Raw genomic sequence first — 144179 nt, forward strand, 5'->3', positions numbered from 1 at the left:
TCTGTACAAAAAGAAGCAAATGGTGGTATGAATAAATGATTTGGAATTAGGAATTCCTAGGCTTGAATCTTGCCTCTGACATTTCTCATTGATGTGATGATGAGATCACAACTTCTATGAGTCAAAAATTTCTCATCTGTGAAAATGGCGTAATTATGTATATTGTGAGGATCAGATGAGACTATACATGTAAAGTGGCTTACTTCCAATTCCTAGGTAAATGTTGGCTATAATTATTTGACATAGGTTTTAATACTTAGTACAAATGATAAAAAGTAATTAACCACTGTCATTTTGCATAATAAAACATTTTTTACTATATTCTGGCTAAAATGTTTTCTGAATGAATAAGAGAGAGAGAGAGAGAGAGAGAGAGAGAAAGACAGAGAGAGAGAGAGGTGTAATGCCTAGAGAGCTGACCTTGGGATCATGGATTAATGTCCCACCAGGGACATAAATTTGATGTGTGATACTGGGTGTGGTATTTAACCTTTCTGTGCTCATATTAACTCTCAAACAATATTAGGAATGATATGCATCAGTAGAGGATGTTACTCATCAGGAACTTTTGCTTATTTCCTACCCTTCTTCTACTCCATCCCAGGTTGGAACCATAATAAATTCTTCTTAAAGCCAGGCATGAGCCATGAAAAATTCCTCTTAAAGGGAGGGGTGGTAGTGTACACCTATAAGAAGCCTTCCCTAATCTCCTTAATGGTAGTGTCTTTCCTCTGTTAATCATCTCCAAGTTATCCTGTATATGTCTTGTGTGTACATAATTTTTGCATGTTGCCTTCCCACATTAGATTGTCAGTTCCTTAATAGCAGAGATTATCTTTTACCTTTCTTTGTATCCCCTGCTCTTAGCACAAAGCCTGGAATATAGTAGCTTTTTAATAAATATTTATTGACTATACTCTGCTGCCTATGATCCCAAATACCTGAAGCTGTCATATCTAGGCTCTGGAATTCTAAGGTAGGGTAGTCCAAACTGATTGTCTGCACTGTTTAGCATTAATAATATTAGTCCTTGGAGGAGGGGAAGATTAGGTTACATAAGGAAATGTGAATGAGTGCAGATCAGAAATAGAGCTAGCCAAAGCTTCCATGTCAGTAACTTCTGCATTTCCTGCCTGGGCTGCATGGAGACACTAAGAAAAAAAATGACAACAAAACTCCTCTTATAATGCCAATATTTCAGAACCTGTTGCACACACAGTTACTAATTTCCTGATTAAAATATTTCCCAAAAATGATTTAATTGATTTTATTGATCCTGACTTAAAAAAAAAAAAACATTTCTGATACCCTGGAAACTCTAATCTGTTAAGGTGAAACACAATTGGAGAGGATAATTTCTCCAAGCTGAGAAAAAAGTAGATATTAAGGAGAAAATCTGACCTTGTAACATCAAATAAGGGAAATTTGAATATTTAGTTGGTTTCACAGCAAAAAAAATGGTCCCCTTGTATGTTATGGCCAATAAGAATTCAATTTGGAGGCATGTAGTCTTTGGTAGTATATAAAATTATATAATGTTAACTCCAAAATGAATCAAATTAGGTGATTATTTCAAAATTATGCAATTTCAAAAATAACAAATTATATTCTACAATCAAGTTATTTTACTAAAAAAATCTATAAAACTGTGGAATTATGACAAGTAATACTAGAAGAATATGAAAATGAGGGTGAATTAGTGTTATAAAACTTGTAATTGGATTTTCCATTGAAATTGTAATAATGCTTCCCATTTACCACTTGGTCATCAAAATTTCAATACCATGATTGGAAAAATATTTAGTACTAGCCATACTTAGAATTCTTATTGTATCATACTTCATTTAATACAACATTTCAGAGTTTTCATAGAACTTTCCCTGTATTTGAGGAAACTTGTGTCTGGAGTTTTTCTAAAACTTATCCTTTAAAATGAGAGAATTTCTTATTCAAATTTAACATAAATAGTTTTCAATGCGAGGAATGAGATATTTAAATCACTTGAAGTATTTTCTAATTTAGCAATAGGAAATGATATTCTCTCTGTGTAACAAATTTACTTAAAATCATAAAATGTTCTTTGATTTGTGATTAAACATGAAATGTAGAAGCTAAATTAGATTTCATATCAATAAATTACATTTTTAATAACATTTTGAATGTAAGAACTAAATTTTGAATGTTGATGTGCCCCATTTTGTGCATGTAAAAAACAAAAAAAAACCCAATTTGTGAATTTTCAATCACATCTTTGAACTAAAATATATTAAATAATATTTTTAAATGGAAAAAAAATCAAAATTTCAAGTGTTGATTCTTAGTTGGAACACAGAAATAGTAAATCAGTTTTAGTCACAAAGAGGTAGAATGAGAATCCTGGTTTGAACATATTGAGTTTCAGATACAAGGAATTTGGTTAGAAAAGTATAATGGACAGTTTGTGTGGAATGACTAGATCTCTGGAGAGAGACAAGGGCTTGATATAGAGAACTGGGAGTCATTTGATGAGAGTTGAACTAATGAAATCACTGGGAAAAATGTTGCAAGAGAAGATGGCACAGAATTAGGGGTTCTTCCCAGAATTAGGAGGCAAGACATTGCTAATGATCTAGCAAAGAATACATTAAAAGAAGAGATGGACAGACAGGAGGAGAGTCAAGAGAGAGAAATATTAGAAAAGCATAAAGAAGAGAGGATACATAAGAGGAACATATGTTTAACAGTGTGAAATGTGTACAGAGTTCAAGAATGATGAAAAGTGAGATGAATCTGAGCCAAAATTATGGAGAAATGGGTACATTTCAGCAAAATTCTCCTATTATTCCCTTCTAAAAAACTTTAAAATAATAGATCAATTTGAATTTTAGGGAGGCATAACTAAGAAAAGGTAGAGTGAGACATTTGTACAGCCTAGTATAAATTTGGCTGTCAGAAGGTCTTTGGTCCTGGACTGGGGGCTGAACTGGAGCATAGTTAAGCAAAACTATATGTAGGCCTTGTGGTGGCAATTGCAGCAGTAGTACTTGTGAGGAGGTGCTTGTGTTTGGACCCTAAATTCTAACGGCCTCTGCTTGGGTGCCTGTGCCAGAATTGCAATTCCAAAACACATACAGTTCTCAAAACATATTTTCTCCCAGGCTGTCTCTTTCTAGCTAAAGTGCAGCCTGCCCCAACTTATCTCTGCTTCTTCCTTCGTAAGCGGCTATGCGCAACTGTAGATTGATTTCTAGATGCTAATAACTGACTGTACACTGAGTCATAACCATATTTACTATTCACTGACCTTTCTAACATGTATCTTAGAGATAGTATTTTGTCTAACAAGACATTAGATGAGAAATTGTTCTCTTTAGCCCTGACCGACAATGAACTTAGTGATGTTTCACAGTAAAGACCACACTCCTAGTAACCCCACTGTGGGCTATTTCCTAGAGAACTCTGGGTAATAAACCTGCACAGTAGATACTAATTGTGCATGTTCCTTTAAGAACTAACCACTCCTTGAACACACCTGAATCACTCCCTAATCCCACCCCCAAACACCTAACTGACATGCCTGCCCCCGGCCACCCCCTCCCACCACAACTCTTGCCCACTGAAAAAGCATAATAAATCTTTGCCTCCTTGACTTAAAGAATGCTTGTGTCTGTGAATTCATTCCAAGTGGCCTTGCCCTGGGAACTTTGGTTTGGGATTCCTACATCTCTGGGTTTCTTCTTCCCCTCTACACTTGGAGATCTCACTGCACAGATATAGCAAGGGGAATTGACACCTGGTCAGAAAGAAGTTATAAGGGAACTGTGTCTGGTCACTAGGGTCAGGGTTGGGTGCTGTTTAAAACTTCACTTCTCATTACCCAGGTGCAAGTCATAGTTCCAGGGTGGAGAAGGAACAGGAGGCATACTTTCTGGTTGCAATCAAACAGAGGCCCTTCTTGGGTAAAGACCTTGAAGAAAAGTGACCACACCTCTCCCCAGATAAAACTACCTTGGAAATATCTAAAAATTACAGACCCCTAGAATTAGCTTGGAAAAAACAGCTGAGTGAAAAAGTCTGTAGCTTGGGATGCTGACTCCACTCTGATATAGGCTGACAAATGGGTAAACAACAGCAACAAAGGACTTGACCATAGAAAGCTACTATAGAGACGGGGAAGTTCAAAATGCAAACTCAGAAGAAAGTGATAACATGGAAACACCTATAAAGAAAGCCTCAAAGAAAAAAATGCAGATTGGGCAAAAACCTACTGAGAATTCCCAGAAGAGCTAGAGAATGATATTTTAAAAAAAAACAACAAAAAAATTTTAAATATCAAAAAAGTGCAGCAGAGGAAAATTGGCAAAAAAAAAAAAGATGAGAGAAATGCAAGAAAATTTGGAAGAGAATTGATAGGTAGGTAAAAGGTGCACAAAATTCAGAAGAAAGTAAACTCCTTAAAAAGCACAAATGGCCAAATGGAAAAAAGAGGTTAAAACAACCTCACTGAATAAAATGATTCCTTAAAAATTAGAATTGGCAAGTGCAATGAGATATCAAACAACAATAACACAAAATCAAAAGAATGAAACACAAGATCACAAAAGATTTAGCAACTAGAATATTAAACTAACAGAGGGCTTGAGATATGATATTCTAGAGGGCAAAGTTCCTAGGATTATAACCAAAAATAACATATTCATTAAAACTAAATATACTCTTTCAGGAAAAGATGTAGATTTTTGAAATAGAGGGTTTTCAAATGTTCCTGATGATAAGACCAGATATGAATAGAAATTTTGATTTTCAAACATGAGACTCAAGAGGAGCATAAAAGGTAAATATGAAAGAGAAATCATTAAAAAACCCTCAATAACATGAAACTGTTTACATTTTGATATGTAAAAATGATACATGTAACTCCTAAGAATTTTGTCATTATTAGGGCAGTTAGACTCTACATACACAGAGGGCACAGGAGTGAGTCAATTATATCAGGGATGATTTTAAAAAATGGGTATATGAAAAAGAGGGATGAACTTGGAGAAGGGGGAGGTAGAAGAATAAATTATTTTATGTAAAAAAGACCTTCAAGGGGGAGCTTTTTGTATTGGAGGGAAAATAGGAAGGGACATAGACTATACTTGAAGCTCAGTCTCATATCAATTGGTTCAAGGAGGGAAGAATATATGTATACACAAATATGTCTGTGTTTATATATGTGTGTACTAAATTAGGTAGAGAAATCTATCTTAACCAAAAGGAAGGTAAGAGGGGAAGGGGAAAAGAGGAAAGGGGCAGTGATATAAGGGAGGTCAAATCAAAGTAGGTGGTGATCAGAAGAAAAACAGACTTTAAATGAGGGATGAGATAAAAAGAGAAAGGGTTTAAATAGAAGAAAATAGGATGGAGGGAAATGTGCATTTGGTAACTAAAACTGTGAATGTAAATGGATGAATTCACCCATGCAACAGAAGCAGATAGGATGGGTTAGAAGCCAGAATTTAAAAATACATTGTTTACATGAAACACACTTGAATTAGACATACTCAGAATTAAAATAAGGGGTAATAGCAGAATCTATTATGCTTCAGCTGAAGTAAAAAGGCAGGGGTAGCAATCTTGATCTCAGACAAAGCAAACGCAAAAATAGAGCTATTTAAATGAGATAAGGATGGAAATTACTGCTTGCTATAAGCACAAAAGACAGTGAAGTAATATCAGTACTACAAATATATGCACCAAAAAGCATAGCATCTGGATTATTTCCTCCTACACTTTAAGAACCCTTCTGTACATGGCTCCTTTATGTGAGATAATTTTCCCTATTCTTCTCCCTCCCCCATTTTCCTAGTATATCCCTATTTCTCATACTCCCTTTTCCCTTTTGAGATGATCACAACAAAGTAGACACACTCATGCCTTATTAATTAGGTTCTTTCTAACTGACTTAATAATGATACAGTTCTTGGGAATTACATGTATGATCATCCTTTTTGGGAATAAAAAATTGTTTAAGTTTGTTTAATACCGTTTGATTTCTTTTTCATGTTTTTCTATCATTCTCTCTGGAATCTTGTATTTCAAAGTCAAATTTCTGTGCAACTCTAGTATTTTCATCTGGAATGCTTGGAAGTCTTCTATTTCATTAAATTTCCATTTCCTGCCTGAAGGATTATATTTAGTTGGTTGGGTAGATTATTCTTCATTCTAATCCTAACTCCTTTGCCTTTGAGAATTTAATATTCCAAGCCCTCCTCTCTTTTAAGTTGGTAGCTGCTAAATTTTGTGTGATTCTGACTGTGGCTCAACAATATTTGAATAGTTTCCTTCTGGCTGCTTACAATTATTTCTCCTTGACCTAGGAACTCTGGAATTTGGCTATAATATTTCTGGGAATGTACATTTTTGAATCTCTTTCAGGAAGTGATTAGATGTTTCTTTCAATTTCTATTTTACCTTCTGGTTCTAGGATATTAATTTTCTTTGACAATTTCCTGAAATATGATGTCTCTGGTATTTTTTATCATTCCTTTCAGTTAGTCAAATAATTCTTAAATTACCTGTCTACAATCTATTTCAGTCATGTTTGATGAGATACGTAACGTTTTCTTCTTTTTTCTTATTTTGATTTTGCTTTATTTTTAATATGTAATGGAATCATTAATTTCCACTTTTCCAGTTCTGTTTTTTAAGGAATTATTTTCTTCAGTGATCTTTAGTACTTCTTTTTTCACTTTTCCAATTCTGTTTTTAAGGTGTTATTTTCTTCAATATAGTTTTGTGCCTCTTTTATGATGCTGTTCATTGTCTTTTCATAATTGTCTTGAATTACTCTAATTTCTTTTCCCAATTTTCCTCTATCATTCTTATTTGATTTTGGATATCATTTTTAGCTCTTCCAGGAATTCTTGTTGGGCTTTTGTACAATTCACATTGTTTTTCCTTTGAGGCTTTGCTTGTAACTGTTTTGATATTGTTTTCTTCTTCTGAATTTCTGTGTTGAGTTTCTCTTTCACAATAGATTTAAATGATCAATTTCTTTTCTGTTCTTTGCTGTAAGCTGTTTGCTGTAAGATGTTTCCAGCTTATTTCTTGACTTTGATTTTATGTTAGTGTGTATCCCCAGGGAGCAGAGAATGCTGTCCTAAGTGTCAGACTTTTTTGCATCACTGTTTTCAGAGCTAGTTCTTGGGGTTTGGGAATACTCAGTGCTTCCATAGTAGTGCCATCCAGAGAGAGGTGTGATCCTTGATCCCCTAGTCTCTCTTCTAGTTCTTAGCCATGAAGGACTCCTGATCCCTTGCAGCTACTAGAGATAATTCTCCTCAGGGTTCCTTCTCTCTTGTGACAGTAATCGCTCCTTTCCACCTTCAACTGTGTCCCAGAAATGCATCCTGTCCTGCTCCTCGTGGTAGCACAGAAGTTACCTGTAATCTCTTTCTGAGCAGTTGTCAGCTCTCTAGCATGAGAGCTCCTGAAGTTTCTACTGATGTTACAATCTCTAAGGCCCATAGTTAGTGTTGCCTCCATGTGGTCTCCTGTCTAGATCCTATCCCGGTGATACACTTCTTTCTTTCCTATCTCCTAAGTGGTCTTAGAAAGCAAAATGTCTCATTCTGGCTTTTTATTGGCTCTGCTGCTCTAGAATTTGTTTTGAGGTGTTATTTCAAAGTTGTTTGGAAGGTAATATTGGGATGGCTCTGCTGCTTGTTCTATTCAACCACCTTGAATCCTTCCTCAGAGTCAAAGTTCTTTCTGATATGTTCTCCTATCTGTGTTTTTCTAGGCTAATGCCATACATCGGTGGTGGTAAGCCTGTCAACTATTCTCTCAGGTAACTAAAATACTGGTCATGTATCTATAACTGAAGTCTGGAACTCCGACATTCTAAAGTATAAATTAATGGACAGGTGAGAATTTTACCCCCCAAATCAATATACAGCATAAAATATTTTGGTATAGTTCCTAATGTCCTTGGTAACTCACATTAATTTAAAAGACCACATGCTTACCTTTGAGTCTTTTACTTTGGAAATAGCATTTTTTATGAATTAGAAGTTTCTATCTATCAATCTACCAAAACATTTAAAAAAATAAATACCTATTATGTGCCGGATAAAGTACTCAGCAGTTGGGAAACACATTTAAAGTTGAGAAAGTTTCTGTCATCAAGGAGTTTACATTACACTGCTTAAAAGAAGTATTCTGATTCGGTATCCCTCTGGTCCCACAGCAAGGCATAGTTCTAGATTTCTGAATTCTATTAGCATATCACAGAATTGATTTACACTCTGAAACCTGATCTTTCTTGGAAAGAATTCTGCCATGGAAGTCATATACTAAGAAGAACTTCTCTCATGCCTCAAGGAATTTATAACTGGCCTATTGTGTAATCTGAACTCATTGCTGCCCAGGGAAGCTCATCATCTTCGCCCAGTGGTATCATATTTATGAAGTAAAATCCAGCCTCAGACACTAAATAGCTGTGTGACTGTGGGCAAGTCAATTAACTCTGTTTTCCTCAAGTCTTCATCTATAAAGTGAGCTAGAGAAGGAAATGGCAAACCATTCCAGTATCTTGGCAAAGAAAACTCCAAATGGGGTCCTCAGTCTCTTAGTTTATACTATTTGACCATCCAAATTGTCATCAGTATATAAGGCACTAGGAAAGTATATGTCATTGGTACCCTTTATATTAGGATACTTTGAGACTACTTCTCATTTACCCTACCCTCAGTCTCTGTTCTGATCAAATTGATCAGCTCGGTGTTGCATAGAGCCTATTGCTCCTGCTGCTGAAACTAATATTTTCACAGCTAACAGATCATTGTTTAAAATTAACCTAAGCACTTAGTCCTGCCTGGTGTGGTCCAAATTTCTATTATCAGTTTTCTTTTATCTCCATTCTCTACAGTACTGTCTTCATCCTTCATATATTTCAAGGTTGAAATTTTCTCATAACTTTTGAAGAACTTCAGATGAAGATTGTCTGTACTCTACCTAACTATGAAACTGCTCTCCAGGGTGGTTAGGTAATCAAGTATGATTATTTGTACTTTGTCATTCCATCTTTAAGGTCTACAGAATGTCAGCTTCAAGTCCTAGGGCTATCTAATAAACTCTCCCCCTGCTTCTGCTCCTTTGATAGATATGTGACACTGTTGTAACATTTCCATGGTGTGGTCTAGACAGGGTTCAAAGGTTTAATCCCCAAGTGGATGGATTATGCCTCCTGAAAAGAATTGTGGTGGTTCATGATTTGTCACCTCAGGCTGTATTGCTTGCCACAAATTAATTTTGTAGGTTTCTGGTGATGCTGCTGTCCCTGGCCTCATTATTATTTACTGATGCTGGACTTGTGGACTACAACTTTAAGAGCCTCAGGGATTGGGTTTCCCATACTAACTACATATCTATCTTTCTAGAAAATTTCTTAACCTCACTAGCTCTATTTCCTTATCCATAAAATGGAGATAATTACTGTATTGCTTATCTCAAAGGCTGGATATGAGGCTCACGCAAAATAATGTATAAAAAGTGTTCTACAAAGCTTAAATCTCTATATAATGCTACATTGTATTACTTTAACCTTTATCAGATGAAAAGATTATCTCAGGTCCATTCCACCTCTAAGATTCTATGAAACTCTGTATTTGACACAAGAAAATTATATGTGTATATATATATTTTTTTCCCTGTTATGTCCTAACAACATGAGGCACATTTATCTATATTTTACTATATCTTCATTCAGTTTAAATGTACCTAGAAGACACAAAAAAGGCATGCATGATAAATTCTAGTCTGACATCTGCACAGCAATTTGAAGTGCATTACCTGTGGTGATAATTGTAAATGTGGGATTCTGACATTCCTACATTGGTTTTATTTGTAACATTATCATAAACAGTCTGTTGGGTCTATTATCTGGTTGGGAGCATTCTTGAGTTATTTTGAAATGTGGATTTATAGTGCTTGTCTTTATTTATTTGATGTGCATTGAAAGAAATATATTTTCTCTTTTATACCAACAATTTAAATTTATAATATGTTTCTGGGAAAAAAATCAGCTGGGTGATCAATTGAAGAATGTGTTTTCCTGACCTCTATTGAACCTCTTGTCAGAGAACAATGGAAGGCTGTAGTACAATGCCATTTGATTTTCTATAAATTTTGATCGTATATTGTGTTGCTTACTGTTTGGAGACATATAAGTCTGTGTGGGGAAAATAGCCTTAGTTTGTGGGAGATGGACCTGTCTTTCTAGAAGCAAAAGTAAGCTCATAGACAAGCTAAACATTCTATGTGCTGCAAACTTGAGACTCAAATTTTCTCCTTCAAATGTAAGATTTTTCAAAAAGCATAGGACTTATTCTCAGCCTTAAGAAAGAAAAGCCTTTGCTCGAAACCTGGATTTATATGCTCTGATAATCATGTTGGCAGCAGTCAGAGTTAATGAATGAGAAACTGTAGAAAGAAAAGAAGGAGAAAATGAATCCAGTGGCTTTTGACTGAAATAACACTACAGGGGGAAACTGTTGTAGTAGAGTCAGACTAAGTTTCAGATTATTAGTAAAAGATCACGTACAGTGCTGGAAATAATGGTAATCAGGCATTCCTTAGCTATCTTTGTATTCAGAGAGTGGCACTTGCACAACAACATGCTTCTTGCAGCTGCTGCGGAGGTGTAAGGCCAATAACCAGCACACAGCAGGTCTCCTAGCACAGTTTCTTTGATCTGCCTTGCTAAGGAAAACAAATTTAAGGGGTTTACAATCTCATTTAATTAAACATACATATAGCATTCACTTAGTTCAGAGGAAAAAGTCAACACCCTGAACTTCAGAGAAAAAACAAACAGAAATTACAAACAGAAATTATATAAATGGAACAAATACCGCAGATCAGCAGACAGGACTTCTAACTGTCTGTTCATAGCAATACATACATAGTTACAGAGAAAGAAGCACCAACATCTGGGTTTTGAAAGCCAGGGGGCTCTTTAATTGCTAGCCAGAGTCTTGTCTGGCCAAATCACATGAACACTCTTCCCAAGAGTTTACCCCCAAGCAAAATGATAACCTCAGAGTATATATACACTTCTTCAGGGTGAGAGGGTATCACAACCATGTGACTCAAACTCATGTGACTTAGGATTTCTTATGACTTAAGCAGGTCATCAAAGACTCTTGATTGAAACAAAGGCAAGGCTCATTCAGAGGCATTTGATTGCTTTAGTGCTGAGAAGCATTCCAAAAGAAAAAAAACAGCAAAAAGTCCCACTTTACTTGCCATTACAGCTTGTTATGAATATTTGCCAGAAATTCTCATTTTTCTTTTCAATTCACTATATTCCCAATGCATATGCTTAGGTAATAGATGACAAAGTAAACATCTTTGGGTTTTACTAAGGACCACTCTTGCCAGCTCTTCTTTGGAATTAATGCACAAAATATTTGTCTCATTATTGTAATTCTCTTTTATGAAATTATTGATTGTTTCTATTATTTGTACTTTATTCATTCTTTAGGATTATATTATTTAGTTTCCAATCTACTTTCAACATATACTTGCTTGGCCCTTTATTAAATGTTATTTTTATTGCATTATGATCTAAAAATGACACATTTAATATTTCTACTTTTCTGCATTTCCTTGTGAGATTTATGCCTTAATACATGGTTAATTTTTTAGAAGGTTCCATGTGCAGCTCTGGGAAAGGTAGATCCTTTCCATCCTCTTTCAATTTTCTCCAAAACTCTAGTATATCCAATTTTTCTAAGATTCTATTAATCTCCATAATTTTCTTTCTTATTTATTTGTGATTAGATTTATCCAATTTTGGTTGTGGAAGATTAAACCCCCAACCATTATAGTTTCACTATTTCCACGTGTAATTCAGTTAACTTTTCCTTTAAGAATCTGGATGCTATGCCAAGTATTGCATATTTAATATTGGGATTACTTCAAAGTCTGTGGTTCCTTTTAGCAAGATATAGTTTCTCTCCTTATTTCTTTTAATTGGGTATATTTTTGCTTTTGTTTTACCTGAGATCATTATTGCTACCCTGGTTATTTTTTTTTTTACTTCAACTGGAACATAATAGAATCTGCTCCATTCCCTTATTTTAACTCTTTCCATGTCTATGTTTCAGGTGTATTTCTTGAAAAAATACATTGTTGAATTCTGGTTTCTAATACATTCTGCCATCTACTTCCCTTTTATGAATGAGTTCATCCCATTCACATATACAGTTATGATAATTAACTGCATTCTTTTTCATTCTATGTTTTTGGTTTAATGTTCTTTCTGTATTTTGATCCTCTCCTTCCTCTAAAGTATGTTTTGCTTTTGACCACTTCTTTATTTTATCTGCCTTCTCTTTTCTCATTCTTCCTTTCTCTTCTCCCCTTTGACTGCTACTTCCCTCTTGGACAAGATAGATTTCTATTACTAATTGAATAAAGAGATAGATAGATTGATAATAGTAAGACCTACTTCTTAGGGTTGTTGTGAAGATCAAATGAGATATTTGTAAAGTTCTTAGCATAGTGCCTGGCATATGGTAGTATTTTTTAAAATAAAACCCTTGCTACTATCATTATCATCACCAACATCATCATCTTCATCCTCTTGATGATTACATGAATACCTAAAGAGTATTTAAAAATTGTTTTGAAGTGATGATTTTTTTAAATTAAATGTGTAAAAAAAAAAGAAATGGGGATGATGCAGACTTCATAACAACCTGGAAAAACCTACACGACATAATGCTGAGTGAGCGGAGCAGAGCCAGGAGAATGTTGTGCACAGCCACAGATATGTGGATTCCGTGAGGACCAACCCTGACATACTGCGCTTCTCTCAGCAACCTAAAGGGGCAAGGACAACTCCAGGGGACTCACGATGGAGAATGCTATCTTCATTCAGAGAAAGAACTGCGAAGTTTGAATACAGACTGAGGCACACTACATGCTCGCCTTTTCTGCTTCTCTTTTGTTTTTGTTTTTGGGTTTTTTTTTTGTTTTTTTTTTTGTTTGTTTGTTTTTTTTTGGTTCTGTTTCTTCTTTCTCATGATTCATTCCATTGGTCAAAATTCTTCTCCACGACTTGACTAGAGCATAAATTTAAAGTTATACATGACAGTTATATGAAACTTCATGCCGTCTTGGGGAGGGAGGGGAGAAAAACTGGAACTCAAAACTATGTAGAACCGTGTGTGGTAAACTAAAAATAAATAAAGAAAAAGAAAAAAAAATAAAATAAAAAATTTAAAAAAAATGTGAAGTAGAGCTGTCATATCCGTTAGTAGCCTAGGAGATTTTGAATTAGAAGACCCAATTTTGACTTTTGGATATGGGTTCTTATTTAGCACACACAAACAATACCTACACATACATATATGCATCTAATATGTTGAACACATTAACCCATTACAAAACAGTTTTCACAGAAATGAAAGCAAATCTAAATACTTGGAGTAATATTAATTGCTCTTGGGTTGCCCGAGCTAATATAATATAAATGACAAGTCTACCTAAGTTAATTTACTTATTCAGTGCATTAATATTCAAACTGTCAAAGAATTATTTTATAGAACTAGAAAAATGATAACAAAATTCATTTGGAAGAAAAAAAATAAAGAATATTAAGGGAATCAATGAAAAGAATGTAAAAGAAATCAGCCCAGTGTTTCCAGATTTCAAATTGTATTACAAAATGGTAAATATTGAAACAATATGCTACAGGGTAAGCAAAAAGAGTGGTGTGTTGTTGGAATAGATTAGTTATACAATACACAGTGGTAAATTACCAAAGTAATCTACTTTTTGATAAACCCCAAAATGCAGAGTTTTGGGGTAAGAACTCACAATTTGACAAAAATTGCAGAAATAAATTAGAAAGCAGTTTAATAGAAACAAGGAATAGATGAATATCTCATACCATATACCAAGATAAAGTCAAAATGGAAAATTGATGTAGACATAAAGGGTGATATCATAAGTAAATTAGGGGGGGGATGGAAAAAGTACTTGTCAGATATATTGATAAGGGAAGAATTTATACCAAATAAGATATTGAGAGCATCATAGGATGTAAAATAAATAATTTTAGTTACATGAAATTAAATAGCTTTTCTGCTGTTAAAGGAAGAACCCATGTGGAAAAAGGGAACCCAAATGAAACATAGTCCTATCAGAGTATACAAAAGCATTTATGAGAAAAACTTGTGGGGGTGAGGAGAGAGAGAGAGAGAGAGAGAGAGAGAGAGAGAGAGAGAGAGTGTTCTCAAAGGAGGTATGGAAAAGGGTGAGATGTTAATAGTTTCTAGAGGTTTTCAGGTGGGGATTGAGGGTTAAAGAAAACATCTGTAGATACAATAAGCCAAGAGACAGGATGTTTAGAAAGTTCTGAACATGGTCTCTAGTCTTCATTGCTTCTCAAGGTTGCCCTTGAGCTGGAAAAGGACAGTTCTATGCTTTCTGGCAGCTATAGACTTCTCCAAATTCATCTAGAGTTCACTTGCAAAGGAACACTGCTATATCAAGCAGCTCTGAGCCTCAAAAATCTTTCTGTTTGGCTCGTTATTTTGTAACTGCATTGTTTTGCTCCTTTGTGAAGAAGCGGAGTTCTAAAATGTAGTGTGGTCATTGCAGAGCCCATGTGCACAGCGAAAATAAAACTAATCAAGTCAAAATTAGAAGGAAAACAGGAAACTGGGGAAAATTTTACAAGAAAATATCTCTGATAAAGGCCAAATTCATAAAAATAAAAACCATTCTCTAGTTGATAAGTGATCAAAGAATATGAACAGTTAGTTTTCAGAAGAAATTAAAACTAGCGATATAAGTCAAATAAAAAATGCTCTAAATCACTAATGATTAGAGAAATGCACATTAAAACAACTCTGATATACCACCTCAAACCTTTTATATTGGCTAGCATGACAGAAAAGGAAAATGACAAGTGCTAAAGGAGATATGGAAAAATTGAGATACTAATGCATTATTGGTGGAGTTGTAAACTAGTCAAACCATTCTGGAGAAAAATTTGGAACTATGCCCAAAGGGCTATAAAACTCTGCATACCCTTTGACAAGGTGGTAGCACTACTAGTTCTGTATACCTAGATCAAAGAAAAGGAAAAAGGATCTATTTGTAAAAAAGAAAAGCATGTGTGTGTGTGTGTGTGTGTGTGTGTGTGTGTGTTTGTGTGTGCATATTCTCTCTGTAGTGTCAAAGGATTGAAAATTAAAGGGATACAAATGAATTATGAGATGACTGAACAACTTGTGGTGTGCTATTGTGACAGAACACTATTATGCTATAAGAAATGGTGAGCAAGATGGTTTCGGAAAAAAAAAAAAAAAACTTGGGAAGACTTATATGAACCCATGCAAAGTGAAGTGAGCAGAACCAGGAGGATATTGTACATGGCAAGACCAATATTATTAGGACAATTAATTGTAAAAGACTTAGCTACTCTGAGAAAGACAATAACCCAAGAAAATTCTAAAAGATCCATTATGAAAAATGCTAGAGAAGAATTATGAGTGGAGTTTGAAGCATGGTGTTTTTACTCTCTTTCTATTATTTTATTTCATTTGTGCTTTCTTTTACAACATGTTTAATATGGAAATATGTTTTGCATCATTTCACATGTAACCTCTGGGAGCCAAGGAGTATAGGGTATGTTCAGGGAGGATTGGCACCTGTGGTGTGATGACTGCCCTTTTTAGGGCTGCTTTTCACATTTGGTGTCCACCTGTTCCACCCAATTCTCACCTGTGGTTCCAAAAAGCTGTAGCATGCACAGTAGCCACACCATGGTAAACTGTTTTGGCAGATGGGCTAACCCAGGTTGAGGGTAACGAAGGGGTGTTAAACTCACTGGTGAGTTAGGGGGGTGTCTATCCTAAGCATGTGAAGATTTCCCGTGGTGGAACAGGAGGATGAGACCGATTTGTTCCAACAGCCATGAAGTCAGTTGAAGCAGGCACTGTGGAGTGAGTAGAGCTTGGTTAGACATCAAGGATGCCAAGATTATCCACTGCATCTTGGGCCATCACCACTTGTCTTGATTCTGTCCTGCCACTGGACTGTGATGACTCTGGAGGAGAGAGTGAGGCCGACAACTTCATACAACTCTGCCTCACTTAAATCCAATTTACACATGAATCAAAAGACACCACTTATATTATTTTATTTTTATACCCATCTCAAAGTCCTGTGTCAATAGGCAAGTGACTAAGCAGCAGGTGTGGATCCATTAGGAGCTGTAGTCACAGTCCTGCATACAGGTGGCAAAGGCCATTGGATCCTTTCTCGGTGGAAGCAATAGTGGGATTCGGCAAACCCTTGTGTATCTGAGCAGCATTTTAAGGATCTCAGTGCTCACTTTCTGGTGTGAGGAAGGAGCTAGAAAAGGTGCCCTAAAAATTGTCTACTTACCAAACCCTGGCCTGATTACTGCGGCAGGCAGGGAATCCCACTCTGTGGTTGAAACACACAAAATATGTACAAAAATGTCTGCAAAGAAGATTCCACTTACCATGGGCACATGGGATATGTGCACACTTATAGACAACACAAAGTCCATTCGACCTAAATGATGAACAACTCTTGGTGTAAGAGAATTAAGCAGATATTGCATCTGAATAGCAGCCCTCAGTGAAACAAGGCTGGCAAATGAAGGCCAGCTTACTGAAGTTGGAGCTGGATACATGTTTTTCTGGAGTGGCCACAGTGCAGGAGAGCACCATGAAGCTGGTGTAGATTTTACAATCAAAACTAATCTAGTTAATAAGGTTGTATGCCTGCCAAAAGGAGTGAACAACAGGTTCATGACAATATGACTACTACTTGCAGGAAAATGTCGTGCCACCATCATCAGTGCCCGTGTTCCCACCATGATGAACACTGATGAGGTCAAAGAAAAATTTTATTAAGACCTGGAGACCCTTATCATCAATGTGCCAAATGAGGAAAAGCTTATAACTCTGTTTGATTTTAATGCTCAGACAACCAAACTTGGCAGGAAATCCTAGGGAGGAATGGAATTGGAAACAGCCACAGCAATGGTCAGTTACTACTGAAGACTTGTGCAGCTCCTGACATCATCACCAACACTGTCTTCCATTTGCCTAAATGCAAAAAAACTTCATGGATGCACCCTTGCAGCAAATATTGACATTTAATAGACTATGTGATTGTAAGGAAAGGAGACAGACAGGATGTGAGAGTGACGAAGGCAATGTCTGACGCAGAGTGCTGGACTGATCATAGACTAACCTTCCAAGATAAATATTCATATTCAACAAAAGTGGCACCTCTGAGGCAAAACGACTACTGGAGAAGACACATAGTTGGCAACAGTGGAGGAGAAAAGTAATGGGGGCTTTCAGAGATTTGTATATAGTATGGCATTTGCTCATGTGGGTCAGAACACCTACAAACACCAAGACTGGTTTGGTGAAAATGATGGGGAAATTCAGAAGCTGATATATGAAAAATGGGAACTCCACAGGGTTAACCAGCAGGATAGCTCATCCATCTCTAAGAAGGCAGCATTTAAGTTCATCAAAAGTAAAGTACAAGCAAAGCTTATAAAGTTGCAGGATTCCTGGCTCAGTAAGAAAGCAGATGATAGTAATAATCAAATGGTAATAATCCAAAGTGCTTTTATGATGCCCTGAAGGCTATTTAAGGGCCAAAGACCTATGGTGCATCTCAACTGCTGAATGCTGATGGAGCCACATTAATTAGTGATAAATTCATAATCCTAAAAAGAAAGGCTGAACACTTCCATAGGGTTCTCAACAGACTATCACCAATCAATGCTGAGGGCACTGACTGTTTACCTCAGGTTGAAGTCAGTCCCTCCCTAGCTGAAGCTCCACCTGAAGAAGAGGTTTTATTTTAAATGTATTTTTTTTAATTTTTAGTTTATAACATTTAATTCCACAGGTTTTGCGGTTCCAAATTTTCCCTCCCTCCCTCTCCTTCCCTCTCTCCCCCAGACCACATGTAATCTAATACAGGTTCTACATTTACCTTCACATTGAATTTATTTAGATAACAGTCCAGTATTAAAGAAGACTTATAACCAATGGAATGAATCATGAGAGAGGAGAAACAAAACCAAAAAGAAGGGAAAAAAGAGCAAATCATTTGCCTCAATGTGCATTCAGACTCTATAATTCTTTTGCTGGATATGCATAACTTTTTACATCATGAGTGTTTTGGAGCTGTCTTTGAACCTTGTATTGATGAGTGGAGTTAAGTATATTAAAATTAGCCCTTACAAAGACTGTGTAAGTCTCTGTATAATGATCTCCTGGTTCTGCTCTGCTCACTCAGCATTTTTTCTTCTATTTTTTTCATTCTTTAGATTTTGTTTGACTGATTCATGATGCATCATAGTCATTAGCTTCTCCTTGCCCCATTCTAATTTTTAACAAATGTTTTTCTTCATTTAGCTTCTGTTTCTCCTTCTCATTTGGTTAATTTTACTTTTCAGGGCTTTGCTCTCTCCAATTAGACTATGAACCTCCTTAACGATTTTGTTAATTTTTCTTTTTAAACATTTTATCTCGTCAGTGATTTTTTTCCATTTTTTTTCTTTTACCTCTCTAATTTAGTTTTTAAAATCTTCCTTCAGCTCTTTGAGGAATGCTTTTTGGGCTTGAGACCAGTTCATATTCCCTTTTGAGGTTTCGGATTTGGATACAGTGTCAATGCTGTCCGCTTCTGAATTGGTATTTTGATCTTCCCTTTCTCCACAAAAAGAATCAATACTCCTCAGTTTTCTTTATTGCTTCTTCATGTTGGTTACTTTTTTCCTGGCTTCTAATGTATATCTCTGCTTCTGGGGCTTAGGGAGCTCTTTCTCAAGCTTCTTTTGGTGGGAACTCGGGGCTTGGTTACTGACTTTCTGTGCTATGGCTTCTGGATTTGTCAGGTAGAGGCTGCTCACCTGGTGCTGAGTTGGAGGTGGCTGGTGTGTGCTAAGAATCAAGGCCCAGTGAGGTCTTTCTGAGTTTCCCAGGGGGATCACTATGTGAGGTGTGGGGGAGTGGTGGTCTGGTTGCTGGAAGTCTCCTCTTCCTGTAGGGCTGTGCTACAGCATGAGTGGTCTCAGCAGTTGTTTGAGCTGCTGTCTGCCACTCCCCCTGGCTGTGTGAAGGCACCTCTGGGTCCTGGTGTTGACCCTTTCTGGCTCCAACCCTCTGAGGCTTATGAACTCCTATTATTTGGCTACTGAAGCCGCACTTCTGGCTCTTCTATTTCAGGCTTTCTCCCAAGGGAGTATTATCTGGGTGAGGAAGGGATAGATGAGAGCCATGTTATCTGGTCATCATGTCTCCCAGGAGTTCAACAAGTTGAATGTCATTCCTTTAGACTGTGGGCTGCAATCCTCAGGAACAGTTGCTCACATGGCTGCAGGCACTGTGCTGCTACCTCTCATATCTCTGACAGTCTCCGGCCCTGGGCTGAGAGGCCTGAAGATTGCCACCACTTTTTGGCACCAAGGGTTCTCCTGGCCAGGTTTGCCGGCTGGGTTCTGTAGGTGCTCCTGCTTTTGTGTGGTCTGGTGCATTTCCGTGTGCTGGTTGCTCTCCCAGACTACAGATGTGTGCTGTGACCCTGCAGACTCTCATGGCTTGGAAATTTGCCTTACTCAGTCTGCTTATGCCTTCTAACTTTCTCAAATCTGCTCAGATTCACTTTTTAGAGGTATCTGACAGAATTCATGAGAGAGATCCAGTAAGATCCACTGTTTTTACCCCACTATCTTGGCTCTTCCTGAAAAAGAGGTTTTGAATACCATTAGGCTCCTTTCCTGTGGCCAAGCATCTGGTGCTGATTCTATTCCAGCTGAGATTTACAAGATAGGGGGTCCATTGCTCATACAAAAGCTGAAATTTTCAAGGTTATATGGCAAGAGGAGGTTATCCCTCAGGAGTTCAAAGATGCCTCTATTTTCCATCTCTATAAAGGTAAATTACATAGATAGGGGAGTCTCTCTGTTAGTCATTGCTGGCAAGATTCTTTCCAGGGTACTCCCTAAAAGGCTGATCCTTCACCTGGAAGACAGTCATCTACCTGAGAGCCAGAGTGGCTTCAAAAAGGGCTGAGGAACAGTTGATATGGTGTTTGCTGCCCGACAACTCCAGGAGAAGTGCCAGGAGAATAACAGAGGTCTGTACACAATGTTTCTAGATCTCACCAAGGCCTTTGATAGTTGTTAGTTGTTAGTTGTGAGGGCTTATGGAAAACAGTGTCTAATTTGTTTGCCCAGAGAAGTTCATCCGCATTGTATGTCAATTTATGATGGCATGCTTGCCTGGGTATAATGCAAAATGCTCTTGTGCCTTCCCAGTCACCAATGGAGTGAGACAAGGATTTGTGCTTGCTCCCATGCTTTTTAACATGATGTTTTCAGCCATATTGTCAAATGCTTTCAATGAGGATGAACATGGCATCAAGGTCATCTACTGCACTGATGGTAAATTATTTAATTTGAAAAGGCTAAAAGCCAAGATCAAAGTGGAGGGAGTGTTGGTGCATAATTTTCTCTTTGTAGATGATTATGCACTCAGTACAGCCTCTGAGGCTGAGATACAACAAAGTATGGGTCAATCAATTCTCCTTTGCTTATGCTAATTTTGGCCTAACAATTAACACCAAGAAAACACAGGTGCTCCATCAACCACCACCACACCATCCATATGTGGAACCATCAGTTACTGCAAGTGGAGAAGTTTTGAATGCTGTGGATAAGTTCACTTACCTTGGTAATATACTTTCCAGGGATGAACACATTGATAATGAGGTTGATGCACGCATTGCCAGAGCTAGCTCAGTGTCAGGGAGGCTCTGAATGAAAGCATGGGAGAGAAGAGCAATTAGACTGATTACTAAACTGAAGGACTACAGAGCCATTGTGCTGACCTAATTGTTGTATGCCCGTGAAACCTGGACAGTCTACCAGCACCATGCCAGGAAACTGAATTGCTTCCATTTGAATTGTCTTAGGAAGATTCTGAAGATCACCTGCCAGGAAATGCAGGATGCACAGATTTAGAATATCCACCCCAATATTCGCATGGACTATTTGATCAGCCACAGTCAGATATATTGAAATGTGACTCTAGCATAGTGATGTCATTTTGTTCCTCTTTGAGAATGAAGGACAACAACCAACCAATATGGAAATATGTTTTCCATACTTTCACAGGTAACTTCGGGGAGCCTAGATGGCAGAAGAAGCAGAAAATTACTTTTATTCTCCAATATTCACAGCCAAACAACCATAAAATTTGAGTGGCTACACAAAACAAATCCTGGAACCAGAGAATTAGCAAAAAAGAAGGGATAAAACAATTTTTTAGCTCAAGAAACTTGGAAGGTTGTCAGGAAACGTCTGTCTCACTCAGGTAAAATTGGAGAGTAGACCAGGACAGGAAGTGATCCAGTTAGCCAGGAGGAAACCCCACCTCAGCAAAGAAACAGGAGATCCTGAGCCACAGTGGTAGAGCAGTCAAACATCAACACTAAGACCATCATGAGTCTCAGCATAGTCAGGGGAACTGGCAAACTCTAGCTCTGAGAATCACCAAGTGCTTCAACATAGCCCTATGAAAACAGATAGCCACCATCTCCCAGACCTTCCCATGAAGCAGTATAGTTCCAGGAAAAAAACAGATGCATCCCACCAGCAGCAGCACATGCCAATCACATACATTAGGACTCCTGGTTAGCAACAGGAGAGCTGCCAGACCCCTATGGCTGACAGTAGCACCAGCCACAGCCCTTCCCAATCCCTCAGTGCAGCACCAGGCATGAAGACCCCCCATGGACCTCAAGGCAACATCAGTGTCGCACCTTGTAAACAGCCAGGACCTGCAGGCCTTAGCACATGAAGCTGGAGACAGGCATTCTTCCACTCAGGGAGCAGAGCTCAAATTTAAAAGAAAGGAAAAATTCCCTCCCCTCAAAAAATTGTGCAAAAAGCAACAAAAAGAATCTGATCATGGAAAGTTAATATGGTGATAGGGAAGACCAAGACAGATACTCAGAGGAGGACAGCAATGTCAAAATATCTATTGACAAAGCCCCAAAGAAAAATAGGAAGTGATTTCAAGCTCAGAAACAACTCAAGGAAGTGCTCAAAAAGAGCTTCAAATCATATAGGGAAGTAGAAGAAAATTGGGAAAAGAAATGAGAGTGCAGCAAGAGAATTATGAAAAAAGAGCCAACAGCTGGGAAAAGGAAAACAATTCCTTAAAAAGAAGAATTAGGCAAATGGGAAAAAGTGGGAAAGCTAACATAGGAAACCAACTCCTTAAAAGTTGTAATTAGACAAATGGAAGCTAATGACTCTATGAGAAATTAAGAATCAATAGAACAAATTCAATAGAAGGAAAAAAAGAAGAAAATATATAATGCCCCATTGGAAAAACAACAGACCTGGGAAATAGGTTGAGGAGAGACAATGTCATAATCATTGGACCAACTGAAAGCCATAATCAAAAGGAGGAACTGGAAAGTATCTTTCAAGAAATTATCAAGGAAAACTGTCTTGATGTTCTGGCAGCAGAGGGCAAAATAGGCATTGAAAGAACCCACCAATCATCTCAGGAAAGAGATCCCAAAATAAAAACACCCATAGCAAAATTATGGAACTATCAGGTCAAAGAAAAAAAATAGTGCAAGTGGCCAGGAAGAAACAATTCAAATTTTGGATGGCCACAATCAGAATTACACAGGAATTAACAGCTGCAACATCAAAGGATCAAAGGTCATGGAATAGGATATTTTAGAAGTCAAAGGAGCTAAGACAATGAAGAATCACTTGCCCAGTGAAACTAAGTATAATACTTTAATGGAAAAATGGCTATTTAATGAAATAGAATGATTTCAAACTTTCATGTGGAGAAGACCAGAATTGAACAAAAATTTGATCTCTGATATCAAAGCCTGAGAAGCCTAAAGAAAGAAAAAAAAAAGGAAACGAATACATTAGGGATTCAATGAAGCTGAATGGTTTACATCCCTAAATGGGAAAATGATTCTTGTAATTCTCAAAAAATGTACCACTAATAGTACAACTAAAAGGAATATACATAGACAGAAGGTGTAGGTATGAGGTGTATATGAGGGAATGGCATAAAACATAAAGGATGAGAAAGCAGAGTACAATGGGTGAAGAAGGAAGGGAGACGTAGAATGGGATAAATTATTTCATAGGAAGAGGTGTAAAAAACCATTTACATTGGAGGGAAACATTAGAGGGTGGGTGATGGGCATCAATTCAACCTTACTCTCATGAGAACTGGCTCATTCAACACAAGTTGAATATAGAAATCTGTCTGGTCTGACAGCAAAGTAGGAGGGGAGGAGATTACATAAAGGGGGTTGAGACTGACAGAAGAGAACACACTGTGGTAGGTGGTAGACAGAAGCAAAACGCTGTTGAGGGGAGAGAGAGAAGATGAACAGGAGGAAAAACAAGACAGAGGGAAACACACACTTAGTAATCATAACTGTGAATGTGAATGGGATGAACTCTCCCATACAATGGAAGTAGATAGCAGAGTTGATCAAAAACTAGAATCCTACAATATGTTGTTTACAAGAAACACCTGAAGCAGAGAGACACACATAGGGTAAGATAAGTGTCTGGAGAAGAATCTATTATGTTTCAGCTGAAGTTAAAATAAATATCAGGGGTAGTAATCCTGATCTCAGAGAAAACAAAAACAAAAATGGACCTAATTAAAAGACATAAGGAAGGAAACTACATCTTGCTAAAATGTAACATATATAATACATATACAATACAAATATAACAATACTAAATGTATACACATCAAGTAGTATAGCATTAAAATTCTTAAAGGAGATGTTAAGTGAGTTAGAGGAAGAAATTGACAGCAAAACTATATTAGTGGGGAACCTCAACTGTTACCTCCCAGAAACTGATAAATCCAACCAAAAACAAACAAGAAACTAAGGAGGTGAATAGACTATTAGAAAAGTTAGATATGACAGACCTTTGGAAAAAAAACTGAATGGTAACAGTAAGGAATATACTTTTACTTCAGCATCACACCTCACTGACACAAAGACTCACCACATGTTAGGCCATAAAAACCTCAAAATTAAATGTAGAAAGGCAGAAACATTAAATGTATTTTTTAAAGTTCATAATACATTTAAAATTACATTCAATAAAGGGCAGTGAAAAGATAGATTGAAATCAATTGGAAACTAAATAACCTAATCCTAAAGAATAAGGGGGTCAAAGAACAAATGATAGAAAGAATAATTAATTTCATTAAAAAGAATGACAATAATGAGACAACACACAAAAATTTATTGAATACAGCCAAAGCAGAACTTAAGGAAATTTTATTGCTTTAGATTCTTACATCAACAAAATAGAGAAAGAACAGATCAATGAATTGGACGTGTAACTAAAAAAAAAGACCTAGAAAATGAACAAATTAAAAATTTCCAATTGAGCACCAATATGAAAATCCTGAAAACCAAAGGGGGAAATAATAAAATTGAGTGAGAGAAAACTATTGAGCTAATAAATACAACTAGGACATGCTTTTATTAAAAAAACACCAATAAAGAGGGAACCCAATAGTTAATTTGATTTAAAAAAAAAGAGAAAATGAAATATCCAGTATCATTAATTAAAGGAGTAAAAATCACCAAGAATGAAGAAAAAATTAAAGCAATCATTAGGATATTCTTTCCCCAACTATATGTAAATAATTCTGATAATCTGAGAAAAATCAATGAATATTTATAAAAATATAAATTACCTGGATTAGCAGATCAGGAAATAGAATGCCTAAATAACCTCTTTATAGAAAAAGAAATTGAATAAGCCATTAATGAAATCCCTAAAAAAAAATCCTTAGGGCCAGATGAGTTCACAAGTGAATTCTAATGAGCAATTAAAGAACAATTAATTTCAATATTATATAAACCACTTGAACAAAAGTAAGTGAAAAAGAGTCCAACAAAAATCCTCTTATGATACCAATATGGTGCTGATACCTATACCAGAAAGAGCTAAAATGGAGAAAGAAATGTATAGATCAACTGCTCTATTGAATATCGATATATTTACTCTCAGGGAGAGTGAAACTCGGGAATGGGAGCAGGCCCTGGGCAGAAGCGATTGAGGGCCAGGCCTCTCAGCCCAGGACAGGAGTCTGTTGGAGCTATGGGACAAACCAGCACAGAGTCTGTGGCCACAGGAGCATCTAGATGCATTCCCAATAAGACTAAAGGTGGAAGAAGGATGTCCATTATCACCCCTATTATTCAATGTGGTACTTGAAGTGTTAGCTGTAGCAATAAGAGATGCACAAAAAATTGAAGGAATTAGGATAGGCAAAGAAGAAACTAAGTTATCACTCTTTGCAGATGATATGATGATTTACTTAGAAATTCCTAGAGAATAAAGGAAAAAAAATTATTTGAAATAATAAATGACTTTAGCAAAGTTGCAAGATATAAAATAAACCCACATAAATCCTCAGCATATTACTAACAAAGCCCAATAGCAAGAGAAAGAAATAGAAATTCCATTTAAAGTTACCGTAGACACTATAAAACATTTGAGAGTCGACCTGCCAAGACAAACCCAGGGCCTGTATGAACACAATTATGAAACACTTTTCATACAAATAAAGTCATATATATATATATATATATATATATATATATATATATATGGAAAAAACCATAGTTCTCATGGTTAGGCTGAGCTAATATAGGTACCATACCAATCAAACTACCAAAAAATTGATTTACAGAGCTGGATAAAATAATAACAAAATTCATCTGGAAGAATAAGAGGTCCAGAATATCTAGGGAATTAATGAAAAGAAATGCTAGGGAAGGTGGCCTAGCCACACCAGATATTAAACTGTACTATAAAGCAGCAGTCATCAAAACTACGTGGTACTGGCTAAGAAATAGAATGATGGATCAGTGAAATAGCTCAGGTACACAAGATGCAGTAGTCAGCAATTATTACAATGTATTCTTTGATAAACCCAAAGAATCCAGCTTCTTGGCTAAGAATTCACTATTTCATAAAAACTGCTGGGAAAATTGTCAAATGCTAGGGCATAAACTGGGCATAGACCAATATCTTACACCATATGCCAAAATAAAGTCAAAATGAGTTCATGATTTAGGAATAAAGGCTGATACTAAGCAATTTGGGAGAGCAAGGAATAGTTTACCTATCAGATTTATGGGAAGGGGAAGAACTCATGACACAAGAGATAGAGAGCATTGCAAAATGCAAAATGGAAAATTTTGATTTTGTTAAATTGAAAAGTTTTGTATAAAAAAAAGCCAATGCAACAAAGATTAGGAGGGAAACAGAAAATTGGGAGAAAATCTTTACAACCAGTGTCTCTGATAAAGGACTCCTCTCTAAAATATAGAGAGAACTGAGCCAAAGTTATAGGAATACAGGTCATTCCCCAATTGAGAAATGGTCAAAGGTTTTGAACAGGCAGTTTTCAGAGGAAGAAATTAAAGGTATCTATAGGCATATGAAAAAATGCTCAAAATCACTACTGATTAGAGAAAAGCAAATCAAAACAACTCTTAGGTACCACATCTCTCCTGTCAGATTGGCTAACATGACAAACAGGAAAGTTATAAATGCTGGAGAGGATGTGGGAAAATTGGAACACTGTTACATTGCTGGTGGAGTTGTGAACTGATCCATCCATTCTGGAGAGCAATTTGGAACTATGTGTAAAGGGCTATAAAAATGTGCATACCATTCAACCCAGTAATATCATTTCTGGGGATGTATCCCGAGGAGATCACACAAGTGGGAAATGGACCCATATGTACAAAAATATTTATAGCAGCTCTTTTTGTGGTGGCAAAGAATTGGAAATCAAGGGGATTCCCATTAATTCGGGAATGACTAAACAAGTTGTGGTATATGAATATAATGGAATACTACTGTCCTCTAAGAAATGGTGAAGATACGGACTTCATAATAACCTGCAAAGACCAAAATGATATGTTGCTGAGTGAGGGGAGCAGAACCAGGAGAACATTGTACACAACCACAGATATATTGATTCTGTGATGAAAAACTTTGATAGACTTGGCTCTTCTCAGCAATACAAGGTTCAAAGACAGCTCCAAAGGACTCATGCTGGAAAGAGCTTTCAACATCCAGAGAAAGAACTATGGAGTTTGAATGCACATTGAGGCAAACTATTTGCTGTCTCTCTCTCTCTTTTGGTTTTTTTCCTTCTTTCTCATGATTCATTCCATTGGTCATAATTCTTCTTTACAACTTTACTATTGTGTAACTAAGTTTAATATGAAGGTATATGTTGAAGATATATAGGATTCCACGCCGTCTTGGGAGGGGGAGGGGAGAGGGGAGAGGGGAGGGAAGGGAAGAAAATTTCTAACTCAAAAGCATCTGGAACTGAGTGTTGTAAACTAAAAATGAAAAAAAAAAATCTTAATATGAAAAAAAGCCAAAGGAAATCATACGAGTATCTCAATAGATGCTGCAGCTTGGGGAGAGAGAAAGAAGGCAGAGAGAGCACGAGCTAGTGTGGGTGAGAGGGGAGCATTTTGCATAAGGGAGCTTGGTTTGTGGGAAGCACCTACAGAGGGAAGGCTAATGTGTATAAATTTCTTTGTTGCCATGATGGATTTGGCTTTCTGGCATTTGAATAAATGTTTTGGTTCTGACTTCAATGAACAGAATATGTTATTTTTTGTATTTCAGCACTATGTCAGCATATTCATAGCTGGGTAGGCCCTGTGAGTATAGGATTCACACTACAAAGGCCCAAATGACTTTATGACCTAAATAACAAAAGATCTTTTAGGGGTCAAAAACCAGCTGAATGGGCCTTTGGAGATTTCCACTTAAGGAAACAATTCTTTTTTTTTTTTCCCCAAACATTGACGGACTTTATAAAAAAGTGCATAGAAAACAAGGGATTTAGAAACCTTTGTACAAAATATCTACATCCTGGACCCTGCAGGCAGGTGGTAACTGGAAGAGGGCAGGCAGGGCTCCCTGGGGACGCGTGCGGAGGTTGGGGAGGGGGGAGATAAGACGGTAAGGTACGTGGATGGGGTCCCCTCAGGGCCAGGTCAGGGGCCCACAGCTTGGGGGTCAGTTGAGGAAGGGGCGGCAGCACTTGGCCCCACAGTTTCAGGGCAGCTTGTTGCTGGCATCCTCGATGGGGAGCTTGTAGTCATAGGTGAGTACCTCCCCCCGAGGATGCGGCGGAGAGGGAAGATCACGATGTGCTTCTGGCCCTCCACGTGGATCACCCTAGAGAAGCAGTTGGGCTCACAAGAGTGGTTGATGAAACGCGCCGCATTGCCATGCATGGTGGCATCCACCACGTCAAAGTCATCCATTCGGAACATGTACCACCCGATGCCCTTCCCATCGTAGTACTTTTCTTGCTTGTCTGTGAGCATTGAGAGGATGACTATGCTGGAGTACTCGATGACCATCTCCCCTGTGTCGATGTTGCGTTTACAAAACAAGCCTTGGCCATGGATGGCTGATCTGTAGACCCCCACAGCCTCTTTGGATGTCTTCTTATGGTGACGGAAGTGCATGACCATGGGCAGTTCCAAACTGGTGGTGCGCCTGGTGGACCCGAGCTTCCCCTCATCCTCCTCCTCGTCACAGGCAGCCACCTGAGGCAGCACTAGATGCTGGGATGCCAGGAAGTTGAACAGGTCGAAGGTGCATTTCCGGAGGTAGACTTCTGCCTGGGCGGCACCGTGAGGGTTCAGGGGAGGCTCTTCTTGCCCCTCCCCCTGCTGGTGGTATTGGAACTTGTCGTGGTGGCAGCGCTGGGTCCCTGGCAGCTGCTCGGCCAGGAAGATCACAGCATCATGGTGGATCCCCAAGAGCCGTGCACCACTCATCCCACTGAAGGAGAGGTGCCTGAGCCGGGCATGACCCCGGGCCTCCTGGACCTTCTCAGTCAAGGTCCGCCATACCCCCTCCAGGCTCTCAGCTTCCACACTGAAGCCATCTTCACTGCTGATCTCAAAGCGCAGGTGGGGCCCTGCCCGCCTGGGACCCTGGTTCTCCTTGTCTTCAGGGGATGGCAGATCATCCTCTGAATTGGATGCCTCACCTGAGTATTGGTGCCACTGGGGCTCAAACAGCAGGTCTGGGTGGCCATCAGAGACCTTGGGGAAGCCACAGTCCGGCAGCGGTAGCAATGGGGCCCCATCAGGAAGGGTCGTGGGACTTTCTCCCCCACGAGGTTCTCCAGGAGCATCCAGGTCAAGGACTCCCCCCCCCCCCACAGTGGGTGTTTTCATCCCTACTCTGCTCAATCCACTGCCCAAGGTCCCCACTGATTGGGGGTACTCTGGGGGGACTCCCCCTCCCCATCCAGCGGGGGGCCTTGCTTTGGCGGGGGTGCTGAGAGGCTGCCGCCAGCAAAGGTCGACACCCTCTTGACTCAAATGGCTGGACGCCTGTGTTGGCAACCAAAAATGGGCTCCTTAGCACTTAGTCAACAAGTGGCCTTGACTAGTTTGGCTTTTTCCCCTGAACTGAATACTGTTTGTATGTTGGACTGGAGTAAGCTTGTCGGCCCCTTCACCTTGCTTCCCTTGCTTAAGCTGATGGAAAGAACCTGTGCTTTCCTGGTCAACCCCTTCACCTTGCTTAAGCTGATCGAAAGAACCTGTGCTTTCCTGGTCAACCCCTTCACCTTGCTTAAGCTGATCGAAAGAACCTGTGCTTTCCCGGTCAACTCCTTCACCTTGCTTAAGCAGATTGAAAGAACCTGTGCTTTCCCGGGCGTACCTTACACCCCCCAGAAGCTGGATGGTTAAAAACAGCTTCCGTTGGAGCCAGAGGCTGCTACAACCACAGTCACAGCCACAGCCACAGCCACAGCCACAGCCACAGCCACAGCTGAAGCAGGAGCTGCCAGTGGCAGAGCTGACCTACGGGAGGAAGCTGAACAAGGACTTCAGGCCAGTGGGTAATCTTTTTTACCATAGAGGGGGAAGCATGATTTTGCTTTACGCAATCATGCTTCTCTGTAGCCTCCTGGTTACTCTTTCAAGGCGTACTTATTGGGCCTGGAAGCTTTTGATCAATATATCAAAATGGGGTTGCTGGTTCATGGGTTGGTTACTGTGGAGCCTAAATATATGTTTTGATTCTTCTGCCTTCTACTTTGAGAGTTCCTTATATCCGGCGGTTCCAAACCTTTCAGACATGTATATGATCCTCTTTAAGATTATAAACTCTGCCCTCCTAATACAGCGCCCCATTGCTCAGCACCAGGGTCAGAGATGGGGGAGGTGGAGGTGGGGGGCGCACCACCCCCACCACAGGCAGCACACTCAACAAGGGCCCAGGTGTGAGACCCCAGGCTGGGGTGGCAGTAGGAGGGGTTGGTGGAGGCCGTTTTGGCAGAGGTGGGGCTGGTTCACTCTCCCCTGCCATTTTCACTAACACCTGCCCCAGTTTGTTAACAAGAACGATCTTGGAGGCAGCAGTTTTGGGGGGTTCGGGGGCAGGACTGAGGCTTAGCACACCAACTCCAGAAGCCCCAGGAAGCCAGGCAAATGTCTGGGGGGCATCAGTTGGGGTGGGGAGTGGGGCTGGGGGGGCCTGGCTGCCATTAGCCAGTGAAGGGGGTGGTAGAGGGTGGTCTTCACCAGGGCCAGCCCCACCCTCACCAGCTCCACCTAGGTTCTTGAGTACAAACTCCACAATTTCCGAAGGAAGGTCTTCAGGGGGCCTTGCCCCATCCCCTCCTCCCCCCCACCCCCTACCCCACCCACCCCTGGCCATGAAGGGGGGGCTTCCTGGCCCCAGGGCTGCTGGACGGCCTCAGCTTCACTGTCCGTGCCATCATCCACTCCATCCAGCTGTTCAATTCTGGGGGTTCCAGGTATGGGACCAGGTGGCAGGACAGGCCTAGGCACCACAGTTGGGGGGAAGTGAATGTAGTGGGCAGCAGGGCCAGCCTCCTTCTCTGAACTATCCCCAGGACCCCCCTGGCTACTTCCCCCAGCCCCCTCGGCCACAATCTCCTCCTCCTGGAAGGTTTCAGATCCAAGCAGGCTAGCCACAAAGTCCAAGTCGGCCGTGCTCAGCCCTGGCACCACCTCCATGTCCTCAAAGTCAGGGCACAAGTCCTCAGGAGGAGGGGGTGGGGAGGAGGCTGGACCAGGGGGAGCCAGCTCCCCTGAGGTAGGCATGAGGGCCTCGAAGGCTGAGGTAGGAGGGGGCACCCTGAGCTGAGGAGTGGGCCTGGAGGGTGGAGAGGCCCATTGGGGTGGCAGCCGGGAAGCCAGGGGGCTGGGACGGCGGGAACGTCTTGGGGGAGCTGGGAAGTCAGGATCACCAACTGTTGGGATGTGGTGAGACAGAGATGATGGACTTCCAGGGGAGGGGAGTGGCCAGCAGGAGACACCTCCCAGGGGCCTTCGGGAAGGTGAGTAGTTGGGCACTTTGATTCTAGCCCCTGAGACAGATCGGGGAACCGGGGAAGGGGTGATGCTCTGCTCTGGAGGCGGGGGTAAAGGGCCTGTGTTTTGGGCAGGGGAGTAGCGCTCAGGACCCAGGGAAACTGTGTCAGGCCCTGGTTGGGGGGACTCGGCTCCAAGCAGCTCCGGAGTAGGGACGGGGCTATGCACAATGGTCCTGTTTTCCTCTGCTGCCCCAATGTGGTCAGGTTTCTCCCGAGAGCCCCGGGGTCGATACTCCAGGATCCGGCACCGATACCAGCAGCGCCGACGGGCATCCACTGTGCTCCAGTACAGACGTGAGCACTGGTAGCCAATGGGAAAGAGCCTTCCCTCGCAGTCAGACAGGTCAGACAGCGTCCCCAAGGAATCGATTCGGATAGAGCCAATGAGCACATTGATGGCATCTGGCTCTAATCCTGTCAAAAACTTCTGCTTGAAACTGATGCCCTCAAAATAAATATAGACCCGGCGGAGAACATCAAAGCCGTCAGGAGTCCCGATCTCCTAGCCATCCAGGAGGTCCTTGTGTTTTTGGCAAAATACCTTCTTGTCATCCTGGAAGATACAGCAGCTGGTGCGGGCACACATGAAGTGGAAGTTGCTAAGGCAAGAGGACAAGCAGCAGCCCACAGTGGCCCCAGGCTTCAGGCAGAGTTCACACCTCATCTGCCGGCCTCGGGCCACAGCTGCATGAACGTTCTTGAGGGAGCCGTCGTTCTCCTCAAACACTTCTGCTGACCAGATGGCACAATTTAACGTGTGTCCACTCATTCTGTCCAATGTATAAGAGCCTTCCAGCCTCCTTGGAGTCAGCATCTCCATACTTGAGGCAGAGGGCACACTGTCGAGGGTCCTTTAGATGGGAATCCAAAGCTAGCTCCTTTGCCTCGGTGGCTGGAGTGGTGCTTCCACCAGGGGGCTGGCCAGATACTGGGGTCTCAGACTCTTGTTGTCTCCACTGGGCATAGATATGATCCGCAGATGGAGGCAGAACTGCATTGGGCAGGACTCCATTGGGCAGCCGGGTACTCCGTCTACAATACATGGGATCGTGGGCATCAAACCAACTGAAGGCAGACTCTAGTAGCTTCAGTAAGAGCCCCTTGGCTTGCCCAACAGCCCGGTGCTCAGGAGCCTCCCCTTCCACCATGTGCCTCATCAGGATACCGACCACATCCTCCATGAAGCTGTGCACAGAACTGTGGTGTCCATCTTCAAAGAGCTGGCTTAGAGCTCGGAGGTCACAGGGTCCTCGGTGCAACTGCTCCCCATCCTGTACACACTGGGTGCATTGTAGCAGAGGTCCAGTCACCTTGGCACTCAGTAACCCTTGCAGTACCTGGTGCAGTCCCCTCCCCGGAGAGCGCTATCCAGGGCTTCTCTTCACTGAGGAGGGGCTGTCCCAGCACATGGCCCACACGTATACAGCACCGAGTCTGGCAGGCCAGACAAAATCTCGTAGCCCTCATCTGAGAGGCCCTCGCACTTGGCATGCACCCAATGGTCACACTGTGCACACTGCATCATCTTGCTTTCATAGTAGTTATCCTCATAGCAGCATGTACAAATTGGGCAAAAGTTTCCTTTCTCATAGAGCTGGGTACAGCCAGGGCAAAGACTACAATCTCCCGACCACTCGCTGTCCCAGTTCTTCCCTGGAGCTGCTCCGCAGCTTAATTCTTAAGTAAAATATAGTACTATAGAAAGAAAAGCTCAAAGTTCTCCCTTGCCTTCTCCCAGTCAAAAACCCTTTTCCCTCTTATCTGTGTTCCCCTCTGGGTTTGATTCTCTTGGCTTCTGGCCAGTGCAACCATTTTCAGCCTCATCTCTAGAATTTATCACAACCACCTGACGTCCTCAAACACTCAGCCTGGGTCTGGATGAGACTCTCAACCTTCTGTGTCCTGTCCTGCCCTAGGCTGAGGGCTCTTGGTCAGCCTGGAGATGCTCCTCAACTATTTACCATTTGAATAAATATGGGCAGGAATAGGAAATTGAAGGCTGTGAGGCTTGAGGGAGTGAATTTAAACTCTAGTAAAGAATTTCTCCAGGAGACAAATGAATTCATTGAACAATTTGACTATCATTAACTTTGGGTCTGAGGATACCAAGTGTCAACCATTAATGAGTTCATTCTAAGAAAGACAAACAAAATTAGGTTGCAAAAAAAATTGAAGTTAGGGTGGGGGAATGATTAGCCTATATATATATATATATATATATATATATATATATATATATATATATATATATATATATATATATATATATATATATATATATATATATATATATGTATATATATATAAACATGTATATGTATATATATGTGTATATATAAACGTGTATATGTATATATATGTGTATATATAAACGTGTATATGTATGTATATGTGTATATATAAACGTGTATATGTATGTATATGTGTATATATAAACGTGTATATGTATATATGTGTATATATGTATATACATATATATAATTATATATATAATAGAATGACTGAAACAAGTTATACACGTAGAGTAAAAAAATATAAACATAGGACTATGCAGGCAAAAATGAATGCTAAAAATTGTCTTGACATCTAATTGGAAAAAATAAAATATCATTAAAAATAACTTAGCCTGTATAATTAATATCAATTTCTATTTTGCCTTTTCAAGGAGGGGGCATGGAGTAGTGTAGGGTAGAAATTGGAACTCAAAACTAAAAATAAAAGATTCTTAACATTTTTGCATGTCATTTGGAAATATGTAATGAAATAAATACAATATTTTTTTTAGAATTCCAGTTAGGTCCTATTATTACTCCCTGGTTATTTTTTGGATCAAACTTTACAATAGATTTTCCAAATTTTCTCTTCTTATACAAGCCTATGGTACTATCACTTACCTCTCTTTGAGAAACCAAGGCCAATCACATGGATTCTTTATTCTCACTTTCTCATTTCAATTCTTGACATTATTTCCAACAATTATGTACCTTTTTCTAATCGCTTCTCTTCTCACCAAGGCTAACCAATCTATCTATCCATCTATCTGTCTGTCTGTCTATCTATCTATCCATCCTGGGCCATCTCCATTCATCCTGATGAATATCTGGTCACTGGATCCAGATGGCTCTGGAGGAGAAAGTGAGGCTGGTGACCTTGCACAGCCTTCCCTCACTCAAATCAAAGTCAACTGCAAATCATGTCATCATTTCCCTGATGTCATTGTCTTCTTTGAAAATGATGGACAAACACAACCTATTTATCTATCCATATAGCTATCTATCTAATTTTCTATCTACTCTATTTCCTCCCCAGTGAATTGCTCCCACTATCATTTCCCCTCTCTCTGTTTTCCATTTTTGGTAATTATTGTCTCTTTCTTATTATTTCTGAATAAACCCCTGAATTTCTCATCCTTAATAAAATCCTTCCTACCAGTTGTAATATTATGATCCTCCCCTTTTTCTCAGTTGAACTCTGAAAGAGCTGTTTTCTCTATGACCCTGTTCTCTCGTTCTTAAATGAACCTGCTATATCTGGCTTTCAACCATTCAACTGACATCTCCCTCTCCAAAGTTGACAATGATTTCATAATTTTTACTGTTTTATCTTGGCTTAACAGTTTTGATATCTTTTAAGCAATAAATTAGTAACTATTTAGTTTTTAGATTATAGATATATGTTGACTGTATATCGACTTTATATTCGCAAGCATATGTTGTTATTATTTATTTAGAAGGAAAATTCTCATTGTAATTATCATAAATTGATAATAGTTCTATGCATATCTGTTTTTAGCATCAGTTGACTAAAGTAAAAATATTTTTGTATGTGCTTTGTATATACCTCTATGGGCATATATTTTCTATCTTGCTAGAATATAAAATTCTTCAGGAAAGGGACTGTTTCACATGTCTCTTCACATCTAATGCTCAACAATATGTATGTGGATTGATTGATTTTTTTATTATCTAGCTACTTCCCAATCTCTTTCTCTCTCTCTCTCTCTCTCTCCCTCTCTCTCCCTCTCTCTTCCTCTCCCTCCCTCTCCTTCTCTTTCTCCTTTGCTCCCTTCCTCTCCATGTGTCTCAATTTTAATGAAGGTTATCCAGTGGACCATGCTTAGAATTACCCTTCCTAGTTCCCACTGAGGTTGTGCTCTGATTCAGCACTTGACTGATTGTGGATGACCTTACCATGTTTGTGACTTAGGATTGAAGGACATGAGTGCTTGGAAATGCAAACAATCACCTCACTGGCTTCTATACTTAATGATCAGATGTCTTTGGGGGCCTTCAACTAAAGAAGAGAAATCTTCTGATTAGTGATCTTGCTTTAACTCTCCATTTGGCAAGAAGGATTTTCTGTCACTAAAGTTCTCATGAAAAGGTGGCTCAGGAGTGTTCTTTCCATCTACCTTACCCCTTACTTAGGGGCTACCCTCCAGTCTTGCATGGACTCAACTAGGTAAGCTTTCACCTGTGTCACTAGCTTGGCTTCCTTTTCTGCTTTGCATATTTCCTTTCCTGAGTAGAAGACAAAACTTTGTTTTAGAAATGGGCGGGTGAAGGCTAGGAGACTACTTCTGAGTTTGGGAGGACCAAAGGTTCTGGGATTTGAGTGGACTTGACTCATATAAAGGGAACCTCTTATATTAGAGGTGCAGTTGTACTGGAGCTAATTCCAATTTACTGGGGAGATCTAATTGTCAAATGTCGAGTGTAAGAATTTACCCATTGTATATCAGCAAATACTACAAATCAGGGCTTGATTTATTTTGTTGGTTTTACGGATGCAGCATAAATTAGAAGCATATTGTGGCCTCACTTTTTATTCCAGAGAGCCAGTTGTTATGCATTTACTAGCATATCCTTAATTGGAGGAGAAAGCCACTGAAAAAGACATAGATTGTCAGAGATCATGCAGAACCATGTTGAACTGTAGGGTCTTTAAGGCAATGAATGCTATTTTAAGTTGTTGAGGCTTTTGGGTTCTCTTGTTTCATTTTGTACCTAAGTCCAAAGGAAATAAATGCCTGTCCATACCTGAAACATATTATATATTGAGTACCATTTTACTCGCTACTTTGCAAAGACATAGTAATGGTCAGATGCAATGAACGGAATGTTCTCTAGCCCCTAAAAATAAAGTGGTCCCATTATGTTTTGGATTTGATTACTGTTGACATCCATTTTAGTCCTGAAATCCTATCACTGTGAGTACATAAAGCGATAACTCTTTTTAGGTAACGTAGCCATGAGATGAATGAAGACTTTTTATATTTTTAATGTTTAATTTATTTATTTTCAGTTTTCAACATTCATTTCCATAGGCTTTAAACTTTATCCCCCCTCCCTCTCCCTTCCTTCCCCAAGATGGCATGCAATCCCATATGTTCTCTACACATACATTCCTATTAGACACATTTGCGCATTATTCATGTTTCATAGAAGAATTATAATGAATGGGATAAACCATGAGAAACAAAACAAAACAAGACAAAAGAGAAAAGAGTCTGCTTCACTCTGTATTCTGACTCCATAGTTCTTTCTCTGGATGTGGATGACATTTTCCATTATGAATCCTTTGGAGAAGTTTTAGGTCCTTGAATTGCTGAGAAGGGCTAAGTCTATCAAAATCAATCCTCACACAGTTTGTTTGTTACTGTGTACAATGTTCTGGTTCTGCTCATTTCACTCAACATCAGTTCACATAAGTCTTTCCTGGTTTTTCTGGTCTGCCTGTTCATCATTTTTTATTGAACAATAGTATTCCATTACATTGATATACAACTTGTTCAGTCATTCCCCAATTGATGGGCATCCCCTCAATTTCTAGTTCTTAGCCACCACAAAAAGAGGTACTATAAAAATTTTTGTACATGTGGGACCATTTCCAGTTTTATGATCTCTTTGAGATACAAGCCTAGAAGTGCTATTGCTGGGTCAAGGGGTATGCAAATTTTTATAGCCCTTCGGGCATAGTTCCAAATTGCTCTCCAGAATGGTTGGATCAGCTCATAGCTCCACCAGCAATGAATCAGTGTTCCAACTTTCCCATATCTTCTCCAGCATTTAGCACTCTCCTATTTTGTCATGTTAGCCAAACTGGTAAGTCTAATGTGGCACCTCAGAGTTGTTTTTTTTTGCATCTCCCTGATCTCTAGTGTTTTAGAGCATTTTTTTCACATGACTATAGACAGTTTTAATTTTTTCCTCTAAAAACTGCCTGTCCATATCCTTTGACCATTTATCAATTGGGGAATGACTTGCATTCTTGTAAATTTGACAAAGTTCTCTATATATTTTAGAAATGATACCTTTATCAGAGATAGTAGACATAAAATTTCTTTCCTAGTTTTCTGCTTTCCTCTTAATCTTGGTTTCATTGGCCTTGTTTGTGCAAAACTTTTCAATTTAATGCAATCAAAATTATCTACTTTGCATTTCATAATATTTTCTATCTCTTGTTTGGTCATAAATTCCTCCATTCCCCATAAATCTGACAGATAAACTATTTCTTGCTCCCTTAATTTGTTTATAACATCATCCTTTATACATAGATTATGTACTCATTTGGACTTTTTTCTGGTATATGGTGTCAGACGTTGGTCTATGCCCAATTTCTGCCATACTGTTTTCCAGTATTCTCAGCAGTTTTTGTCAAACAGTGAGTTCTTATCCCAGAAGCTAGGGTCCTTGGGTTTGTCAAACAGTAGGTTGCTATAATCATTGACTACTGTGTCTTGTGTACCTAACCTATTCCACTGATCTACCTCTCTATTTCTTATCTAGTACCAAATGGTTTTTACAATAGCTGCTTTATAACACAATTTAAGTTCTGGTATGGCTAGACCACCTTCCCTAGCATTTCTTTTCACTAATTTCCTTGATATTTTGGAACTTTTGTTCTTCCAGATGAATTTTTATATTATTTTTTCTAGTTCTATAAAATAGCTAGTTTGATTGGTATTGCACTGAATAAGTAAATTAATTTAGGTAGCATTGTCATTTTTGTTATATTAGCTCAGCCTATCCATGAGTAACCGATGTTTTTTCCAGTTATTTAGATCTGACTTTATTTGTTTGAAAAGTATTTTGTAATTGTGCTCATATAGTCCCTGGGTTTGTTTTGGCAGGTAGACTCTCAAATATTTTATAATGTCTACAGTAACTCTAAGTGGAATTTCTTTCTCCTTCTCTTGCTGTTGGACTTTGTTAGTGATATATAGGAAGGCAGATGATTTATCTGGGTTTATTTTTTTTATCCTGCAACTTTGTTAAAGATGTTAATTATTTCAAGTAGTTTTTAATGAGAAACTTTTTAAAAAACCTTGGCTATGATATGAAGTTTAATTCTGGTAGATTGAGGAAATGAATAAACTAACAAAAATAAATCCAACCATAAAAAAGTATCAGGGTGACAGAAAAGTTCAAGACACAAACTTAGAATAAGAGAATGACTCCAAATAATACATGCAAAGCTTCAAGTTAAAACACAATTTGGGCAGAAATTCAACTAGACTTCTTGGAAGAGATGAAATAAAGATTAAAGGAGTTGATTGTAAAAAATAAATTAAGCCAGAATATCAGAGTACAAAATAATGGATAAAAATGAGAACTATTGAAGAAATAATTAGAAATGGAATTAAGAGATTGGCACAAGAGGTACAAAACATACCTAAACCCCAAAGTTCCTGAAAACCAAATAGAGCAAAAGAGAAGCCAATGACTCCAACTCAGTTCAATAAACATTTATTGAGTGTTTAGTATGTGTCAAGCACTGTGCATATTTTAGGGATAAAAAGTGCCCCCCTCAAAGAGCTTATAAATTAAGCTATATGCAAGCAAATATATGCAAAGCATGATATATGTAGGAAAATTAGGAAATATTGGTAAGAGGAAAATCACTGGAATCAAGAAGGTTTAGGGAAAGCTTCCTATAGAAGGTAGGATTTCAGTAGGAAGGCAGAGAAGTCAGCAGTCACAACAAAGGAAATAGTGCATTCCAGGCATAGAGGACAACCAGAGAAAATGTCCAGAGCCAAGAGATGGAATGTCTTGTATGTTGAAGAGCTCAGAGGTCAGTGTCACTGGATCAAAGAGTACATTTTGGGGAATAAAATGTAAGAAGACTAGAAATGTAGGAGGGGGCTAGATTATGAAGGGCTTTGAGTGCGAAACAGAGCATTTTGTGTTCATTCTTAGAAGCGATAGGCAACCACCAGAATTTATTGAGTAGAGCAGGTGACATGATCAGACCTGCATTTAAGAAAAATCACTTTAGTTATTCTGAGTGAAGAATTGACTGGAGTGGGGAGAGATGTGAATTAGGCAGACTCACCAGGAAGCTATTGCAATAATCCAGTTGTGAGGTGATGAGGGACTGCATTAGAGTGATGGCAGTGTCAGAGCAGAGGATGTTGCAAGGTGAAATAGACAGACCTTGGTGACACCTTGAATATGGGGGGTGAGAGATGGTGAGGAATTCAGGATGACTCCTAGCTCATGAGTCTGATGGACTGGGACGATGATGTTGCCTTCTGCTGTAAGAGTGGAGGTAGAAAGTGGAGAGAATATATGCAGACTAATAATAAGTTCTGTTTTGGACATATTAAGCATAATATGTCTTCTGAACCTCCAGTTTTAAATGTCTAAAAGGCAGTTGGAGATGTGAAATTAGAGGTGAGGAGAGAGATTGGAGCAGAAAAGTTAGAGTTGTAAATCAACAGCATAAAGATGATTATTTAATCCATGGGAGCTGATGAGATCACCAATGAAACAGTACAGAAGAAAAAGAGAAGAGGAACTAGGATAAAACTTTGAGGGACACCTGTGGTTAGTGGTCATGATCTGGAGGAGGATCTTGCAAAGGAAATAGAGGGGCAGTCAGATAAGTAGAAGGAAAACCAGGAGAAAGTAGAATCCTAAAACCCTAGAGAGAAGATAGTATCAAAGTAGAGAACTGGTCAACAGTGTCAAGGGCTGCAAAAAGGTCAGGGAGAACAAGGACTGGGAAAAATCCATTAGATTTGGCAATTAGGAGATCATTATCAAATTTGGAGAGAGCAGGTAGAAGATAATAGAAATAGTAAAATTAAGTAAGAAACCTGAAAAATGTAAAAGAAAATGAATGTTATCTCCTAGCAAAAACAACTGTCCTCAAATACAGATCAAGGAGAAAAAAATAAGAATAATTGGACTATCTAAAACCATAACCAAATAAATAGCCTAGACATAATATTTCAAGAACTCTTAGAAGAAAATCTCCACATGGAAACAGAAAAAACATCCATTCATCACATACTGAAAAAAGCCCAATGAAAACTGCTGGGAATATCATAGGTAAAATCCAAGCATTTCAGGTCAAAGGAAAAATGCTTCAAGCAACCAGAAAGAAAGAATTCAACTACCAAGGAGCCATTAAGGGTCACACAAAATTTAGCAGTCTGCACTTGAAGGGGCAGAGAACTTAGAATATGGTATTCCAGAATTAACAGATATATAGACTTACAAGTAAGAATAACTTACTGAGGAAAACTGAGTACCAATCATACAGGGTGGTGTGGGCAATGGACTTTTAATGAAATTGAAGACCTCTGAGATCTGCTTATGAAAAGACTAGAAATCTGTAGAAAACTTGAAGTTGTAACACATGATTAATGAGAAACTTTGAAGATAAACCTGTACTAAAGATCATAAGAGAATGAACAAAGATAAATTGTTTACATCCTAAAATGGGGAGATAATGCATATGTCTCCTCTGAGCCCCATGATAATGAAAACTCATAGAGAGAGTCTAATTAAAGCTTGGTAGTGCGTGTCTTATATTTTGATGATGTTATGAGAAGAGTGGAAAGAGAGGGAAGATGATACTAGGTGAAGTGAAAGAAAGGTTAGGGAAATTTTATGACCTAATATGCAAAGAACGTAAAGTAAGGAATGGCTGGGACTTGAACCTTATTGCGTATAGATCAGTCAAAAGGAGGGAGAATGCACACACACACAGACACACACACACACTCACACATGCACATACATATGTATGACTCAGTATAGGAATACATTTAACTCAGCTGAGAAATAGGAGAAAAAGAGGATAGGAGGGAGGGAGTATTACTGAGAGGGTAGTTTAAGAGAGGGATTTGTCCTAAGCAAAACAAACTTTAACTAAGGATGTACGAAAATATTTAAAACTCTCTTTGACATGGCAAAGAATTTACAGGAGTGCCTATAGTTTGGGGAATGGATGGAAATGTTTATAAATGTGATGAAATATTATTGTGCTGTAAAAGTAAAGGAGATTTTCTCAGAGAAACCTGGAGCAACTTGTATGAAGTGATCCAGAGTGAAGTGAATAAAACCAGAGAACAATTTATACAATGAAGTAATTATGGCAAAATTATCAAGTACAATTACAGAAAACTAATGATGAAACATGATATCTACCTCCATATCCAGAGAGATCAGTGACTTATAGTACAGAATGAGACATGCTTTTCTTTTGTCCAGTGATAGGTGTAGGAAAGAAATAAACTGATTTTAATCGAAAAAAAATGAAAAATGAAGCAAATTTGCATAGAACAGTGATATTACAATGAATTATAAAAACATTTTAAATGTCATATTATTTAATGTATCTAACATGCCTGGTCCACCTAATATTAATTGTTTTTGAAGAGCATAGCACTTAAGAAATAATATACAAGAAAAAATGTTCATTACATTCTGTATTTTCTTTCAACATATGAGCCAATTTTTGTTTGTCACCATTGTGTTGTGGACATTTTTCCTGGAAATGTTCTTAAGGGAATTTAATAGTGTCCTCCATATGCTTTCAAGTACTTTGGAAATACTATAAAAGCAATGAGAAATATTGATTATTAAAAATTTGTGAGTACATCTTTCTTCTTTTTCCTTTGAAGGGGTTTTAGTGATAAATATCATCTTTCTTTTGCTAGTATTTTTCTTTAGAACCTTATAGAAATTTTCTGCTCACTGATGACTTTTCAAAGAAGTAAAAATGCTATAAAATGGAACTAAAGGCATTTTGTTCCCTCTAAGTTCTTTCATCTTCCCATTTTGACCATTTCATGCCATGCCTCATGAATAACTGCAAATATTCCTTTAAAAAAGTGTTGTACTCTTTGCTGTGTTACTTGGAATCAATACAGTAGGGGTAGGGGAACAAGTCACCACTATGTTCTAAGCAAATAAAAAATGTAACTTTTAGGGTCTCTGTAGACCAGTCGTTAAATATTAGCATTATATGCCAGGATTCCCTGTGTACATGAAAATCAGGGTTTGTGGAAATGATATTTTGCTATAAGAAGGTCACTGCTGTCTGATCATTTAAATTCTATGTCTCAACTGAGAAAAATCACTTCACAACTGAGAAACACAATTGTAAAGAATATTGGGGACATATTGAGCAAATGAATCACATTGTATTATTCTTTGAATAAATATTAGTGAGCTCACTGCATAGTGAACCTATCATGGCTAGCCAGCAAAAATAAGTGGCATTTATATAGTGTTTAAAGGCTTATAAAGCATTTTACAAAAAATTGTTTCACTTCAGCCTTTTCTCTCCACATTCAATTGTTCAGCATTTTCATGCTGCCTACTTTCTAACCAAGGTCTCAGAGAAACACAGCAGCATACGTGTATTCCCCATGCAGTGCTCCAGAATCCCAAACTAAACTTGGCCTTTAGATCCTTCAACAAATTCTCTATTTACTTGGAATTTACTCTGTAAAGGAATGTACTTGACACTGCAAAATATAAAAATGCAAAAAAAATGCATCCCTACTTTTAGGGAATTTTAGGCAAAATAAACCCATACAAAATTATTTGAGAAAAAATACGGAATTGTATATTATTCACATTAGCACAGCCATTAGCAAAATCTAGCTTGCTGATTACTGATGCCTTCTACCTGTTCAGGTAACCATGAAAATCTTGGATTCTCTGGGCACATTGCCCTGGGCAGATCTCATCCTCAGTGTTCTTTTTTAAAATCAATTTAATTGGTATCTCGTATTTTGACATAATGTATTTTTCACCCAGTATCATTCACACTTTTTTTATCTTTTAGAGTTAAGTCATATAACAAAGAATATATTTAAGGAAAAAAAACAAACATGAAGAAGAAAAAAATCAGCAAAATTGATCAATATATCAAAGAAAGTCCAGAAATATATATAGTGTTCCATCTCTCTGGATCTCCCAATTGTGAAAAAGATTTCTTTTTCTTTTGCAGGGGGGAAGGCAGGACAATTGGGGTTAAGTGACTTGCCCAAGGCCACACAGCTAGTAAGTGAATCAAGTGTCTGAGGCCAGATTTGAACTCAGGTCCTCCTGACTTCAGGGCTGGTGCTGTACTCACTGCACCACCTAGCTGCCCCCAAAAGAGAGATTTCTAATCTCATTTTTTATTCATCCTTGATTTTTGTAATTTTACTATATTCTTTTTTAAAATTTTCTACATGGTAGTTCTTTCCTTTTATATTGTTGTAATCTTTTTTTCTTGGTTCTATTTGATTCACCCTGCATTGATTCTTATATATCTTTCTATGCTTGTCTTTATTCATTGAAGACAGCTAGGTGACCCAAAGGAGATACATTTTATAATAAATAATTTTATTTTTTTCCTCAGTTAAATGCAATAAAAAATTTTGACATTTAAAAAAAAAATCTGAGTTTGAAATTCTCTCTCTTCCTCCCAGTGCTCCCCACTCCTTGAGAAGACTCTGATACTTGTGAGGTGTGTCATCCTGAGTAAGTCACTTAACCTGTGCTTTCATCAGTTTCCTTAACTTTAAAATAGGGATAATAAAAGCACCTATTTCAAAAGGTTTTTTGTTTTAAGAGGATTAAATGAGATAATATTTCTAAAATGCTTAGCATAGCACCTGACACACAGGATTTTTATAAATGCTTATTCATTTACCTTCCCCCTTCATTATGACAATTTTTTAGAACACAGTAATTATTTTCTAATACTTTCCATTTTCTTTCCATTACTTTCATGGGACACAAGTTGCTCAGCCATTCATTGAAGAGCATCTCCTACATCTCCCTCTGCAATCCAGTCCAAACCTCTCTTGTTTGTTTCATGTCCATATCTTGTGATCTCTGTTGCAAATACAGTCAATGTTCTATTCCCTTCTTATTGTTACTGTCAATTATCTCACCAGAGCATTGAATAAACAGTGATAAAATACTCTAGCATGTACGCTTCCGTTCCATGCCAAATTTTGTATGTAATTTATTAAACCTTGATCGTCACCTGTATGTGTTTGTTCATAAATGATTCTTTTTTTTTCTCAACCAAGATCACAATGATATCACTTGTTCCCACATCAAGAGCCAAGACTTGCTATTTGGGTGGGCCCTCGACTTTGCAACATTTTGCCTTTGAATCTATTTGTTTTCCTCCTATTTTTCTCTTTTATGTTTTACTGGTATTCGCAGCTTAATAATTTCAACTGATCTCTATTGGCTAGTAAAAAAAGATAGCATAGCATAGATAATTTTAATGTACATGTTCAGTGGAGATAGGTAAGTTAAAAATTCCAGATGTTTCCACAATTATTTTCTCTTCAAGGTAATATTATGACGACAGTGTAATGCATTAACATATTCTATTAATTGGGTTTCCTCATGCAGGCTCTTTGGAAGGGTACTTATGTTTCAAAGTAGTCTAAATAATTGATTGTTTTTCCTGATCTTTCTGTGTTCTGGAGTCTGCTAGAAATTATTTGTTGCCATGCAGTCATTCAAAGAAAATAAAAGATGAAATGAAATGCAAAACAATGAAGTTGGTTTAATGACATTATTATTCATAACCTAAATGTATTCAGCACAGGACTGTGAGGCCCTGTTGTATTGAAAATAGTGACAGTGAGGTACTGACAGCAGAGGAAGAATTTTTATTAGTACCAAAGAATAAGACTGAGTATATTTATACCAGGCTTTTCATTAAGCTCAGCTTTCTTGCATAGTTTGCTAATATTTTTCCAGCATCTTAAAAGAATTGTGATATTGTGTAATCTAAATACACATCCATGGAAGTATTATTGAGGCTATGCAAGCTCTTTCGTCTTTAAAAATCTTTCTTAATGATAAGTACAGCTACCAAGTTCACTTATTTTTCATGTAGAAAAGCTTTCTCTAAATTATATGGTACAGTCCTTGAATTGCCACGACTTGGCATCTTATACCTAGAGAGTTACTATTGCTGTAGGTAGCTGTAAGTAAAGTTTCCTGCTGGGTTGATTGTAAAACTCCTTTTCAGGATTAACAAGATAGCCATGCAGAGTTGACATTTGACATGTAAAATTTGTAAGACAGGCATATATACTCTTCTTGATTAAGCATACTTTTATCATCCTAAATTTATGTTGGTGTCCGGAGTAGAGAAATCACGAGATTTATGTGGCATTTTCCAAAAAAAGTAAATTTATCTGACGTTTTCATCCCCTACTATCTTTTACATCAAACTGTCTTCAAACCTGGAAAGGAAACAATGATCTTTCCTATGTTGGCTTTTTTATTGAATAAGGATTATAAGTAATTTGTCACTTCTCCCTCACATCTCTCACTCAATGGTAAAAATTGGATCATAGGATAATAAATATACCACCAAAAGAGACCTTAGAAGCCATCTCTTCTGACCTTTCCATATTACAGATAACATATTCCATCAAGCCTTTCCTTTAATAATAATAATAAGATTTTATCTGGCAGAGAGGGGGAGTAGAAATAATTTTTCCCAGATTTATATACCACCCGAATGTATCAACAATGTTGCTATCAGCTTCTGTGGAGGTGTAAGGCTAATAACACCAGAAAACAGGAGGGCTGCTAGCACAGGTCTTTGACCCGCTTTTCTTTATTTTTTTAATTTAAATTTATTTATTTCACATATTTAGTTTTCAGCATTGATTTTCACAAGAGTTTGAATTACAAATTTTCTCCTCATTTCTACCCTCCCCCCCACTCCAAGATGGCATATATTCTGGTTGCCCTGTTCCCCAGTCAGCCCTCCCCTCTATCACCCCCCTCCACTCTCATCCCCTTTTCCCTTACTTTCTTGTAGGGCAAGATAAATTTCTACGCCCCAATGCCTGCATATCTTATTTTCTAGTTGCATGCACAAACTTTTTTTTTGTTGTTTTTGAACATCTGTTTTTAAAACTTTGAGTTCCAAATTCTCTCCCCTCTTCCCTTCTCACCCACCCTCCCTAAGAAGTCAAGCAATTCAACATAGGCCACATGTGTATCATTATGTATAACCCTTCCACAATACTCATGTTGTGAAAGACTAACTATATTTTGCTCCTTCCCAACCCATCCCGCTTTATTGAATTTTCTCCCTTGACCCTGTCCTCTTTCCAAAGTGTTTGTTTTTGATTACCTCCACCCCCATCTGCCCTCCCCTCCATCATCCCCCCACTTTTATATTTTTATCTTCCTCCCTCTTCTTTCCTGTGGGGTAAGATACCCAATTGAGTATGTATGGTATTCCCTCCTCGGGCCATATCTGATGAGAGCAAGGTTCACTCATTCCCCCCTCACCTGCCCTCTCCCCTCCTCCCACAGAACTGCTTCCTCTTGCCACCTTTATGTGAGATATTCCACCCCATTCTATCTCTACCTATCTCCCTCTCTCAGTATGTTGCTCTCTCATCCCTTAATTTGATTTTATTTCTTTTAAATATCTTCCCTTCATCTTCAACTCACCCTGTGTCTGCTCTCTCTCTCTTTTATATATACACACACACAGATATATACATACATACACATTCACTTATATATATATACATAAACATATATATATGTATATGTATATGCATATTCCCTTCAGCTACCCTAATACTGAGGTCTCATGAATCATACATGTCATCTTTCCATGTAGGAATGTAAACAAAACAGTTCAACTTTAGTAAGTCCCTTGCAATTTCTGTTTCTTGATTACCTTTGCATGCTTCTCTTGATTCTTGTGTGTGAAAGTCAAATTTTCTATTCAGTTCTGGTCTTTTCACTGAGAAAGCTTGAAAGTCCTCTATTTTATTGAAAATCCTATTTTGCCTTGGAGCATGATACTCAGTTTTGCTGGGTAGGTGATTCTAGGTTTTAATCCTAGCTCCATTGACCTCTGGAATATCGCATTCCAAGCCCTTCGATCTCTTAATGTAGAAGCTGCCAGATCTTGGGTTATTCTGATTGGATTTCCACAATACTCAAATTGTTTCTTTCTGGCTGCTTGCAGTATTTTCTCCTTGATCTGGGAGCTCTGGAATTTGGCAACAATATTCCTAGGGGATTTCTTTTTGGGATCTATTTGAGGAGGTGATCGATGGATTCTTTCAATTTCTATTTTGCCCTGTGGCTCTTGAATATCAGGGAAGTTCTCCTTGATTATTTCTTGAAAGATGATATCTAGGCTCTATTTTTGATCATGGCTTTCAGGTAGTCCAATAATTTTTAAATTATCTCTCCTGGATCTATTTTCCAGATCAGTGGTTTTTCCAATGAGATATTTCACTTTGTCTTCCATTTTTTCATTCCTTTGGTTCTATTTTATAATATCTTGATTTCTCATAAAGTCACTAGCTTCCACTTGCTCCAATCTAATTTTTAAAGTCGTATTTTCTTCAGTGGTCTTTTGGACCTCCTTTTCCATTTGGCTAATTCTGCCTTTCAAGGCATTCTTCTCCTCATTGGCTTTTTGGAGCTCTTTTGCCATTTGAGTTAATCTATTTTTTAAGGTGTTGTTTTCTTCAGTGTATTTTTCAGTATTTTTTTGAGTCTCCTTTAGCAAGTCATTGACTTGTTTTTCATGGTTTTCTCACATCCTTCACATTTCTCTTCCCAATTTTTCCTCTACTTCTCTAACTTGTTTTTCCAAATCCTTTTTGAGCTCTTCCATGGCCTGAGAGCAGTTCATGTTTTTCTTTGAGGCTTTTGTTGTAGGCTCTATGACTTTGCTGTCTTCTTTAGGCTGTATGTTTTGGTCTTCTTTGTCACCAAAGAAAGAATCCAAAGTCTGAGACTGAATCTGGGTGTGTTTTCGCTGCCTGGCCATATTCCCAACCAACTAACGTGACCCTTGAGTTTTTCAGTGGGGTATGACTGGTTGTAGAGTAATGAGTTCTATGTTCCACGTTTGGGGGGGAGGTGCCAGCTCTGTCACAGCAGCACTCCTCCTTCCCCAAGAACCCCCAACCCGGACTGGGCTTAGATCTTCATCAGGTTGTGCACTCCTGCTCTGATCCACCACTTAATTCCTCCCACCAGGTGAGCCTGGGGCCAGAAGTGGCAGCAGCTGTAGCTGCCCCACCTCCGCTGCCCCTGGGGCTGGAAGCCGAACCACGAAATTCTTCCACTCCCGCAGCTTTTCCCACTAACCCTCTCCACAGTCTTTGGTGTTTGTGGGTTGAGAAGTCTGGTAACTGCCGCAGCTCACTGATTCGGGGCTAGGGCATGCTCTGCCCAGTTGCTGGTCTTGTTGGTCCACGCCACTCAGGCTGGGTTCTGCTGCACTCCGTTCCCAGCTCCCAGCTCGTTGTGGGGTAGACCTCACACAGAGACCATCCAGGCTGTCCTGGGCTGGAGCCCTGCTTCCCTCTCCTGTTTTGTGTGTTCTGCAGTTCTAGAATTGGTTCAGAGCCATTTTTATAGGTTTTTGTAGGGACTCAGTACGGAGCTCACACTAGTCCCTGCTTTCCAGCCACCATCTTGGCTCCGCCCCTTCTTACTCTTGACCTGCTTTTCTAAGGAAAGCAACTTTAAGGGGTTTACAATCTCACCTTAATTAAACATACATATATCATTCACTTAGTTCAGGGGAAAAAGTCAGCACCCTGAACTTCAGAGAAAACACAAACAGAAATTACAGGAAGAAATTATATGAACAGAGCAAAACCACAAATCAGTAGACAGTGCTTCTGTCTGTCCAGAGCAATACATATGTAGTTACAAGAGAGAGAGGACCAATATATGGGTTTTCAAAGCCTGGGGGGCTCCTTCATGGCTACCCAGAATATCATCTGATGAAATCACAGGAACACTCTTCCAATGAGTGAGCCCCCAAAGCAAAATGCTAACCTCAGAATATATACACACTTTTTCAGGGTCAGCCCACAAAAGGCATCACAACCATGTGACTCAGACTCTGGTGACTTAGGCTTTCTTGTGACTTAAGCAGGTAATCAGAGACTCTTGATTCAATCAAAGACTCATGATTTGAACAAAGGCAAGGCTCAATCAAAGGCACTTGATTACCTTAGTGCTGGTAAGCACTCCAAAATAAAAAAAAAAACAGTGAAAAATCCCACTTTGCTTGCCATTACACTGAGCTGTAAGAAGATGGGACAGGTGAGGTGTAACCAGGATGTTGATTTTAGTGTATTTTAACAGCATTTACATGATTTCAACAATCAAGCATTAGCACCCAGTTAGCAAGGAAAATGTATTCAAATAAGAAGATACCTTTATAACATCAGCCCAGATATGCTTTTGACCTCCAATCCTGTTCCTTCCCCAGCTGCGGTCTTTTTAACAGCTACATCCAGGAACTCTCTCTCCTTCCTTTCACAGAGAAATATTTCCAGGGTCTCTTCCTTATGAAGCTCTTGTAAAGAGGTTTGAAGTCACTTCCTGAAGTAATTTCCTTGCCCACCACTTCAAATCCATCTGAAGATGTCTTCAAAAGTTGATTTGAGGTTAGAGCACCTTTTATATTGCTTGTGCTAATCATATTTTGTGGTACTTTTCTTTTATAGCAGAATAGATAGTTATAGCTGTGCTCTTCCACCGTGCTTTTAGAGGTAGAATGGCTTCACTGAAACATATTATGAATAAAGCATTTTACAGAATAAATAGCATTATAACATTTTTTCTTGGAAAAGGAAATTGACTGTGTGTGTGACAAATAATTCATAGTTATTCCATGCATTCCAATTGTATTCACATAATTTTAAAAGATAATTGAAAAATGGAAATTCATATTGTACCCAATGCTTAAAAATAGTAAATTTAACAGTCTTCAAAATAGCTATACAGAAAGGTTGAGCAGAGACTATAAAACCACAGCCACCTCCATTCTGTATAGGAGCTAGATGGATTGATTCCTTTGTGAATGGGAGCATAGGTACAATGGAAAGCTGATGAGGTGGCCTCCAAGCAGGGCTTATCCACCAGATGCTGTCTCTATGTGGAAGACTAAGGTCAAGAAGCTTAAATTAGTACACTCTTTAGGGATGGGGTAGCCCTGCCTAATACTTGTTGATAAGGAGTGCAGGAAGAGAGAGTCCAGTTGTGAATTTAGTGTTTATTGGGGAAGGGGCTAGGGTAAACAGATAGATTTAGGCTTTCCCTTAATCCTTCAACATTGGGTCATGCAGGAATATATTCCTACTAAAGAGATCAACTGAGCCTGTGTCTACCCTTGTCATGGAGTGAGTCTTAGAAAAATTTGCTACCCAGGCTACTCTGTGAGGAAACAGAACACTATATTCAATCAGAAATGTGGCAGATAAAGTTTACTTTTGTTTATCATAAATCTCTATATTAATTGCTTTGCTATCTCAAGACTGCTATTGTCTAGATCTATTTGCATAGTAAGCAAATGAATATCTAAATCTAAGTTATTTTCAGATCTTAGAAGACTTATTTTAACTGCATGAGGGAATACAAGGAAAGACAGGGAATTTATTATTGTGAGTCCCTACTGTTTGAACTCAGGTCTATGAACATCTACTAATGGCAATCATGTGTGATAGAAGTATAAACTAAATTAGAGAACTGCAGAATTTTAGGGCTGGGGAAGACTTTTAAGGCTATATAATCCAATGTGCACATTTTTAAAATGATATAACTAAGATCCAGACAAGCAAAATGATTTCAATGTCACTTGCTCATTAAAAAAACAACAACCCCAATTCTCTTGTGTTCTTTCCATGAGAACATCCCTCTAATCAAGGTTAATAACTCATTGGTTTCATTGTAATTAGAGAACCTGTGAGGCCAATCAGTAAGTGAAAAATCTTTCCTGCCCATTCAATAGGCCTCAGGTGGGGCCAACAAAGGGAGACCCGATTAGAGGCAGGCCTTCCCTGTCAACACTCACAAATCCTAATTGTCCACTTGAGGTGGGCTTATCAGTTTTGGAATATAATTACTGCTATATTGAATTGGAATTCATGGCCCTGGGATTGCATTCTCTGGTGTCTAAAGAAATGTGACACTTCCTCTGCCTTCTACCTAGAGAGTTTTGCATACTTTGTGATTCTGAAACATTCATGTATGTTCATGGTTATCCTCGAGGTAACGAATCTTGGCTTACCTATACAGAACTACATTCTAATGGATACATGTTCACATATCAGAGTGCTGATATTCCAGTGATGCATGGTTCTAAGAGGCTAGGGCTTTTTATAATGTATGAGGGCAGAAGACCTTGATGCTTCTTTATGTGGCTCAATAACCTTGTCCTATTCGTGTAAAATATGCTGAATGTATTCAGATTTTTAAGACGTTCAGCAATTTTGATTTGCATACCTAGCAAAATTGAGCTCCCAAGTTTCCTTTTATTCTACATGGAAAGCATAATGTATTTGTTCGCAGACTGCAATTCTGTATAGGGATTTGGGGAACGATGGTAGTAGAGATATATGGATAAAATTAGATGCTTTAGGGAAATGTTACCTTTATTAAAGTACCATTTTTATGGAACTATTCCTACTGAGGTAGAGCTGTGAACAATCAAATAATCCACACTAATGCAGCAGGAGCCAGCTAATCATTTATGTAAGGAGACATATAATGTATTATGTACATAAGAGAATATATTATTTATTACTCTTATTTAGAAGAGGCATCAACAAAAAACCCATCATTTCTTAACCAATATTAACTCATATAAGTCAATCACCACAACAAGGAGACTAAAAGAGCCTAGAAACTGCCTCAGTTAGCAAAACCTTTACTTCCTTGACAAGCAGAGCAAGAGGACAGGTATGCAAAAGAGCAAGTTTATACTATGAACCCAGTTTTAAAATCTTTCCTAGGAGAATAATAAAAGATTTTTGAACAGTATCATTTCAATAAAACAGTGAGAATTAGCAGGACAGTAAGGCTGGCAAAAATTTCCAAGAGAGATCCAATTAAGACTAGATCATACCAAGGGCACTTAAGGATAAAACAGAAATGGGAAGACAAATTAAAAAAGGAAAAACTTATTTTTAAAGTCTATAACACTATTTTCTTCATTAATGAAACTGGGGTTAAGAAATTTGAACTCCAAAGTCATGGTCTTCAATTGTGTGATGAATCAGAAACAATACTGGACAAAATTTGAAAGAGTGGTTGTATCATACAGAATATACACAGAGGAGTTCAAGCTGGAGGTGACAGTTTGTGTGCCTTTGAAGGATTGATTCTCTACAGAGCCCAAAGAGAAGAAGGTCAAAATTTCTTAACACTATTAAAAAAAGTGAACAAGAAAATATTTATTCTTTTGGAACCAAATGTCTACTGTATCATCTCTACAAAATTTTTATGGGAAAAATCTACTTTTGCATTAAGACATAATTGATGAAGACAGGAAAAGGTATAATGCATAAGATAAGAATAAGAGGAGGTTTGGAAAATTATATTCTTCAGCAGCTCATAACTAAATTATTTTGTTCAATTAATCAATTCAGTAAACACTTTTAAATCACCTACTATGTGCCAGGCACTGAGCTTAGCTCTGGTGATTCAAATGAAAAAGGCACACCCTGCCCTCAAGGGGCTTACACTCAGATGGTGAAAAACAACACACAAAAGGAAGCTAAAAACTGGGAGTGAGTTGAAACCAGGCAAAGTTAGGGATGGAAAGCTGAGTTAGTTAATTAAGTAATCAGGTGCCTATAAAGTGTTAATGGGGGTTTGCTGACAGACTAAGTGCTTATCTTGCCAGGAACCGTAATAAGCACTAGAAACACAAGGGGGAAAAATGGAAGAACAGTTTTTATCCTCATGAAGTTTCTATTATATTAGGGGAACTTAATGTACATGTACAAGTAGGTACAAAATAAATATAATTTAATTTGTTTCAGGGGAGGAAGCATTGATAATCAGGAGAATTTTTAAAAAGCCTTGGGAAATAGCACTTTAGAGGAGTCTGGAAGGAAAGTAAGGATTCTAAGAGGCAGAGAGTTAAGGAGGGAACATTTTTATGTCTAGGAGACAGACATGAAGCATGAACACTGGAGATAGCATATTCTCTCTAGGAAGACTAGTTTCACTGACCATCAAATGTGTGAAGAATAAGAATGTGTAAGAACTCTGCGAATATAGACTTGGACCAAATATTTTATAGTTTTAAACACCAGAGAAGTTTATATTTTATGCTAGTCACAATATGGGACCACTAGACTTACTTGAAGAGAGGAGTGACAGAGTAAGATTGGTGCTCTAAAAATATTATTTTGGCAGCTATATAGTTTAGGGATTGAAAGGAATGAAATTTGAGTAAGTGAAACCAATTAGAAAGCCACTTGTCCCAGGCTAGAGGAGATGAAAACTTGAACTAAGATGGTAACCTGCAAGCGAGGTATATGTTAGAGGTGTGGAGGCACAATTGACAAAATCTGGTACAATGGATTATATATGACTTCTTTGCATTATTCTCAAGTCTTCACTTTCCCTTGCCCCACATGTCCAATATGTTCCCAAATCTTGGCTTTTCTACCTCCACAGCACATCTCACATTTGATATCTTTTTACTATTCACATCACTAGAGCCTTTTGCCTCTAACTTCGGTTACTGCAATAGCCTCCTAATCAGTCTCACTACCTGAAGTCTCTCACTCTTCTAATCCACCCTTCATTCTGCTGCCAAAGTAATTTTATTTGAGTGCAGATATCTCTTACTCAGTTGACTTCAGTGGCTGCCTAATATTTACAGGAAAAAAAATATTAACCCCATCCAGATAGCTTTTAAAGCCCTTCAGAACAGGGCCCAAGCTATCTTCCTAGTAACACTGGACATTATCCCCTCTTACCTCTGTGGTCTGGATAATTTGGCCTTCTGTTTGTTTCTTACAGATGATGTTCCATCTGACCTGTCTATTCCTTTCACAATCTGTCTTTGTGTCTGGAATGAGTTACCTCTACACATCTTCCTCACGAAATACCTCTCTTGAAGGCACACCACGGTCAAACATCACCTATAGGAAGATTCATTTTATGATTCCTGTCCCACCCCCTTCCACAAATGTGAGTGCTTCCCAGTGAAGATACCTTATAGTTAACTACTTTCAATTTATATGCATTTATTCTCTTTATATTTATCCTTCATATCCTTATGTATTTTCTTTCCCTTTAGAATGCAAATCCCTTGCAAGTACATATTATTGTATTCTTTGTACTTATAACCCTAGCACTAAACAGAATATTTAGAACCTATATGCATTTGATTAATGATTGTTAATTGATTGATATGTAGGATGAAGGTGAATGAAGAATTGAGAATGATTCTGAGGTATTGAACTGATGGTGAGTGGAAGGATGTTGGTGCCCTTAAGAAGAACAGGGAAGTTCTGAAGAGGGGTACATATGAAAAGATGAATTATATTTTTTGGATAGTTTGATTTTGAAATTCTCATGGGATATGCAACTCAAGATGTCTTATAGGCCGTTGGTGATGCAGAACTGAGCTGGAGTACCAAAAGAAGGACTGGATATATAGATCTGGTAATCACCTGCCTGGAGATGATAATAATCAAATCCATGGAAACTAGTGAGGTCATGAAGATTGAGCATAGAAAGAGAGGAGAAGAGGTCTAGCTCAGAGAAGCAATGAAGTTGGACCTATAGAATAGAGGTCATCAAAATCCATATCATAGACAGTTAATTAATAATTATTTATTAAGTGTCTACTATGTACCAGACACTATGCTAAATGCTGGGGATGGCAAAAGAGACCAAAGATAGTCTCTGATCTCTAATGGGATTTTACATAGGTATAGTAGAAGCATAATGTATGGGGAAAAACTGAATAAGAGGAGGAGAGCAGTTTATTTTACCCTTATGAAATTGTTCAGTAGTTTCAATAACCCCAAATATTGTCAAATAAAACTTTACTGATATCTTTTGTTCTTACATTATCTAATTTCCTTTTGCAAATCTTTCTTGCTCCCCTCGCAGAGAACCATCCCATATAACAAAAAATTTTTTAATAAAAGAAGTAAAGAATCAGTAAAACTATTTTATAAATCATAAATGATCTGAAAATATATCAATGTTCCATACCCACAGCCCTCCTGTCACTGCATAGGAGGTGTTCCCACTTCTATTTGTATATGGGATGGAGTGGAGAGGTCATTAACAAATTTATTCCTTGAGGCCATGCTGGTTATATATAATTTTACAATATTCACTTTTGATGGTTTTATGATTATTGTCTTTTCCACCTATGGTTTTATAGTAATAATTTTCTTTTCTTTACTCCATTCTACAACAGTTTATTAAGACTTTCCTTGATTCACTATATTCATCATATTTGTTATTATGCAGCACAGTAATAATCCATTACATTCATGTGCCACTGTTTATTCAGTCATTCTTCAATCCTTGGGCATCTACTTTGTTTTAAACTGTTATGTTAACACAAAATAGGCTGCTATAATTTTGCTTCTATGAAGCAGCTAGTTGGTTCAGTGAGTGGAGCATCAGATCTGGAGTCAGGAAGACCTCACTTCTCAACCTGCCTCAGATACTTCCTAGCTGTGGTATCCCGGGCAAGTTAAGTTAACTACTGTCTCCCTTAATTTCCACATCAGTAAAAGAGGAGTGATAATATCAGAAATCTTTCATGGTTGTTGTGAAGATAAAATGAGAAAAAATATAAAATATCTCCCAAACCTTAAAGAGCTACAGAAATGCTAGTGATTCTTCTTATCAAGTACTTCCTTGAGGTAAATGCCTACTAGAGGAAGTTCCGGATCAAAGGGTATGGATATTTTAGGTACTTTATTTGCATAATACCAAATCCCTTTCCAAAGTGGTCACACTAATTTAAAGCACCACCCATAATGCAGTGGAGGGCCTATCATCCCACAACTCATCCAACATTGACTCTTCCCGTCTTTTGTCATCATTGTCAATTTGTTGTGTGTGAAGTGAAACCTCAGGTTTGTCCTGATTTTCATTTTTTATGATTTTTTTATTCTATCAAGAGGTGTTCTTTCTAAAAGTGGTAATTAATTTAAGTGGGTAGGACAGTCAGTGGAGCTCCACCTTGAAGTTCCTCTCAGTTTAATATTCTGTGATCTACAGATCTGTTAATATTCAGTGTTCCAAAACCCTTCCACCTCTGACATCCCAAGTCCTCAGGTCCCTTCCAGCTTTAGGACTTTTGATATCTAGAAGCCTTGAATTCAGCCAAAATTTCGGGTAGCTGGCAGCAGCTACTGGAATAGGATGCCCAGAAGAACCACTTACCATGAAACCCTCCCCTCTACACAAGGTACAGAGGACAAGAGAACCTACCCCCAGTTTCTTTTCTTTTTCTTTTATTATTATTTCACATTTTTAGCTTTCAGCATTGATTTCCACAAGATTTTGAATTACAAATTTCCTCCCCATTTCTACCATCCCCCCACTCCAAGATGGCATATATTCTGATTGCCCCCTTCCCCAGTCAACCCTCCCTTCTGTCACCACACTCCCTCCCATCCTCTTTTCCCTTATTTTCTTGTAGGGTAAGATAGATTTCTATGCCCCATTGCTTGTATATCTTATTTTCCTGTTGCATGCAAAACAACTTTTTTTTCTTAGCATCTGCTTTTAAAACTTTGAGTTCCAAAATCTCTCCCCTCCTCCCTCCACCCCACTATCCCTAAGAAGGCAAGCAATTCAACACAGGCCACACATGTATCATTATGCAAAACACTCCCATAAATAGTCATGTTGTGAAAGACTAACTATATTTTGCTCCTTCCTATCCTATCCCCCTTTATTCAGTTTTCTCCTTTGACCCTGTCCCTTTTCAAATGTGTTTGCTTTTGACTACCTCCTCCCCCTATCTGGCCTCCTTTCTGTTGACCCCCTTTTTATCTCCTTCCTCCTTCTTTCTTGTGGGGTAATATATCCAATTGAGTGTGCATGTTATTCCCTCCTCAGGTCAAATCTGATGAGAGCAAGATTCACTCATTCCCCCTCACCTGACCCCTCTTCATTCCTACAGAACTGCTTTTTCTTGCCACTTTTATGCAAGATAATTTACCCCATTCTATCTCTCGTTTTCTCCCTCTCTCAATATATTCCTCTCTCATCCCTTAATTTCATTTTATTTTTTAGATATCATCCCTTCATATTCAACTCACCCTGTGCCCTCTGTCTCTCTGTCTCTCTCCCTCCCCCCCCTTGCTCTGTCTCTCTCTGTCTCTGTCTCTCTATATATGTGTATATGTGTATATATGTATGTATATATATGCATATATATGTATACGTATATATGTATAAATGTGTGTGTGTGTGTGTGTGTGTGTGTGTGTGTGTGTGTGTGTGTGTGTATATATATATATATATATATATTCCCTTCAGCTACCCTAATACTGAAGTCTCATGAATTACACACTTCATACACTTCATCTTTCCATGTAGGAATGTAAACAAAACAGTTGCACTTTAGTAAGTCCCTTATGATTTCTCTTTCCTTTTTCCCTTTTCATTCTTCTCTTGATTCTTGTGTTTGAAAGTCAATTTTTTTATTCAGCTCTGATCTTTTCACTGAGAAAGCTTGAAAGTCCTCTATTTTATTAAAAATCCATATTTTGCCTTGGAGCATGATACTCAGTTTTGCTGCATGAGTGATTCTTGGTTTTAATCCTAGCTCCATTGACCTCCGGAATATCATATTCCAAGCCATTATATCCCTTAATGTAGAGAAGCTGCTAGATCTTTTGTTATCCTGATTACATTTACACAAAACACAAATTGTTTCTTTCTGGCTGCTTGTAGTATTATCTCCTTGATCCGGAAGCTCTGGAATTTGGTGACAATATTCCTGGGAGTTTTCTTTTTGGGATCTTTTTCAGGAGGTGATGAGTGGATTCTTTCAATTTCTATTTTACCCTCTGGCTCTAGAATATCAGGACAGATTTCTTTGATAATTTCTTGAAAGATCATTTCTAGACTCTTCTTTTTGATCCTGGCTTTCAGGTAGTCCAGTAATTTTTAAATTATCCCTCCTGGATCTATTTTCCTCGTCAGTGGTTTTTGCAGTCAGATATTTCAAATTGTCTTCCATTTTTTCATTCCTTTGCCTCTGATTTATAAACTCTTGATTTCTCATAAAGTCACTAGCTTCTACTTACTCCAATATAATTTTTAAAGTAGTATTGTATTCAGTGATCTTTTGGACCTCCTTTTTCATTTGGCTAATTCTTCTCTTCAAGGCATTCTTCTCCTAATTGAATTTTTGGAATACTTTTGCCATTTGAGTTAGTCTCTTTTTTAAGGTATTATTTTTTTCCAGTATTTTTTTGGGTCTCCTTTAGCAAGTCATTGACTTGTTTTTCATGGTTTTATTGCATCACTCTCATTTCTCTTCCCAATTTTTCCTCTACTTCTCTTACTTGCTTTTCCAAATCCTTTTTGAGCTCTTCCATGGCCTGAGACCAATTCATATTTTTCTTGGAGGCTTTTGATATAGGCTTTTTGACTTTATTGACTTCTTCTAGCTGTATGTTTTTGTCTTCTTTGTCACCAAATAAAAAAGATTACAAAATCTGAGTTTAAGTCTGAGTTCATTTTCACTGCCTGTTCATGTTCCCAGCCAACTACTTGAAACTTGAGTTACATCTTGGGGTATGACTGCTTATAGAGTAGAGAGTACTTTGTCCCAAGTTTGAGGGCCTGTGCTGCTATTTTCAGAGCTACTTCTACACAGCGAGTTCTGCCACACCAGTGCTCCTTCTCCCCCAGGAACCTCCAGCCAGAATTGTGGCCCAGTTCCAGGCAGGGCCAAGCAGACTTTGTACTCCCCCTCTAATACACCACTTAATTCCTCCCACCAGGTGGGCCTGGTGCCAGAGGCAACTACAGCTGTAGCTCTGGAAGCAGCCTCAGAGCAGCACCACCTCTGCCACCTCTGGGGTGGTGGCCAAACCCAAACTCCTTTCACTCTGTCCCAGCAGCTTTTCCCAGCTGACCTTCTCTGTTGTCTTTGGTGTCTGTGGTTTGAGAAGTCTGGTAACTGCCACAGCTCACTGATTCAGGGCGCTATGCCTGTTCTGCCTGGCTCCTGGTCTGGTTATTCCTGGCACGGCCCATGCTGGGCTCTGCTCCACTCCGCTTCCAGCTCTGTGCGATAGACCCTTCCCAGCAACCATCCAGGCTGTCCTGGACTGGAACCCTGTTTCCCTTTGCTGTTTAATGGGTTCTGAAGCTCTAGAATTTGTTCAGAGCTGTTTTTATAGGTGTTTGGAGGGACCTGGGGGCTAAGCTTAAGCAAGTCCCTCCTTTCCAGCCTTGGCTCCCCCCTTGTCCTGATTTCCTTTTCTCTTATAATTAGTGATTTTGAGAGTTTTTCATTTGGTTTTTAGTAGTTTTGGCCAGTGTTTGTTCACATACTTTGATCATTATCTATTGGGATATAACATTTGTTCAAATCTTTTCTTACTTTGAAAAATAACATTTTAAAAAATCAATATATTGTTGCTACATGGTTATTCATGATGGGATATCCCTGCCTCTAAAGAATTAAAGTTGTAGGTAACTCAGGATTAGTGAAGAAGCACTTATTGGTATAATTAGCCTATAATCTATTACTAATGAAGAATTGAGCAAGGGAAGGAGCATAAATGAATCTACCAAAGAGATGAATGCCTAGAAAAGGAGGTAGGCTACTTATAGATAGTGTGGAAAAAATACAAAGGCTTTTTTTCTGCTTTGATACCCATGAAAAGTCAAAGGTTCTATAGGAGGGCTCTCATTACATCAGGTAGAATTCTTGTGGTTGATTAAGGTGCATGGACAAGAATCTTAGTGCATAAGAAAGAATACATGCTTTGACTACTCTCTCCCCTCATAGAATAGCATGGAGACTTCCTGAGGGTAGTGATGGTTTAATTTCTATTCATTTGTAGGAGTTAGCTTAGTGTCTGGCACATAATAGGTGCTTATTACTCACTTTTTTAAATTGTAAGCTGAATCATTGAAAGGACAAACTATAATAAAGAGATTGTTGAAGTATGGAAAGCATGAAGTATGGAAATATCATTGTTTTCTAATGAGTTTATAAATCTTGAGGAAACTAGAACTCTATACAGTAAATCTCGTGTGTGTGTGTGTGTGTGTGTGTGTGTGTGTGTGTGTGTGTGTATCTGTTTAAATTTCCTGGGTACTATAAGAAAACTGAAAATTATAATTTCATATAACAATACTAACCATAACAATGTAGCATATTGCAAATGTTGAGAAAAGTGCTCATTGTGTTTTTCTCCATTTCAAGTAACTAACAGGTTTATTCTCTAGAGACTATTATTACAAATTCTTCTTTAACAGAACTTAGAAATTATCTTAAAGCCCCTAAAGGAAAACAGAAACAAGCATTTATAAAGCAAGTATTTTGTTCCAGACACTAGGCCAACCATTTTACAAATAATGTCTCATTTGATCTTCACAACGATCTTTCAAGGTAGGTGCTGTAATTATTCCCATTTTCCAGTAGAGGGGATGGAGAAAAACAGAAGTTAAGTGATACATCCCAGTTCACACCAATAGTAAGTGCCTGAGGCTAGTTTTGAACTCATTTCTTCCTGACTCTAGGCCTATTCACTGTGTCCTCTAGCTACGGCTGTAAAGTTGTTAAGCATGTGTTATTTTTGGATGACCATTGGTTCTATTTCATTCTACAACAGGTTAAGACTTTCCTTGATTCTCTATATTTGTTATACTTGTTATTATGTAGCACAGTAATATCACTATTTCTTAGCACAATTCTCTTCATATAGTAGATACACTACTATGTAGTATGCACCTTAGATATGTGCATATGGTGTGTAATTAGAAAATATGCATATATAGTTAATAGGAATCCATGTCTCTCTTAGAACAGTTTTGGGGAATATTAAGTATACTTAGGATAACAGATTTTAAACTAGGAAAGATCACATAAGTCACCAAGTCTAATGCTTTTAATTTATAGATGAGGGAATTTAGGCCTAGTAAACTTATGTCATGTGACTGAGATTACACAGATAGTCAAGGTCAGGAAAAAGAGTCAAACCTGGCTCCTCTGACTCTCAATATAGTGCTCTTTTCACTGAAAAATATTGCTGTCACAAGGAGACCAATATCAAATTGGTGAAACTTGCTAACAGAGAAAATATAAAAAGAAGTTACATCATGTATTAGGAATTTCTCAGAAAGAATTTAAATTGTGAGTTTCATAGAGTTGCTTGACTATGAATGAGGCAACCTTGGTTCTGGTCTCATCTCTGCAATTACCCATATCTCTTTGACTTTAGTGAGTCACAAGCTCTCTAGGATCCAATTTTACTTTATCTGTAAAGTGAAGAGCCTTGACTAAGAAATCCCTAAAAAGCTTTTCAGTGCCAAAGATCTGTGGTAATCATTAATTTTAGGAAATTAAAATTGTGGGGAAAATGTAAATTGTGATCATGTAAATAAGAACTATTCCCCCGAATATCATCATAATTCTTATTTATGGAAGAAAGCAGATATCTCCTTGCAGTGTGCAGTTGATGGAGAGGCAAAATGATAAAAGTCAAATAAAAGTTAATGCCTAAGGCTTCTGTAATGTTTGTAGTTTGCTTTGATGAAACTGCTGACAAGAGATAATGTAGGCTAAACACAAATTACTTTGGGGACTTCATTTAAAAATAGCAATTTAAGTATAAAAATTGAAATGACATGATCTGCTTCCAACTAACCTGGCAAAACTGGCTTTAATATTTCAACATCAAAACATGCTTGGCTGCTTCCTTGGCATCTTCTGTCTTCTTCATTCTTAGGTAGAATGAATCCCAGCAGAAGGAATTGTCTACATTTGATCTCTGTGATATGCAAAGGCTACAGAGTGGATGTGCAATATTTTTGAAATAGGTAGAATTTGAGGTTTTGTTGGCAGGATGATTATAAGAAATATAACACCTTGCACTTTGGAGAACTCTATGGAGCATTTTGTGGAAGGATTTACTGAAGGAAAATGCATTCTATGCCAGTTCCACATGACTTAGGAAGAGAGGTATATTACTTTTTTCCAGGATGCTTGGTAGCTACCTGCTACACAACCTTTTTGAAGATAAGTAGATTTTCTTTGCAAATGTCAGTATATGGTGTTGGCAATACAGACCTCATCATAGCACAAGCATTAAAATAAAATCTGCAAATATTTATTGTGTAACCTCTCTCTTCAAGATTCCATGCTTAGGGTGAGGGTAGGAGGATACAAAGAAGCACATTTCCTGTCTGCAGTGGGCCTTGTGATCTATTATAAGGGGGAATGATTGATATTTATCATTTTTTATATTTTGCACACTCTCTAGATACCATTTCATTAAGACAATCTCTGAGTACCAGGACATTTTCATCTAGCAGGATAAAATTATACCAATGCAGGTAACTGTAAAACACAGAATTGTGTGATAATTGTATTTAAGAGTTATCAAAGGAAGCATAAGACATGAAAATAATGGTTATTCACATGGGGATTAGGGAAGGCTTCTTGGTATAGTTACATGAAATATCAAATAATACTTGGAAATTTTGGTTTCTATGTGATTTCCTACAAGTGAATATTCCCTCCCCTACAGCTACTCTCAATGATGACTTTTATACTGTGTGATTCTTGTTCATGTTTTCCCATAAATTCACAATGGAGGAATCACTTATTATGTTAGTGGTCTTTAGTGAACTTTTTTCACCATTGAATTGATATCTAGGGAAAACATCAGTTTTTACATTGGTTTTCCATTTCTTTCATTATATGATTGGTCTGCCTTTTCCAGGTCATAGTATATTTATGATATTATCCATAATTTCACTTCCCAGTCATAATTATTCTTTTGTAATGTGTTACAGCCTTTATTTGGTGAGCATATAGCCCTGTTTTATCTTTGACTTAAGGTTAATACTTAATTGTTTATCAAAGTATCCACTATAATGCTTTTGGCACATAATAAATGATTATTGATTGATTGATTAAATATGCCAAAATATTATATAATTTTACCACATAACACCCCCTTGCGACCCTACCTTATCAACCAGACATTCTTAAAGATTGACTTCTATGGAGTGTTGCTACTACTTCAGGATATCCCATGTGTTTGGAGTCCATTTCTAATGGTTATAAGATACTGATGAGGTTTTATTTAGTAGTCAATTAAAAAATAACTCAAGGAAAAACATTTAATAGGATGCCAGAGTAAGAACAGCATTAGCAAAATATCCCCTCACCCCCAAAAATATAAAATACACCACAGTGTCAGTGGGAAGAATTTGTAGAAATTTATGGTACGGTGATAACAAGGCACATATTTGGCCAAGTGATATCATGACTTTGTTATTTCAGGGCCCTGATATCATTTTTTTTGTGGAATCCTTTCTTTGCTTCCTCCCTGGACAGTTTTCCCACAATTGATAGGTGCCCACTTGATTTCTAGTTCCTGGAAAAATCCAAAGAATTACTATATCAACCGATAGCTGTGTGACCATGAGTAAGTTGCTTCACCTCTCAGTCTCAGTCAGCTCTAAGACTCTAAGTTATGGATGAGTTGAAATTTGCACTAATGGAAAGAATTCCAATAGTAATGAAATTGTAAGTATTTGATGCGTTGATATTTTATATGCACTTAGAAAAGAGATGTTATGATTACTTAGAGCTGGCAAAAATTCATCAAGAAGGAGCTGAACCAGGATAACTAATTTCCCCTTTATGACAGAATTACTAGAACAGTAGATTAAGGAATTATCATTTGCCCAGCATATTAGACTTTTGAAATCTCTTGTGAGATTATCATCTAGGTGACAGAGTGTTAGGTTTGTTAAGGTGTTAGGTTTGTATTCTGGCCTCAGACAATTACTAGTTGTGTGGCCCTGAGGAAGTCATTTCACTGCTGTTTACCCCAGTTTCCTAAACTGTAAAATGAGATAATATGAATAAAGCATTTAGGCCAGCCCCTGGAACATTATAGACAATTGATAAATGCTTCTTTTCATCATTCCTTTCTTGTCATAGTCTTGCACCTGTGATAGAAAGACATAGACAATATGACAGAAGAATTAGGAGGATCTTTAAAACCAAAGTACAGTGATATATGCAGTAATGTCAGCCTGGAAGAGGATGTCTAGTAAAGCACCAAAGCCTTCTTTTTTATTACTGCTTTAATTACTTAGATAAAGGTCTAGATATCATGTGTATCAAATTATAGGTGATATGATGTATGAGAGGAATAGCTTCTCTTCTTGATGACAGAATTGTGACCTGAAAAATTCTTGAAAGGTTAGAACATAGGGCTGAATCTAATCAAATAAAATGAAAGGGTCATAGAACCCATACTGATGAAACACAGGTTCTTCAAGGTAACAAAGTAAATCCTAATACAGAGTTTTAGAAAGAATACCAGATTTGGAACCTACAGATTTGCATTTGAATTTGGCTTTATCCAGACTAAGTTTCTTCATCTATAAAGTGAAGATAATGATATTTGTACTCCATACTCAAAATTATTTTAAGGATAGAACCTTAATGCAGAGCCTGCTAAAGTCATTCAGTGTATAGAGCACTAGACCCGGAGTTGGGAGACCTGCATTCCAAACTGGCCATGGAAAGTTAAAACTGGTGTCACCCTGGGCAAATCACTTAACTTCTCTTTACTTTCAGTTTGCTCAAATGTAAAATAGGGATAAAAACATCAACTAGCTTACAGGATTGCTGAGAATCAAATGAGATATTTGTAAAACACTTAAAAATCATCTGGCATATAATAAGTACCATATACATTTTTCTTCCCCTCTCCCCTTCTTGATATATATGAATTTTTTGGTACCAAAATCAGTTGAATAATATATATCTAGTCAAATAACAGTTTGTCATAAAAAGAAATAGAATTTTAGTGGATTGGATGTTCATTATGAGTTAGTAGTGTAAAGAGGTAACCCAAAAGGATGGGATATTATGGTTAACTTTAAGCATTATACTTTTTAAAATAAATTGCCTCTTGGGTTTATATCAGTCATATCATAAACTAGCCCTGTCCCACCACCAATCCCCACTGAAATTTCTTTTCTAACAAGAAACAAACAAACAAAACAAAAGCAACCAACACAACAACCACATCTGGCAGATAGCCATTTCCCCCCCCTTCTCTAATGAAAGGATGAAAGTGTGATTTCCTTGTTCTTTGGAACCAAGATTAGTCATTATAATTAATTGGCTTGACCCTTTTTCACTGTTGTAAGTATGGAAGTTTTTGTGCATATTGTTCTCCTAAGTTTGCTTACTTTTCTCTTTCATTCTCTACGTACAGTCTCTCACTCAATGATCTTTTTAGTTCCCTTGGGTATAATTATCTTGTCTGAACAGAAACCTCTCTCTCTCTCTCTCTCTCTCTCTCTCTCTCTCTCTTTCTCTCTCTTTCTCTCTCTTTCTCTCTCCCCCCCACCACACACACACACACACACCCTCGTCTTTCTCTTAAGCTTGGCACACATGTCCAACTGCCCTTTGGATATTTCGTCATTCAACAGGTATCTGGAACTGAGTTCACTCAAATCTGAACACATATTTTCTCTAAAACCTACCTGTCTCATTAACTTTCTTATCTCTACTGAGGGCATCATCAGCCTACAAGGATCCAGATTCGTAGGCTTGAACCTTATATTCTCACTTATAATTTTATTGGATCCTTACAGCAACCCTATATATTAGGTGTATTACCCCCATATTACAGATGAAGAATCAGACTGATGGAGGTTCAGTGACTTGTCCAGTGACACCCAGTTACTAAGGAAGGATTGTTCTAATTAAGGTTTTCTAGTTTCTAAGTCTCACGCTCTTTTTACTCTTATACTCCAGCTCCAGTTTGTGTTGTCATTCATGCCTAGAATGCACTACCTTCTCATTGCTGCCTGTTAGAATCCTTTGTTTCCTTTACAATTCTGATCAACTAATACCTTATGTATTAAGCAGCTTTTGCATGTCACTCTAAGAGCTACTCGCCTCTCATACACACATATGTACACACAAGTATACATGTATATACATACTTATATACATATATTTATGATTGACATTATTATTATTATATCATTAATGTACTTATGTGTCCTTACTTGTTTCACACATGTACACAGCAGAGGAATAGAAGAAAACTTTTTATGTATTGCCTCCATTCATGTTCCTTGGTCACGTTTCCTTTCTATGTCTCCCTGGGCACACATTATTTTTGTGTTCATATCTAATAGTGGTGTATATATCCTAAATTTTCTTGTCATTTTATTTGTCATGGTATTTTATTAGGTATAACTTGTTTTTCCCAATGTGCCCTCTGTCTTACAAAAGCAAACACATCTTGCCATATTTTTAAGTTATAGATATGGGCAGGTGCTAGACTCATAGGGTGCCTCAAAATTTGGGACTCTCTTCCTTGGCTTAAATATGTAAGTGGGCACACAAATATTATAAAGACACTCTCATGTTTTTTTCTTCTTCTCTCTCCTTTCCTTCTCACTTCCCTGACAATCAAATTGTAGACTGAATATCTTCAGATCTGAATCCATCATCTTCCCCCAAATTTCAGTCTCTAGATTTATCAACACAAATGTTTGAAATAACAATGCTAATGAAGTTAAATTTTAAGGCTTTGAGATGTTCTTGTATTGGTTTCAAGGATTATTATTTTAATTAATATTAACTTTTTACATCAATAGAACAAGAACCCATCATGAGAAAATTGGACTTTTGACCCCAAACTTAACTCTTTCTACTCAAATGACTCTGTGAGCTCAGGGAATTTTTGAACTAAGAGCTTCTGAAATTTTTCCTATATTAGCTTTGTTGCTATTTCAACCTTAAGATCATTTAAATAGTTTGAGTTTGTCTTTTTCATTAAGCAGCCAGTTTTGACAATTGTTATTGTGAAATTTAATGGGCAAACTCTACAAGTAAAAAGTTTTCCCCAATTAGAAATCATCACATGAAAGACAGACAATGTTTCATTAGGGAGATTGGAGAAGGATTTTGTGTTTAGTATTGGAGTAGGGAGCAGATGAATATAGCCTACCAGGAGTGGAGAAAAGATGGAAGAATAAAGGAAGCACTACAGAGTCTCTCAATATTACCCACCAAACAACTTTAAAATAATGCCTCAAAAAAATTCTAGAGTGGCATAGATAATAAAAGATTGGAGTGAAAAATTTTCCTAAGAGGACAACTTGGGAGGTCAGAAAGACAGGCCTTTGACACTGGGGTTAGAAATGACTCAAAGCACATGTGATAGTGAAACCATTTATAGCACTTTTTGTCTGGGACAGTAGCAACTTTGGGAGCACTCAGCCCAGAGACAGAATGGGGATGGGGCATCTTGTCATGAAGAGACTAGAGGGGACTCCTGTGCTAGCACTTTGAGTGTGACAGGGAACTGTTTGGCAACTTCATTGCTCATACCAACTTATAGATTCTAGATCTAGATCTAGATCTAAGCTGCAGAGGAGCACTTTTGATCACAAGGAAAAGGGGAACTTAGGAGCAACAATGTTTATGGTCATAAGGGAGGAGGAGTGCTGAAGGGCAATAGCAATTTTGGCGGCAAAGGATCTAGAGCCCTTCCTGGGTAAGAACCAGAGTACAGACCAGGATAGCAGTGACTATACATTAATCTTGAGATCACATCACCTTGGAAGCATTGAAAAATTCCAAATCCCCAGTACTAATTCTGAAAACAACAGAGTGACAAAACATGAAGCTTGGGACAGTGACTTTCCCCCGACCCCAGGTGAGAGAGGCACAAAGATGTCAAAACAGATACAAAGTCTCAAAAAAATATGAATTGAACAGAAGCCCAGAAATTATTCCAGGAAGAGCTAAAAATATTTTTAAAATAGAATAAGAGCAGAAGAGGAAAACTGGGAAAATTAATGAGAGTGATACAAGAAAATGATGAAAAGACACTTAACAGCTTGGTAAAGAGACACAAAAAATACTTAAGGAAGTAAAACTTTAAAAAGCAGAATTGGCCAAATGGATAAGAAATAAAATTTCACCAAAGAAATAATCCCTTAAAATTAGAATGGGCCACGTAGAAGATAATGATTACGTAAGACATCAAAAAAGTCAAAAGAATGAAAAAAATAACAAAATGTTATATATTTTATTAGAAAAGCAAGTGAACTTGAGAGATAAATTAAAACTTATCACACTACTTGAAAGTCATGATCAAAAAAGAGCTTAGACATCATATTGCAAGAAATTATTAAGGAAAACTGCCCCAGAATCTTGGAAGCAGAAGGAAAAAAAGAAATTGAAAGAATCCCCCAATAAACTCCTGAAAGAGAAACCAAAATGAATACACCCAGGGATATTATAGTGAAATTCCAGAGATCCCATTTGGAAGAGAAAATCATTTTAGTAACTAGAAAAATATCATTCAAATACTAGAGACCATAGTCAAAATCATACAAGATTTAGTAGATACCACATTATAGGAGTGGAGGGCTTGGAATGTGCTATGTCAGAAGACAAAGAAGCTAGGAATAACAAGAATAATCTACCTAACAAAAGTGAGTATAATCCTCCAGGGGAAGAAATTGACATTTAATGAAATATAAAAATTATTCCTGATGAAAAGATCAGAGCTGAATAGTACATTAAAATGCTGAGAACACAATAGAAGTAGAAGAACACTTTCAAACATAAAAAAATGCCTATGCTAACATCACATACACACACACACACACACACACACAGAGGAATCTTAATCTATTTTCAATAAAGGGAATAACTGTTAATGAACTGCTAATGACAAAGGAAGGAGCTTGGGCATCTGGTCCTAGAGGATTTACAGGAGAATTCTATCAAACATTTAAAAAAAATGTTACTGCTCCAGAAATTATTCTCAAAAATTGAGAAAGGAGGCCCTCTACCATACTCCTTTTATGAGTCAAACAATCTGAATGCCTCATAAAAGGAAAGATAAATATAAGAAGGATAAATATTGACCATTATCACTGACAATAGATTTAAAAACAATAATAAAATCCTGTTAAACAGAGAACAACAAATAATTCAATAAATAAGTCATTATGACATAGTTCTAGCTATACCAGGAACATCTAGATGATTTAGCATTAAGAAAAAATATCTAATTAGTCATACTAAATGACAAAATATCCAAAACCACATCATTATTTCAATAGATGTGGAAAATTTTGACAATATGCAACACAATTTTATCTGAAAAAGACCATAAAAAATAAGCTTAGATGGCATTTTTCTATAAAAAGCAAAAATTATATACAATTGGGAAACACTAGAAGTTTTCCAATACATATAGGAGTAAATGAAGGATGCTCATAGATAGAATAATATTAACATCTGATAGCTGGACCATGCCAATATAATAAGAACAGCAATGTTATCAAAATCAATCTAGAATTTTTATGCTATATGGTCAAGTTATCAAGTTGATAATTTTTAGAATGTGATAGAACAATTAAAAATTGTTCAAACATCCATAATACCAATGGAAATAATACGAAAAAGATTGAAAGGAAAATAGGACTTCTGTGCTTCCAACTATATTATAAAATTTATCAAAAACATTTCATATTGATTTAAAAAGAGCAAGGTCGAGGGGGTGGAGCCAAGATGGTGGGCTGGAAAGCAGGGACTTCCATGAGGTCCCCACCACATCCCTCTAAAAACCTATAAAAATGGCTCTGAACAAATCCTAGAACTGCAGAACCCACAAAATAGCAGAGGGAAGCAGGGCTCCAGCCCAAGACATACTGGATGGTCACTGGATGAAGTCTATCCCACATGGAGCTAGGAGCTGAGGGCAGCAGAGGGGAGTAGAGCCCAGCATGGGTGGTGGCAGGACCATCCAGACCAGGAGCCAGGTGGAACAGGCCCTAGTACCCTGAATCAGTGAGCTGTGGCAGTTACCAGACTTCTCAACCCACAAACACCAAAGACAACAGAGAAGGTTAGTGGGAAAAGCTGTGGAGAGTGAAAGGAGTTCGCAGTTCGGCAACCACCCCAGGGGAAGCAGAGGTGGTGCAGCTACAGAACTAAGCTGCAGTTGCTTCCAGCTGCAGGCCCACCAGGTGGGGGGAATTAAGTGGCAGATCAGAGGAGGAGTGCAGAGCCTGCTTAAGATCTGAGTCAAGTCCAGGTTGGTGGTTCTTGGGGAAGGAGGAGTGCTGGTGTGGCAGAGCAGGCTGTATAGAAATAGCTCTGAAAACAACAGCACATCCCCTCAAGCTTGGAACAAAGTACTTTTTACTCTATGAGCAGTCATACCCTGACAAAAAAACTCAAGGGTAAAGTAAGTTGGCAGGGAACATGGCCAGGCAGCGAAGATGAACTCATATTCGGTCTCAGACTTTGGAATCTTTCTTTGCTGGCGAAGAAGACTAAAACATACAGCCAGAAGAAGTTGACAAAGTCAAAGAGCCTACATCAAAAGCCTCCAAGAAAAACAGGAACTGGTCTCAGGCCATGTAAGAGCTTAAAAAGGATTTGGAAAAGCAAGTAAGAGAAGTACAGGAAAAAATGGCAAGAGAGATGAGAATGATGTGAGAAAACCATGAAAAACAAGTCAATGACTTGCTAAAGGAGACCCAAGAAAGTACTGAAAAAATACTGAAGAAAACAACACCTTAAAAAATAGACTAAGTCAAATGGCAAAAGAGCTCCAAAAAGCCAATGAGGAGAAGAATGCCTTGAAAGGCAGAATTAGCCAAATGGAAAAGTAGGTCCAAAAGACCACTGAAGAAAATACTACCTTAAAATTGACATTGGAGCAAGTGGAAGCTAGTGACTTTATGAGAAATCAAGATATTATAAAATAGAACCAAAGAAATGAAAAAGTGGAAGACAATGTGAAATATCTCATTGGAAAAATCACTGACCAGGAAAATAGATCCAGGAGAGAGAATTTTAAAATCATTGGACCAGCTGAGAGCCATGATCAAAAAAAAGAGCCTAGATATCATCTTTCAAGAAATTATCAAGGAGAACTGCCCTGATATTCTAGAGCCAGACAGTAAAATAGAAATTGAAAGAATCCACAAATTGCCTCCTCAAATAGATCCCAAAAAGAAAACTCCTAGGAATATTGTCACCAAATTCCAGAGCTCCCAGATCAAGGAGAAAATACTGCAAAAAGCCAGAAAGAAACAATTTGAGTATAGTAGAAACACAATCAGAATAATACAAGATCTAGCATCTTCTACATTAAGGGATCAAAAGATTTGGAATATGATATTCTGGAGGTCGATGGAGCTAGGATTAAAACCAAGAATCACGTACCCAACAAAACTGAATATCGTGCGCCAAGGCAAAATATGCATTTTCAATAAAATAGAGGACTTTCAAGCTTTCTCAGTGAAAAGACCCATGCTGCATAGAAAATTTGACTTTCAAACACAAGAATGAAAAGAAACATGAAAAGGTAAACAAGAAAAAGAAACCACAAGGGACTTACTAAAGTTGAACTGTTTTGTTTATATTCCTACGTGGAAAGATGATGTGTGTGATTCATGAGACCTCAGTATTAGGGTAGCTGAAGGGAATATGCATATATATGTGTTTATGTATATACATATGTATATGTGTATATATATATATATGTGTGTGTGTGTGTATGTATGTATATATGTGTGTGTATGTATACATATATATGTATGTATGTGTGTGTGTGTGTGTATATATATATATACACACAGAGGGCACAGGATGAGTTGAATATGAAGGGATGATATCTAAAAAAATAAAATCAAATTAAGGGATGAGAGAGGAATATATGGAGAGAGGGAGAAAGGGAGTGAGAGAATGGGGTAAATTATCTTACATAAAAGTTGCAAGAAAAAGCAGTCCTGTAGGAAGGGAAGAGAGGCAGGTGAATGGGAATGAGTGAATCTTGCTCTCATTGGATTTGACCTGAGGAGGGAATACCATACACACTCAATTGGGTATCTTACCCCCCAGGAAAGGAGGGGGAAGAAGATACAAAGGGGGGATAATAGAAGGGAGGGCAGATAGGGGGAGGAGGTAATCAAAAACAAACACTTTTGAAAAAGGACAGGATCAAGGGAGAAAATTCAATAAAGGGGGATAGCTTAGGAAGGAGCAAAATATAGTTAATCTTTCACAACCTGAGTATTGTGAAAGGGTTTTACATAATGATAAGCATGTGGCCTATGTTGAATTGCTTGCCTTCTTAAGGAGGGTGGGTGGGGAAGGAAAAAGGGAGAGAATTTGCAACTCAAAGTTTTAAAAATACATGTTCAAAAACAAAAAAAAATTCATGTAACTAGTAAATAAGATACACAGGCAATGGGGCATAGAAATTTATCTTGCCCTACAAGAAAGGAAGTGAAAAGCAGGTCGGAGGGTACTGGGGTGACAGAAGGCACGGCTGACTGGAATGGGGAAACCAGAACATACACCATCTTGGAGTGGGTGGGAGGGTAGAAATGTGGAGAATATTCATAATTCAAACCCTTGTGAAAATCAATGCTGAAAAATAAATATATGAAATAAATTAAATAAAAAAGAATAAATGTAAAAAAAAGAGTAAGGTAATTGGGTCAAAATAGATTAGAGAGAATTAAATATCAGGGAATTTTGCTACCCAGAGATTGATAAAAAGAAAAAAAATGTTACTTAGGAAAGAATCCTCTATTGCACAATAAAATATTCTGTGAAAATTGGAGAGCAGTTTGACAGAAAAAGTAAGACTTAGTCCAAAATGCTAAAATATATTCCATAAACATTCAAATATAGTATACAAGATTAATTATGAAGATGACAGTATAAAAATTAGACGGCAACTGAATAAATAATATACCTTTCTCTATCAGCTACCAGCATGCAACGTATTTCAAACAAAGAAGTATAAAAATAATAATAAAAGATAAAATAGATTGAATAGGAAAAGTTTTATGTCCAACTTCTTAGATTAGAATTTTGTATCCAAAAGTGATAAAATCCTAACAAAAGAAGGTACCATAGGTAGAGCAATGGACTTGGAGTCAGGAAGATCCGAATTAAAATACAGCCTGAGAAATTTACTAGCTTTATGAACCTGGTTATGTCATTTAACTTTTGTCTGCCTTAAAGACATTCTTTAAATAGGGGACAATTGTAGTACCTACTTAAGGGGGCTGTTCTCAGGATAAAATGAGATAACATTTTAAAAACACATTTTAAAATGTAAAGGTATGTATAACATCATTGTTGTCATCATCATCATCATCATCATCATCATATCAAAATCTTTCCCCCAAAAGATAAGCAGTAAATGTATATGAATGAAAAAATTTCCCAAAGAACTGAAAATTATTAATCAACACACAACTGTCTACATATACTTTTGCATTAAACATATCTACACAATAGTCAAGTTGTAAAGAAGAACCATGATCAATAGAGTGAATCATGAGAAAAAAGAAACAAAACCAAAAAAAATATAGAAAAAAGAGAGAGAAGATTGTTTCTTTCAATCTGCACTGATACTCTGTAGTTCTTTACCTGGATGTAGATAGCCCTTTCCATCATGAGACCTTTGGGGCTGTCTTTGAAACTTGTATTGCTGAGAAGAGTCAAGTCTATCAAAGGTAGTCATCACAGAATCAATGTTTGTGGTTGTGTAGAATGTTCTTCTGGTTCTGCTCTTTTCACTCACCATCGTATCATGTAGTTCTTACCAGGTTATTATTAATTCTGCATCTTACCCATTTCTTATAGCACAATAATATTCCATTACATTCATATACTGCAACTTGTTCAGCCATTGCCAATTGATGGGCATCCCCTTGATTTCCAATTCTTTGCTACCACTAAAAGAGCTGCTATAAATATTTTTGTACATATGGGTCCCTTTCCCCCTTTTGTGATCTCTTGAAGATACAGCCATAAAAGTGGTATTGCTGGGTCAAAGGGTATGCACATTTTTATAGCCCTTTGGGCATAGTTTCAAATTGCTCTCCAGAATGGGTGGATCTGTTCACAACTGCACCAACAATGTAACAGTGTTCCAATTTCCCCACATCCTCTCCAGCATTTATCATTTGCCTGTTTTGTCATGTTAGCCAATCTGACAGGAGAGATATGGTACCTAAGAGTTGTTTTGATTTGCATTTTTCTTGTCAATAGTGATTTAGAGTATTTTTTCACATGGCTTTGATATCTTTAATTTCTTCCTCCGAAAACTGCCTGTTTGTATCCTTTAACCATTTCTCAATTAGGGAATGACTTGTATTCTTATAAATTTGGCTCATCTCCCTGTGTATTTTAGATATGAGACCTTTATCAGAGACACTAGTTGTAAAGACTTTCTCCCAATTTTCTGCTTCCCTCCTATTCTTTGTTGCATTGCTTTTGTTTATACAAAAACTTATATGTAGAACATATATCAGACTCCATGCCATCTTGGGGGGAGTGAGGAGGGAAAGGAGGGGAAGAAAATTTGGAACTCAAAAACCTGTGGAACTGAGTGTTGTAAAGTAAAAATAAAAAAAATTAAATATAAAAAGATATTTAAAAAAATCCTAAAAAATAATTTCTCCTTTGTGCAATATAATTAAAAGGAAGCCAATTAGAATTTTATATAAAAAAACAAAAAAGTATACAACTGTCCCTAATCAATTGTATTAAATCACTAAGAAAAACATAAATCAAAACCATACTGAGTTTCCTTGACATCTGCAAAACTGACAAATATGACAAAATGGAAATATTTGATGTTGATTTTTATCTCCCTCTGTTTTTTCTTCATAATTATTATTTGTTACATAGAATGTTTCTCTCAGTGTATTTGGTATAGGAGGACCTCTGGGGGAAATTCTGTTGATATCAAAAACAAAATATAAGTAAAAGATTTTTCAATGGAATGGTAAAACTACAACTGGTTTCTTTGACATGAAAACCTGTTTTAAAAGCAGTGAGGAGAAAATTAAATAAACAAAATAACAAATGAACAATATAAAATCACAACTTAAGCAAAAGAAATTAAAAAAGACCTGATTAGAACAAATTTTGCAATTTACATGCTAAAAACTGAGAATTCAAAAAAGTAAAATAAAGGATTACTTTTAAAAATGAAGTATCTACATTAACAGGAAAAATAAAGATTTTAATCCAGTTTCCAAAAAAGGGAATATTATTAGGTTTACAAGAAATACTAAGGAAAAAAAGCTGTCTTTTTCTTGATAGATTTGATGGATTCATGTGAGAATTCTATCGTACTTTTTTACAATAAAATTAATAAAACACTACCCAATTGTTCTCAAAAAATTAAGAAAGCACCCTTCTAAACTCTGTGATGTCCCCAATACCTAACTTGATACCAAAACCGCGGAAGGATAAAATCTGAGCACTAATTCCAGTATCGTCAATGAACGTTGATTCAAAATTTAAAAAAAAAAATCTTGTTAAATAGGCTGCAGAAATTTTCCCCAAGATATTATTTATTAATATAAGATGAAGTTGTACCAGGTAAGCATGGATGGTTCAAAAGATGAGAATAGTCAGTGTTGGAGAGGTTGTAGGAAGATAGATATACACCAGTAGATTGTTGGTGAAGCTACAAATAAATAAAACCACTTTGGACAACAATTTGTACTATGCAAACAAAGTTACTAGAATGTTCATACCATTTGACCCAGATATTCCACTAATAGGCAGATATCCCAGTGATAAAAGATAGATCGTTTTCTTATTTATAACAACTTCTGTGGTACAGAAGAACCTGAAATTGAGCACATAGCCTGACTTTGGGGGAATGTAAAAAAAATCATGGCAATTCAATGTAATGAGATATTACTTTGCAGTAAGAAGGGAAGAATTTGAGGTACAGGAGGATTATGAGCTAGTGATATCAACTAAGCAGAGGAATAATATGAACTAATGCAGAGTGGAGTAAGAAGATGAAAGAAAACTATATATATATATACATATATATAAATACATACATATCTATGTAATGACTATATCAATGTAAGTAAAAACAATCACAAAACAATAAAAAATTAACATTGTAAAATTGTAGAAAATTATGGCTCCGCAAAAGAGACATTAAAAATCACCAAAAATTTTGTTTCTCTTTACTTCTTTGTAGATTAGGGAGATCAATTTGTGCAGAATATTGCATATATTTTCAGATTACTTCCAATTTATTGATTTTGGTTGATAGTTTTTCTTATACCTATTTGTCTTTTTTTCTTTTTAACAATTTTCTTTGTAGTCTGGGGCTTAGAGAAGGGATAATTTAATGTAAAATGTCAAAAAATATATTGATAAATTATTTTTAAAAGACTAATTATGATTAATTAATAATCATTTACCAATAGATTATTTATCCTTTTCTTTCATAAAACTCCAATATTAGGGGCTTCCAGGTCATGTGAAAACCAAGAAAAACAAGACTAGATATTTTCTCCAACTCCCATGACCTCTTGAACCTGTCAAAAACAGAAAATTTGCACCAATGATAAGGCAATTTCAATTCTTTCCATGGTGTAAGACAACTTTTAGGATGTAAAAGAAGGCAATTTATTTTCCCCCAAACCCAGGAACTGACACTCACGGACCCTATGGTTAACTCAACATCCCTGTCCCACCTCTTGCACTATCAACATCAAGGTAAGCATTAGCAGACTTAAGGACACTACATAAGCTTAAATCGAAAGGTAGTTCTGAACCCTGTTCACCTTTTCCCCCTCTATTGATGTAGAGTCTCCAGTTCCAGGCTGCAGAACATTACATCAATCTCTCTTGCTAACTTCATCATAGCCTTGAACTGGGAGAATGAGAGTGGGAAACAGAGGACAGGTCACCAGGAATGTCCACCATTTTGTGTGGAAGGCTGTGTAGCCCTCCATTAAGTCTAAATGTAAGAGCCCACCAAACAACTGGGGCTAGAGCTAACCAAAAGTTTCTTGAGCAGAAGTTAAGACTTGTGAACTTGGAAATGTCCATTGTAAGAGGAAACTAAGACACTTTGCCATCTAGCCCCAAGGAAACCACAATCAGAGAGAGAAATTTAGGAAGTGAGGAATAAGGAAAATAAAAGGGGAAAAAAGGCTGAAAATACCAAAAGTTTGGAGAAGGAAGTTCAAAGACTTTGAACTTAAATTGATAAATCAGGAGGAAAAAACTCTAATAGATGGTAGTATGTCCTCCAAATCTAGTAAATATTTTCAGGCATTTATGAATAAATACCACATGAAAGGGAAAATTATCCAATACTTGAGACAGAGGACCCTGTGGAATTTGAGAAGAATGTAGAACCATTGCATACTCTTCTTGAGTAGCTTAAAGGACAAATGAGAATTTTGAGTACCAATTTTCTGTCCTGCACAACCAAAATAAGCAGAATAGGAGAAAAGAAAAGCAACTTGAATTTATAATGGCAAACCTCACCAAAGGAACAACAGAAAGAACAATATATTGGGAAGATAAATTCATTTAACTGAAGAACAACTTGGAAGAGAAGCAAAAAGCAATAATTTAAAAAAGAAAATTTTGTACTATGCAAGCAGAACATACTAATTTTGAAGAAAAGATCCATAAAGATTACCTAGGTATTATAGGTTTCTCAAGAGAACAGGACAAAATGACCCCTAAGATCATAATGAAACAAATTCTAAAGGAAAAGTGTCCAAAACTTCTAAATATGCAAAACAAAATTCCAGTTGAAAGAATTCACTGATTACCTCCAGGAAAAACCCAAAGGTACAAACTCCAAGACATGCAGTCATTGAATTTCACAATTCAATTCAGAAATAAGATGTTTTCAAGCCATCAGGAGAAAAATCTTCAAATAAAAAGGAAACATTTTCAAATAATTCTGGACTATTGCACATCTACCAATATTCCAAGAAGGAATGGGATAAACAGAAGTGCAATGGAGCTCAGGATACAGCCCAGGGTCACCTATTCTCCCAACCTGAGATTAATCACACAGGATAAAAGATGGATTAATAATAATAATAAATATAAAGAAGAGTTTATACATAGAGACATAGACTAATGAAAGAGTAATAGAAATGGAAATATGTTGGTGATACTGACATAACTCAAATATTTGTCAAAATATCTAGTTCACCAGTAATTATTTGTAGCCATTTATACTCAACACAATATGTGAAATTATAGTGTGGATTACATTACATTCTGTGTTCTGTATGCAAACAGAAACTGTAAGCAGCCAAAACTCGAAAATGGCTTGAATGAGTGTTAGTAAAAACAAAATACCTAAAAGCATATAATTTCAAGCCAGCAGTGGGATGAATGTCATAATTTCCTCATGTAATACTTCACATCTGATACAAATAGAGTAGTATCTTACATCTCATATACAATGTGGACAGGTGCTAGTAAAAAGAATCTTAAAAATGCATTCTTGGCTGCCTTGGTGGGAAGAAGCAATGAGTACTACTTTGGTTCTCAGGTAAGACATTTGGCCATTGATTTAATAAAACTGAAAACAGTAACAATTAATCAATAAACATATATTAAGCACCTGCTATGTTCCAGGCATGGGCAAAGCACTTGGGATTAAAAAAAAAGATGCAAGAAATTGTTGTCCCTAAGGAGCCTGCAATATAATGCAGATAACATGAAGCAAATATATACAAAAGAAGATATATACAGGATAAATAGGAATTAATTAACAGAGGGAAGGCAGTAGAATTATGGGGAATTACAGAATGTTTCCAGTAAAAGAAGGAATTTTAATTTAAACTTAAAGAAAACTAAGGAGGTCAGTAGACTTTACAGAGTTCCCAGAGAAGCACCAACATCTGGGTTTTTTTCCAAAACCAGGTGGCTCTTAACAACAGCTGCCCGGAGTCTTGTCCAGTCAAATCACAGACATTCTTCCAGTGAGTGACAGTTCCAAACAAAATGCTAACCTCTGAGTTCATATACCCTTCTTAGGGCCTGAAGGCTTCAGACCTAATCAGCAAAAGGGTGTAGGCCTGGGGCATTCCACCTAGCCAGACTTAATCAAAGGCAGTTAATTACTTCAGCATTCTAAAAGAGAAAAGAGTAAAAAAAAGTCCCACTTTAATTACCATTACAGGGGATCATACCAGGAATAGGAGACCACCAGAGAACATGACCAGAGCGAGGAGATAGAATGATTTGTTCTTTGAAGAGCCAAGAGAACCAGTGATCTGGATCAAAGAGGACATATTGGAGAGCAAGGTGTAATAAGACTGGAAAGGTAGGAGGAAGCTAGTTGATATAAATCTTTGCATGACAATCAGAACATTTTGTATGGAACCTGCAGGCAAGAAAGAACCAGTGGATTTTATTGAGTAGAGGGATGACATGGTCAGACTTGTACTTTAGGAAAATCACTTCCATGGCTGAATGGAGAATGGATTAGAGTAGGGTCAAACTTGAGACAGGCAGACCCACAAGAAGACTATCACAGTAATCCAGATATAAGGTGATTAGGTCATGCAGTAGAGTGATGGCAGTGTCAGGGCAGAGATAGGTTGTATTAGAGAGATGCTTCAAAGGTTAAATCAAAAGGATTTGGCAACGAATATGGGGAGTAAGATATAGTGAGGAGTCTAGGTCATCTCATAGGTTGAAAATAAGTGAAAGAGTAGGGATGACAGAGGTGGCAATATCTTGAAGGAGATGAAACGGAATAGGATCACTGGAATAAGAAGAGGTATTAACCTTGATAATAGAGAGATTCAGGGGATTAGAACAGCAAGTGGTTTGTTGTAGGAATTGAGGAAACATACTGATTCTATCCTGTGACTCAGTTCTGGAACTAGCTTAATTTCTATTTAATTATGGGTCTAGTGTAATTTTTTTCTTTGGAGAAAACTTCATTCAATTGTGGAAATTGAGGAAAAATCCTTTATTGCATTGTTGAACTTAGTCTTGTATGGCTGGAAACCTGGACTACCTCTACCCATTGCTTAGAGATCCTTAACTGAGGACCTAGGTTATGCTGGTCAAAGACCCAGTCACATCCAAAGACTGATGCAATGAATTTTCTTATTTGAAAACTGGCCCCACACTGATCAGTGTTATTGTTGTCATGTGTCTTTGATTGTTTACAGACACTTAGGGGGAGAGGAACACCTCTTTCTTTGAATTTGGGAAATTTCATCTATTTGATCTCCCCTTCAGAATTTGAAAAGTCCCTAAACTTTCATCCAACTAGAAATCAGGTTACCTAATATTGTATTATTTCTTTTCAGTTAATTGACCTTAATTGGATGAATTGTTTTAATGTATAAAAGTATGTCTCCCCCTGCATTTGGGGACAAGGCCTAAGCTGAGGAGGTCTGGTCCTGGCTTGTTAGAAAATTGACATGTATTACTTAATAAACCAATATGCCAGGAAGGTAGAACCTTTTTTTCCTCCATCATTTCATCTTTCACCTGCCACAGTAAGGAATAAGGCCATTGCAACATGTGAAATGAGGGTGAGAGAGGAGAAAACAGCATAAGGCACCTAAACAATAGGAGATAAGGAAAAGAGGATGAGGTAGTTCACATTGACCTCAATTTTTTCTGTAAAATATTAGATAAGTTTCTCAGTCAAGAGCATGGGGCTGGAGAGCTGGTGGAGGTTTAAGGAAAGATGAAAAGAGATTTACCGAAGATTGAATAGTAGACCTTAGGGCCCAGTAGAAACTGTAAGATTCAAATTTTTAGTGGTCCCAGATGTTAATTGTCCCAATAGTATGGTTTTGTGACTTTTTCCAACTTCATTCATCAACGTGTATAAGAGAGAAGGTAGCTAATGGGAGTTATATAAGGCTGAGGTCTGGCTGGTTATAATCAATTATGTACTAAGACTTCTTAGGGATTTAAGACTTGACATGGTTAAAGATAATTCATAAAACACCAACTTAGGGTTTTTGTCACTTGTACTAGATCAATATAATACAATGGCATAAGCAATACTTAAAGCTGAATGCACCAACATGTCAGGGAAATAATTAAAACATCTTGGTGTGAAGGAGAAGGAAACTGTACATATTGAAGGTTTTTTTTTTCTGTACAGTTTATATGATGAAAACTGATTCCACCACATCAGACTAGGAGTCTAATTTGAAGAGTATAGCTGATGTTGACATTTACCTATGAGAAATAGAGCACTATCTGTTCAAAATTAGGTAATTATAAAGATGTTAGTTCGATATATTTGTCACATGAAGAGAGAGAACTTTGGCAATAAAATGTGAGACCTGACTAAGCTCTAGATACAAAGACTCCTAATCCCGGGTCCTTGAACTTGTCTTAAAATATTTTGATGAGTATATCTCAATATTTTGACATAATTGATTTATTTTCTTATTCTATGAATTTTATGTTAGAAATTTTAAAGGGGTTCTTTTTTTCGGCTGCCATTATTATTATTCTTATTATGGATAGTTCTCAAGAGTCAGATCAAATCTCGCTGTTCCATTAGGGAATGCACCCACATGCAAAGTGTAAAGATAAAGGAATCATTGTTATAAGTTATAGGATGTGAAGATTCTGGGCCTGAGTTCTCCATTATTTATGTTTATAAGAGTGGGGCAGTCCTAAGCCTAGATGCGTTGCTAATATCAATAATTCCTGTTTGTTTTTTTTTCTTTTCTTTTTAAAGGATGTTCTTTTGATAAGTAATCCATAAAGTTCACTAGACTGCCAAAGGCATCAATGAAAAATACAAAACTTCAAAACCCCTGCTCTAAGTGATAGATGAACTCACATTTACATCTGTCAAGAATGATTTGCCCATACATAAAGAGATATTTCACTTGAGGTTCATGAAGGAATTTTGGGAGCAGTTATCATATAGATTATGTCTCACTGATGTTAAAGTCACTTAATTCTTATTTTCACTAATTTGAGCAGAATCAAGAATCATAGAATTTTAGCCTTTGAAGGGTCTTGCCATATAATTCATAACCCAAACACAAGCTAAACTGCATACAACAAGAAATTGTTCAGCCTCTCCTTGAAGACTTTCACGGAAAAAGTACCTCTTACTTTGTAAGAAGGAAGGTTGTTTCATTTTTGTTTAGCTCTATTTGTTAGGAAGCTATTCCCTATACCAACGCTAAATTTGTCTCTTTATTACTTCTACCCATTTCCTCCCATTTCTGCCCCTTGGAGCCAAATAGAAAAATTCTAATCTACTTCTTCATGACAGGCTTTTAGTTAAAGGAATTTTATAGACAAAGTCTTAAATGAATACTTAGCAGAGATTTGAATATATTTAGAATGCCTTTGATCCATTCAGCCCTGGAGAGGTGATCTTTCATCCTTCAAAGCACATAATGTTTTTCATAACCACTAAGAAAAATATTTTATTTATAATTTATCCAGAAAAAATGTATTTCCTTTTTCTGCCTCATTAATTTTCCATAGCAATGTATTCTATTCAATTCTCCATGGCAAAAGGTCTTTGACATTTTTGTCTACCTAGTTACGATAGATAGTGGCAAGATAAGATTTCCTGAAAGAACTCAATTTCCCTGGAATTTGAATTGTTTAGGCGGTAGCAGCTATATAAGACAATTAGGTGGTCATAGTGTGTGCCACACAAATTGATAAAAATCTTGTAAAAATAACATGTAAAAGACATAAAAACACAAAATAATGAACACATGAAGCAAAAATGCATTTGCATATTGTATATCTATATGTGTATTATTTACATACATACACATACATGTAAACACACATGTACATATATGTATGTCTGTATGTATATGTTAAATACTAGCTATGATCTGTTGCATAAAAGAGCAATTAAAATCATTAGAGACCTGTATTACACTTCCATTTTAATGGTTTATTATTTAAATTATGGTAATATTATTGTATCTATCATACTATTCTGGAATTTTTCTTCCTATTCTGATTATTCTGGGACTTTTTATCTCCTCATGAGAATAGTAATTTATCTCTAATGCTTAGCTTTTAGTTAGTGACTAATAAGCACATTTTTTTCACTTACTCATCTTCACATTTATTCATTCATGGGTCTCTATTTGCTTTGGTATGATCATATCGTACTAAAAGGTTCCTTTGAGAAGATCAAATCCAAACTTTTTATTTTAGAGATATGGAAAGAAAATTGCCTAAAGCCACAGAGTTAGTGGCAAGACTGAGGCTAGATTATAGGTCCCTTGACTCCTATTCCAGAGCTCCTGCCACCAAATCAAAGTCCTGACAACATTAAAAGAGGCTAAACTGATCAGGAATGCAAGATAGTTTGTGGATTTCAGAAGTGGGTTGCAATTTTTTCATGGATTATATTTCACTACTGGGTTTTCATGTTGATTTTTACCATGGGATATAGTAAAAAGAGGACTAGATTTGAAATCAGGAGAAATTTGGTAACTGTTGACTTAGATGTGTCATTCACTTGCTTTATGATCCTAGATAAGCCACTTTACCTCTCACAGCCTCAATTCTCTGTAAATAGATACAATACTTGTACTATGTCACTGAAAGGGTATTAAATTGAATTTTAAAATGATTATTTAGAACTTACCAAACTCCAAGTACCGTGCTATGTTTAAGAGATACAAAGATAAGAATGAAGCAGTCTATTTCTTCAAGAAGCTTATGTTCTACTGTTAGGAATAGGTTTGGGGGAAATTGAAATAGATAATATTTTTCTGCATACAAAAAAGTAATTTTATGTATCATTTATCTATCTACATGTATATGTATACACATATAATAAATATATAAATGAATATATATGCTAGGGATTCAAGGAGATAGATGCATGGAGTATCCTAAATATGTGGGAAATCCTGTACAGAATCATAGGGGTGGGAGATAGATCATAGGCAGTGTATATAAAAAGCAGGTCAGTTTGACTAAAACACAGAGTGAGTCAGGGGAATAATGACAAATCAGTATGGAAAAATAGAATGGAACAAATCATGAAATACTTTTAAGGTCAGAGAATTTTGCATTTTATCCTAGAGGCAAAGGAAACCACTGACAGTTCTAGAGAAGACAACGACAAGATGAAACCATGACATTACAAACATGTTTGACAGCAGCGGAAGAAAAGTAGAGAATGGAGTGAGAACAATTAAGGGGCTATGACAATAATTAAGGTGGAAGGGGAGTGTTAAATTTAGGGAATAACAGTGAGAAGAGAGAAAGGGAAAACATTACATGAAAAGTTGTGAAAAATAGAATTGGCAGGACTTGGAAACTGACTAGAAATGGGGTTTGAAGGAGAATGAGGAGGGCAGAATGACACCCAAATTACAGATTGGTTGATGGGAATGAAGGTGATCACCATGATAGAAATATGGACTTTTAAAAGAAGAGTGGGGTAAGTAGGGGAAAAATTCTGTTTTAGATTTGTCAAGTTTGATATTCTTATTTGATATGCATGTATTCACTATCCAGTAAGCTAGAAATTTGGGTTGGATGTGCACATTTGGGGGCTATGTGAAAGCTGTTGAAATCACTAAGACAGTGACTAAGGCAGGGAAAATGTCTCAGAGTAAAGCCCTACTCCATCCTTGGTGTATCTGACACTCCAAGGAGGTAATATGGGATGATGATACCAAAGGGTCCAGAACATGGTAAGCATATAATAATTTTTCATTCATTCATATTGAGATATGATGCTTAGAGTTGGGGAAAAGAGAGAGAGCTCACCAAAGATTGCTATATTTTTTAAAGCAAAGTACGAAGTAGAGTTTTCTGCCACAAGATAAAAGGGCAGCAGTGATATAAGTGACTTGAGAACTTAAAATAACTAAATTTCTCTATAAATTTGTGTCAATAGGCTCAAATAAATTGCTTATCTTTACAATTAAGATGTGATATAATGTAAGCATTAAAGTGTCAGAGATGTGAGAAGACAAAATTGTACTACCCAACAATGGATCCTGCCTCTTTTATCCTTTGTTTTAAAAATTAATCATAAAGTAGAAGAACATTTTGTTTTTCTTGCTTACCATGGGAAACCCAGACTATAAGATTGAGATTCTGAAAAGCTGGAGTGTTGAAAGAGAGATGACTTGACAAGCCCTATTGGAGAGGAGCAGTGGAATGACAATATAATTTAGCATTGAGTGAGTTTGCCCAGAAAGAGAAGGTGGGACTTCCGAAAGCCAAGACAGCAGAGTGAGAAGTAAGTCATTCATAATCTCCCTTACTGACCTCTAAAAACCCAGAAAATATCACCCCAGGAAAAACCTTGGAACAGCTGAGTCAGCAGAAAGATGGGGTGCAATAGCCTTGTATCCCAAGGAGCTTGGGGGCGGGGTGTTGATGGGAAAGGTCCCTCTCACTGTGGTGGAAGGGGAGCAGTACAGGATGAGAGGCATACAAGCTAGCAAGTGGAAAGCCCTACCTCAGCAAACCAGGGGGAGATCCTGAGCCACGGGGTGGTGGAGTAAGCAAATGCCTGAGTGCTTTGGCATGGGGAGGGGAACCAGTAGACTCTGGTTTAGAAAAACCACCATGTGTGCCATGAGCAAGCAATCTCCAGTAGACAAAACTCCAAGTACTTCAGCAGAATGCCAGGAAACAACTCCAAGAGGCACAACTCCAGGCTGGCCAGCATCCTCTAGTACTCAAACCTTCCACTGCTTCAAAGCAGCTCAGGGAAGAGGCATACTCCTGGGCCAGAACTCCTACCTCTACCCCAAGAGCTTCAGTGTTGCTGATCCCAGCTCGGCACAAGGTAAGCTGCGAGACTCCTGCATCTTCCAGCTGCCACCACCTGAGGCTCCAGTACACAAAGCCAGGAATGAGGTTCCTGGCCACCAGCACAAGAAGCTTGGATCAGAGCTCCTTGTTGTGCTCCAGCAGAAGAGCTCAACTTTAAAAGCCAGGAAACAGGCAAACACCATGAACAAAAAGCAGAAATGGACAATGACCATAGATAATTACTATGGGGACAGGGAAGATCAAAACATAAATTCAGAGGAGTACTACATTGTAAATATACCCACATCTGAAACCTCAAAGGGGAATATGAACTGGTCTCAAGCCCAAAAAGTCTTCTTGGAAGGGCTCAAGAAGGATTTTAAAGGTAGAATAAGAGAGGTAGAAAAAATTGGGATGTATGCAAGAGAGAGTCCATAGCTTGGAAAAGGAAGGACAAAAGCTGACTGTAGAAAACAAGTCCTTAAAAAAATGAAATTGACCAAATGCGAAAAAAGTACACTGAAATAAACTACACCTTAAAAAGCAGAATTGGCTAAATGAAAAAGGAGGCATAAAAACTCACTGAAGAGAATGACTTAAAAAGTAAAATGGGCCAAATAGAACAGGAGTTACAAAATCTAATTGTAGAAAACAATTCATTAAAAATTAGAATTGGTCAAATGTAAGCTAATGACTCTATGAGACATTATGAATCAGTCAAACAAAATTAAAAGAATGAAAAAATAGAAGAAAATATGAAATACCTTATTTGAAAAAAACTGATCTGGAAAGTATATCCAGGAAAGATAATTTAAAAATTAGTGTTCTTCCTGAAATCCATGATGAAAAAAAAAAAAGCCTGGACAGTATTGTGGAAGAAATCATTAAAGAAAACTGCCCTGAGTTCATAGAGCTAGAGGGTAAAATAGTCATTGAAAGAATTGATTGATCACTTCTGAAATCGATACCAAATTGAAAATGTCCAGGAATATTTTAGCCAAATTACAAAATTACCAGGTCAAAGAGAAAAAACTGCAAGCAGCCAGAAAGAAACAATTTAATATCATGCTACAGTTAGGATTATGAAGGACCTTGAAGCTTCTCTATTAAAAGATCAGAGAGCCTGGAATATAATATTTCTGTAAGTCAAAGGAGCTTGGATTACAAACAAGGATTGACTACTGAGTGAAATTGAGCTTAATCTTCAGGGGAGGAGTTGGATATTCAGTGAAATAGGGGATTTCCAAACCTTCCTGATGAAAAGATCAGAGCTCGACAGAAAATTCAATCTTTAAACATAAGACTCAGAAGAGGCATGAAATGGCAAACAGGAAAAAAAGCATGTTATTCAATAAGGGCAAACTATTTACAGCCCTAGAGGGGAAGATGATACTTGTAACTCTTGAGAACTATGCCTTTATTAGGACATTTAAAAGGGATATACATAGACAGAAGGGGTGGGCATAAGATGATATTGCTGTCATTATAAAAAACCTAATTAAGTTCTGAAAAGAGATTGTAATGCGAGAAAAAAGAAGGATTCAGAAAAGGGTAAATTACATCACATGAAGAGGCACAAAGTCATATTACAATAGAGGGAAAGAAGGAAGGGAGATGAGCATTGTTTGAACCTTACCCTCATTAGATTTGACTCAAACAGGAAATAACATAATCAGTTACACAAAGAAATCTAACTTAACATACAGGAAGTAGAAGGGGAAATGGAAAGAAAAGGGAGGGGATGAGTGGAAGGGAGGGAAGAAGTGGTTAGGGAAAGGGGGAAGGAAAAGGAGGGGGCTGATAGAAGGGAGGGTAGATTAAGGGAGATGGTGGTCAAAAGCAAAACTCTAGTGAGGAGGGAAAGGGAGAAAAGAGAGAGAAAAGCATAAATAGGGAAAATAGGATGAAGAAAAAGACACAGATAGTGATCATAACTGTGAATATGAATGGGAGGAACTCTCCCATAAAATGGAAGCAGATAGCAGGGTTGTTTAAAAACCATAATCCTACAATATGTTGTTTAGATAGAAGAAGCCCATTTGAATCACACAAAGTAAAAGTAAAAAGGCAAAAGCAAAATATATTAGCTTCACCTGAAGTAAAAAAAAATTAAAAATGAAGAGGTAGCAATCCTGATCTCAGACAAAAGCAAAAGCAAAAATTGATCTAATTAATAGACAACCAAGGAAATTACATTCAGGTAAAAGGTACCATCAACATTGAAATAATATCATTACTAAATATATATGCACCAAGTGGTATACCATCCAAATTCTTAGAGAATTTAAGATAGTTACAGGAAGAAATAGACAACAAAGCTATACTAGTGGGGGACCTCAACCTCCCCCTCTCAGAACTAGATAAATCTGAGGAGTGGAGTCAAGATGGCAGACTAAAAGCAGAGACTTGCTTGAGCTCTCCCCCAAATCCCTCCAAACTCTTGTAAAAAAAGACTTTAAACAAATTCTAGACCTACAGAACCCATGAAATGACAGAGAGAAACAAGTCTCCATCCCAAGATGGCCTAGATGTTCACTGGGAAGGGTATATCACATGGTGCTGGGAGTGGAGCACAGCCCTGTGTGGGCTATGTAGGCACAGACCAGGCCTAAGCAGACTGGACAGAACAGGCCTCAGAGCACTGAATCACTGAGCTGTGCAGCTTTCTAGACTTATCAACCCACAAAAACCAAAGACAACTTAGCAAGTCAGTGGGAAAACTTCATTGGACCTGGCTGAGAGAAGGGCACAGTCTGGCCTCAGCCCTAGGGTGGCAGAGGTAGCTGTGTTGTCCATGGTGGCAGCAGCACCAATAGCTGCTTCCAGAACACCAGGCCCACCGACAGTAGGGAGATCAAGCATCTGATCAGAGTGAGAGTGCAGGGATATTCAGTGGCACTGAGGCAAGATTCTCTGGTTTTACCATGTTTGGATCTGGGTCACAGTCCTGGGTGGCAGTAATGGACTGAGGAGGTGTGCTGGTATGAAAGAGCTTGTGGTGGTCATGGAGAGGGAGTCCTACTAACAGTTCCAATGCAAAAAAAGTGCTTGAGGTCACTTACAGACTAGAGCAAAGACCAGTAGAGGAGTAAACACCTCTACTTCTATCATACCACTCAGAAGGATTGAAAATTAACAGGTGCCTACAACTAGCTCAGAAAACAGATGCGCCCCACCCCTGATACTTGGAACAGAACACTCTCAACTCTGGAAGCAGTCATACATTGACAAAGAGCTTGAAAGTCAGGTAACTGGCTGGGAAAATGAGCAGATAAAGTAAAAAACTCAGAATTTTATTTTGTTGACAAAAATGACAACATGCAACCAGAAGAAGACAACAAAGTGAAAGATCCTCCATCCAAGAAAAACATGAAGTGGTTGCAAGCCATGGAAGAGCTCAGAAAGGATTTTGAAAATCAAATAAGAGGAGTAGAGGAAAAATTGGGAAAGGAAATGAGAGGGATGTAAGAAAATAAAAAAAAAAATGAGTCAATAGCTTGCTAAAGGAGACCAAAGAAATACAGAAGAAAACAACTCCTTAAAAATATACTAACCCAAATGGCAAAAGAGGTCCAAAAAGCCAATGAGAAGAATGCCTTAAAAAGCAGAATTGGTCAAATGGAGGAGGTACAAAAGACCACTGAAGAAAATACCACCTTAAAAATTAGTGTGGATCAAATGGAAGCTAATGACTTTATGAGAAATCAAGAAATTATAAAACAGAACCAAAAGAATGAAAACAAATAGAAGACATAGTGAAATTTCTCATTAGAAAAGCCATTGACCTGGAAAACAGATCCAGTAGAGATAATTTAAAAATTATTGGATTCCCTGAAAGCCATGGCCAAAAAGAGAGCCTAGATATCTTCTTTCAACAAATTATCGAGGAAAACTGCCCTGATATTCGACAACCAGAGGGTAAAATAGAAATTGAAAGAATCCACCCATTGCCTCTTGGAAAGGATCCCCAAAGGAAAAATTCTTAGGAAGATTGTAGGCAAATTTGAGAGTTCCCAGGTCAAGGAGAAAATACTGCAAGCAGCTAGAAAGAAACAATTCAAGTATTGTGGAAACACAACCAGGATAGCCAAAGATCTAGGATCTTTGACATTAAGGGATCAAGGGGCTTGGATTATGATATTCTGGAGGTCAAAGGTTCTAGAATCAAAACCAAGAATCACCTACCCAAAAAAACTGAGTATAACACTTCAGGGGAAAAATGGATTTTCAAGGAAATAGAGGACTTTCAAGCAATCTTGATGAAAGGACCAGAGCTGAATAGAAAATTTGACTTTCAAATACAAGAATCAAGAGAAGCATGCAAAGATAAACAGGAAAGGGACTTATTAAAGTTGAACTGTTTACATTCCTACATGGAAAGATGATATTTGTAACTCATGAGATCTTTCTTAGTACTAGGGCAGTTGAAGGGAGTATACATACATACGTATAGACAGAAGGCATGGGGAGAGTTGCATATGAAGTGATGATATATAAAAAATAAAATTACAGGGTAAGAAAGGGATATATTGGGAGAAGGACAAAAGGAGGGATAGAATGGGGTAAATTATTTCATGTCAAAGAGGCAAGAAAAAGCTGATATAATGGAAGGGAAGAGGGGGTAGGTGAAAGGGAATGAGTGAAACTTACTCTCATTGGATTTGGTTTTAGGAGGTAATAACATGCATACTAAACTGGGTATCTTAACCTACAGGAAAGTGGGGGGGGAGGGGATAAGAGGGGAGGGAATGATAGAAGGGAGGAAAGATTGGGGGAAGGGGTAGTCAGAAGCAAACACATTTGGAAAGAGACAGGGTAAAAGGAGAAAATGGTATAAATGGAGAATGGGATAGGATGGAGGGAAATGTAGTTAATCTCTCACAATACGACTCTGATGGAAGTGCTTTACATAGTGACACATGCACAACCTATAGTGAGCTACTTGCCTTCTCACAGAAGGTGGGTGGGGAGGAAAGAAGGGAGAGAATTTGGAACTCAACGTTCTAAAAACAAAAGTTAAAAATTGTTTTTTACATGCAACTGGCAAATAAGATATACAGGCAATGGAGTATGGAAATCTCTCTTGCCCTAAAAGAAAGTAAGGGAGAATGGGATGGGGGGGGTAGTGAGGTTATAGAAGGCAGGGTAGACTGGGCAAAGTGGCAATCAGAATATATGAGATCTTGGGATGGAGGAGGGGAGAGATGGGGAGAAACTTTGTAACTCAAAATCTTGTGGAAATGAATGTTGAAAACTAAAAATTAATCTTAAATAAAAACTAGATAAATCTGACAAACAAGAAAGAAGTTAAGGAGTTGAATAGAATTTTGGAACAGTGAGATATGGTAGACCTCTGGAGAAAAAATAATAGGAATAGAAAGGTATATACCTTTTTCTTGGTGGTACATGGCACCTACAGGATATAGAAACTTCATAATCCAATGCAGAAAGGCAGAAATATTAAACGCATTCTTTTCTGATCATGACACAACAAAAACTACATGTAATAAAAGGCCATGGAACGATGGACTAAATGTTAATTGGAAAAGTAATAATCTAATCCTAAAGAATGAGTGTGTCAAACAACAAGTCATAGAAACAATCAATAACTTCAACCAGGGGAATGACAATAATGAGAGAACATACAAAAAATTATGGGATGCAGTGAAAGAGGTTCTTAAGAGAAGTTTTGTATCTCTCAATGCTTATACAGATAACTTAGAGAAGCAAGAGGTCAATGAATTGAGCATGCAACTAAAAAAGGTAAAAAAAGAACAAATTAAAAATCCCTGATTAAATAATAAATTAGAAATTCTGAAAACCAAAAGAAAGATTAATAAAATTGAAATCAAGAAAACTATTGAACTAATGAATCAAATTAAAAATTGTATTATGAAAAAAACTAGACAAACCTTTGGTTAATTTGATTTAAAAAAAGAAAGCAGAAAATCTGACAAAGCCCAACAGCAAGAGATAGAAAGAGAAATTCCATTCAAAGTTACTGAAGGCACTATAAAATATTTGGGAGTCTATTTGCCAAGACAAACCCAGGGCCTATATGAACATAACTATGAAACACTTTTCACGCGAATAAAATCAGATCTAAATAAATGGAGAAATATCAGTTGCTCATGGTTAGGCCGAGCTAATATAATAAAAATGACAATTCGACCTAAATTAATCTATCTATTCAGTGCCATACCAATCGAACTACCAAAAAATTTTTTTACTGAGCTGGACAAAATAATAACAAAATTCATTTGGAAAAACAAGAGGTCTAGAGTATCTAGGATATTAATGAAAAGACATGCTAGAGATGGTGGCTTAGCCACACCAGATATTAAACTGTACTACACAGCAGCAGTCATCAAAACTGCCTGGTACTGGTTAAGAAACAGGGGTGTGGATCAGTGGAATAGGATAGGTACACAAGTAGGTGAAATCAACAAGTTTAGCAATCTACTCTTTGATAAACCCAAAGAGGCCAGTTTCTGGGCTAATAATTCACTATTTCACAAAAACTGTTGGGAAAATTGGAAAATGGTAGGGCAAAAACTGGGGATAGACCAATATCTTACACCATATACCAAAATAAAATCAAAATGGGTTCATGATTTAGGAGTAAAAGTTGATACTCTAAGTAATTTGGGAAAGCAAGGAATAGTTTACTTATCAGATTTGTGGAAAAGTAAAGAATTCATGACCCAACAAGAGATAGAGAGCATTACAAAATGCAAAATGGATAATTTTGATTATGTCAAATTGAAATGTTTTTGTACAAAAAAAGCCAATGCAACAAGAATTAGGAGGGAAGCAGAAAATTGGGAGAAAATCTTTGCAACTAGTATCTCTGATAAAGGCCTCATCTCTAAAATATACAGGGAGCTGAGCCAAATATATAGGAATACAAGCCATTCCCCAATTGAGAAATGGTCAAAGGATATGAACAGGCAGTTTTCAGAGGAAGAAATTAAAGCAATCTACAGGCATATGGAAAAATGCTCTGGATCGCTGCTGATTAGAGAAATGCAAATCAAAACAACTCTTAGATACCACATCTCTCCTGTCAGATTGGCTAAAATAACAAATCAGGAGAATGATAAATGCTGGAAAGGATGTGGGGAAATTGGAACATTGTTACTTGCTGGTGGAGTTGTGAGCTGATCCAGCCATTTTGGAGGGCGGTTTGGAACTATGCCCAAAGGGCTATAGAAATGTTCATACCCTTTGACCCAGCAATACCACTTCTAGGATTGTATCCCAAAGAAATCACGCAAGCGGGAAAAGGACCCATATGTACAAGAATATTTATAGCAGCTCTCTTTGTGGTAGCCAAGAATTGGAAATCAAAGGGATGCCCATCAATTGGGGAATGGCTGAACAAGCTGTGGTATATGAAGGTGATGGAATACTATTGTGCCATAAGAAATGGGGATGATGCAGACTTCATGACAACCTGGAAAAACCTACATGACATAATGCTGAGTGAGCGGAGCAGATCCAGGAGAACGTTGTGCACAGCCACAGATATATGGATTCCGTGAGGACCAACCCTGACATACTGCGCTTTTCTCAGCAACCTAAGGGACAAGGACAACTCCAGGGGACTCACGATGGAGAATACTATCTTCATTGAGACAAAGAACTGCGAAGTTTGAATACAGACTGAGGCACACTACATGCTCGCCTTTTCTGCTTCTCTTTTGTTTTTGTTTTTGTTTTTTTTTTTTTTTTGGTTCTGTTTCTTCTTTCTCATGATTCATTCCATTGGTCAAGGTTCTTCTCCATGATTTGACTAGTGCATAAATTAATTCAATGCGAAGTTATACATGACAGTTATATGAGACTTCATGCCGTCTTGGGGAGGGAGGGAGGAGGGAGGGGAGAAAAACTGGAACTCAATACTATGTAGAACCATATGTGGTAAACTAAAAATAAATAAATTTATAAAAAAAAATCAAATTGCCATTATCAAAAATTAAAGGGGTTATTTCACCACCAAATGAAGAGGAAATTAAAACAATAATTAGGAACTATTTTGCCCAACTTTATGCCAATGAATTTGAGAATCTTATAAAATGGAAGAATATTTACAAAAACATAAATAGCCCAGGTTAACAGAGGAGCAAACAAAATATTTAAATAACCCCATTTCAGAAACATAAATTGAACAAACCATCAATGAAATCCTTAAGAACAAAAATCTCCAGGGTCAGATGGATTACCAAGTGAATTCTATCAAATATTTAAAGAATAATTAATTATAATACTATGTAAAATATTTGGGAAAATAGGCAAAGAAAGAGTCTTAGCAAATTCTATTCGTGATACAAATATGGTGCTGATACCTTAACCAGGAAAAGTCAAAACAAATAAATAAAATTGTAGACCAATCTACCCAATGAATATACATGCAAATGTTTTAAATCAAATATTATAGATTAAAGCAACTTATCTCAAGGATAATACACTATCACCATGTAGAATTTATACCAGGAATGCAGGGATGGTTCAATATTAGGCAAACTATCAGCATAATTGACAATATTAAGAACAAAACTTATAGAAATCATACTATTATCTCAGTAGATGCCAAAAAAGCTTTTGACAAAATACAACACCCATGCCTATCAAAAACACTAGAGAGCATAGGAATAAATGGAGACTTCCTTAAAATGATAGGTAGCATATATCCTAAAACATCATTAAGCATTATATGTAATGTGGATAAGCTGGAAGCATTTCCAAAAAGATCAGGGATGAAACAAGGATGCTCATTATCACCACTGTTATTCAGCGTTGTGCTAGAAATGATAGCTTTAGCTAAATTGAAGGAATTAGAGTAGGCAAAGTAGAAACAAAGCTATCACTCTTTGCAGATGATAGGATGGTATACTTAGAAAATTCTAAAGAAGCAAGTAGAAAATTACTTGAAATAATAAACAACTTTAGCAAAGCTGCAGGATATAAAATAAACCCACAGAAATCATTGTCATTTCTATATCAAATTAACAAAGCCCAACAGCAAGAGAGAGAGACCTTCCATTTTAAAGTTATTGTAGACAATTAATTTGGAGAATGTATTTGCCAAAACAAACCCAGTAACAGTTTGAACACAATTACAAAACACTTCTCACACAAATACAGTCAGATCTTAATAACTGGAATAGTATCATTTGCTAATGGGTAGGCCAAAATAATAAAATAAAAATTACAATTATCTCTAAATTAACTTATTTGTTCCATGTCATACCAATCAAACTATGACAAAATTATTTTATAGAACTAGGAAGAATAATAATAAAATTCTTCTGGAAGAACAAAAGATCCAGAATATCAAGGGAATTAATGAAAAGAAATGCAAGGGATGATGGCATAACCATAACAGACCTTAAATTGCATTATAAAACAGAAATCATCAAAACTACTTGGTACTGGCTAAAAAGCAGAGTAGTGGATTAGTGGAATAGATTATGTATGCAAGACACAATAGTCAATGATGACAGTAATCTACTATTTGATAAATCCAAAGACTCCTGCTTCTGGAATAAAAGCTCACTATTTAACAAAAACTACTGAGGAAATTGGAAAGTAGAATGACAGAAATTAAGCATAGACTAGCATCTTACATCTTTTATCAAGATTAAGTCAAAATGCATACATGATTTAGATATAAAGGCTGATACTATAAGCAAAATAGGAGAGCAAGCTAGGTAAACTAGTAATGGTTTGCATATCAGATCTATGAAGAAGAGAAGAATTTAAGACCAAGCAAGAAGTAATGAACATTATGAAATGCAAAATAAATGATTTAGTTTACATTAAATTCAAGTTTTTTGCACAAAGCCAATGCAACCACAGTTAGAAGGGAAACAGACAGCTGGGAAACAATTTTTACACTCAGTATCTCTGATAAAGGCCTCATTGCTCAAAAATATGGAGTGGTGAGTTAAATTTATGAGCATACAAGCCATTTCCCAACGGAGAAATGGTCAAAGGATGTGAACAGGCAGTATTCAGAGGAAGAAATTAAAGCTATCTGTAGTCACATGAAAAAATGTTCCAAATCACTATTGATTAGAGAAATCTAAATCAAACTAACTCTGAGGTACCACATCTCACCTATCAGAGTGGGTAACATGAAAAAACAGGAAAATGTTTAATGGTGGAGAAAATGTGGGAAAATAGGAACACTAATGCATTGTTGGTGGAATTGTGAATAGACCCAACAATTTTGGAGAGAAATTTGGAACTCCTCCTCCTCCTTATAGCCCAAAGGGCTATAAAACTATAAAACCGTTTGACCCAACAATGACACTAACAAGTCTGTCCCTCAAAGAGATAAAAGAAAAAAATGACCTATGTGCGCAGAAAATATTTAAAACGGCTCTTTTTGGGGTGGTGTAATGTTAATCTAATAGGACTATCTTCCCCATCCATTAATAGACCTATGGGACCTGCTTGAGTTCTGGCCCAGCTCACAGCTTTGATATATCCTGAGTTAGAGAGGCCATTGGGGGAGGAAAGCTTGCTTAGGTTTAAGGGCAAGAAAAGTGGGACTTTTTGTTTTCTTTTGTTTTGGAGTGCTTCTCAGAACTAAGGAATGAATGCCTTTGACTGAGTCTTGCTTTTGTTTGTCGAAAGGCCCACACCGTTTTGCTAATTAGCTGAAAACGGGTGTGAAACCTTCGAGAGGTATGAAGCTTTCAGGCCCTGAAAAATGGGTACATATACTCAGGTTAGCATTTTGCTTAGAGCTGACTCATTGGAAGAGCGTTGGTGTGGAGACTCTGGGTAGCCATTAAGGACCCCTCCCCCAGCTTTGAAAACCCATATGTTGGTGATTCTCTCTCTAGTAGCTAGGTATGTATAGTTTTTTTCAGACAGCTAGAAGCTTGTCTGTTGATTTGTGTTATTTGTTCTGTTTATATTTTCTCTGTTTGTAATTTGTTTGTATTTGCTCTGAAGTTCAGGGTGCTGACTTTTTCCCTGGAACTAAGTGAATGATATATACATGTTTAATTAAAGTGAGATTGTTAACTCTTTAAAGTTGCTTTCCTTAGAAAAGTAGATCAAAGAACCTGTGCTAGCAGCCCTCCTGTTTGCTGGTGTTATTGGTCTTATGCTACTTACAGTAGCAGCAAGTAGTATTGTTGTTACTTTAGGAGACGAGAAGTCTTTCACACCTTTTGGTACTAAATTGATTAGGCACTGAGGCAGGAGGGTTGTTATTATATATACATATATATATGTATATATATACATACATATATATATACATACATATATGCATATGTATATATATGTATATATATACATATATATACATATACATATATATATATACATATACATATATATACATATATATATACATATACATATATACATATACATATATATATACATATATATATATATACATATATATATATATATATATATATATATATATATATATATATATATATATATATATATATATATATATATATATATATATACTCTGAGTTGGTATTATGCTTTGGGGTTTCTCTTACGAGAAGGATTTTTGATTTCATGGTTGAGACTTTGAGTAGCCATACTTTCAGACTTTCAGAACATCCCAACTGTTCAGATGTAAAGGCTCCATTGATTCAGTCATGTATGTAAAGTGTAAAGCAATATTGCTTTGGTTCAGCCAGTTAAGAGCCCTGTCTGTTGGTCTTTCTAATTTCTCTGCTTGTATTTTCTCTCACATTCAGGGTACTGATACTTCCCCTGAAATAATGAATGTAATTAAAAGTAGGATTGGGGCAGGGCAGGCCGAGCCAAGATGGTGGCTGGAAAGTAGGAACTTGCCTAAAGCTCTCCCCCAGGACCTTCCAAACACCCATAAAATGGCTCTGAACAAATTCTAGAACTGCAGAACCCACAAAATAGCAGACAGAAGCTGGGCTCCAGCACAGGACAGCCTGCATGGTCACTGGGTAAGGTCTGTTGCATGGAGCTAGGAATGGAGTGGAGCAGAGCCCAGCATGGGCTGTGCTGCTACCAACCAGACCGGGAGCCAGGCCTTACTGCCCTGAATCAGTGAGCTGTGGCAGTTACCAGACTCCTCAACCCACAAACACCAAAGACAACAGAGAAGGTTAGTGGGAAAAAAAAAGCTGCGCGGATGGAGTGAAAGGAGTTTGTAGTCTGCCACCACGCTGGGAGCAGTGGAGGTGGTGAGGCTCTGAGGCTGCTTCCAGAGCTACAGCTGTAGTGGCTTCTGGCCCCAGGCCCACCTGGTGGGTGGAATTAAGAGGCAGATCAGAGCAGAAGTGCAGAGCCTGTTTAGATCTGAGTCTCGGTCCTGCTTGGAGGTTCTTGGGGGAGGAGGAGCTCTGGTGTGAAAGAGCCTGCTGTGTAGAAACAGCTCTGGAAACAACATCACAGCCCCTCAAGCTTAGGAAAAGTACTCTATACTCTACAAGCAGTCATACCGCGACAAAAAGCTCAAAGGTCAAGCAGTTGGCTGGAAACAGGAACAGGCAGCAAAAATGCTCTCAGATTCAGACTCAGACTTGGGAATCTTTTTTTCATGATAAAAAAGACCAAAACATACAGCCAGAAGAAGTCAACAAAGTCAAGGAGCCTACATCAAAAGCCTCCAAGAAAAACAGGAACTGGCCTCAGGACATGGAAGAGCTCAAAAAGGATTTGGAAAAGCAAGTTAGAGAAGTAAAGGAAAAATTGGGAAGAGAAATGAGAGTGATGCAGGAAAAGCATGAAAAACAAATCAATGACTTGCTAAAGGAGACCCAAAAAGATACTGAAGAAAATAACACCTTAAAAATAGACTAAGTCAAATGGCAAAAGAGCTCCAAAAAGCCAATGAAGAGAAGAATGCCTTGAAAGGCAGAATTAACCAAATGGAAAAGGAGGGCCAAAAGACCACTGAAGAAAATACTACCTTAAAACTTAGATTGAAACAAATGGAAGCTAGTGACTTTATGAGAAATCGAGATATTATACAACAGAACCAAAGGAATGAAAAAGTGAAAGACAATGTGAAATATCTCATTGTAAAAACCACTGACCTGGAAAATAGATCCAGGAGAGATAATTTAAAAAAAGCCATGATAAAAAAAAGATCCTAGATGTCATCTTTCAAGAAATTATCAAAGAGAACAGTCCTGATATTCTAGAGCCACAGGTTAAAATAGAAATTGAAAGAATCCACTGATCAACTCCTCAAAAAGATCCCAAAATGAAAACTCTTAGGAATATTATTGCCAAATTCCAGAGCTCCCAGATCAAAGAGAAAATTTGGCAAGCAGCCTGAAAGAAACAATTTGAATACTGTGGAAAAACTATCAGGATAACACAAGACCTAGCAGCTTCTTCCTTAAGGGATCGAAGGGCTTGGAATATGATATTCTGGAGGTCAATGGAACTAGGATTCAAACCAATAATCACCTACCCAGCAAAAAGGAGTATCATGCTCCAAGGCAAAATATGGATTTTTAATAAAATATTGGACTTTCAAGCTTTCTCTGTGAGAAGACCAAAGCCGAATAGAAAATTTGACTTTTGAACACAAGAATCAAGAGAAGCATGAAAAGGTAAACAAGAAAGAGAAATCATAAGGGACTTACTAAAGTTGAACTCTTTTGTTTACATTCCTACATGGAAAATGATGTGTGTAATTCATGTAATTCATAATTCAGTATTAGAGTAGCTGAAAGGAATACACACACGCACACACACACACACACTCACACATATAGACAGAGGGCACAGGGTGAGTTGAACATGAGGGGATGATATCTAAAAAAATCAAATTAAGGCATGGGAGAGGAATATATTGAGAGAGGGAGAAAGGGGGAGATAGAATGGGGTAAATTATCTCACATGAAAGTGGCAAGAAAAATCTGTTCTGTAGGAATGGAAGAGTGGGCAGGTGAGAGGGAATGAGGGAATCTTGCTCTCATCGTATTTGACCTGAGGAGGGAATAACATACACACTTCATTGGGTATCTTACCTCGCAGGAAAGAAGGAGGAAGGAGATAAAAAAGGGGGCACAATAGAAGGGAGGGCAGATAGGGGGAGGAGGTAAACAAAAGCAAACACTTTCAGAAAGGGACAGCGTCAAGCGAGAAAATTGAATAAAGTAGGATAGGATGGGAAGGAGAAAAATATAGTCAGTCTTTCACAATATGAGTATTGTGGCAGGGTTTTACATAATGATACACATTTGTCCTATGATGAATTACTTGTCTTCTTAGGGAGGGTGAATGGGGAGGGAAGAGGGGAGAGAATTTGGGAGTCAAAGTTTTAAAAGCTGATATTCAAAAAAAAGTTTTTACATGCAACTAGGAAATAAGATATACAGGCAATGGTACATAGAAATCTATCTTGCCCTACAAGAAAGTAAGGGAAAAGGGGATGGGTGGGGGAGAGTTGGGTGACAGAAAGGAAGGCTGACTGGGGAATGGGGCAATCAGAATATATGCCATCTTGGAGTGGGGGGAGGATAGAAATGGGGAGAAAATTTGTAATTCAGACTCTTGTGGAAGTCAATGCTGAAAACTAGAAATATTAAATAAATAATGAGTAATAAAAAGAATGAAATGACAAAAATATTAGGATTGTTAACTTGTTTTTGAGCAATCTTTCCTAGAAAAGCAGATCTAAAAACCTGTTCTAGCAGGCCATCTTGAATATTGTGTTACAGGTGGCCATGAATTGGAATTGGGGAGATGCCCATCAATTGAGAAATGGCTGGAAATATTGTTGTATATGAATGCAATTAAATACTATTGTGCTGTAAGAAAGGATGAGCAAGTGGATTTCAGAAAAAAAAAACATGGAAAGACTTACATGAACTGATGCTGAGTGAAGTAAGCAGAAGCAGAAGAACATTCTATACAGTAACAGCCACTTTGTGTGATGACTAACTTTCATAGACTTGACCCTTTTCAGCATTGCAAAAATCTAAGACAACTCCAAAAGATTCATGATGGAAAATGGCTAATCACATCCAGAGAAAGAACTATGGAGTCTGAATGCAGATCGAAGCATGTTATTTGATCTCTTTTTTTGTTATTGTTTTATTTCTCCATTCTCATAGTTCTTCCTATTGGTTCTAATACTTCAGTACAAGATGACTAATGTGAAAACATACTTTAACACAAAGAGAAAAAAAGAACAAACTAGGTAGAAATTAGAAGATGATTAATGTGGGGAAGTATGAGTAATAACTTGTAGACTTATATAGGGATGAACTTCCATTGTGTAGACACCTGTTCCTTTTTTGAAAGCAGAGAACATTAGAAATATACATTAATTGCAGGATGAAAGCAAAGGTTGTTTTTGTTCTTTCTGAAAAAAAATATATTCCTTTTAATAAAATGTTAATGAAGACCATCCACTTGAAATGTTTCCAACTTATCCGTCTTAAAACAGAAAGAGCATTTATTGCCTGTAACAGTAATCTCAGATATGAATTTTCTTTTCCATATGACATCCTATTTTCTACTTTAGAAAAGCATCAGAGGTAGTTCTGGGAACAGAATGAAGAAAAAAATACACACGCATATACAATCAAAATTTTCTGACAAGTTCTCTTTTAGTCTGCAAGCAAAATGCTGTATTTAATAGTCTTGTCACACACTGTAGTTACAAGCAGGCACCCTTGCTTTTTCTGCTAAAATAAGCCCTTCACACTTTTGTTACTTTTAACCATGAAAAATAAAAATCATTGAGCCACCTGTGAAGGCCAAGAGGCAAGCCTGCTCACTACTGGAAATGATTATAAAAAATCTAAATGAATGCTCTGTACCAAACATTGTTAAATTATAATTCTTAAGTTCTGAATACGCATCTGCATTTTTTGAAAAGAAAATCTGTGTATGTCCTGTTTTCACATGGATTAAATAGCTACTTTTCAAAGGGGTTTATCTCATTAGTCGTATTTCATTTTCTCCCATTGGCAAGTTATATTTTGATACCAGAAAGAGAAAGAATATCCATTAAGGCTTCATGCAACACCAAATATTTCATATAGATCAAAGTGAGAGAAAAGCATAGGAATGTAATTCATAACCTGATAGAGCTTGCTTAGCCTTCTTTTACATCTGCTGTTTGTTACTGCAAAGACATGGAACATGGGGATTATTGAAGTCAGACTTCCAGGAAGAGGTATTTGACTGATGCCCCTAATAGTTCAAAACTGAATTAATGCCAACATTGGGTAACAGTTCAAAAATCAAGCAAGCATCAGTAGGTACACACACACACACACACACACACACACACACACACACACACATACACACACACACACGTTCCAAAATCCATACGGTCTTTACGGTGGTTATTCTCTGTTCCCCCTTCTCAGTACCTTTCCTCCAAATTCTAATTATACCATTTCCTGAACCAAAATCCTCTTGCAAGTTCATAATTATAAGGGTGTTTTATTTGAGTTAAAAATAAAGGTAATAGTTATTATCAGAAATTTTTTATAATATTTCAACTACTCATTTATTTTTCTGACAATTTGTGTTCTCTTTTACAAAATAGGCTATTCTTTTTTGCATGTGCCTATGGTCTCATTCAATAAGCACTTATAGCATGGCTACTGTGTGAAGAAATCTTTGGAAGAATACACAATAGCATTTTAGGAAACTTCTGCCTATAAGGAGATGAATCTTTCACAATGTAGGCCTGGTCTTTGTAGTAATCTTTTAGAGCAGGATAAAATGGATATGTATCCATTCATCTTCTGATGTAGTTTTTTTCAAAGATGAAGAATAAATGGACAAGATTTAGAAGTTATCACAGATACAGGGACTTTAATACTTTATTGATCTCCATGATCAGGTTACAAGGAATTTTCCCAAAACACAGTGAAAATGATTACTTTTAGTTCTTTTCATAGCAATTTCTTTTGAGGAGCATGTAACACCATAAGCTTTTATTTGTCTTGAGAAAATTTTGAAAAAAAAGTTATAAATATCTCCTTTTGATGATAGCAAATGAAATATTAGTTTATTTTTCATAAATTGATGGCAAAATTAATTTTGAGATAATTATTTTGAATATACCTACAGAATAACCTAATGAAAAGAAAAATAAAATGATAATGAAAGGAGATGCCACATGTTACTTACAAAGATTTGCAAATATTCCCAAAATAATCTAGTGTATTCATGTTATCATGTTATTTACACTTGCCTTGTGAGCATATGAGAATCTAATTTGTGCTATTTTTTAAGATCTTATGTCATTTCTTAAATTTTTAAGCTTCATGGAGGAAAGGACCATTTCTTATATAACTTTCCATATTTTTGAGCACCTAATAGTAGACTTTCGTCACGATTACTTACTACATGGATGTTCTGAAATTTGCTTGCTTTTATGGAACGTATATAAAATTACTACATTCGACCACTGAGATTTTGAATTGTTTCATGCTTTTTTACTTCAAGGGCTTATTACTTCATCTGCTTAGATAATGTTTCCAAATACGCGAAGACACCTTACAAAGCAGGCTTTTTGTATTACTATCTCTGAAAAACAAAAACATCATTAATGGTCAACCTTCTGATGAAGGCTCCATTTAGCCCAGTTCATCAGATAAAGAGTCTTGTGCTGGACCAAGACTCTATTAAACCTTTCTCGCTTGCTAACTGCTACTTACAATGACAGTTTAATTGTAATACAGTGCATATGCTTTTCCATTAATATTTCAAATCATTTGTCATGGAATAATGGTATTTTGGAGCTGAAAGAGTCAAGTTTCTCTTGAACAACATCAAAAATCAATTGTATTTTTCCCAACCCCAATAATTAAGTGTTATCACAATGCAAGAATTCCATTATGAGTAGAGATGTAAATTTAATTTTAGAAGAAAACCTTTGCTGATGTGTTTTTGATTAAAATGTTCCTAAAAATCTATTGAATTTGCATAGTTTTTCCCACATTTCTACATTTTAGACAAATACAAAAATTTAAATATATACTAAAAATTGAAAAGAAACATTATACATTTAAATATTAAACTTAAATATAAAATAAAAAAGAAAAAAATGTCATGTACACAGCAGAACATAGGAGAGGATTAAGAATATATAGCAATAATTTATCATTTCAAAAAAGCCTATATATTAAATACTATGTTATGTTTAAAACTGCCCATCTTTTCATTGCTTCTTTGTATTTTTTCTTTTGTTCTCTGCTGTGCATTTTTTACTTTGTTGTTGATATGATCAATTATACTGACAGTTTTCCTAATATTGAACCAGCCTTGCCTTCCTGGAATAAATCAAACCTGGTCATAGTGTATTATTCCCCTGATAAGTTGCTGCAATCTTTTTGCTAATATTTTATTTAAGATTTTTGCATCAATATTCATTAGGGAAATTGGTCTATAATTTTATTTCTCTGTTTTGACTCTACTTGGTTTGGGTATTAGTACCATATTTGTGTCATAAAAAGAATTTGGTAGTACTCCTTCTTCCCCTATTTTCCCAAATAGTCTATAAAATATAGGAATTAATTGTTCCTCAAATGCTTGATAGAGTTCACATGTAAAACCATTTGGCCCTGGAGATTTTTTCCTAGGGAGTTCATTGATGGCTTGCTCAATTTCTTTTTCTGAGATGGAGTTATTTAGAAATTTTACTTCCTCTTCTGTTAACCTGGGCAATTTATGTTTTTATAGATATTCATCCATATCCCTAACGTTGTCAAATTTATGGGCATACAATTGGGCAAAATAATTCCTAATTATTGTTTTGGTTTTCTCTTTATCAGAGATGAATTCACACTTTTCATTTTTGATATTGGTAATCTGATTTCTTCTCTCTTTTTATTAATCAAATTGGCCCAAGTTTTATCAATTTTATTGTTTTTTTCATAAAACCAACTCTTGTTTTTATTCATTAATTTAATAGCTTTCTTGATTTCAATTTTATTAATCTCTCCTTTGATTTTCAGTATTCATAATTTGGTATTAATTGTGGAATTTCAATTTTTTCTTTTTTTAACTTTTTCAGTTGTGTCCTGTGTTGGTAAGCAAAATGGGCTCTTAGTACTCAGTTCAACTAAGTGCCCTTGGAGAGTTTGGCCTTTGTTTCCTTGATTAGATTTGGGTGTCCTTGGTGCCTCCTTGCCTCACAGGATGGCTTAGTTTAGACATGAGTTTGAGTGACATGTCTGGGACAGCAGAGGCTTTTAGACCACCTGGATTTAAGTCACCTCCTTCTGATGATTCTAGGTCAAATGGGTGAGTCGCATGTGTGACACACCCCTGATCCTGAAAAAGATATAAAACCAGGGATTGGCCTTCTCTTCTTTGGAGCTCTTACCCACAGCCATGGTGGCACGTGTGACTTCGGGCCAGCCCTTGTTCTGAGCTCTTGGGCTGAACCTAGATGTTGGTAACTATGAATCTGTATTTGGTCTGTCTGTTGATAATTGTAGTTTGTTTGTAATTTGCTCTGAAGTTCAGTGTGCTGGTCTTTTCCCCTTAACTAAGTGAATGGCATGTATATGCTGAATTAAAGTAAGCTTGTCAATCCCTTAAACATTGCTTTCCTTACTAAAGCAGATCAAAAGAACTTGTGCTTTTGCAGCATGCTGGCATTTTTTCTGGTGCTGGCTGTTGGTGGATCTTACACCCCTACAGAAACTGCTAGCTGGATTGTTGAAACACGTCCCCAATTCATTGATGTCTTTTTCTCTATTTTATTCATGTAAGCATTCAGAGATATAAAACTTCCCCTAAGAACTGCTTTTGCTGCATCCCATAAGTTTGGTATGTTGTCTCATTATTGTCATTCTCTTGAATGAAGTTATGAATTGTTTCTCTGATTTGTTCTTTGGCCCATTCATTTTTTAGAATGAGATTATTTAGTTTCCAATTAATTTTTAGCTTATTTTTCCATGGTTCTTTATTACAAATATTTTTTATTGCATTGTGATCTGAAAAGTATGCTTTGACTACTTCTGCCATTCTGCACTGGATTGTGAGGTTTTTATGCCCTAGTACATGGTCAATTTTTGAGTATGTGCCATGTACCACTGAGAAGAAAGTATATTCCTTTTTATCCCCGTTCAATTTTCTCTAGAGATCTATCATGTCTCCCTTTTCTAGAATTCTGTTTACCTCCTTAACTTCTTTCTTATTTATTTTGAGGTTAGATTTATCAAGTTCAAAGAGGGGGAGTTTGAGGTCTCCCATTATTATAGTTTTGCTGTCTATTTCTTCCTGTAATTCCATTAAACTCTCCTCTAAGGATTTATATGCCATACCACTTGGTGCATATATGTTAAACAATGATATTGCTTCATTGTTTATAGTGTCTTTTTGCAGGATGTAGTGTCTTTCTTTATCTCTTTTTTTTTTAGGAGGAGGTGTATTTTTTTTATTTTAAAGTTTTTAATTGATTTTTATATGATTCTTTTAAAATTTAATTCATTTAACATATTTAGTTTTCAGCATTGATTTTCACAAAAGTTTGAATTATGAATTTTCTCCCCATTTCTACCCTCCTGCCCACTCCAAGATGGTGTATATTCTGGTTGCCCCATTCCCCAGTCAGCCCTCCCTTCTGTCACCCCACTCCCCTCCCATCCCCCTTTCCTTTCTTCTTTTGTAGGGCAAGATAAATTTCTATGCCCCATTGCCTGTGTATCTTATTTCCCAGTTGCATGCAAAAACTTTTTTTTGTTTGTTTTTTAACATCTGTTTTTAAAACTTTGAGTTCCAAATTCTCTCTCCTTTTCCCTCTCCACCCACCCTCCCTAAGAAGGCAAGCAAGTGAACATAGGCCACATGTGTATCATTATGTAAAACCCTTCCACAGTATTAATATTGTGAAGGACTATGTTTTTCTCCTTACTAACCTATTCCCCCTTTATTGAATTTTCTCCCTTGACCCTGTCCCTTTTTGAAAGTGTTTGTTTTTGATTACCTCCTCCCCCTGTCTGCCTTCCCTTCTATCATGTCCCCTTTTTTATCTTCTTCCTCCTTCTTTCCTGTGGGGTATGATACACAACTGAGTGCATATGGTATTCCCTCCTCAGGTCAAATCCGATGAAAGCTAGATTTACTCATTCCTCCTCACCTGTGCCCTCTTCCCTTCCTGCAGAACAGCCTTTTCTTGCCACTTTTATGCGAGATAATTTACCCAAATCTATCTCTCTCTTTCTCCCTCTCTCAATATATTCCTCTCTTATACCTTAATTGGATTTCATTTCTTTTATATATATATATAAAATGCATATATATGTGTATATATATCTATATGTGTGTGTATATATATGTGTGTGTGTGTGTATATATATATATATATATATACATATATATATATATATATATGTATATACATAGGCCACATGTGTATCATCATGTAAAACCCTTCCACAATATTCATATTGTGAAAGGCTATGAATATATATGCTTGTTCCTTTCAAGTACTCTGATACTGAGGTCTCATGAATCATACATATCATCTTTCCATGTAGGAATGTAAACAAAACAGTTCAACTTTGTAAAGTCTGTTATGATTTCTCTTTCTTGTTTACCTTTTCATGCTTCTCTTGATTCTTGTGGTTGAAAGTCAAATTTTCTATTCAGCTCTGGTCATTTCACTGAGAAAGTTTGAAAGTCCTCTATTTTACTGAAAATCCATATTTTGCCTTGGAGCATGATACTCAGTTTTGCTTGGTAGGTGATTCTTGGTTTAATCCTAGCTCCATTAACCTCCAGAATATCATATTCCAAGCCCTTCGATCCCTTAATGTAGAACCTGCTAGATCCTCTGTTATCCTGATTGTTTTTCCACAATACTGAAATTGTTTCTTTCTGGCTGCTTGCCAAATTTTCTCCTTGACCTGGGAGCTCTAGAATTTGGTGACAATATTCCTAGGAGTTTTCTTTTTTGGGTCTATTTCGGGAGGTGATCTGTGGATTCTTTCATTTTCTATTTTGCCCTGTGGCTCTAGAATATCAGCGCAGCTCTCCTTGATAATTTCATGAAAGATGATATCAAGGCTCTTTTTTTGATCATGGCTTTCAGGTAGTCCAATAATTTTTAAATTTTGTCTCCTGGATCTATTTTCCAGGTCAGTGGTTTTTCCAATGAGATATTTCACATTTTCTTCCACTTTTTCATTCCTGTGGTTCTGTTTGATAATATCTTGATTTCTCATAAATTCAATAGCTTCCACTTGCTCCAATCTAATTTTTAAGGTAGTATTTTCTTCAGTGGCCTTTTGGACCTCCTTTTCTATTTGGGTAATTCTGCCTTTCAAGGCATTCTTATCCTCATTGGCTTTTTGGAGCTCTTTTGCCATTTGAGTTAGTCTATTTTTAAGGTGTTGTTTTCTTCAATATTTTTTCAGTGTTTTTTGGGTTTCCTTTACCAGGTCATTCACTTGTTTTTCATGGTTTTCTCACATCATTCTCATTTCTCTTCCCAATTTTTCCTCCACTTCTCTAACTTGCTTTTCCAAATCCTTTTTGAGCTCTTCCATGGCCTGAGACCAGTTCATGTTTTTCTTGGAGAGTTTTGTTGTAGGCTCTTTGATCTTGTTGACTTCTTCTGTATGTTTTGGTCTTCTTTGTTAACAAAGAAAGATTCCAAAGTCTGAGACTGAATCTCGGTGCATTTTCACTGCCTGGCCATGTTCCCAGCCAACTTACTTGACGCTTGAGTTTTTTATGACTGCTTGTAGAGTAAAGAGTACTTTGTTCCAAGCTTGAGGGGATGTGCCATTGATTTCAGAGCTATTTTTATACAGCCAGCTCTGCCACACCAGCACTCTTCCTTCCCCAAGGACCAATAGCCTGGACCTGACTCAGATCTTAAACAGGCTCTGCACTCCTGCTCTGATCCACCACTTAATTCCTCACACCAGGTGGGCCTGGGGCGGGAAGCAATTGCAGCTGTAGTTCTGTAGCTGCACAACCCCTGCTGTCTCTGGGGCAGTGGCTGAACCATGAACTCTTTTCACTCTGTCCCCAGCAGCTTTTCCCACTAACCTTCTCTGATATCTTTGGTGTTTTTGGGTTGAGAAGTCTGGTAACTGCCACATCTCACTGATTCAGTGTGCTAGGGCATGTTCCCCCCGGCTCCCAGTCTGGTTGGTCCTGCCACCACCCACGCCCGGCTCTGCTCCACTCTGTTACCAGCTCTGTGCCCGATAGACTTCTTCCAGCGACCATCCAGGCTATCCTGAGTTGGATCCCTGTTTCCCTCTGCTATTTTGTGCTTCTGCAGTTCTAGAATTTGTTCAGAGCCATTTTTTATAGGTTTTTGGAGGGACCTCATGCAAGTCTCTGCTTTTCAGCCGCCATCTACTTCCTTATCTCTTTCAATTGAATCTATATTTACTTTTGCTTTGTATGAAATTAGGATTGCTACACCTGCTTTTTTTTTTTACTTTAGCTGAAGCACAATATATTTTACTCCAGGCTTTTCCCTTTACTCTGTGTGTATCCCCCTGTTTCAAACGTGTTTCTTGTAAACAACATATTGTAGGATTATGGTTTTAAATCCATTCTTCTATCTGCTTTTGTTTTATAGGAGAGTTCATCCCATTCACATTCACAGTTATGATTTCTATCTGTGTCTTTTTCTCTGTCCTAGTTCCCCCGTGTTTATGCTTTTGTTTCTCCCTTTCCCCTTCCACTCCTCAATAGAGTTTTGGTTTTGACTCCTGCTTTCCTCAGTTTACCCTTCCTCTTGATTCCCCTCCCTTATCTTACTATTTTCCACTTGCTACTTCTTCTCTCCCTTCTGACCACCCTCCTCCCATTTTCCCCTTTCCCCTCCTACTGCCTATAGGACAAGTTAGATTTCTATAGTTATCAGGCTATGTTATTCCTTTCTTCAACCAGATTCCATGACAGTAAAGCTCAAATACTGCTCTTCTCCCTCCCTTCTTTCCCTCTTCTATAATGTGTTTTTGTCCCTCTTCATTTGGTGTAACTTACCTTTTTCTACTACCTCCTTACTTCTTCTCCCATAACCCTCCCCTTACATCTCTTAATTATGTTTTTCATCCTTATATCAGTTATTTTATACTGACCTCTACAGTCTATGTGTATCCCTTTCAATTGTCATAATAGCTGTGCTGTTCTCAAGACTGACGTGTGTGTGTTTGTGTGTGCGTGTGTGTATCATACAGAAAATGATATAATCCTACATAAAGATGTAAATAATTTGCCCTTCTTGATTAATAAATTTAGTGGGGGTTTTTACCCGTATTTACCTTTTTTGTCTCTCTTGAGTTTTGTATTTGGAGATCAAATTTTCCATTGAGTTCTGGCCTTTTCATCAGGTATGCCTGGAATTCCCTTATTTCATTGAATGTTCATCTCCTTGCCTGAAAAATTATGCTTAATTTTGCTGGGTAGTTGATCCTTGGTAATAGTCCCAGCTCCTTTGCCCTTTGTTATATCATATTCCAGTTTCTCCTGTCTTTTAATGTAGAAGCTGAAAGATCTTCTGTGGTCCTTACTATAGTTCCATGATATTTGAACTCTTTCTTTTTGGCTGCTTGCAGTATTTTCTCCTTGACTTTGTAATTCTGAAATTTGGCTACACTATTTCTTGGTGTTTTCAATTTAGGATCTCTTTCAGGGAATGATTGGTGGATTCCTTCAATGACTATTTTACCCTCTGGTTCTAGGACCTCTGGGCACCTATCTTTGATAATTTCTTCTAAGATACTGTCAAGACTCTTTTTTTTGTTGTGGATTTCAGGTAGACCAATAATTCTTAAATTGTCTCTCCTGGACCTGCTTTCCAGGTCAGTTGTTTTTCCAATCAGATATTTCACATTTTTTTTCCATTTATTCATTCTTTACATTTTGTTTTACTACTTCTTGATACCTCATAGAGTCATTAGCTTGCACTTGCTCAATTCTAATTTTTAATGACCTGCTGTCTTCATTTTGCTTTTGAGTCTCCTTTTCCAATTGGTTGATTTTACCTCTTAGGGTGTCATTTTCTCTATTTAGATTCTGAATCTACATAGCCATTTCACCAATCTTATTCTTTAAGGACTTGATTTTGTCAGTGTTTTTTTTCCCATTTTTTCTTTTACCTCCCTAATTTTGTTTTTAAAATCTTCCTTTAGCTCTTCCAGTAATGCTTTTTGGACTTGAGATCAGTTCACATTCCCTTTTGAGGTATCAGATGTGAGTATAGTGTCATTGCTATCTTCTTCCAAATTGGTATTTTGATCATGCCTGTCTCCATGTAAAGAATCAATGGTCCCCGGTTTTGTTTTTTTTTGTGTGTTCTTCTTCATGTTGGTTAGCTTTTTCTTGGCTTTACAGTGAATTTCTGCTTTGGTGGCTCAGGGCTCTCTGTCCTAGGTTTCTTGTTCTGGGGATTGTGAGTCTAGTTACTGGCTTTGTTTATTATAGCCTTCAGTTTCCTGAGGTTTGGAGGAGAAGTCTGGCCGCCTGAAGTCTCCTCTTCCCCTGGGGCTACTCTCCACCCCTGTTGCTCTTCAGCAATGGTCTCAGCTGTTTGTTATTTGTGCTGGTGTCTGCCACTTCCCCTGGGGGTGTAAGGGTACTCTGGGCTCCTGGTGTTGACCCCTGCTGGCTCTGCCCCTCTGGGGCACAGGAACTCCCACTGCTTGGCCACTGAAACCCCACTTCTGTCTCCCCTATTGCAGCATTTTTTCCTGAGGAATTCTCTGGGTCGGGAGAGGGGGTGGGATTAGAGCCATTTACCTGGTCATTATGTCTCCCGGAAGTTCAAGAAGACGTGTTTCATACATTTGGGCTGCAAGCCTTAGGAGTTGATGTCTCACGGCCAGTGGCATTGCGCTGCTGCCTCCCATAGCTTCTACAGACTCCCTTCGGGAGGCTTGGGGATCTCTGCTGGGTTTTAGGTGCCCAGCTTACTCCCAGGCTGTCTCGCTGGTTGGTTTCCATAGCTGCTTCTGCTTTGGTGCTCTTTGGAGTAGCTCCCAGCCTACAGATCCATCCCGTAGGCCTTTTGGACTCTCCTGGCTTGGAAATTTACCCCACTCAGACTGCTTGAGGTTTCTAACTCTCTCAAATCTGCTCATATTCACTTTTTATAGGTATCTGACAGAGCTTGTGAGAGAGTTCTAGTAAGACACTGTTCTCATGTGGCCATCTCAGCTCCCTCATTTGATTTTTAAAGTCTTTTTAAAGTTCTTCAATGAATTCTTTTTGGGCAGGTGACCATCTGACATTGCTCTTTGGAGTAGTAGAGGGTTTCTTTGCTTTGGTATCCTCCCCTAAAGATGAACCTGGTCTTCTCGATTCCCATGTAGTAGCTCTCTGTGGTTGGATTCTTTTTCCTTTGCCTGTGCATTTTTTTGATAATTAGTTTTTATCACCACCTGTAGTTCTGGGGTATGGGGTGGTTCATCTGGCCTCTGATCCTCTTCAGTGTTGCCCTCTGACCTTGAACTCAAACTAAGAACTCTATCCTCCTGTAAGTGCCAACAGTAAGGGACTTCCTGTGCTGATTCCTTCCTGCCCCCACTGTTTGCTGCAGCACAGCTGGATCTTGTGCTCCTTGTCAGCAGAGGTTCACTTTATCTTCCCCCACTTAGAGGCCCAACTCCTGTCACTGTCCTGGGGGTAAAGGTTCCTGTGTCTAGGGCCAATAGCCTCTCAAACCAACTAATTAATCCCAGGGCTTGCTGCTTGTTGTTAAAGTGGATGATCTCCTGGAGATACCTGCCATTTCTTCTTCATCAGGAAGGGTACCATTGTTGATAAAAATAAAACCAAAATAGAAAAATATCCTGTGAGTTCCTCTTCCTTTGGAAAGATGGAATTGTTATTAAGGCATTAGCGAAGCATTGACTATTTTTCTGTGTTCATCAGAGTAACAAATAAAACAGATGTCTTGATAGTTGCAATTGCCTGTCATTACAAATCTCTACCTTTCGACCACCTTCATGATATTTTTCCTGAAAAATATCATTTTGTTATAAATAATGACACCCTAACCCCATAAAAATAGCATTTTATCCTTGTTTTATTCTCCCTCTTTTCATTCAATAAACACAAGTCACATCCTAGAACTTGCAATTATGATATCTGAAAATCTGAAGTTAAGGAATTTTCAAAGGAAATGGAGACAATCATGGTGTAGATGAGGAGTGAACAATGTCTTCAAAGCAAACAATTACATGTGAGATATGTTATAAAGAATTTTATCAGAAATTACTTTTAAAAAAGATTCCTTGGTGTAATCAACAAACTATCATTCATAAGAAAGAATATTTTGGAGGACTTGAGCATCTATTAAGAAATGTCTCTTCACTTGATATTTGAGCAACTATCCTCTGTGATTCTGTTCTCAGTCAATAGAATGACCAAGAGAGCATAGTTTTCTGTAAAGATTGTCTTTGGAAGACTGATTTCTTTTAATGTTTTCATCAAGGATACCCTTGACAAGTGCACTGTTAGGTCTCAATTAGTGTAAATAATTTTCCCCATGACTGGTCACATTTTTCAAATTTGTAGTGCATATTTTGATTGAGTATGAATAACTTACCATATTCTATGTAATTATAGCAGTGAATAGTGTGAATTAAAATTAAAAAGTGGGCAGCAATATTACCAAGTGTTTTCTAAATGTTTATACTTTGTCATTCAAAATTCTAGACATTGGAAATAAAAAGAAAAGATTGAAAATCACTGATCTTCAGCAGTTTATATTCTATCCAGGAGACTATATATATATATGCATATGTACAAACATATATTTATACACACATAAAACTACATATTAATATATGTATGTATAACATATTTTTGGTTGAGTCATTTCAGCCATGTCTGACTCTTGATGAAAAAATTTGTGGTTTTCTTGGAAAAGATATTGGAATAGTTTGCTTTTTCCTTTTCCAGCTCATTTTACAGATGAAGAACTGAGGCAAACAGACTCATACAGCTAGTAAGTGTCTGAGGATGGATTTGAATTCAGGTCCTCCTTACTCCAGTGCCAGTACTCTATCCACTTATCACCTACCTGCCAATATACATACATATACACACATATGTATGTATATGCACATACATACAGTTGTAGTTTCCCATATATAATATAAGAATGTAGTATATATGTGTGTGTGTGTGTGTGTGTGTACCTATGTGTATATGTGGAGAGAAGGAAAAAGGCAGAAAAAGAGAGAGAGAGAGAGAAGGAGGGAGGGAGATAAGGAGGGAGGGAGGGAGTGCAATGGGGGATATTAACAGGTAAGGAATCAGGAAAGGTATCTTGTAATACCTGAACTGAGCTTTGAAGGGTCTTTGAAGTTGACTAAGACCTGATTGAAGCTGATCCAGTCTCAGTTCCAAGGCATAAATTGCTTTGGGTTGATCTGACAGTTTAGCTTCTAGCTTTTGAATATTTTGTAAATCTCCCAAACTCTCCCCTCCAGAGATTCCGAAGCTTTCTTTAGAGACTTTTGGTTATAATGCAAAGCAATTTACCTAGCAAAATTGTGAGATGCCTAACCCCTCCCACTTGCAGCTTAGCCCTTCTCTCTACCTTGGCACCCTATATAAACTCTGTTCTCAGTCCCCTCCTGGGGTACCCCAGCACTTTCTCTGTGGCACACCAAGTTGCATCTCACTTGCCTTGATTAAAAGCCTCACTTTCATCATACTGACTGTTTTCATTTAAGTTAAAGTTGACAGAATGAACTATGAAATCTAAGATGTGGATGTGAGCTATTTGGAGAGAACACAGCATTATTAGATTGCAAATGTTACCATTCCATTTTCATCTCAAGGTGATCTGGTTTTTTTGGTTCTTATGCTAATCTTTAAGTAGGATTATTTTCCCCTCTATTTTTGGTATTTTGTGAGGTGATTCTGTAATCCTTTCATGACACTATTTAGTTAAGTTTCCATTTAAGCCTGTATTCTAAACCACTGTTTCTGTGCCATATCTATCCACTTGGCAATGAAACCAAGAGTTTGCTTGGTGAAGCAGTTTCATAGCTATTTTGGATATTTTATTGTTACAGCTGAATTATATTGGTTATTCTTTCTAAAAGATGGCAAAAAAACAATTTCATTTATAAAACAAATTGAAGCAGAAATTTCATGAAAATGACATATTTTGAAAATGAGTGAAAATGCATTTTATCAAAAAAGGCCAGGTAATTATTATAATGTTTCTGTATGGAAAATAAATTCATGCATTTCTAGCCCAGGCTCTGTCTAGAGCAGCACCCACTGAGATTTTGATTCCCAAGAAGAACCAAATTGCCATCTATGAACTCTTTTTAAAGGAGGGAGTAATGGTAGCCAAGAAGGATGTCCACATGCCAAAACATCCTGAGCTAGCAGACAAGAATGTGTCCAATCTCCATATCATGAAGGCCATGCAGTCTCTAAAGTCTCATAGCTATGCTAAGGAGCAGTTTGCATGGAGGTATTTCTACTGGTACCTCACCAAGGAGGGCATCCAGTACCTTGGGGACTACCTTCACCTGGCCCCTGAGATTGTGCCTGCCACACTCTGGAAGTCCATGACTTGGTGCAGTATATCTTTGCTGTGGCTCACAGACCATACCTTCCATACTACATGCCACATTTTGCCTATCAATTGGTGGCAAGAATCTTTGAGATGATTCCACTTGAGCCCTGGACAACAAGGGACAAAATGGAGCAAATTAACATCATGGACAAGAAATTGCCTCACCTGCCTGGCTTAGGAGACCTTGGTATTGAGGCCACTCCCTTAGAACTCAAAGCCATTGAAGTTCTTTGAGATCATCACACTTAACAACCGATGGTTGTCTGTTGAACTGGAAGATACAAACCAGCCAAAATAGTCAACTCTTAATGTTTCCCAGCCAGCCTTGTGTTTTCCATGTTGTTTAGGTCACCTGTCCAGTCATTGATTATCTTAAGAGAATTCCATGCCCGGTGGATCAGATTTCTCAATTAAAAATTTTAAGATTAAAAAAAAAAGAAATTCACCTACTTGAACTTCTGGGAGCCATGATGGCCAGGTTAAATGGCTCTCATCCCTCCCTTAATTAAACTCAGAGAATACTACCTCAGGACAAACAGGGGAGCCAGAGGGGAGGCTTCAGTAGTGAGAGAACTTGGGGAGACAGCCCTTCTTGTCGTGGCGGAGGGAGACTAGTGCAGGAAGAGATGTGTCCCAGAAGCACCCACCTCAGCAGAACAAGAAAAGTAACTGAGCCCCAAGGGGGTGGAGCTAAGACATGTTAATGCCAGGACCCCAGATATGGCTTTGCACAGACAGGGGAAGTGGCAGACACCAGCACAGACAACAGCTGAGACCACCCATGCTGTAGAGCAGTCCTGGGGAAGAGGAGACTCCCAGCAGCCAGACCACCCCTCCCCCACACTTCACAAAACCAGAAGGCATAGCATATAAAGCTAGATCCCAACACTAGAATGTTGGGACAGAGCCCCCTGAGCCCCAGAAGCAGACATCTACTTTAGAAACCAGAACAAAAAAAAACACCATGAAAAAGAACACTAAGAAGCTTTGTATTATGGAGACAGGAAAGATCAAAATACTGGTTCAGAAGAGGACAGCATGGACACTACACACACATCTGAAACCTGAAAAGGGAAAGTGAACTGGTCTCCAGACCAAAAAGCCTTCTTGGAAGAACTCAAGGAGGACTGTAAAACTAAAATTAAGGAGGTAAAAGAAAAAAAAATGGAAAAACAATTCACCGATGAAAACAAATTTTTAAAAAGTAAAATTAGCGAAATGGTTAAGGAGATCAGAATATAAATGGAGAAAATGTCTCATTGAAAAGTAAAATCAACCAAATGGAAAAGGAGACAGAGAAGAAAAAGGAAGAAAACAAAACATTAAAAGTTAGAATTAGGCAAGTAGAAGCTAATGGCTCTATGAGACATCAAGAATCAGTCAAACAAAATCTAAAGAATGAAAAAATGGAAGAAAATGTGAAATATCTGATTGGAAAAACAACTGAACTAGAAAACAGATCCAGGAGAGATAATCTAAGAATTATTGGTCTAACTGAAAGCCATAATGAAAAAAAGAGCTTGGTGGGGGTGGTGTGGAGCCACGATGGTGGCTGGAAAGGAGGGAGGTGCCTAAAGCTCTCCCCCAGCACCCTCCAAACATCTATAAAAAATGGCTCTGAACAAATTCTAGAACTGCAGAACCCATGAAATACTAGAGGGAAGCAGGGATCCAGCCCAGGACAACCTGGATGGTCACTGGGTAAGGTCTATAGCACAGATCTGGGACCAGAATGGAGCAGAGCCCAGCATGGGCTGCTCCTAGACCAACCAGAGTGGGAGCCAGTCTGAACAGGCCTTAGCCCTGTGAATCAGTAAGCTGTGGCAGTTACTAGACTTCTCAACCCACAAACACCAAAGACAACAAAGAAGATTAGTGGGGAAAAAAAACAAAAACAAAACAAAACAAATCAGAAAACTGTAGGGTCAGAGGGAAAGGAGTTCGCGGTTCAGCCACCATCCTGTGGCAGCAGGAGGTAGTGCAGCTACAGAACTACAACTGCAGTTGCTTCCTGCTCCAGGCCCACCTGGTGGGAGGAATTAAGTGGCAGACCAGAGCGGGAATGCAGAGGCTGCTCAGATCTGAGTCACGGTCCAGATGGTGGGTTCTTGGGGGAGGAGGAGAACTGGTGTGGCAGCGCTTGCTGTGTAGAAACAGCTCTGGAAACAACAGCACAGCACCTCAAGCTTTGGACAAAATACTCTATACTTTACAAGCAATTAAAACCTGACAAAAAGCTCAAGGGTCAAGCAGTTGGCTGGGAACATGAACAGGCTCCAAAAATGAACTCAGATTCAGATTCAGATTTGGGAATCTTTCTTTGGTGACCAAGAAGACCAAAACATACAGCCAGAAGAAGTCACTAAAGTCAAAGAGCCTACATCAAAAGCCTCCAAGAAAAACAGGAACTGGTCTCAGGCCATGGAAGAGCTCAAGAAGGATTTGGAAAAACAAGTTAGAGAAGTGGAGGAAAAATTGGGAAGAGAAATGAGAGTGATGCAGGAAAAGCATGAAAAATAAATCAATGACTTGCTAAAGGAGACCCAAAAGATACTGAAGGAAATAACACCTTAGAATAGACTAACTCAAATGGCAAAAGAGCTCCAAAAAGCCAATGAGGAGAAAAATGCCTTGAAGGGCAGAATTAGCCAAATGGAAAAGGAGGTCCAAAAGACCACTGAAGACAATAATACCTTAAAACTTAGATTGAAACAAATGGAAGCTAGTGACTTCATGAGAAACCAAGAGATTATAAAACAGAACCAAAGGATTGAAAAAATAGAAGACAATGTGAAATATCTCATTGGAAAAACCACTGACCTGGAGAATAGATCCAGGAGAGATAATTTAAAAATTTAAAAATTACTGGACTACCTGAAAGCCATGATCTGAAAAAAGAGGCTAGATATCATCTTTCAAGAAATTATCAAGGAGAACTGCCCTGATATTCTAGAGCCAGAGGGTAAAATAGAAATTGAAAGAATCCACCGTTCACCTCCTGATAAAGGTCCCAAAAAGAAGACTCCTGAGAACATTGTTGCCAAATTCCAGAGTTCTCAGTCAAGGAAAAAATATTGCAAACATCCAGAAAGAATTAATTTGAGTGTTGTGGAAACATAATCAGGATAATACAAGATCTTGCAGCTTCTACATTAAGGTATCAAAGGGCTTGGAATATGATATTCTGGAGGAAAATGGAACTATAATTAAAACCAAGAATCACCTACCCAGCAAAACTGAATATCATGCTCCAAGACAAAATATGGGCTTTCAATACAATAGAGGACGTTGAAGCTTTCTCAGTGAAAAGACCAGAGCTGAAGAGAAAAATTTGACTTTCAAACACAAGAATCAAGAGAAACATGAAAGGGTAAACAAGAAAGAGAAATCATGAAGGACTTACTAAAATTGAACTGTTTTGTTTACATTCCTACATGGAAAGATGATCTGTATAATTCATGAGACCTCAGTATTAGGGTAGCTGAAGGGAATATACATATATACATACATATATATGTATGTGTGTGTATGTATGTGTATAAATAAGTATGTATGTATGTGTGCGTGTACATATATACAGAGAGAGACCGATAGAGAGAGAGAGAGGGAGAGAGAGAGAGAGAGAGGGCCAGGGTGAGTTGAATATGAAGGGATGATATCTAGAAAAATAAAATTAAATTAAGGGATAGAAGGGAAGAGGGGGCAGGTGAGGGGAAATGAGTGAATCTTGCTCTCATCAGATTTGACCTGAGGAGGCAATAACATACACACTCAATTCTGTATCTTACCCCACAGAAAAGAAGGAGGAAGGAGGTAAAAAAGGGAGGATGGCAGAAGAGAGGGAAGATGGGGGAGGAGGTGATCAGAATCAAACACTTTCGAAAAGGGACAGGGTCAAGGGAGAAAAATCAATAAAGGGGGATAGGTTAGGAAGGAGCAAAATATAGTCTTTCACAACCTGAGTATTGTGGAAAGGTTTTCATAATGATACAGATGTGTCCTTTGTTGAATTGCTAGCCTTCTTAGGGAGGGTGGGTGGGGAGGGAACTCAAAGTTTTAAAAGTAGATGTTCAAAAAAAGTTGTTTTTTCATGCAACTGGGAAATAAGATATATTGTCAATGGGGCATAGAATTCTATCTTGCCCGACAAGAAAGTAATGCAAAAGGGGATGGGGGGGAGTGGGGTGACAGAAGGGAGGGATGACTGGGATATGGGGCAATCAGAATATATGCCATCTTGGAGTGGGGGGGAGAGTAGAAATGGGGAGAAAATTTGTAATTCAAACTGAAAATTAGTGCTCAAACTAAAAATGCTAAACAAACAAACAAACAAACAAATAAATAAAAATTAAAAAAAGAAAGAACCTGGACAGTATCTTCCAAGAAATCCTTAGGGAAAATTGCCTCAAACTTCCAGAACCAGAGGGTAAAATGGTCACTGAAAGAATCCATGCATCACCCTTGAAAGAGATCCCAACTTGAAAATTCTAAGAAATATTATAACCAAATTTGAGAACTACCAGGTCAAGGAGAAATTACTCCAAGAAGCTGGAAAGAAACAATTCAAATATCATGGAACTACAGTCAGTATCATGCAGGATCTTTCAGATTCTACGTTAAATGACAGGAGAACCTGGAATATGATATCCCAAAAGGAAAAGGAGCTTGGACTACAACCAAGGATCAACTACCCAGCAAAACTGGAGATGGACATTCAATGAAATAAGGGAATTCCAGACCTTCATGATGAAAAGGCCAGAGCTCAATGGGAAATTTGATTTTCAAATACAAAACCCAAGAGAGACAGACAAAGGTAAATGGGATAAAAAATGCTGAGTTAATCAATAAGGCAAATTAGTTACATGCCTATATAGAATGATTTTATATATATGCAAATCTCGAGAACAGCAGAGTTATTGTGACAATTGAGAGGGATAGACTGTGGGTGTCAGTATAAAATAACTGATATAATGATAAAAATATAAGTAAGAGACATTAAGGGATGTTTCTGGGAGAAGAGGTAAGGAGGTAGTAGAAAAGGGTAAATTACATCACAATAAGAGGCAAAAAACATTATAGTAGAGGGAAAGAAGGGAGGGAAAAGAGCACTATTTGAGCTTTACTCTCATCAGATTTGGTTCAAGAGGGAATAAATATAGAAATCAAACTTGTGCTATTGGTAGCAGGAAGGAAAAGGGGAAAGAAAAGGGAGGGGGTGGTAAGAAGGGAGGGCAGAAGCAGCAAGGTGAAAAAGCGAAGATAAGGGAGGGGAATCAAGAGGGCATAAACTGTGGAAGGTGGTAGTCAAAAGCAAAACTCTGTTGAGGAAAGGAAGTGAGAAGGGAGAAATAAAAACATAAACAGGCAAGAAATAGGATGGAGAAAAAGATTTAGAGAGTAATCATAGCTGTGAATGTGAATGTGATGAACTCTTCCATAAAACAGAAGCAGATAGCAGAATGGATTAAAAACCATAATCCTACAATATGCTGTTCACAAGAAACACTTTTGAAATGGGGATACACACAGGGTGAAGGTAAAAGGTTCAAGTAGAATATACTGTGCTTTAGCTAAAGTAAAAAAGAAAAAGCAGGGGTATCAATCCTAATCCCAGGCAAAGCAAAAGCAAAGATATATCTAATTAAAAGATATGAGAAAGGACACTATATCCTGCTAAAAGGCAACATAAACAATGAAGCAACATCATTATTTATCATATATGCACAAAATGGTATAGTACACAGATTTTTAGAGAAGAAGTTAAGGGAGTTACTGGAAGAAATATACAGAAAAACTACAATACTGGGGGACATCAACCTCACACTCTCTGAACTTGATAAATCTAACCTCTAACTAAACAAGAAAGAAGTTAAGGAGGTGAATAGAATTTTACAAAAAGAAGATGTGATAGACCCCTGGAGAAAACTGAAGTGGGATAAAAAGGAATATACTTTTTTTTGTCAGTGGTACATGGCACATACTCACAAACTGACAATGTACTATGGCATAAAAACCTCACAATCTAGTGCAGAGGGGCAGATATAATCAAAACATCTTTTTCATATCATGATGCAATAAAAATTATTTGTAATAAAAGACCATGGAAAGATAAAGTAAAAATTAACTGGAAAGTAAAGAATCTAATCTTAAAGAATTAGTGGGCCAAAGAACAAATCATAGAAACAATTAAAAACTGCATTAGAGAGAATGACAATAATGAGACAATATACCAAAACTTAGGGGATGCAGCAAAATCAATTCTAAGGGGAAGTTTTATATCTCTAAATGGCTACATAAATTAAAAAGATTAAAAGGAGATCAATGAATTGGGCATGCAACTGAAAACCTAGAAAAAGCACAAATTGAAAATCCCCAATTAAATTCCAAATTAGCAATACTTAAAATCAAATGAGAGATTTATAAAATTGAAATCAAGATAGCTATTAACTTAATAAATAAAATCAAGAGCTTGTTTTATGAAAAAAACAATAAAATTGATAAACCTTTGGTTAATTTGATTAAAAAAAGAAGAAAATGAAATTATCAGTAATAAAAATGAAAAGGATGAATTCACCTCCAATGAAAAGGAAATTAAAACAATAATTAGGAATTATTTTGCCAAATTGTATTGCTATAAATTTGACAACCTTAGGGAAATGGATGAAAATTTACAAAAACATAAATTTCCAAGGTTAGCAGAAGAGGAAGTAAAATACCTATATAAACCCATCTCAGAAAAAGAAATTGACCAAGGCATAAATGAACTCCCTAGGGAAAAAATCTCCAGGGCCAGATGGTTTCACATGTGAATTCTATCTAACATTCAAAGAACAATTAATTCCTATACTTTATAAACTATTTGGGAAAATGGGAGAAGGAGTCCTACCAAATTCTTTTTGTACTGCAAGTATGGAACTGTTACCTAAACCAGGAAGAGTCAAAACAGAAAAAGAAAATTAAGAGACCAATTTCCTTAATGAATATGGGTGCGAAAATTTTAAATAAAATATTAGCAAAAACATTGCAGCAGCTTATCAGGTGAATAACACACTATGACCAGGTAGCATTTATTCCAGAAATGCAAGGCTGGTTCAACGTTAGGAAAGTTATTAGCATAATTGATCATATCAGCAACCAAACTAGCAGAAACCATATGATCATCTCAGTAGAGGCAGAAAAGTCCTTTGACAAAATACAACACCCATTCCTATTAAAAACATTAGAAAGCATAGCAATAAATGGAGCCTTCCTTAAATTGTTTTTTTTTGTTGCTTTTTTATTATTATTTACTTAATATTTCTAGTGTGCAGCATTGATTTGCACATGATTTTGAATTACAAATTTTCTCCCCATTTGTACCCTCCCCCCCACTCCAAGATGGCATATATTCTGATTGCCCCATTCCCCAGTCAGCCCTCCCTTCTGTCACCCCACTCCCTGCCCTCATACCCCTTTCCCTTACTTTCTTGTCGGGCAAGATAGAATTCTATGCCCCATTGCTTGTATATCTTATTTCCTAGTTGTATGAAAAAGCAACTTTTTTTTGAACATCTACTTTTAAAACTTCGACTTTCAAATTCTTTCCCCTCTTCCCTCCCCACCCACTCTCTCTAACACAGCAAGCGATTCAACAAAGGACACACGTATATCATTATGAAAACTCTTCCACAATACTCATGTTTTGAAAGACTAACCATATTTTGCTCCCTCCTATCTTGTCCACCTTTATTCAAATTTCTCCCTTGACCCTGTCCCTTTTAGAAAGTGTTTGATTTTGATTACCTCCTTCCCCTATATGACCTCCCTTCTATCATCCACCCTTGTTTTTATCTTCTTCCTCCTTTTTTCTGTGGGGCAAGATACCCAATTGAGTATGTATGGTATTCCCTCCTCAGGTCAAATCTGATGAGAGCAAGATTCACTCAATCCCCACCACCTACCACCTCTTCCCTTCCTACAGAACTGCTTTTTCTTGGCACTTTTATGTGAGATAATTTACCTCATCATATCTCTCTCTTTATCCCTCTTTGAATATATTCCTCTCTCATTCCTTTATTTGATTTTATTTTTTTAGATATCATCCTTTCATATTGAGCTCACTCTGTGCCCTCTGGCTACATATGTGTGTGTGTGTATGTATATTCCCTTCAGCTACCCTAATACTGAGGTCTCATGAATTATACACGTCTTCTTTCCATGTAGGAATGTAAACAAAACAGTTCAATTTTGGTAGGCCCTTATGATTTCTCTTTCTTTTTTACCTTTTCATGCTTCCCTTGATTCTTGTATTTAAAGTCAAATTTTCTATATCAGCTCTATTTCTATTTCACTGAGAAAGCCTGAAACTCCTCTATTATATTGAAAACCCATATTTTGTCTTGGAGCATGATACTCAGTTTTGCTGGGTAGGTGATTCTTGGTTTTAATCCTAGCTCCATTGAACTCCAGAATATCATATTGCAAACCCTTTGACCCATTAATGTAGAAGCAGCTAGATCTTGTGTTATCCTGATTGTGTTTCCACAATACTCAAATTGATTCTTTCCGGCTGCTTGCCATATTTTCTCAGAGGAAGAAATTAAAGATATCTATAGGCATATGAAAAAAACGCTCAAAATAACTATTGATTAGAGAAATGCAAATCAAAACACCTCTTAGGTACCACATCTCTCCTGTCAGATTGGCTAACATGACAAAGCAAGAAAATGATAAATGCTGGAGAGGATGTGGGAATATTGGAACACTGTTACATTGCTTGTGGATTTATGAACTGATCCAGCCATTCTGGAGAGCAATTTGCAACTATGCATAAAGGGCTATAAAAACATCCTTTGACCCAGCAATACCACTTCTATGGCTGTATCCCAAAGACATCACACAAATGGGAAAGGGATCTGTATGTACAACAATATTCATGGAGGCTCTTTTTGTGGTAGTAAAGAATTGGAAATCAAGGTGATGCCTGTTAATTGGGGAATGGCTGAACATGGAATACTATTGTGCTATAAGAAATGGGGAAGATGTGGACTTCATAATAAATAACATGGAAAAACCTACATGATATATTGCTGAGTGAGAGGAGGAGAACCAGGAGAATACTATACACAACCACAGATATATTGATTCTGTGATGATGAACCTTGCTAGACTTGGATCTTTTCAGCAATACAAGTTTTAAAGAGAACTCCCAAGAAATCATGATGGAGAGAGCTATCTACTTTCAGAGAAAGAACTATGGAGACTGAATGCAGATTAAGGGAAACTGTTTGCTCTCCTTTTTTTTCTTTTTCTCTTTTGTTTTTGTTTTTATTTTTTTATTTTTGTTTCTTCTTTCTCATGATTCATTCCATTGGTCATAATTCTTCTTTACAACCAACCTATTGTGTATAGAAGTTTAATGTGAAGTTATATGTAGAAAATATATTGGATTCCATGCCATCTTGGGGAGGGAGGGGGGAAGAAAATCTGGAACTCAAAATCATGTGGAACTGACAAAAATAAAAAGATCTTAATTGAAAATGATTTTAAAGAAAAACATATTTATAGTACCTCTTTTATTGGGGCAAAGTATTAGAAATTGAGGGGATGCCCATCAATTGGGGAATATCTGAAAAATTGTGGTATATGATTATGATTGAATACTATTCTGTTATAAGAAATGATGAGCAGATTGCTCTCAGATAAACTTGGATTAGAGGTGGTCTACCTCTCAATTCTTTCAGATGGTACTGCCACAACACCCCATGGAAATGCAAGTTTTTGGCATCCCTGGGTGGGCAGAGTCCCAGTTCCCCTCCCATGGGACTAAACCACAACATAATCTCATAACATATTAATCTTCAATCATTCCCTTTTTATGAGATGCTTCTGTACTGCCTACAATCACACTCATCTTCTCTATCTTTTAAAAAAAGTAATTTTTGCTTTATCTGACTATCACTGCTCACTGCCTTCCTGTACTGATCCTTCTTTTCATTACTAAACTCAACTTCTCCTCCCATTTTCTTCTAAGGCTATTTCATTTTCCAACTGAAAGCAGTCCTTCCAGTTACTAATAATCTCTTAATTGTGAACTTAAATGGTCTTTTCTCAGTACTCATATGTTTTACTATTCTGTAGGTTTTAACACCATTGATTACCCTCTTTTTCTGGAAACATTTTCCTCTCTGGGTTTTTATGATATTATTTCTTCCTACTTTTCTTCTCCCATTGAAACACTCAGTGGTCTCCTTTTTTTAGATATTCCCGGAATGTGGCAACAAAATATCAGTGTGAAGCACTCTTCCAGCACAAGACAACTTAGGAAGTCAGAAAGAGATCTGTGATACAGGGATAGAGGCTGACACAGAGTCCATGTGGTGGCACTACTTAGTGACTAAAGCAGCAGTAGCTTCAAGAAGTCTACAGTTTGAAATGGGAAGGGGTCTAGGCCACTGATCAGTGTGCTAGCACTGTACACAGGACCATTCTTGTATTTGGCAATGTCCTTGCCTAAACCCACCTCTGAGTCACAGATCAAAGGATGAGAGGAACAGTTTTGATCAAGAGGGAGAAGACCTGAACAACTGTTTAGCAACCCCATTGTCTAAAACCATTTCCAGGTCATAGTTCAAGGTATGGGAGGCACACTTTTTATTAAGAGGGGTAGGAAGCTCTGACAGGTAACCGTTTGGCAACTCCATTGCCTAAACACATTTCTGAGTATTAGTTCAAGAAGAGAGAGCAACCTTTTCAGTTGAAGGGAAGTAGAAGCCCTGAGGATCAATATCTCTTTTGTTCAGGTAGGGTAAGAGACCCTAAGGAACAACACAGATTACAATCCAATGGGATCAGTGACTTTTTGTGGGTAAAGATCAGACTGCAGATCAGAAGAGCAGTGAACACACCTCTTCCCAGATCACATGATCATGGAAGCAATGAAAATTTCCAAATCTCCAGAACCAGCTCCAAATAAAGAGTGTGAAAAAGCCTGAAGCTTTAGTATCACCTTTATCCCCACCACTTACCAGCCACCAGCACCAGGGTCCAACTATAACACGAAGCTCAAAATCAAAATATAAGGTGGAAAAAAATGAGCATACAGCTAAAAAAAAGAATCGGACCATAAAAGGCTATCACAGTAACAGGGACAATCAAGACACAAAGTCAGAAGAACAAAATGAAGTCAAAATGCCTGCAAGCAAAGCCTCAAAGAAAAAATGGGAATTGGACAAAAATCCAAGAAGACTTCATGGAAAAACTAAAATGGTTTTTTAAATCAAATCAGAGTAATAGAGGAAACATTAAATAAATAAATGAGCAAAGGAAGAAATTATGAAAAAAAACAACTTCATGAAAGAGGGACAAAATGCTGAAAAAAGAAAACTTTTAAACACTGAATTGTTTGAATGGAAAAAGAGATACACCAATTTGCTTACGAAAATAATTCCTTAAAAAGCAGAATTGAGCAAAATGTTAAAAGATGTACAAAAGCTCACTGAATAAAATAATTCCATAATTGTTAGAATTGGACAAGTGGAAGCTAATGATTCCATGGGACATCAAGAAATGAAAAAACAAAGTCAAAAATTAAAAAAGAAGAAAATGTGAAATATATCAATTGAAAGATGAATGACCTGGAAGAGGTCAAGGAAAGATAATTCATAATGGTTGGACTATGTGAAAGCCATGATCAAAAAAGAGCCTAGACATTATGTTGCAAGAACCTATCAAGGAAAACAGACTTTACAGTCAAGAGCCAGATGGTAAAATAGAAATTCAAAGAATTAATTGATCACCATTTGAAGGAGATCACAAAAGGAAAACTCCTGGGAATATTATACCCAAATTTTGCAGATCTCAGGTCAAGGAGAAAACATCATAAAACACCAGAAAGAAAATATTCCATACCATACAACTGGAGTCAAGATGGCATAATATTTAGCAGCTACCACCTAGAAGACTTGGAATATAATATTCTGTAATGGAAAAGAGCTAGGAATACCACCAAGAATAACCTATCTAGCAAAACTGAATATAATTCAATGAGGGGAAAATTAACCTTTAACAAAATTAAGTACTCTCAGGGATTCCTGATGAAAAGACCAAAGCAGGATAGAAAATGTGACTTTCAAAAAACATGGGTTAGTCTATTTTAAGGTGTTATTTTCTTCAGTATTTGGGGGGCTTTCCTTTAGCAAGTCATTGACTTGTTTTTCATGATTTTCTTGCATCACTTTTATTTCTCTTCCCAATTTTTCCTCTACCTCTTTTACTTGCTTTTCCACATCCTTTTTGAGCTCTTCCAAGTCCTGAGACCAATTCATATTTTCCTTGGAGGCATTTGATGTAGGTTCTTTGATTTCGTTGACTTGTTCTGGCTGTATGTTTTGATCTTCTTTGTCACCAAAAAAGATTCTATAGTCTGAGCCCTTTTTTTGCTGCTTGCTCATGTTCTCAGCCAACTACTTGACCTTTGAATTTTTTGTCAGGGTATGACTGCTTTCAGAGTGGAGAGTGCTTTGTCCCAAGATACAGTGGTCTTGCACAGCTGTTTTCAGAGCTATTTCTACACAGGAAACTATGCCACACCAGTGCTCCTCCTACTCCAAGAATTGGCAACCAGGACAGTGATCCATATTCAAGCGGGGAAAATAAAGAGAACCCTGCTTGTGCACCAACACAGTGCTCCCTGCACTCTCACTCTGATCCACCACTTGATTCCTCCCACCAGGTGGGCCTGGGGCCATTAACAGCTGCGGCTTGAGCTCTGGAAGCAGCTGCAGGAGTTTCCTGCTGCTGCTGCTGCCCCACCTCTGGTGCCCTGGGGCTGAGTCCTGAGCACAGACTTCTCTCACACTTATCCAACAGTTTTCCCTCTGACCTGCCAAGTTGTGTTTGGGGGGTGTGGGTTGAGAAGTATGGTATCCATCCATCTATCTATCTATCTATCTATCTATCTATCTATCTATCTATCTATCTAATCTCAGTTCTTTTGGTGGTGGCAAAGATATTTTGGGTATGCATACCAATTGGGGAACAGTTGAGCAAACTCTGCTTTATGAATATTGTGAAATACTGTTGTGCTATAAGAAATTATAAGCAGCAATCTTTCAGAAAAAAATGTAGACTTACATGAACTGAAGTGAGCAGAACCAGGAGAACAGTTTACGTAGTAACAGCAATATAAGATGACCAACTGTGAATGACAGCTGTTCTCAGTAATACAATGATCCAAGCCAATTCCAAAGGACTCGTGATGAAAAATTGTATCCACAAGAGAAACTTGATAGGGAATGAATGCTGATCAAAGCACAATATTTTCACTTTTTCATGTTTTTGTCTATGTTTTCTTTTACAACATGATTAATGTGGGAAAAGTTTTTCATGACTGCACATGCATAAGTTATATCAAACTGCTTACCTTCTTCAGGAAGAGCTATGGAAGTGAAAGAGGGAAAAATTTGGATTTCAAAATTGCAAAAGTTGAATGTTTAAAGTTTTTACATGTATGTGGAAAAAATATTTAAAGTTCAATCACCTAAAGAAAAACAAACCCAAAACAACCCAGGGAAAAAAATAAAGACCTATTGGACTCCCTGAAAGCCACAATCAAGGAAAGAACTTAGACATCATGCTTAAAGAAATAATTAAGCAAAAGTTCCTTGATAACCTGTAAGTGGAGAGAAAAACAAAATAATTGAAAGAATCCACTAATAACCCCCTGAAAAAAATCCCAAAATGAAAACTCCCAGAAATATTATTGTCAAACTCCAGACCTCGAATGTCAATGAGAAAATACTTCAAGCAGCCAGAAAGAAATAATTTAAATATCATAGATTCGCACTTAGGCTCGCACAAGATTTTTGTAGCTTCCATGTTAAAGGAACAGAGGGTTTGGCATATACTATTATGGCACATAAAGGAGATAAGATTACAAAAAAGAATTATCTATTTGACAAAGCAGCATAATCCTTAAGAGGGAAAAAGAGATATTTGATAAATGAGAGTACTTTAATTCCTGATGAAAAGACCAAAGCTGAATAGAAAAATTGATATTCAAATACAAGATTCAAGATTAACACAAAAAGATAAATATGAAAGAGATAATCATGGGACTCAATGGAGTTATATTGTTCACATTCCAATATGTCAATATGATACAGGTAATTCTAAGCAACTTTTTCACTTTTAGGGCAGTTGAAAGGAGTTTACATAGACATAGGGCATAAATGCAAGCTGATTTTGTTGGAATGATCTAAACAATGAAAGTATGAGAAAGAAGGATGCACAGTGAGAAGAGCGAAGAGGGAGGTAGAATGCAAATTTTCTCCCATAAAAGAGGCAGATAATGAAGATCTTTACCAACAGAGGGGCAAAAAGTGGTTATGAAAAATCCTTATTTTCACTTTTTCCCCATGTTTTATTATTTAATATTTTTTAGTTTTCAACCTTGATCTCCATAAGATATTGAGTTACAAATTTTCTCCCCATTTCTACCCTGCCACCACCCCAAGATAACATATATTCTTATTGCCCCTCTCCCCAGTCTGCCCACCCTTCTGTCACCCCACTCCCCCCATCCACTTTCCCCTTATTTTGTTGTACGGCAAGATAGATTTCTATGCCCCATTGCCTGTATATCTTATTTCTCAGTTGCATGCAAAAACAACTTTTTTTTGAGCATCTGCTTTAAAACTTTGAGTTTCAAATTCTCTCCCCTCTTCCCTTCCCACCCACACTCCTTGAGAAGGCAAGCAATTTAACATAGGCCACACATGTATCATTATGCAAAACACTTCCAGAACAGTCATGTTGTGAAAGATTAACTATATTTGTCTCCAAACTATACTGTCCCCCTTTATTCAATTTTCTCCCTTTACCCTGTCCCTTTAAAAAAGTGTTTTCTTTTGATTACCTCCTCCCCCATCTGCCCTCCCTTCTATCCTCCTCCCTTTTTTATCTCCTTCCCCCTACTTTCCTGAGGGGTAAGATACCCAGTTGAGTGTGTATGTTATTCCCTCCTCATGTCAAATCTGATGAGAGCAAGACTCACTCAGTCCCTTTCACCTGGCCCCTTTACCCTTCCAACAGAACTGCTTTTTCTTGTCACTTTTATGTGAGATAATTTAACACACTCTATATTTCCCTTTATCCCTCTCTCAATATATTCCTCTCCCACCCTTTAATTTAATTTTATTTTTTAGATATCACACCTTCATATTCACCTCACCCTGTGCCCTCTCTCTCTCTGTATATATATATATGTATATATATATATATATATATATATATATATACACACACATATATATACACACACACACACATATATGTATATGTATATATATATGTATGTATGTATGTATGTATTTATGTATGTATGTATGTATGTATATTCCCTTCAACTACCCTAATGCTGAGAAGGGTCTCATGAATTACACACATCATTTTCATCTTTTCATGCAGGAATGTGAACAAAACAGTTCAATTTTAGTAAGTCCTTTATGATTTCTCTTTCCTGTTTACCTTTTCATGCTTCTCTTGATTCTTGTATTTAAAGTCAAATTTTCTATTCAGCTCTGGTCTTTTCACTGAGAAAGCTTGAAGGTCCTCTACTTTATCGAAAATCTATATTTTGTCTTGCATCATTATACTCAGTTTTGCTGGGTAGGTGATTCTTGGTTTTTGTCCTACCTCTTTTGACCCCCAGAGTATCATATTCCAAGCCTTTTGATCCCTTAATGTAGAAGCTGTTAGATCTTGTATTATCCTAATTATGTTTCCACAATACTCAAATTGTTTCTTTCTAGCTGCTTGCAGTATTTTCTCCTTGACCGGGGAACTCTGGATTTTGACTACAATATTGCTAAGTGTTTTCTTTTTCGGATCTTTTTCAAGAGGCAATTGGTGGATTCTTTCAATTTCTGTTTTGCCCTCTGGTTCTAGAATATCGGGGCAGTTTTTCTTGATAATTACTTGAAAGATTATATCTCAGCTCTTTTTTTGATCATGGTTTTCAGCTAGAACAATAATGTTTAAATTATCTCCCCTGGATCTGTTCTCCAGATCAGTTTTTTCTTCAAACTAGATATTTCACATTGCCTTCCATTTTTTCATTCCTTTGGTTCTCTTTTACAATTTCTTGATTTCTCATGAAGTTACAAGCTTCCACATGCTCCAATCTAATTTTTAAGGTGATATTTTCTTCACTGGTCTTTTGGATCTCCTTTTCCATTTGGCTACTTCTGCCTTTCAAGGGATTCTTTCTCCTCATTGGCTTTTTGGAGCTAATTTGCCATTTGGGTTAGTCTATTTTTAAGGTGTTATTTTCTTCAGTATTTTTTTGGTCTCCTTTAGCAAGTCATTGACTTGTTTTTCATGGTTTTCTCATGTCACTCTCATTTCTCTTCCTAATTTTTCCTCTCCTTCTTTTACTTGCTTTTCCAAATCCTTTTTGAGCTCTTCCATGGCCTGAAACCAGTTCATATTTTTCTTGGAGGCTTTTTACATAGGTTCTTTGACTTTGTTGACTTCTTCTGGCTGTATGTTTTGATCTTCTTTGTCACCAAAAAAAGATTCTAGAGAGTAAGTCTGAGTCTGAGTCTGCATCCTTTTTGGCTGCCTGGCCATGTTCCCAGCTAACTACGTGACCTTTGAACTTTTTGTCAATGTATCACTGCTTGTAGAGACTGCTTTGTCCCAAACTTTAGGGACTGCCCTGTTGTTTTCAGAGCTACTTCTACACAGCAAATTCTGCCACACCAGAGCTCCTCCTCCCCCCAAAACAGCCAACCAGGGCAGCAATCCACATCTAAGCAAGGCAAAGCTGGCTCTGCACTCCCACTCTGATCTGCTGCTTACCATATTTCCCCATGTGTAAGATGCTCCTCATTTTTGGGACCCGAAGTTTGCAATATTGATTAGAGAAATGCAAATTAAAACACTCAGAGATGACAAATACTGAAGGGGATAAAATAAATATGTGCACTAACAAACTGTTGGTGGAGTTGTGACCTGTTCCAACTCTTCTGGAGAACAATTTAGAAATTTGCTCAAAGGGCTATAAAGCTGTGCATATCCCTTGACCCAACAAAGCCACTGTAATTTTTATATTACTTTGTTATCTATGGCAGGCCTGCACAACATATGGCCCATGTACGGCTTGAGGCCTAACAAAGGATTTCAGGCAGCCTGTAAAAAATGTATGGTTGCCACTGTAATATAAAAAAAAAATTTGCAGCATGGTTCTCTGATAAAGGCCATTTTTCAAAAATATACTGAGTACATAACTGAGTGAAATTTATAAAAGTAAGGGCCATTCCCCAATTGAAATATAGTCAAAAGATATAAACAGGTTGTCTTTAGAGAAGACTTAAGAAGGAGAAGAAATAAAATAAAATGCTCTAAATAATTATTGATTAGAGAAATGCAGATTACAACACTCAGAGATGACAAATACTGAAGGGAATAAAAAATAGGTACACTAATAAACTGTTGGTGGAGTTGTGAACTGTTCCAACTCTTCTGGAGCACAATTTAGAAATATGCTCAAAGGGCTATAAAGCTGTGCATATCCTTTGACCCAACAATGCCACTACCAGGTCTGTCCCCCAGAGATTAAAAAAAAAAGAAATGACCTATATGTTCAGAAAATATTTATAGCAGCTCTTTTTGTGGTAGCAAAAATTGAAAATTGATATGAAACATAAATTGAGGAATATTTGAGTAAGCTATGGGGTATAATTTTGATGGAATACTACAGTGCTATAAGAATGATAAGGGGTTGGTTTTGGAAAAACATGTGGGAATACGTATATGAACTGATGCAAAGTGAATTGAGAAGACCTGTGAGCTCATTTAATAGAGTAATAACAATAGTGTAATGTTGATAAACTGCTAAACACTTCATTGCTATGATTAATACAATGACCCAAGATAATTTCAAAGGACTCAGGATGAAAAAATGCTATTCACCTCCGGAGAGAGAACTGATTATTTCTGAATGCAAATTGAAGTATCATTTTCTCACTTTCTTTATTTTTTTGCCTTTTTGTGTTATGGCTAACATGGGAAAATGTTTTACATGATTTCAAATGCATAATCAGTTTACCTTTCTTTTCAGTAGGAGAAGGAGTGGTGGTAGGGAGGGAAATAATTCATAACTTAAAATTTAAGATAAATTAAAAAAAAAAGATTTAAGATAATTGTAAAATAATTTAAAAGAAATAATATTTATGTGATCTTTCAGGAGCCAAGATGGTGGAGTACAGATATGTGTTCTCACCACCCACCTCCTTGTTGACCTTGAAAAACCCAGAAAATATTGCCCGAGGAAATATCCTGGAATAGTTGAGCCAGAAGAAGGGATACAGAAGTCCTATAGCTCACGAGGCTAGGGTAATTGAAAGGAAGAGTCTCTCTTGTGGTAGCTGAAGGGGACCAGAGCAGGAAAGGAGACATTCTGACAAGTCAGCAGTAAGCCCCACCTCAGTGGACCAGAGGTAGATCCTGAGCCCCAGGGAGGTAGAGCTGGCAAATGCCAACACCAGGACCCCAGGTGTGCCTTATCACAGCCAGGGAAATCAGCAGACAACAGCATGGACAGGTATCCTCAAATGGCTGAGCCTACCTATGCTCTAGCACAGACCTAGGGGAGAAGGAGATATTCATCAACCAGACCACCACCTCCCCACACATCATGCCACAAGCTCCAGAGTAACCCCAGGAAAATGCAGTAAGACTTCACCTGGCCCCAGCACACACCAGTCAGCTCCAGCTCAGGTGCAGGTAAGCTATAATGTTATATAGCTTCTAGCTGCCAGAACCAGAAGCGACAGCACACAAAGCCAGTAGCAAAGCCCCTATCTCCCAGAACAAGAAGCATGGGATAGAGTTTCCTGTGCCCCAGAAGCAGAAATCACTTTAAAAGTCAGGAAAAAGGCAATCACAATAAGCAAGCAGCAAATTAGGACAGCAAAGAACATGAATTTTTACTATGGGGACAAGGAAGATCAAAATATGAATTCAGAAGAGGACAGCATTGACACTCTATGCACATCTAAAACTTCAAAAGGGAATATGAACTGGTCTCAATCCCAAAAACCATTCTTGGAAGAGCTCAAGAAGGACTCTAAAGCTCAAATTAGAGCAGTAGAAAAAAAATTGACCAATTCTTTTAAAAATGCAATTGATAAAATGGAATAAAAAATCACTGAAGAGAACAACTCCTTAAAAAGAAAAAAGATGGCGAAATGGGAAAGGAGGTACAAAGAAAAGAAAACCTCCTGAAGGAAACAATTCATTAAAAATTAGAATTGGGCAAATGGAACCTAATGACTCTATGAGGCATCAAGAATCAGTCAAACAAAGTCTAAAGAATGAAAAAAATAGAAGAAAATGTAAAATATCTTATTAGAAAAAAAAGCTGACCTGGAAAATAGATCCAGGAGGTATAATCTAAGAATTATTGGGCTACCAGAAAGCCGTGATTAAAAAAAAGCCTAGAAAATATCTTTCAAGACATCATCAAGGAAAATGGCCCCAAGGTCCTAGAACAAGAAGGTAAAATAGTGATTGAAAGAATCCACTGATAACCTCCTGAAAAAGATCCAAAATTTAAAACACCAAGGAATACACACACACACACACACACACACACAAACACACACACGCGCACACACACACACACACACACACACACACACACACATATATATATATATATATATATATATGTATATATGTATGTATGTATATATATCCAAGTTCCAGAATGATCATTAGGTCAAGGCAAAAATACTGCAAGCAACCAGAAAGAAACAATTCAAATACTGCAGAACTATAGTCAAGATCTCATAGGAACTTGAAACTTCTACATTAAAAGATTGGAGGGATTGGTATATGATATTCTGAAAGGCAAAGGAGCTTGGACTAAAACCAAGGATCAATTACCCAGCAAAATTGAGCACAATCTTTCAAGAAAGGAGCTAGAATTTAATGAAATAAGGGAATTCCAGACCTTCCTCACATTGATATTCAAATAGAGGCATAAAAAGGTAAACAGGAAAAATAAATTAAAAAAAACACACATGTTATTCAACCAGGGCAAACTGTTTATATCCTTACATGGCAGGATGATACTTGTAAATCTTGAGAATTGTATCTTTATTATGACATTCAAAAGGGATATACATAGAGGGTGTGGTTATAAATTAGCTGATTTAATGATAAAAAAATATTTAAGGTGTACAAAGAGATTGTAATGAGAGAAGAGAAAAGGAGAAGGCAGAAAATGGTAAATTATATCTCATAAAGGGCCACAAAATATTTTACAGTAGAGGGAAAGAAGGGAAGGAGATGAGCATTGTTTGAAATTTACCCTCATTGGATTTGGTTCAAGGAGGAAATAAAATGCTCAGTTAAGTATAGAAATCTAACTTGCCCTACAGGCAGTAGGACTGGAAAGGGGGAAGGGGAAAGAAGGGAGAAGGGGGTGATTAGAAGGGAGGGAAGTAGTAGTAAGGTAAAAGGGAAAGAAAAGGGAGAGGGGTTGATAGAAGGGAGGGAAGATTGAAGGAGGCTGTGGTCAAAAGCAAAACTCTTTTGAGGAGGGCAAGGGAGATGGGAGAAATAAAATATAAATGGGGGGGGGGGATAGGATGGAGAGAAAGACACAGATATCAGTCATAGCTGTGAATGTGAATGGGATGAACACTCCCATAAAATGGAGGCGGATAGCAGAATGGATAAAAAAACACAATCCTGCAATATGTTGTTCAAAAGAAACACATTTGAAATGGGGATACACACAGGGTAAAGGTAAAAGTCTGAAGTATAGTACATTATACTTCAGCTGAAGTAAAAAAAGGATTGGTAGCAATCCTAGTCTCAGACAAAGCAAAAGCAAAAATGGATCTACTCAAAAGAGATAAGGAAGGAAACTATATCCTGCTAAAAGTCGCCATAGACAATGAAGCCATATTATTACTAAACATGTATGCACCAAGTGGTATAGCACCTCAAAATAAACAAGAAAGAAGTAAAGGAGGTTAGAATTTTAGAAAAGATAGATATGGTAGACCTCTGGAGAAAACTGAATGGGGATAGAAAGGAATGTACCTTTTTTTTCTCAGTGATACATGGCACATACACAAAAATTGACCATGTACTAGGGAATAAAAACATCACAATCCATGCAGAAAGGCAGAAATATTAAATCCATCCTTTTCAGAAAATAATGCAAAATAATTGCAGGTTAAAAGGGCCATGGAATGATAGGCTAAAAATCAATTGGAAACTAAATAATCTAATCCTAAAGAATGAGTGAGTCACCAAAACTTATGGTATGCAGTGAAAGCAGTTCTTAGGGGAAGTTTTATATTTCTGAATGCTTACATAAATGAAATAAGGAGATCAATGAATTGGGCATGCAACTGAAATAGCCAAAAAAAGAACAAATTAAAAATCCTCAATTTAATATTAAATTAGAAATACTGAAAACCAAGGGAGAGATTAATAAAATTGAAATTAAGAAAAGTATTGAGCTAATAAATAATACTAAGAGCTGGTTTTATGGAAAAAAATGATAAAATTGAAAAACCTTTAGTCAAGTTGATTAAAAAAAGGAAAGAAGAAAACCAAATTACCAGCATCAAAAATGAAAAGTATGAATTTACCTCTAATGAAGAGGAAATTAAAACCATAATTAGGAATTATTTTGCCCAACTGTATGCCCATACATTTGACCATCTTAGCGAAATGGATGAATATTGAAAACATATAAATTGACCAGATTAACAGAAGTGGAAGTAAAATACTTAAATAACCCCATCTCAGAACAAGAAATTGAACAAGCCAAAAATGAAGTCCCTAGGAAGAAAATCTCCAGGGCCAGATGGATTTACAAATGAACTCTATCAAACATTTAAGGAACAATTAATTCCAATACTTCATAGGCTATTTGGCAAAATAGGTGAATAAAGAATCCTACCAAATTCTTCTTATGATACAAATATGGTACTGATACCTGAACCAGGAAGAGACAAAAAAGAGAAAGAACAATATGGATCAATTTCTCTAATGAATCTAGATCCCAAAATTTAAAATGAAATATTAGCAAAAAGATTATAGCAACTTCTCATGAGGATAATATACTTTGATCAGGTAGGATTTATACCAGGAATACAGGGCTGGTTCAATATTAGGAAAACTATCAGCATAATTGATCATATCAACGACAAAAATAACAAAAAAACATATGATTATCTCAATCGATGCAGAAAAATCATTTGACAGAATACAATACAAATTCCTATTAACAACACTAGAAAGCATAGGAATAGCCTTCCTTAAAATGATAAGTAGCATTTACCTAAAACTATCAGCAAGCATTGTATGTAATGGGGATAGGCTAGATGCATTTCCAATAAGATTGGGGGTGAAGCAAGGATGTCCATTATCACCACTGTTACTCAATATGATGATAGACATGTCAGTTTTAGCAATAGGAGAAGAAAAAGAAATTGAAGGAATTAGAATAGGCAAAGAAGAAGCTAAGTTGTCACTCTTTGTAGATGATATGATGATATACTTAGAGAACCCTAGAGAATCAAGTAAAAAAAAACTACTTGAAATAATAAACAACTTTATCAAAATTGCAGGATATAAAATAAACCCACATAAATCACGCGTATTTTTATATATTATTAATAAAGCCCAATAACAAGAGATAGAGAAAGGAATTCCATTTAAAGTTCCTGTAGACATTATAAAATATTTGGGAGTCTACCTGCCAAAACAAACCCAGGAATGTAATTTTTTTTCACACAAATAAAGTTAGATCTAAATAATTGGGAAAACATCAGTTGCTCATGGGCAGACTGAGAGAATATAATAAAAATGATGATTCTACCTAAATTAATTTACTTATTCAGTGCCTTATCAATCAAAATACCAATAAATTATTTTATAGAACTAGAAAAAGTATTATCAAAATTCATCTGAAAGAACAAAAAGTCCTAAATATCAAGGGAATTAATGAAAAGAAATGCTAGGGAAGGTGGCCTAGCCAAACCAGATGTCAAATTGCATTATACATCAGCAATCAACAAAACTGCTTGGTACTGGCTAAGAAAGAGAGGAGTAGATCAGTGGAATAGCTTAAGTACACAAGATACAGTAGTTAATGATTATGGCAACCTGCTTTCTGAGAAACCCAAAGACCCCAGCTTCTGGGATAAGAAATGACTATTTGACAAAAACTACTGGGAAAACTGGAAAACAGCATGGCAGAAACTGGGCATAGACCAACATAAGACAAAGTATACCAGAATAAAGTCCAAATGGGTATACAATCTAGGTATAAAAGCTGGTATTATAAACAAATTAGGGGAGCAAGGAATAAATTACTTGTCAGGTTTATGGAGAATGGATTAATTTATCACCAAACAAAAGACAGAGGACATTATAAAATGAAAAATGGATAAATTTGATTGCATTGAATTGAAAAGTTTTTTGCACAAAGCCAATGCAACAAAGATTAAGAGAGAAGCAGAAAACTGAGAAAGAATTTTTACAACTAGTATCTATGATAAAGACCTCATTTCTAAAATATATAGAGAACTGAGTCTAATTTACAAGAATAGAAGTCATTCCCCAATTGAAAAATGGTGAAATGATATGAACAAGTAGTTTTCAGAGGAAGAAATGAAAACTATCTATGGTCATATGAAAAAATGCTCTAAATCGCTGTTGATTAGATAGATGCAAATCAAAACAGCTCTGAGGTACCACATCACACCTATCAGATTGGCTAACATGATAAAAAAGGAAAAATGATAAATGTTGTTGAATATGTAGGAAATTTGGAACACTAATTCATTGTTGGTGGATCTGTGAGTTGAATAAACCGTTCTGGAGAACAATTTGGAACTATGCACAAAGGGCTATAAAAATGTGCATACCCTTTGACTCAGCAATAGCACTTCTAGGATTGTATCCCAAAGAGATCATAAAAATGAGAAAAGGTCCCATACATACAAAGATATTTATAACAATTCTTTTTGCAATAACTGGAAATTGAGGGGATATCCATCAATTGGGGAATGGCTGAACAAGTTGTGGTATATGAATGTAATGGAATACTATTCTGCTATAAGAAATAATGAGCAGGAGGACTTCAGGAAAACCTGGAAAGACTCATATGAACTGATGCTGAGTGAAGGGAGCAGAACCAGGAGAAGATTGTACAAAGTAACAACCACAGGGCTTGAGGACTGATTTTGACAGACTTAGCCAATCTCAGCAATGCAAGGACCTACAACTTTTCCAAATGACTCACGATGGAAAATGACATCCTTATCCAGAGAAAGAACTATGGAGTCAGAATGCAGAATGAAGTAGACTACTTTCTTTTTTGTTTTGTTTCATTTTTCTTTTACATGGTTTCTCCCATTCATTATAATTCTTCTATGCAACATGACTAATGCCAAATTGTGTTTGATAGGAATTTATGTGTAGCACCCAAAGCAGATTGCATGCCTCCTTGGGAGGGAGGGGAAGGGAAGGGGAGAAAATTTAAAACTTATGGAAAGGAATGTTGAAAACTAAATTAAAGAAATTAATAAATTGGGAAAAAACAAAAAGAAGGAATTAAATAAATAACTTTTTATTAACCTTGTTAAATTTCATATGTGTAATTGGGAAATATTTGATCAGATAAAAAAGGTATTGGATAATAATGCAGTCTTAAAAAGAAAATCTATAAGTTGTCAATGACAGAGAAGAAGACATAGAAAAGATTTCTTCTATATTTTTGTAGGGCTTCGGCTTAGATAAAAAGGCCTCTCTTTCTGAAAGGCAGTTCGGTTATTCATTCTTGGCTAGTTGACAAATAACTAAGGAACATAGCTAAATAGATGAGATATGACCTTATTTCTGGTCACTTTCAGCTTACAGGATTCAGTGATATCCATGGGCATCTATCTTTGTGTTGAGTTAAATGCCAGGCACCTGGTTGTGTTTGACACAATTTCAAAATGAAAACTAATGTTATGTTACATTGTGTTATCATCCAACATGAAAAAATAAACTGTGTTGGAGTTTGAAATCAATATAATAAATGGCAAAATTCATTTTCAAAGAAAATCCCAAGCTTATTTACTAAGCAAAACTCAGAAAAATGATCCTAAATTTTATTAATTAAATAAATTAAAAAGTTATTGAACATCCAAAAAATCACAAAGATAGGACTCAAATAATGTTTTCCAGATTCTGTCTTTTAAGGGATCATCATTTCCCTGCTTACACAATTCAGCCTGACAATCATTCTCATATCAAAGTGCTCAATTCCTGTGGCTGTTTTAGTAGGTCTAAGTCTTCTGTTTTATTGAACTTTTCCCTCAACTTTTCTAGAAACCTTCCCTGTTTTATCTATGATTTAATTCACCAAAAAGCCATGTTCTGTGAATCAAAACTTGTAATGTGTAAGTCAGGTTCATATTTGGTTCAATTATTTTAGATAAGTATTGCTGCAATTTGAAGCAGATCACAACATATATATAGATACACACACATACATATACACATACATATATATGTAAATATACAGAGAGAGAGAAAGAGAGATGGATGGCTACATAGATAGATTTAGATCTATATCTATCTATCTATCTATCTATCTATCTATATTTATTTATTTAAGGGTACAAGGATAGCTCAAGGATCAACAAAGTATTTCTTTTGTTCAGGTTATAAGGTTCTTGTTTTTTTTTTTTTTTCATTAAGTTCAGGTACATGATATCCTGATGCTACAAGTCCAGTTGAAAAGTGAAAGAATTAAATCAATGGGCAGATTTCAAATGTTTAGTAGATTTCCCCCAGTATCCTCCTATATTTTTATCAGATAAGGTAAGGTTCCCTAAAGTCTATCGTTTTTTAGGGACTATTATACCTTGCATCAGGCCAGCACAACATATGGCCCATGGGCTGTTTGCAGCCCACCTAAGGATTTCAGGTGGCTCATGAAAAATGAAGAGGATAGAAAAGAAAGTAACTTTGTCCATGCCCCACCTAACCCACATCCCAGTAGTCATTACTGTGCCCTTCATGTAACTTGGTGGGTAGTTGTAGCCGTGCAGGCATTCCGGTTTGCCGTGTGACTTGTAGCAACCAACCATCAGCGGTCTGTCTCTAGTCTGTGAGGAGCTAGACTCTTATCTTTTTGCTGTGCTTTTGGTTGTTACTGCTGTTGAGCAGGGACACAGTGCAGCCACAATCCAATGTAGCTGATACTAACTGTGTGATGTGCAGCAACAGGAGGGCTTGCCCCCACCCCACCCTCACTGCACAGCTGCCTTCCAAGTTACATGAGTATCTGGAACTCCCTCCTAGGTCAGCATTCAGTTCAATATTTCTTTGTATGTGAGAAGGTGCTGTGGAGATTTTTTTGGTTCTTACATTAAAGTTTCTGGTATAACTTTGTAAAATGGGTGATGAAAAGAAAAGTAAGATCTAATTGGAATATAGAGCATTTAATCCAGAGTGGGCAAATAGATACTTGATTACTTATACAAGAGACAAAATATTGTGCCTTGTTTACCTAGGAGTAATAGCTATTCTGAAGGAGTACAATCTTTGGTGCCATTTCAGATCTAAACATCCTGACTTAAGCAAATTGGACACCAGTGTAAAACAAATTCAAGCATCCAAATTCTTGAAAAATCTCAGTGGGCAACAATGGTTTTTCAAGAAAATAAAATCATAAAATGAGCTGACTACTAAGGTTAATTTTCAGATTTCTAAAGAAATCTATTTCAAACATGATTCCGGAAAAAGATAATATGATTGCTAACAAGAAGTGTAATACATCCCATTAACTAAATGTAAACAATAAGAAATCCTGAAAACTGTATCAAAACTTGTACAGCTTAGGGAAAGTAATTTTTTAACATTAATGTGATTTCATGATAATATGAATCTTAAGTAAAAAAGTGAAATTAATTGTTACTGATTGAAATTTCCCTTTTTAATATGTTTGTTAGCAAAATAGCATAATTATTAATTATACCTTTACTTGGAAAGTGACCCATTAAAAACCTATCTGTGGCCTGAAGAAGTTTAGTTTAGTTTAGTTTTGGCCCCTATATACTGCCAAGTTGTGAAAGTCTACCTTAGTTCAAATGGCTATTTCTCTTTGTTTCCCATCCCACATATTTGTATTCATTCCTTTCCTTATCCCTAAAATAATAATTTATTTGTTCAGTAATTCAGTTGAGTCTGAATCTCTGTAGATTATACTGTTTATGGCATTTTTTACTGGAGTGATTTATCATATCCTCCTCCAGTGGATTGAGATAGAGTTAAGTGATATGTGCAGGGTCACACAGATAGCAAAGGCCTGTGGCAAGATTTGAACTCAGGTCTTCCAGGCTCAAAGCCCAGCACTCTATCCACTGAACCAGTTTGTTGCCTCCTTGATTATTCACTGAACCCCCCCCCCCAGAATCATATTCACTCTATAAATCATCAATTCAATACAAACCAAATAGCATTTATTAAACACTTACTGTATATAAAACACTGTCTAATAGGTGCTAGAGATATAATAATAAAAATATAAATAACCTCCACCCTTGAGAAATTTACATTATATTGGGGAAAACATAACAGTCAAACAGATATACAGATGATCATTTGTGGAGCACAGCACTAACATTTGAAGGATCAGATAAGGGTTACCATTTGAAAGGACACATAAGCTGTATCTTGAAAAAAGTTAACATTTTGAAGAGTTAAAGGTGAGTAAGGTGACTACTGCAAGGACATTCATCAGCCTGAGGAAAATCACAGAGATAACCAAATGAAAGGCTCAATTCGGAGATTACCAAGTATGTGGAATGTTTAAACAGTTTGAGAGAAATACTTTCTGGGTAAATTAGTCATTTTATTAATAATACCAGCATTTTAATAAAAAGAGGTCTGTGGTATACTTGAATGCCAAAGACTATCATAGCAGGCCAAGATGGCGGCCGGAAAGCAGGGACCAGCGTGAGCTCCCTGCCAAGTCCCTCCAAAAACCTATAAAAATGTCTCTGAACCAATTCTAGAATGGCAGAATCCACAAAACAGCAGAGGAAAGCAGGGCTCCAGCCCAGGACAGCCTGGATGGTCTCTGGGTGAGGTCTATCCCACATGGAGGTGGGAGCTGTGAGCAGAGCAGT

General features: G+C 37.2%; 1 protein-coding gene across 1 annotated transcript; it reads right to left on the bottom strand.

The window, feature by feature from the left end:
• Positions 1–28186: 28186 nt before the first annotated feature.
• LOC118836691 (histone-lysine N-methyltransferase 2B-like) lies at positions 28187–112379 on the bottom strand. Its single transcript, XM_036743910.1, is given in 8 exon segments — positions 28187–28293; positions 28296–29402; positions 29405–29523; positions 30324–30843; positions 30846–32292; positions 32294–32890; positions 32893–33218; positions 112256–112379. Coding segments are annotated over 8 exon segments (4347 nt in total).
• Positions 112380–144179: the final 31800 nt, after the last annotated feature.

Source organism: Trichosurus vulpecula, chromosome 1 (genome assembly GCF_011100635.1).
Source record: "Trichosurus vulpecula isolate mTriVul1 chromosome 1, mTriVul1.pri, whole genome shotgun sequence".
Taxonomy (NCBI): domain Eukaryota; kingdom Metazoa; phylum Chordata; class Mammalia; order Diprotodontia; family Phalangeridae; genus Trichosurus; species Trichosurus vulpecula.